Below are 144,179 nucleotides of genomic sequence, written 5' to 3' on the forward strand. Positions count from 1 at the left end.
ATTTTTCCAATGAAACTGTGTTTCCTTTCTGTTAACGGCCTCTGGCGAACTTATTTTTTTACAGTCTTCGTAATTTCTGTCGAGTGGCCAAAATTTGTGTGAACACTTCTTTTGGCATTATCAACACGGTGAAAGAAAAGAAAAAATAACTTTTTTATCTGCCCCCCCCCCCCCCATCAGAATGTTTGCTGTCAGACCAAATGTATTATTTCGGTTGTGATGTCTAGTAGAATGCGTTTGAGTGTAGAGAAAGAAAAACGTTAAAACGTGGTATGAGAATCGAACATAGGTTAACATAAAACTTGTACACTGATCGGAAGATCTAAACTGAAATACACTCGTATTTAATGTAATTAATTTACAAATGATTAAATTTAAATTGTGACTATTAACAGCTGTATATGCAAAGCTCATTGAACCAAACCTTACATGGATTAGAATGGCATAATATTTAATTTCGTAATGAGTATTCACTTTAATGTTAGTCGATGTCTTCATCTTTACCATTTGAATGTACAATGAGGTATTTTTAAATGTGCCGAAAGTGAAATTTCTTCTCCTTTCAGCGAAATAATTTTTACATCGAGAAACATTTCTCACAATGCCGCATGAAGTAATTGGTGCGAATTTATATAAATCTAACTTCCGCGGCATGCACTTTTACCCAATTAACCAAATTATATTTTGATCAATACGAAGAATCGTATTTGGGGCTAAGAGGGATGAAGTTACAGGAGAATGGAGAAAGATGCATAACACAGAACTGCACGCATTGTATTCTTCACCTGAAATAATTAGGAACATTAAATCCAGACGTTTGAGATGGGCATGGCATGTAGCACGTATGGGCGAATCCAGAAATGCATATAGAGTGTTAGTTGGGAGGCCGGAGGGAAAAAGACCTTTGGGGAGGCCGAGACGTAGATGGGAGGATAATATTAAAATGGATTTGAGGGAGGTGGGATATGATGATAGAGTATGGATTGATCTATCTCAGGATAGGGACCGATGGCGGGCTTATGTGAGGGCGGCAATGAACCTCCGGGTTCCTTAAAAGCCAGTAAGTAAGTATGTAAGCTTACCTGACCCCTTAAATAACGCTAGGATGCCTTTCAGTTGTGTGGCATCGCACATAGGCAGATCTCCAGCAGTCAGCTGGTAACACCGTCCGTCTGTTTGGCGACGAAGTTGCGTCGCGACCAGCAAGGAGAAGGCGTGTGAAATCTAGACCGCGCTGTTTATTGTCTCGAAACCCTGGGGACCAATAAATCGACCCCAGGTCGTCGTACAGATTGATGTACCGTGCCCTGGCTGTGCCGGCAATATGCAGGCCAACACTGCTTTTAATTTGCTGCCTGAAGATAAACGACTCGCAGAACCAGACCTGAAAAAAAAAAGAAGGAAACTCTTCACTGGAAATTAAATGAAACGGACGGACACGGCGAAAAAGATGGAGAGCCTCCCCATTTAAATTTTGTTACGAGCCAAGTTACGGCGTGTTGGAAATCGTTACCCTCTCTGCTTGCGGTGTTACGTTTCCAGCTTCTAAAGGGGATGAGCGCACCTGAAGTCCTGGAGATCTCTTCCCACCTCGGTTCTTGTTTAGTACCTAACGTTAGAGAAACGCAGCTCCAGGCTTCGATTCCCTGGGTTAAATTATTTTCCAGTTCCTTCAAAACTGTTACCAGGAGGGGGTAATACTCGTATCTTACATAGATTGTTACGGCTTCTTCCTGAACCCTGCCGGCTCACCAATTATGATATTTTATCACCTCGTTGCAACATAACTTCTACACTTGAGAGCGCTTCTTCTTATTGGCTATAACTTCTCCTTTCCGCCCATCTTTCTTGTTATCTATTTTTCTTTTTATACTTCCACATTTTACTCCTTCTTTGTTCTTAATTTCTTACGCCTTTTTGTTTTCAATATTATTATTATTCTCCTCCTGTTAAGGGAGTGTGTGTGCACCTTTCGCTAGTATTAATTCAGTAAAATTCAAAATTTAATTTCTACATATCTCGAATTAATTTTGTTCTAGAATTTGACAGTACTTCTCTATTACTAAATCATTTTCTGGATTCAAAACCTTTTATGTTAAGGTTAATTATTAGACACCACACTTTGTCCCAGAATGCTACAAGATTGCAGAAGACACGATGAGCAAGAAACCTTAGCCCATGTACTGGGTTTTCGCGGGAAGGGAGAATTACTGAGAATTGACCGTCATAATAAAATTCGCTCCATGATTTCCAATGAACTTCGCCGGACTGGTAAGTGTGAGGTGTGCGTGGAAATTGGGTGCCTTTCCAACTCGAAGAATAAATATCATTGTTATAGACAGAAAAAAAAATGTGGACACATTCTCGATCCCACAGTCCGTTTTGAGAACAGCGAGGAACAACCTAGAGAAGTCTGCAAAGAAAAACGGGAAATTTATCTGCCGTGCTGCAGCGATTTAGGGACCAAATATAACATCAAGACAAGGGACGTTATAGGAATTATGATTGGGGCTAGAGGCACAATCCCACGGGAGTCCTTAGAAGTCTTCCGAAAATTAAAAGTTCCTGACAGCATCCTGGACATGATATCCTCCACTGCACTGAAGTCATCGATTAACATAATTAATCATCACTTATATTCTTTATCAAATGTAATTTGTCTTGTAGCCTAAATCGTTTGTTACATTTCCAATAAATTTCTCAATGATAGCCTACCTAACTAGGGTTTCTATTAAAGAAAAAATTGAATTAAATATAAATATTCATTTAGAATTGATTATTAAATCATAGTTGGAACGGCTATCAACTACCGGTTACATGTAACTAAACACATCTACATTTTGCTCTTAATAATAATAATAATAATAATAATAATAATAATAATAATAATACTTACTTACTTACAAATGGCTTTTAAGGAACCCGAAGGTTCATTGCCGCCCTCACATAAGCCCGCCATCGGTCCCTATCCTGTGCAAGATTAATCCATTCTCTATCATCACACCCCACCTCCCTCAAATCCATTTTAATATTATCCTCCCATCTACGTCTCGGCCTCCCCAAAGGCCTTTTTCCCTCCGGTCTCCCAACTAACACACTATATGCATTTCTGGATTCGCCCATACGTGCTACATGCCCTGCCCATCTCAAACGTCTGGATTTTAAGTTCCTAATTATGTTAGGTGAAGAATACAATGCGTGCAGTTCTGTGTTGTGTAACTTTCTCCATTCTCCTGTAACTTCATCCCGCTTAGCCCCAAATATTTTCCTAAGAATCTTATTCTCAAACACCCTTAACCTATATTCCTCTCTCAGAGTGAGAGTCCAAGTTTCACAACCATACAGAAGAACCGGTAATATAACTGTTTTATAAATTCTAACTTTCAGATTTTTGGACAGCAGACTGGATGATGAGAGCTTCTCAACCGAATAATAACAGGCATTTCCCATATTTATTCTGCGTTTAATTTCCTCCCGAGTGTCATTTATATTTGTTACTGTTGCGCCAAGATATTTGAATTTTTCCACCTCTTCGAAGGATAAATCTCCAATTTTTATATTTCCATTTCGTACAATATTCTGGTCACGAGACATAATCATATACTTTGTCTTTTCGGGATTTACTTCCAAACCGATCGCTTTACTTGCTTCAAGTAAAATTATAATAATAATAATAATAATAATAATAATAATAATAATAATAATAATACCAGTCCGGACTCATTTCACCGGCATTATCACCTTCATATCATTCAGACGCTAAATAGCCTATATATTGATACGGCGTCGTAAAATAACCCAATAAAATAAAAATAAATAGGAAGAGTTTCGTAAGAGGATGGGCGAACTGGCCCGTTGAATCTCATTAAATTTCAGGAAAAACTATAATAATACTTCTTTCTGATTCAAATATTGTGTTTTCGAAGACACATCATAACTACAGCAATGATAGATGTGCGATATCAGGGCCCTCGGTATCACCTGTGTCTGGCATGGTGCTGTTTGTTTGTCACGCTGATAAAAACATGTTTGTGTGCTTGTAGATAAGGTGCACTTGTGATCTGTTTTTAATCTCATTGAAAATAACAAAACTTGTTTACCAATACTCCTATTCTATATACCTAACCACAGACGTTGTACCTTCAAGCAGGAGAATAAAATTGGTTGCCATGGCAAAAGCTAATTTCGATTGAAATTATATTTCCAATGTCTTTTGTGCGAGATCGTGCGTATTTGCTTGTTTTGCGCACAGAACCAATACACGGTAAGTGTGAAATACCACATTCAGTATTCCCAACGTAACACACATAACAATTTCCCTCTTCTTACCGCTTAAGCGCGACATTCATTTTACTGCGTTAGGCTTTTAACATTTTATTTTTAGAGACGTTTAACATAGTAATAATTATAAATTGGAAACTTACCACTGCAATTTTACCTAAATTGCAATGTTAATTATTGTTTTTAAATATTTGCAAAAATTAAGTAAAGTCTACTACTCCATGAAACTTACTGTATTCCTGATACAGGTAACATTAAGGAAGCCGTGAAAAAATCAACAATATTCCAGATGCGGATGTTATTACTGCAATATGTTATATAAATAATATTGTTAAAATATTAAAATGAAAAATAAATCATTACATAACCTTACCGTTTGTTTTAAGTTCGCATTTATAGACTGGGGGGGGGGGGGAAAGACAGACTTATATCACACAGAAAACATTTTATAGCAACAATGTTGAAGAAGGATATTTTGGTTTTCCGAAGTTACCGCCATTAAACAGAAATCAAAATGGAGATTTCATTGCAACTAATTAGAAATTCGTCTTTCAGGTATGTAATAAACGATCTTCGCACAAAATAATGTACTATACACGAGCGGTATGTTTGTTTTCATGTTCTCGGAAATTAAAAAAGCTCAACTACGTTTCGCTTTTTCAATCTTTTCCTCGACCATGAAAACGTCAACATACCGCTCTTGTAACGTATATTACTATGATCAATTGAATTAGCTATATAGTTTCGAACATAATTATATTAAGTGCTACAAGGATTAGTTTTAGCCTGAATTTTGTCCTCAATCTTGAACAACTTCAAGAATTGAGAATTTACTGCTATTATGAGAGCTAGTTTAATTCGAAAGTATGTTTACAATATCATTAATCATTAATCATCATCATTATCATGCACGAATTTGGACCTTGTTTCGATCTCCAGTTCAAAGTCGTCTGCAAATCTTTTAAGTGTCAGACTAATTTTATTTGTCTTTTATTCAGAATAGTACAGCGGCAATAATTTTCGTGTATTTACTTTTTTATGTAGATAAACACCATGTTTCCAATTATTTTTGTAATTTTGAGTCTTTTCTAATTTATTTATATATTCTTATATATCTTAGAATATCTTCATTCCACTTGTCATTCGGGTATATCCCCAGTTCCCTTGAACATATCTGCTACAACTCAGCCTTTTCAATATTGTTTCCTAACTATCCAAATTTCGTTGGCATTTGTTATGCAATTGCAAGTGTACTATATACTTTTAGTCTGGTCGTTTTTTGACCTTGTTTTGGTTTCCCTAATATCTTAGAAAATTTTGTACGCTACTGTACTTTTATCTGTAATTTATTTCCCTTTCATATGATAATCGAGACTCGGGTATTTGAAAAAAAATATTTCTTCCAATATTTTTATCTTCAAATATAATCTTGCACGTTATTATCTCTTCACCTTGAAGTCCATAACCTCGTTGTTTTATTGTTTACAAGACATTTTCATTCCAAATCCTTTTACGATGTTATTTATTGTGAATATTCCTTTTTGTAAAACTTCATCTTTCTTTAACGCATATAAAATTTTATTTAATGCTGTGTCATTTTGAATTTTTATTTCTTTATAGAGTAATATACAGGTGAGCAGTAAGTAATGTCGTTAATTTCAGGAGGTTATTCTTTGAGATATTTCAAACAAAAAAGTTTAATATATTTTTCCTCGTGTTTGATTCTTTTTCGAGATAAAAATTGTTTTATATGAAACATTTCATATCGTGTTTTGGGAAAGCCATTGATTTAATTCTCAATATTCTTAGTTAGTTTAAGAGAACAGTGTATTGTGATAATATATGATTGAAAGAATTTTAGTTTTGTCCTTTAAATTTTTATTCGCTCGGTTGATATTCATTGAAAGTTCAAGTTCTATGTTTTATGCTAAGATGAGAATCAATCGAGTGAGTTGGCTCAGATGGTAGCGTTTGAGACTCATATTCAGGAGGTCCCGGGTTCAAACCCCGTGACCGACCAATCTGACTGGGGTATGTCATGGTTTCCTTCAGTCACAAAGGCAAATGTCGGATTGCCATGATTAATCACTGCCTCAATTACCAATACGATAAACATGAATCAAAATCTATAATCAGTTAGGTGAACACAAGCTATCTACAACACACAACAGAAACCCACATATCCTAACATGAGATATGACCACAAATATTAAAGCTTGTATTAAAAAAATTAATATCGTAACCAGAGCAAGAAAATAAATGCAGCATTTTCTGCTGAAGCCACTAGTAATATCAATGTAATACATATACGATGATATTCAAACTTCATTTGTTTTTACTATAATGATATGTTGTGGGTTGCTAAGCTGCAAGATGCATGTACGGTATTACAGAAATGGTAACGGATATTTAACCGGAATAGGTGCCTGTTTGAGGGAGAGAATGTTTTAATATGATGGAAGATCACTAAATAAAACAGAAATATTTCATTTATAGCCTTCTCTTCTGCTACGATACTATTTTTAAAGCTCTGGTACATAGGGTTTTTAAATTACTCTAAACTTCGATTGTAAAATTCCGTAATTTAATTTTGTTTTTTGTTTTTACACTTCAAAATACTCCTTGTTATGTGAAAAATATGTTACTATATCCAATTCGATATGCTTTCATTGCGTCGTCAGATGCTCTGGCGCCATTTTTGAAGCTCTGTTGCACAGGGTTCTTAAATTGCATTAAATTTAAATCAAAAATTTCCGTAACTTTAATTTTTTACTCCATTACCAGAAAGTTACATATCTTCAGAACTATTAATGCTACATGGTACATACGTTTTTTTAGGCTATTACGGAAATTTTAACTGCAAAAAAAATTGTTACTTTATTGCAATTTAAAAATATGCTTGCATATTTACATAACATTCCTTTAAAATTAATTATCAAAATTTAATTTTTTTTTTTTGTTACAACTCAATGTCAAAAAAGTGTTGCAGACATTTTATAGGACGCGCTTTTAGGAATAAAATGGCATATACTTACTTCTTTACAAATGGTTTTTAAGGAACCCGGTGGTCCATTGCCGCCCTCACATAAACACGCCATCGGTCCCTATCCTGAGCAAGATTAATCCACTCTCTACCATTATATCCCACCTCCCTCAAATCCATTTTAATATTATCCTCCCATCTACGTCTCGGCCTCCCCAAAGGTCTTTTTCCTCCAACCTCCCAACTAACACTCTATATGCATTTCTGGATTCGCCCATACGTGCTACATGCCCTGCCCATCTCAAACGTCTGGATTTAACGTTCCTAATTATGTCAGGTGAAGAATACAATGCGTGTAGTTCTGCGTTGTGTAACTTTCTCCATTCTCCTGTAACTTCATCCCTCTCAGCCACAAATATTTTCCTAAGCACCTTATTCTCAAACACCCTTAACCTACGTTCCTCTCTCAAAGTGAGAGTCCAAGTTTCACAACCATACAGAACAACCGGTAATATAACTGTTTTATAAATTCTAATTTTCAGATTTTTTGATAGCAGACTAGATGATAAAAGCTTTTCAACCGAATAATATCAGACATTTCCCATATTTATTGTGTTTAATTTTCTACCGAGTGTCATTTACATTTGTTACTGTTGCTCCAAGATATCTGAATTTCTCCACCTCTTCGAAGGATAAATCTCCAATTTTTATTCTTCGATTTCGTTTTAATGAATTACTGTATCCTGGACTTTGTTTTTTTTTTTAATTAGGGCCACATTTTTTTTTTCAAAAACTAATCTCGAATTTAATTTCTTGTAGCAATGATATATCTACGTACAAAACATGAAAATTGGGCACTAATTAGGGCATAAATAATCATTTAACCTTCCTCACACATTTAACTTTTCATGTTAAAATAATACGAAAGCAAGAATAATAAATTCCGTAATTGTTTTCAGCAGTGTATTTTACTACATAATACTTTTATTCCAATATGAAAAGTTTCTTTCGATATTAGAGTAAGATTATGTTCCCCCCTACTCTTCACATAGTTCACACTTTACGTGATTATTTTTTAGATATAGCAAACGCCATCTGAAATCGATGGAGTATAGACTACACGGAACGCAGAAAATGGTCTGGAATGTGCGATAGGAGGCAAAGAGCGTGGAGACAAACGGAACAACCCGAAGTGAACACAACAGCGCGGCTACACAGTCAACTGTCTTCAATTGAATGAGTGATGGTGGCATCAAGAGATGAACGTGACGTCTCTGGTTGACCCTTGCTACTAATTATCACTCGCGCTGCTGCAGTGGATCTTATTTTTAGTTCAGTTCACTGATTGGAGCAGCAGTGTTCGCCGCTCCAGTGCCGTGAGAAGTCCGCTGTTGCTCCAAACTGGGTATGTACAGCATATTATTCAGTGGGCCTTGACAGTGTTGGCTGCGTGCAGTCGAGCCGGCGGCCTTGGCAGAGTTTGTAGAGAACACACATTTAGAATCGTCTAAACAAGACGGTCTGGGAACGCCATCATTCCAGAAATGACGTGCTACAACACAAGGCGATTAAAACCGAGTTTTCGTAGTATGTGAACGCTGTGGTCATGGGTTCTAATCTGACAGAATATCAGACTATTGTCTCCGGTGGGGAGGAATTGAATACAGCCACAAAATAGTGTTTCGTATGGTGCCGGTAATGCTTTCTGCTTACATTTAAACACATTATTATTATTATTATTATTATTATTATTATTATTATTATTATTATTATTATTAGTGCTTTTACCTGGCGGAACGCGCCGGAACTTTTTTGTTCTGTTTTTCATCAGGAACTGAGAAATGTGTTTGTTAATAATTATGGGTGCTATGCATTGGCATTTCGCTAGCCCGTGCTACGAGCGTGCTAAACTAGCCCCGGCTATCGACTGATTACTTGTACAGGATTCATATCATATCATATCGCTAACACTGGTTTATGAATACGAAAAACGTTAGTTCGCTGATCATCCACCGGAAGCCCAAGCTAAGAATGTCTGTGAATATGCTAGTGTGTGTTCAATGACGGCAGATTTGCAAAACAAAAATATCTATCTTCAACATTGTTGCTTTAAAATGTTTTCTGTGTTTACTATACTCCAGCAGGCCGTGATATACGTCTGTCTTTTTTTCCCCACAGTCTATAAATGCGAACTTAAAACAAACGGTAAGGTTATGTAATGATTTATTTTTCATTTTAATATTTTAACAATATTATTTATATAACATATTGCAGTAATAACATCGGCATCTGGAATCTTTTTGATTTTTCCACGGCTTCCTTATTGTTACTTGCATCACGAATGCAGTAACTTTAGTGGAGTTGTAGAGTTTACTTAATTTTTGCAAATATTTAAAAACTATAATTAACAGTGCAATTTAGGTGAAATTGCAGTGGTAAGTTTCCAATTTATAATTATTACTATATTCAACGTCTCTAAAAATAATATGTTAGAAGCCTAAAGCAGTAAAATCAATATGTCACTTAAGCGGTAAGAAGAGAGAAATTGTTATGTGTGTTAGGTTGGGAATACTGAATGTGGAATTTTAGACTTACCGCGGATTGGTTTTGTGCGGAAACCAAGCAAATACGCACGATCTCGCACAAACCAATTTTCAACACATTTATCACAGCCACAACACATTTCAAAACTTATTGCACTATATACAGTATATGAAATTATCACTACATTAACACATTCAATATTTCACAAAACATACACTGAACGAACTAAATGTAATTATGAAAGTCGCCATATTTTCTTCCCGCCATCATGATCCACTTCCACTAGATGGCACCCGACACGAAGCTTAGCAGGGATGACAATACATGAAAGCGGAAAGATACTAAACATGAATGTTACTACAGGTGTGTGGTATTATGTGACAAGTTAGTTTAGATTTAGATTAGGTGTGTGTTCTGTGACAGGTTAAGTTACGTTAGATTAGGTGTGTATTATTGTTATATGTTGGCGACACTGAAACCCACTCCATTCTCTGCTTCAAATTATGTCACATTAACAAAATATGGCCGTATTCTTCATTCACGCATGTGGATTTTCGTATAAAAGTAAGATACGTATTTGGGGTGGGTTGGGTGGGTAGATAGCTCTCCCGATGATCACATCAATATTCTAAGTCCAAGGCATTTTCAAGGTATTTTAGCAATAGTGCTAGGGACATAAGTAACCTTCACATTATTATTATTATTATTATTATTATTATTATTATTATTATTATATTATATTATATTATATTATATTATATTATATTATATTACTGTATATTATATTATATTTCAGTGAACTTCATTCTAAGTAAGAAAATGTTTTAACATATATAATTTGTGAGCAAATCCTGGGTAACTTTCGGTGTTGGACCCCGGACTCATTTCACCGGCGTTATCACCTTCATCTCATTCAGACGCTAAATAATCTAAGCTGTTGATAAAGCGTCGTAAAATAACCTTACTTACTGGCTTTTAAGGAACCCGGAGGTTAATTGTCGCCCTCATATAAGCCCGCCAATGGTCCCTATCCTGAGCAAGATTAATCCATTCTCTATCGAGGAGACGGCCTCCAGATATGGAGGGTAGCTGTGAATATATTGAATAAGCAGTCGCGGACAGCCGATGAAGGGTGGTCCTCCAGCTTGTGGGTTGGGCGATGGGCTATCAACCCATCACCGTAAAACACAGCTTGTTACGAATCCTTCAAATAAGCCTCGGAATGGGACTGATTCTCTGGCACGTAAAATAAGCTGGTACAGACACTCATTCTACCTCACTTCGATTATTGCGACGTTTTGTTCAGTGATCTCAGGATTGATTCCGCCCAGAAACTACAGCGTGTTCATAACGCGTGCGTCCGCTTCATTTGTAATGTTCGATACTATGATCATATCTCACCTTCTTTCGAGAAGTTATCATGACTTAGGTTACATGAGAGGAGAAATCTGCACTCACTTTCTGTCCTATATCGAATTATGCACACTTCATCCCCCTATTATTTATTCGCTCGTTTTCATACTCTCTCTCGCTATCATAATATTAATACTCGATCACAACGCGATAACACGCTAGAAATTCCACTTCACACATCATCTCTGTATTCCTCATCTTTCACTGTTGCTACCTCTCGTCACTGGAACTCTCTGCCGCCTGAAGTCAAGGGCTGCCGAACATTGAAATCTTTCAAATCCAAGTTAGAAAATTATCTTATGACGAGTTGCCAAACTAACTTACTATTATGACAAGTGTTGTATTGCATGTTTCCACGTATTCACATTTTTTTTTATGTTCTAGTGATATTTAACTTATTTTATATTTTTGTTTTCATATTTTCCGATAATGGTATATCTCTAATGTGATAAGTTGAGCTACATATAAACATAATTTTCCTTACTGTGTATACTTAAAAATATTGTATTCATTGTATGCTTTGTACTGCACTATTGTATTACTACTATTAGTATTATTATTGCTATTAGGCCTGTTATTATTATTATTTTATTTATTATTATTATTAATATTATTATTATCATTACTATTCTTATTTATTATTATTACTATTATTATTATTATTATTATTATTATTATCAATAATTCTTATTTTTTAATACTTTGTAGGCCTCATTTATTTTTGACCTGCTGTTCACATTTTATTATGCTTTTTTCTTTCTTTCTGTATGTTATATATTATGTCTGATTTCTTCTTACTTGTTGTTTACATTTTATTATTATTATCTTATTCAGTTTTGTGTGTACTTTGTAAATTTGTAGTGTTTCTATAACGCAGTTTTTACTCCTGGTTGAGTGTTAGAGAAGGCCGTATGGCCTTAACTCTGCCAGGTTAAATAAATCATTATTATTATTATTATTATTATTATTACTAAAATAAATAAAAAATATATAATTTTTTCTTTAAAGTAAACAGAACCACCCCTTCTAAAATCTATATGCCGCTAATTACTATACATTGAGGGAAAACACTGCATCATTCTTTTGGTCCGTGTAAAATACTCAATTTCGTATTGTATTTTTGGCCCAGGGGAAATACTCGGCTTTTAGGAAAGTACTTTCCTTCAATTCACAGATTTATAGTATGGCAGGAAAAGTGATCTAAGGATCATCTCGGATTGAAAGCTATACGTTGAAGGTCGGACGGTGAAGGTAAACCAAGTTTTAGGATTTTAATATTCGCACAATAGCTGGAAAAATAACTGTAACCGAAAATAACAAGTCTGGAACTGGGACAAGTACAACAGCTACTCTCCGATGTACGAGCGTCCTTCGAATGATGTGGACAGTGACTAAAATTGTTTGTCTCTGTAATGTATTCACGTCTGCTGCTCCAGAAATGGTAGAAACATGTTGTTAAGTGAAAATTTGTATAACATTTCCTAGAGGAGCAATGATAAATTGGCGTACCTTCCAAATGAGGTTTATTTATATTTTGAGATCCATATATTCCAGCAGTTACTAAAATATTTCTACCAGCTGGGGTAGGTACAGCAAGTTTTGACGTTATTGTCACGTGTTAAGTGTCTAGTTCGTCTTCTATTTTCCTGTCAGTTTGTATTGAAATATCCCACAGTATAGAGATGTTATATTTTGTAACATCAGCTACTATTTTTCTCATTTATTTTCATATTTCAATATTTAATATTTTGCATATATTTTTATGCCTAGCGGAACAATCAAGAAAATTCTAATATGTGACGTCACATGACCTAGTCCTTTTGTCAAATTTGTAACAAGGTTTATATCAATTATATATAACTTATTGTAAATCTCTTGAGATTGTGTGACAAGCTCTCTTTATTCAGTTATATGCAGTACCTGGTCTTCAGATGTAATAATTATAATTCATTATATTATTAATAACATATTATTTATTATAAGGCCTTATAAGCTATGAAAGCTCTTAGCTTCTGAGTTTACAATATAATATCATTGCACCCTAATCCGACAAACAATGTTTCAATGAATTTCTAAAAATTTAGGTATTTTGTCACGTTGTCCAAATATTTCAGTCTAGGTCTTCCCAGTGTCCTTTTCTGTGAACACCCTTTTACTATTCTTTCTTCTGGAGCTCTTAGCACATGTCCAATCCATCGCAGACTTCTTGCTTTAATTCTGGCCACAATATCAGGGTAATTGATGTCATTATTATTATTATTATTATTATTATTATTATTATTATTATTATTATGGAAATGTAAAAATTGGAAATTTATCGTTTGGAAAGCTGCAAAAATTCAAATATCTCGGAGCAATAGTAACAAAATAGGCTATATATATGACACTCGGGAGAAAATTAAACGCAGAATAAATGTGGGAAATGCCTGTTATTATTCGGTTGAGAAGCTTTTGTCGTCCGATCTCCTCTCAAAAAAACTTGAAATTTGGAATTTATAAAACAATTATATTACCGGTTTTTCCGTATGGTTGTGAAACTTGGACTCTCACTTTGAGAGAGAACAGAGGTTAAGGGTGTTCGAGAATAAGGTGCTTAGGAAAATATTTGGGGCTAAGAGGGATGAAGTTACATGCGAATTGAAAAAGTTACACAACGCAGAACTGAAAGCATTGTATTCTTCACCTAACATGAATGAATGAATGAATGAATGCTAGCCATGATGTCCCATGTTGGGCACAGGCCTCCTGTGATGGGGTTAGAACCCCCTCGACAGGGATGGCTCAAGTGTACTCGCTTGGTGAGCCAATCCAGGCGAGCTTGTCGTGTATACTACTTTTGTGACATGGTTAATAACCCTGTTAGACTTTAACTAGTCTCAGCACTCTGTTCTTTGTTCATTTTTTTTGCACCACCCACATAATACTAACACCAGCACTTTGACAAACACTGATTGCTATTTACACTATTTAACTGACACTTTCTCAACACTGACTTTACTATTCACAAAATTTGTGTCACACTTTCACTAATACTGACTTTACTATTTACAATAACTTAACACTGATTACGTTATCTATTTACAATGACCTTCCCTTTCCCCGCCTCTTTGGTAAACATGTCAGACCATCTGAGACGTAGTCTTCCCTGTCCTCTCTTTCCGATGTAGGGGTCCCACATCGTGACTACATGGATCCATCTTGTCTGGTGTAGTCTCGCCATCCCCCCCACAAGGTCCACTTCGTAATTAGGAACATTAAATCCAGACATTTGAGATGGACAGGGCATGTAGCACGTACGAGTGAATGTAGAAATACATATAGAATGTTAGTTGGAAGACCTGAGGGAAAAAGACCTTTGGGGAAGCCGAGACGTAGACGGAAGGATGATATTAAAATGGATTTGAGGGAGGTGGGCTGTGATGGTAGGGACTGGATTAATCTTGCTCAGAATAGAGGACCGATGACGGGCTTATGTGAGGGCGGCAATTAACCTCTGGGTTCTCTAAAAACATTTCCAAGTATTATTATAGTGATAGACGTCTCATGTATACGCCATTCTTTTCTAAGGTTAAAACGTATTATTACTACTTCAAATCAGAAAAATGTAGATAAATAAAATGTTAGTTATCGTATACAGCAAGAGTTGAAGGGGGCAGGCCTGCTTTGAAGGCAATGTTACATGTGGTCAAGATCGAACTGTGTGTCACTAGCCTATACTCTGACTAGCATGGCTCCTCGAGTGATGATAAGGCTATCCACGATGTCATCGATCAATCCTGTTGTTTGCTTGTACTCAGTTTCAATTTTAATTACACGGTTACATAATTACTCCGCATAATCATAACAGCAGGTAACATTGCCTTTTAATAGGGACATGCCTCGCGATAAGATATCAGCCAATTAACTTCGATTCTGCGTCTCACACATTGCCACTCTCGCTCGCACTTGCATTCATATGACAGCTGATGTTATGAGTTGGTGCTGCCCGTATTTTTTAGTAAATGGTGAAACTTCAGCATGACAATGTTTTAAAACGTTTGACGTCTTAAGGAGGAATGGAAATGGATTTTTGGCTGGTGGAAAATTATGTATTTATTATTTTTACTATTTTATTATTTGGATTTTCCTCGTATGACTACATTAAAATTGCATTCATTTTAATTTTTAGATTTTCTGGGAAGGGATTATAAATTTACTGTAAATTTACCGATTTTAGGAGGAAAATAGTGTTTTTTTTTTTAATTTTCCAATTTATTTTTCTCCTTCTTTAAAACGGTTAATCATATATGATAATATTGAAATTATATCCGTTTTAATTCTTAGATTTTATGGCAAGGGTTATACAAAATTTTAATTACAACACTCATTTCCCATAATTTTACTGATTTTGGCGGAAAATTATGTAAAATATGTTTGAGTCTCTCCAATTTATTTTTTATTTCCCTCTCTAAAATGGTATATCACATATGACTACATTAAAATTGCACCCATTTTAAGTTTTCGATTTTCTGGAAAGGGTATTCATTCATTCATTCATTCATTCATTCATTCATTCATTCATTCATTCATTTATAGTTTTGCACAAGGTAAGGGCTTTCACTGCAAACCCAGCATTTTCCAATCTGTTCCATTTTCTCTCTTCCTCTTTGTCTCAGCATTTCATCCATATACATACTGTGACAGCGACGTGAGAATCGAACTCACGACCAGCGTCCCGCAAGAAAGCAGATCGCACAGGCTCCACGGAACATTGAATGACGTCGCGCGGTGGAGAGAAGAGAGAGGGTGTATTACGTCACGCGACGAGTCCGCGCGCGCAGCTGCGTACGGAGGGAAGGGGGAACGGACCTTCCCGGCCCTTCCAGAAATGTCGATGTAGAGATATTGAGATAATTCTCTACACACCTGTAGAAGGTTCTCGCAACTATGATTTTGCTATAAAAGAGCAGGCGCCAGCGAACTAGAGTTGTTGTTGTAGAGTTTTCAGTTATTCTGTCAGTGAGTAAGCCAGAGCGAGCAAGCCAGTCAAGCCAACCGGAGTTCGACTCGAGTGTGCGTCCGCATCTGCGTCAGCATCCGAAGGCCTGAGTTCGAGTGCAGTGGATCGCAGTTGGAGGGACCTGAGTTCGAGTGCAGTGGACCGCAGTTGGAGGGACCCGAGTTCGAGTACAGTGAACTGTCTCTGAAGGTCTGTGGTTCGAGATACCGTGAACTCGAGTGACTGAGATAGAAGAACTGTGAAATCAGAACTGGTAGTTCTGATTTGTAAATAGTGCTTTGTAAATATTAGTTAAGATTAACAGTTCATTGTTGTGCGTAATAATCCAAGTAAACTGTCATTGTCGTCGGTGGAGTGCTATAACGAATACTGTGTTGAGTGAAGATCCAATTGTTGCCGAGAGCGTTTAAGGCGAATTGTAGAAAGGCAGCGGAGTTCGAGACCCGGAAATAAAGCAACAGCTACTCCTGGCAGAGCATCGCACCATCAATGCAGCTCTGGCGGCGGCCCTCAGGATGGAGGCAGCCAAGTTGACGGCGAACGTCTCGGCATCGCACCGGATTAGGAGCGTCGCGGCGGCCGACGTCGAGGAACGTCAACCGAAATCACCCGAGCGACGAAGACGAGGAGTGCCCACCTGCTGGTCCTGCGGCGAGCCTGGACACCTGAGGAGGGACTGTGACCGATCTGGTCACAAACAGGAAAACTAAAAGGGGCCGATGCGACGAGGGGCACGTCGGCGCCGTCATCACCATCCCCTCGGCTGATCTTGAAGACGGTTAACAGAAGATGCGACGATGGGCTGATTGCTGACGGATGGATAAGAGGCCGCCCATGCAGAGTACTGGTAGACACCGGGGCGTCGCTCACTATCGCCAGACCGGAAGTCGTGCGTGGACTACCTGGGAGGACGCCGCTGCGCCGGTATGAGCTACGTACTGCCTCAGGCGAGAACCTGCCCATCCAAAAAGAGGTTTTCCTGGACTTGACCTTGGGAAAGAGGAGACTGGAGATGTGGGTGTTCGTCGCCAACATCACTGAAGACGTCATCCTGGGACTCGACGCCATGCGGATCTTCGATGCAACGGTGGACGTCCGGCGCCGTATCCTCCGTTTTGGTCAGGATGAAGTGTTCCTGAGGGACGTCGAAGACCAACCCATGGCCGGCAGACTCACCTTGGAGAATCAAGTGACAATCCCAGCAGGCTGCGAGATGGTGGTGACGGCAAGACTGGACGGACAACCTAAGAGAAACCTGCTCCTCGATTCGCAAACAACTCCGATAGATGGGGTTTATGTGGCCAGATCCTTACTCCCGAATCAGAAGGTGGTACCGGTGAGGGTCCTGAATGTCACCAATCGGGACAAGGAGGTGCCTAGTGGAACTGTACTAGGTAACGTCGAGCCGGTGGTGTCTGTGACGTCGCTGGCAGAAAACGAGGAGTGTCACCGACCACGTCCAGATTTAGACCCACCACTGAAAGAGCTGGCTCGAGAATTGCCGGCGAATTTAAGCAAAAGAGAAAGAAGACAAGTCCACGATCTACTGACAGAATTTCAGGACGTGTTCAGTCTGTCTGAAAATGACTACGGGAGAACGGAGAAAGTCCAGCACCGCATCGACACCGGAAATGCTCGCCCAATCAGACAACCTCCTCGACGCGTCCCTCTAGCTAAACAGAGGGAGATTGACAACCAACTGGAGGACATGAAAGCAAGAGGGGTCATCGAGGAATCCGACAGCCCTTGGTCATCACCTGTGGTGCTGGTGAAGAAGAAGAATGGGGACCTGCGCTTCTGCGTGGACTACAGAAGACTGAATGACGTCACCAAGAAGGACTGCTTTCCCCTTCCACGAATTGACGACACCTTGGACACCCTGGCCGGAGCAGAGTGGTTCTCGACGTTGGATCTCAAGTCAGGATACTGGCAGGTGGCGCTACATCCGGAGGATAAGGAGAAAACGGCATTCTCTACAGGCCAGGGACTATGGCAGTTCACCGTTATGCCGTTCGGCCTCTGCAACGCCCCGGCTACATTCCAGAGACTAATGGAGTCCGTAATGAGAGGCCTGACATACGACACCTGTTTGCTGTACCTTGATGACGTCATCGTGGTGGGCAAGACTTTCGGCGAACAGCTGATGAACCTGAGGAAAGTGTTCGAGAGACTGCGACAAGCCAGACTGAAGTTGAACCCGAAGAAATGTCATCTATTCCAGAAGAAGGTCAACTACTTGGGACACGTAGTAGGGACCAACGGAGTGGCCACGGACCCGGAGAAGCTACAAGCCGTCAGAGGATGGCCGAGACCGAGGGACAAGCAGGAGCTGCGCCGCTTTCTCGGCCTCTGCACTTATTACAGAAGGTTCGTAGCTGGGTACGCCAACATCGCTAAGCCTCTAACCCAGCTGACCGAGGAGAAACGACAATTCCAGTGGACAGACGAGGCGGAGTCATCCTTCCAGTCGCTGAAAGAGGCGCTCTGCACTGCTCCTGTACTGGGATATCCCATCCCTGGAAGGAAGTTCACGCTCGACACGGACGCTAGCAACGTAGGCATCGGCGGAGTACTCTCTCAGGAACAGGACGGGCAAGAGAGGGTGATTGCCTACTTCAGCCGAACACTATCCAAGGCTGAGAGAAACTACTGTGTGACGCGTAGAGAACTTCTTGCCATTGTGGAAGCCCTGAAGCACTTCCACAAATATTTGTATGGCCAGGAATTCCATCTGAGGACAGACCATTCTGCACTCACCTGGCTATTGGGCTTCAAGAATCTGGAGGGGCAGACCGCCCGTTGGGTTCAACGTCTGCAGGAGTACAACTTCACCTCTGAACACCGACAAGGGAAGAAACATTCCAACGCTGATGCCCTGTCACGACGTCCGTGCCCGGATGGCTGCAAACACTGCCTGAAAGTAGAAGAGCGGGATGGCGCCCACGCAGTAAGAGCAATTGCCGCCCAGCCGAGCCCAGGATGGGATAACGCCGCCATAAGGAGGGAGCAGCTGGAGGACCCAAACATTGGACAGCTACTACGTGATGTGGAGTCCGGCCAGAGACCAGTATGGGCCGATATCGCCAACCGTAGCACCACTTACAAGAGCTACTGGGCCCAGTGGGAATCCTTCACTGTCAAGGACGGTATCCTGAAGAGGATTTGGGAGTCGGCCGATGGAAGGACCCACATAGAACAACTTGTCCTGCCCAGGAGCAAGGTGAAGGAAGTGCTGGAGGAGACTCATGCTGGAGTGACTGGAGGCCACCTGGGAGCCAACAGGACGCTGGACAAGTTAAGGCAGAGGTTCTATTGGTTGCATCAGAGAACCGACACGGAACAATGGTGCCGAAGATGCGACACCTGTGCAGCCAGTCGCGGACCAAGGACCCGCAGCAGGGGAGCCATGCAGCAGTACAACGTGGGAGCTCCTTTTGAGAGGATCGCCATCGACGTTGCTGGACCGTTCCCGGTCACGGATCGCGGGAACCGCTACCTGCTAGTGGCCATGGATTACTTCACAAAATGGCAGAGGTGTACGCGATTCCCAACCAAGAGGCTTCGACGGTGGCCGACGCGCTGCTTGACAACTTCATCTGCCGATTCGGGGTGCCCCGGGAATTGCATAGCGATCAGGGGCGCAACTTCGAATCCAACCTGATGGGAGAATTGTTCGAGCGTCTGGGGGTGCATAAAACCAGGACCACTCCCCTCCATCCACAGTCCGATGGTATGGTGGAACGCTACATCAAAACCTTGGAAGAGCATCTGCGGAAGGTGGTGTCCAACCATCAACGAGACTGGGATGCCAGAGTCCCACTGTTCCTCTTGGCCTACAGAGCTTCGGTCCACGATACAACAGGGATGACACCGGCAAACATGGTCTTCGGGAGAGAGCTGCGCCTGCCCTGTGATCTGCTGTTTGGCACGCCACCCAGCGCCGACCAGCCAGCAACTGACTATGTGGCAGAACTCACCGAGAAGTTGAATGGAGTTCACCAACTGGCCAGAGAGCACCTCAAAATGGCCAGCGACAGGATGAAGGTGCGCTACGACAGATTGGCCAACTCTGCAGGATTCCAGGAGGGCGACCTGGTGTGGCTGTATCGACCTACCAGGACCAAAGGGAAATCACCAAAGCTGCAGCGTGCCTGGGATGGACCATACCGCGTGGTGACCCGGATCAACGACGTGGTGTACCGGATCCAGCGACAACCTCGAGGGAAGATGATGGTGGTGCATCTGGACCGATTAGCCGTCTACCAAGGGACTGCCCGGGACGAGCAGCCCTAAGGAGGGGGCAATGTGACAGCGACGTGAGAATCGAACTCACGACCAGCGTCCCGCAAGAAAGCAGATCGCACAGGCTCCACGGAACATTGAATGACGTCGCGCGGTGGAGAGAAGAGAGAGGGTGTATTACGTCACGCGACGAGTCCGCGCGCGCAGCTGCGTACGGAGGGAAGGGGGAACGGACCTTCCCGGCCCTTCCAGAAATGTCGATGTAGAGATATTGAGATAATTCTCTACACACCTGTAGAAGGTTCTCGCAACTATGATTTTGCTATAAAAGAGCAGGCGCCAGCGAACTAGAGTTGTTGTTGTAGAGTTTTCAGTTATTCTGTCAGTGAGTAAGCCAGAGCGAGCAAGCCAGTCAAGCCAACCGGAGTTCGACTCGAGTGTGCGTCCGCATCTGCGTCAGCATCCGAAGGCCTGAGTTCGAGTGCAGTGGATCGCAGTTGGAGGGACCTGAGTTCGAGTGCAGTGGACCGCAGTTGGAGGGACCCGAGTTCGAGTACAGTGAACTGTCTCTGAAGGTCTGTGGTTCGAGATACCGTGAACTCGAGTGACTGAGATAGAAGAACTGTGAAATCAGAACTGTTAGTTCTGATTTGTAAATAGTGCTTTGTAAATATTAGTTAAGATTAACAGTTCATTGTTGTGCGTAATAATCCAAGTAAACTGTCATTGTCGTCGGTGGAGTGCTATAACGAATACTGTGTTGAGTGAAGATCCAATTGTTGCCGAGAGCGTTTAAGGCGAATTGTAGAAAGGAATTATTGTTGTAACTAACAAATAAAATTCACATATACATACTGTATCTTCTTATCATCTGTCATCTGATATCTTCTTTTACCCCTAACTCTTCTTCCGTTTACCATTTCTTCCAGTGAATCCCTCAGAAGGCAGTTCCTTCTCAGCCAATGAACCAATGAATTCCTTTTTCTCTTCCTGATCACTTTCAGAATTATTCTTTCTTCACTCACTCTTTCCATTTCTTATTCTATCTGTCCATTTCATACGCTCCATTCTTCTTTATATCCATATTTCAAATATTTCTACTCACTTCTCTTCATTTCGCGTAATGTCCATGTTTTCCCCCCCATACAATGCTACACTCCACACATAGCACTTCAGTAGTCTTTTCCTTAGTTATTTTTCCAGAGGTCCGCAGAAGATGCTCATTTTCCATAAATTGACGGATTTTGGATGAAAAATATGTATTTCCCCCCCCAAATTGTTTTTCATTTCCCTCTTTAAAATGGTAGGCCTATATCACTTATTATTTAACTGTAATTCTACCCATGTTAATTTTTCTTTTTTTTTCTGGAGAAGGAACATGGTATATGCATGTTATCTTATTATAAGGCTCATTTTCCGCAAATTTGGTTTGTACTTATAAAAGAAACCTTTTCTTAGCTTTTATTTAATCTGCAAAGGTAAAAATGTTCATAAATTCTTTATTAGGATATTTTAAACATGCTGAAACAGTGTTTTTGAATTTTGTTAAATTTTGAATGCGTCATTCATTCATAGTGTTCTGTCAAGGCAGGTCTTTCACTGCAAAACTACCATTCTCCAGTCTTTCCTATTTTCTGCCTTCGTGTAAGGAACTGAAAATCGTTACTAAAGACATACGAATAGAGAAAAATATTTTTAGTAAGGAAATAAATGAAGGTACAAGTAATTTTTCTGCATAATGTGTACATGAGCTTTAAGAAACAGTAGTCTAACTTCAACAGTTGTCCAGAAAATGTTCCTCATAATACATAAGATACCAGTTAACAAACGCGCTATTTACCTTCCATGCTGTGATGATCACAGTCATAAAATAATAGTCAAGATTGGAATGTCATTAGACTGATGTTTAGTGCGCGAGGAACAATTCCCAAATTTACATTGGAGATCCTCAGAAAATTAAAGGTTCCTGATAAGACTCTTCAGACAATTGCATCAACCATTTTAAAATCTTCACTGAACATCATCAATCACCATCTCTATTCGTCTTTATAATATCCAATGTATATTATTTATTTTCAATAAATTTTTATCGTTTTGATAGCCACCACATCTTATCGCAGAATATTCTTTTTTAAAATTTCATTATGTATTTTTTAACATTAATTTACATTTTCTTTTTTGTTCATTTGAATTGATTAGGATGCCGATATTTTAAATCCAAGATTTGGATGGCTATCATTTCGATGATATTCTCTCTCTAGAGAAAAAAAAAACTTGTAATCGCTTTGACAGTGAGAGTAAATACACAGTTGGTAGCATAAATACATGACTAAAAGAAAATCAAATGGTGTTACCTATTGCAAATTGAAAAATGTTAAAAGAATAATATATGATTGAGCTATATCAAGTATACATAACTTTGATAATTCTTTGAGGTATTATGTTTCCGGACTTGTATCCTAGCAACTAAACAAATGCCAGTGCTCGAGGACAGGATGAAATCTTGTCTATTAAAGCAGACAACAGTCTTATCACTACAGGGCAGGACACATCGTAGCTTATAAGTTGTAACTGAAAGCTGTTGAAGTGTGCACTTCTATTGAAGATTACGTGTTCTATTCCGGCAAGAAAATATTTGCTGACAAAATGTCACGACTGCGCGCTCCGCCTACCCCTGCTGTGATTTCAACGGCTTCCTAAGTTCTCGTTTTCTACCATTATCTGTGGTATTGAGACAGGAACTGGAGCTGTTGCTGGGTGAAGTGGGCAGACCACAGATAAGAAGCATTACTCAAAGCTCAGAGAGATATTGGACGTGTCAGTCAGTGCACTTGTGACCTGACAGATTGACTTCTCACATCGCTGTAAATGTCTGGGGAACATGCATTTTCTAATATGAAAGAGTGATATTCCTCTTTGCCTTGTGATAAAAGTGATATTACGTATGTATATCTCTTACAACATGAACTCTCTTTCGAGTGAAAAATTAATATTGCTTCCTTCGTATTTGAATCTTAACTGTCCTTAGGCACCACACTTGCATATCAGAGACATAGAGTCGAGTACGTTGACTCTGAAGTGTGACGTACACCAGTTCTGTTTCATATTTTATTGTTGTAACATCACAGGCCTGCAAAATTAGGCTCATTGATAATTATTATATTAATATTTGAACGATTTTAGTGTGCTTATTTCAAACAGGACGACAAGTTTTCTCTTGCAGGTAAGAATTTTTCACAAAGTGAATCGTACTATTTTAGAAAATGAGTATTGAATACATAATTTTCTTTTAAAATAGAAAAAAAATATGGTTTTATAAAGATACTAAATTAACAGAATATCATTCTAAACATTTATTAATATTATTCCTAACATTTATCAAGATCATTCTCAACACTTATCAATATCATTCTCAACACTTGAAAATATCTTTCTCAATTATCAACATCATTCCTAACATTTATCAATATCATTCTCAACACTTGCAAATATCCTTCTCAACAATTATAATCGTTCCTAATATTTATCAACATCATTCCTAACACTTATAGTTACCATTCTCAACAATTATTAATATTATTCCCAACACTTATCGAGATAAATCTCACACTTGCAAATATCGTTCTCGACATTAATTATAATTCCTAACACTCATCATCATTCTCAAAATTTATCAATAGAATTCTCAACACTTATACCAATATCATTCTCAACATTTATTAATATCATTCTTAACATTTATCACTCTAAGATATCATTCTAAAAAAATTGTCAATGTCATTATCAACATTTATCAATATCGTTCTCAATGTTACCAATATATAATTCTAAACACTTATCACTGTGATTCTCGACACTTATCATTATCATTTTCAGCACTTATCAATATAATTCACCTTAGAAATATTCACAACAAATATCAGTATCATTGTCAATCTTACAAATATCATTCTCTATAAATATCAATATCATTCTCAACCTTGTAAACATCATTCTCAACACTTATCAACATCATTCTCAACACTTATCAACATCATTCTCAATCTTACAAATATCATTCTCTATAAATATCAATATCATTCTCAACCTTGTAAACATCATTCTCAACACTTATCAACATCATTCTCAACCTTGCAAACATCATTCTCAACACTTATCAGCATCATTCTCAACCTTACAAGTAACATTCTCAACACTTATCAATATCATTTTCAACCTTAAAAATGTCATTCTCAACAAAAAACAATGTCATTCTCAACAAATACATCATTCTCAACGTTACAAATATCATTCTCAACACTTATCAATACCATTCTCAATCTTACGAATATCATTCTCAACACTTATCAATATCATTCTCAACCTTAAAAATGTCATTCTCAGCAAATATCAATATCTTTCTGAACATTACAAATATCATTATCAACACTTATCAATATTCTCAACCTTAAAAATGCCATTCTCAAATATCAATATCATTCTCAACCTTAAAATGTCATTCTCAATAAATATCAATATCATTCTCAACTTTACAAATATCATACTAAACACTTATAAATATCCTTCTTAACCTTACAAATATCATTCTCAGCAATAACATATTCAACCTTACAAATATCATTCTCAACATTTATCAATATTCTCAAAACTTACCTCTATCATTTTCAACATTTATCAATACCAATCTGAACACTAAATTACCTTTACAATTCTGATAAATCTTTTTCGTTTATCTTCAAAGCCACTTTGTTTATATCTTTTAAGTTTTCATTTTCATTTAATGTATTCCATAGACCTTATATCAGCATTGAAGCTTTAAGATGTGGAACAAGTCAGGAGTTATGGCTACAACTTTTTGGCGAGATGAAGTGAATTAGCTGCGACTATTTTCTGTATAACATCTAACAATAATCATACAAAGTGTTGATTGTACAAAAAAATCGATTTCGCAATGTTCGCGGTAACAGACTACTCGACATTCTTGACACAGAAAAAATAACGTCCGGTAATAATAATTGTTACTGAGGAATTGGTAAGCGTTAGGTGTTTATTTGAAAGGACAGCAACGACACACTCTGATTCAAATCCTACGTATTACTTCGTGTTATTTCATTACTCTGAATGAAGCGACAAATGAATGTGTACAGTGTGTGACAGAGGGTACCGTTACATTCTCCCTGTAAGATCTAACAAGTTTTTCTAGAGTTTACTATAGATAAGACGTCACATAATCGCAGAAAGTTCTGCGAACAGTCAGCCTTCTGTCTCCACCAATCAGCTGCGTGGTTTTGAGAGCTGCTGACCTCAGATGTCAGTACAATTGACACAGCCTTGATCCCCCCCATGTGTGAGATATCCAGCATGGTGTTGCAGGATGTAAGAGTTTCAAAGAAATTACATATTTTTCATCTGTGAATCGCAGCAAGGATCCTCACGCACCGAAGTGTGATATTTGCTCATTGGCCTAGATATCGGGTTTATATGCAATACAAATAAAACATTTAATCTAGTATATTAAGTACATATAATGTTCCTTAAGAGGGTTTTTCAGTCTGGTTTATAAGACTCTGAGATCTATCAGTAGAAAACTAAGATATAAGGACTGGCGGATGCGTCGAATGAACCTTAGTCTTAAGATAAGAAGAAAGTGAGCACTGGCGTGTAAGTGACGGTTAAGATTAATTGTATGAAAGGAACATACTGCATAACGATGACATTTGAAAGTGGTTCACATAATTATACTACTACTGATAATATGACTATGTCTACTACAGTACTACCACCATTGGTACTACTACTGCTGCTACACTTACAGTACTATTACTAGGGCTAGGATTTTGTTGAAATTGCATCTTTTTTCTAGTAAGTCAGAAACATAGCTGCTTTAGTATTTATATGTTATGTGATAAACTGAGTCTTTAAGACATATTTGTTAGGACATTTCTTTGCATTTTTTACTTCTTACAACTCATAAGAGCATTTTTTGTTTTATTCGGTCATTTTTGGGGTATTTTCATTTAATTTTAGACATAAATCCCCATTATTAATGTAAAATATTATTTATTTCCTTTGATATTTTCTCTACATTTTTTTTCAATTAATACCCATTAATTTTTATATTATTTTGATAGTTTTTCTACACAAATATTGTCATTTTAACGTAGTACACCCCCACATAATGGATCAGTCCAACCACCACTTCAATATAGACTTCTTTATACCTGCCAGTTCCGGATAAGAGTGACTTTGTGGTGGACTACCTGGAACTACATCAGGTGAAATAATTAATTAAAGTGTACAACTTAGAAAAATTAAGTAAAATTAAATAAACTTGAATGTTGGTACTAGAATTTAATTTAATTACTAGTCTGAATATTAATATTCCTACTAAGCTAATTATGAAAGATCAATTTTTAGGGCATTTTTAAGGGCATTTTTGAAAGATTTTTAGTTCATAAATGCATTGTTTTTAGGACATTTTTTCATGATTTATATGTCATCAAAATCCTAACCCTAACTATTACAATTGTTAGTATCAGTATTACTGCGCCTATTACTACTGGTATCAAAGATATCCGACCTACGATTTTATGATCGTGTAAACGAAGTTTCCAACCACGGGATAAGTCAGAACCAAAGATATGAAAAACTGGCAAACTTTGAAAGAGTTCCACTAGTTCTGAATAGGTGGCACCATTATTATGAGCTGTTAGAAAGTATCAGGAAGCATTACCACTTAGATTAAACATAAATTATTCTTCTAATAGACAATATCAGAGGTTTGCTACCAAACTCATTGTTGTTTTACAATCAGTAGAGTTGAATGAAAAATTGAATTCTATAACATGGGTACATTTATCTACGATTGGCAGCAGTGACTATTATCTTCGGCATTCATAGAAGTAATAACTAAAGAATCCACACTTACACCAACAAATTCATCGATTACTATTGATTAGTAAGATCAGATATCTTGAATGTCAGTGTACTACTGTTAGTACTAATACTATTACTGATATTACTACGGCTACCACCACCACCACTGGTACTACTACTGCTACTACACCTACTATACTATTGCTGCTACTAATACTACTCCTATTGCTATTATTATTATTATTACTACAAGTACTACCGCTTCTGGTACTACTAATGTTACTACTACTTTTACTGCTAATACTACTCCTGTTACCATGATCATGAAAATAAATTAATTGTTCTATAATGGGTGATGCTCTGTCTTGTAAATTGCTACTACAACCACTGCTGCTACTACTACTATTTCTACTACTATTGCTGCTGTTATTACAACTACTGCTGTACTTCTAAGACTACTGCAACTACTGTTACTGCTGCTATTATTGCTACTAAACTGTTATTACTATTACTATTAATATTGTTGCTACTACTGCTACACTTCTATTCTACTGCAAATACTGTTACTAATGCTACTACTGAACTATTATTGCTACTGTTACGGCTACTATTGCTGCTACTATTTGTACCACTACTGCTACACTTATGTTACTATTATCAGCGCATTTCGAACTGGCAGATCAAGGTCAAGCAAGACATCGCATTTGCCACGTATGATTACTCCATTCCTTGACCATTCTCCTCAACTGAATTCAGCTGGGACAACCGGGATTACCAGTGCTTCTGTTCAGAGTTTTCAGTTCAGTGACTCGTGCGTGGTTTGTACGTTTATACATGACATTGATCCACCAGTTCGAAATGCGTTGAGTGTAATACTACTCATGTTATTGCTATTACTATTGCTGTTGCTACACTTCTACAGGAACATCATTTTATTTTTACTTCAATTTTTATTCTACCTGAGTTTTTGAATGTACTTCACCCTACCCCTTCTACTAGTAAACTTTCACACGTCCTCCACACAGATCCAAGACCGCATATGCAGTCAAAGTCGTCTTACGATCACAGTGTACAGTACTGAGTGACTGACTATAGTACGTTCCAGAAATATAGTCTATTTTTCAGTGAAGAAAGTGAATTCATTACTTAATCATATCTTCGCACAGATACTATGTCCGTTTCGTTACATCGCTTCCCAGTTTCCCCTGCCCGATTCTGCTGGCATCTGTGTAAAGGCTAATTAACGTCTGGGCTGTCTTAGCTCTTTTATGAAAACATTTGCATGCTAATGTGCTGTAGACAGTATAATATACACTGCACAATGAATACGTCCGAATGGATAGCTCAGTTCATGAGTAAAAACACTTATTGTTAATACTGTACTGTATTTTGATTAAACAAAAACCTAATGAAAATGATCAAACTCAAAATCGTAATAGTTTTCGGATTACGTAAATGGATACACTATTTTTCTTCTCTCCTATACCTAGTAAAGTGATTTGTTTGTATTTTACTCTAGTATCATCAAACTGCGGTCTTGGAAGGGGGTAACAAACAGTCTATCTGGTTCTCAAGTGTTAATCCAAAGGGATAGCCAGGTTAATATTATAAAATGTTATTAAAAACAAAATGATGTCCCGGTATTACTACTTTTACTATTTATTTCTACTGCTGTTACTACTACTTCTGCTACAATTTCATTAGTACTGTTACTACTACTGGTTTTGTAGAAAATTTAAGGAATATGAATTCGAGTGCTAAAACCTTGTGCAATGTTAAAACATGTTTTCATAACTTTTACAGTAGTGGTATGTTTAATTTCTATGTTATAGCATTCTTGGATTTATTTATTTTATTTATTTATTCTAGCTAGCAAGCAAAGTGAGTACAATTCAAAAGTATACAAGAAAAAATAAGCCACTAACTACCGTAGCAGCCAGGCTCGTGTACGGTTTGATCTTAGCCAATAATTCATTTGATTATGATCGGCGATTTCTGGGTTGAATTTCGAAAGCTGTTACTCAATAGCTAACAGTCGTTGGAGGTCGAGAATACGACGGCTGGCAGTCAGGGTATCAGCAGCCGGCCATGCCGTTATCAGCTGTTCGTGTCAGCCTTGGTCGTGTGGCAGATACGGACCCTGACCTTGAATCCCGTGATGGGCGGACACGCCTACCGTACGTTCTCTTTAATACAGAAAACGCACGCAGGGACATTGCATGTGACCTTCTCGTCTACAACGGATAGACTGATAGACCGTTAGTCATATGGTTTCAGATCTAAACATAATACCATATGCGCAGTTGTCTTGTAAAGCAAGCATTGGAGGATTTTGAAAATAATGTTTATTTTCATGCAAAATTTTGGTGACTATAGCAAGGCTTTTGATTGTGTTGATCATACAGGGACATCGTTTTATTTTTACCAACATTTCTAATATTAACCTGGCTATACCTTTGGATTAATGATTGAGACCCGGAAACACTGTTTGCTACCCCCTTCCACGACTGGAGTTCGACGATACTGGCGTGAAATACAAACAAATCACTTTACTAGGTATAGGAGGGAAGAAAAGTAGTTCATTCATTTACGTAAACTAGGAAATATCGCGATTTTGAGTTTGATCATTTTCATTAGGTTTTATTTACTCAAAATACAGTACAGTATTAACAATAAGTGTTTTTACTCACGAACTGAGTTATCCATACGAACGTATTCATTATGCAGCGTATATTATACTGTCTACAGCACATTAGCGTACACTATAGAGAATGAAGTTAAAATGAAAAATAATCATAATATGGATATTTAAACACATTTTTGAACATGGTGGCCGTTCATTTCGATACAGGCTTCATTTCTTTTGTGCCTATTATCGCAATATAGACTATTGCATCTAATTCCAATTACCAGTTTCGTCCTTCATACTTAGTACCTCATGTCGAAATAATTCTGTACCTACTCTATAAAAGAGTACCTTACGTACTGTAAATTCAATCTTCACTTCTGCCCGATCCGAAAAGATAAAATTACTCAGACATACTATCTACTGTCGGTCCAAGTGGTTATGTCGTACGGTCGTAGAAAGGGAGGAAATCACGTGACAGTTAATTACTTAACGATGCCCTTTTATTTGAGTTATTTTAAACAGTTGCATAATATTACGTAGAAGTCCAATTAATTCCTAACAGAAATTAATGTTTTCAGAAAAGAGCTAAGAAAGCCCAGCCACTAGTCTTTACAGTGGAGCGAGCAGAAGCAGGTGGGGGAAATCGGGATGCGACGTAGGCAAACGGACGACAGTACCTGTGCGAAAATATGATTCAATATTGGAAGTTTTCGTCACTGGAAAACGCGAACATATTTCTGAAACGTACTATAATCACTAACACAGTACTGCGGTCTCGGTTCTGTGTGGAGGACAGTTGGAACTTCGTTAGTAGAAGGGGTGGAAGTGAAGTACATTAAAAAACTCAGGTGCAATAAAAATTGAAGTAAAAATAAAATGATATTCCTGTAGTATTCTATTGACTAAATTAAGTTATTTGCGTATCACAGGAAGTGAGTTGATAATTTTTTAATCTTATCAGATCGCAAAGTATTTCATTTAATGACAAAAAATCTGATGTTATGAATTATTATTATTATGGAATTCCTCAAGGCTCCATATTGGATCCGATACTGTTTTTGCTAGCTACTAATGACCTAACTTATAATATAAATGCTGATGCACTACTGTATGCGGGTGATACTACTTTTTTTAATTAACCATAATGATATTAATTATTTGAAAAGCTTTTCTCAACATAATTTAAGAGATGCTGAAGTTTGGTTTAATGCAAATAGATTTTTGTTGAACTCAGCTAAAACTGAACGTGTGATTTTTACTTTAAAGAAGACCGATCATGAACAAAGTTAGTTTAATATCTTAGGATTCCAAGTTGACATGGAAAAATCGTATTGATCATATTTTTACTAAACTTTCAAGAAATTTGTTTCTCCTTAAGAGATTAAAAACTGTTGTAGGCCTACCTGAAAACTATATCTGTGATGCTTATTTTGCTTACTTTCAAAGTACTCTGATCTATGGAATATTGCTACTGGGCAACAGTGCTTTTATAAATAGGGTCCTATTGCTTCAAAAAAGGGCCATAAGAATTATATCAAATGCAACTTTTAATGAACATTATAAACCATTATTTGTGAAAAACAAAATCATGATTGTAATAAATTTATATATTCTAGAGTTAATTTTGTATGTTAAGGACAATATTCCAACTTTAACATTAAGAAATTATATTCATTCCTATGATACAAGACAAGGAAATGGTATTAATATCATAACTTGTAGACTTGCTAAATCGCAAAAAAGGTTTTGTCAAATGTCATTGAAAGTTGCAAATAAATTTCCTTCATACATTTTTAATTTAAGCAGAGCTGTTCTTAAATTTTACACCTCTAGTTGGTTAATTTTAAATTCTTTTTATGACCTTGATTGTACAAACTCTTTTTGTGACCTTGTCTATACATATTGTTTTTAGACATCCAATTTAAACTATTGAACGTGGACTTAGATGGTCTTGTTAACAGCGATTGAGCTTTACTCGCCCTCGGTGATCCAGTGGTCATCGTTTCTACTTCTGACCAAATAACTCGAGTTCTAATCTGACCAGTTACGACGGGAGGTGTATAGCCTTACTTTGCTGCATCTCTTTACGTAGAAGGGTTAACAAACAGCGGCCAGAACAAAGAGAATACGGGCAATACAGGAAGAAAAAGAGGTAAGTCAAGGACTACAATAGGAACAGTAATACAAGGAAAACAAGGGGGTATAAATAGTATCAGAAGTGGTAATAGTATCAGGAGTATAAGTAGAATCAGTAACAGTATCAATAATAGTAGTAATAGATCAGCAGTACCATATGTAGAAGTGGGTAATACAAGAAGTATCAGGAGTGTGAGAAGTAGTAACATTAATACTAACGGTAGTTTTAGTAGTATCAGAATCAGTAGTAATATAAGGAACATCAAAAATGTAGTCAGTGATAGTGATTGTTATTATGTAAATAATATAGATAAAGAAATATCAATACGTAGAGCAAGAATAGAAGTGCTAACATTTGAAAATAGATAAGAGACAAGATAAATCATTTTTATACATCTTTAAGAGGAAAACTAAGATTTCTTTATCTTTAGAAGAGTTTTTATCTTCGTAAGTTAACATTATTGATATAAACGAAACTTCTTGAAACCTGACACAAAGAATAAATGTAATAAATTTGTTCAAAATCCATCGCCGTCGTTATCATCATCATCATCATCATCATCATCATCATCATCATCATCATCATCTGTTTTTTGTAGACGGGTTGTAAAATTATTTACATATAATTTAACCTTGTAATTTGTCACTGAAATTAGAAGTCTTAAATTTTTCAGTTGAAATAAAATGTATTCTTTTTCTGTGATGTGAGAAAAAAATGCGTATTGTATGTCTTTCACGTGTTACATTTTATTACCTTGTTAATACATTTCGGCCTGCTATTGGCCATCTTCATAACTGGCTGTTGCTGGTCTTGGCGTCTTTTGTTTTGTTTCCTGTGGGGGTGTGTTTGTGTAGTGTAATGTGAAGTCAAAGAGTGTGTGTTCTGAAATTGAGTTGTGTGTCGAGAATTTCATTTGGATGTGTTTTTGTGTGTCTGTATATTTCGTATTGTTCTAGTCTGTTTAGTTTCTGGCTTTTTGGTTGGATGTGTAGAATTTCCATGTCTGTGTTGATGTCTCTGTAGGCGTGGTTAGCATTTGTGATGTTTTCTGCATATGTGGAAGTTTTTTGTAATTTTGTTATGGCTGTGATGTGTTCTTTGCAACGTGTTTGAAATGATCTGCCTGTCTGTCCTATGTAGAAGTTGTTGCAGGTGTTACATTTGAGTTTTTATATGCCTGTGTGGTTGTATTTGTTTGTTTGTGTTGTTTGTGTATTGAGAAAACGGATACAACCCCAACATAATAGACAAAATAATACGAAAGACAAAACATAATCACAAAAAAACATAAGAATATAACACAAACACAAGAACACAAAAAAAACATCACACTAACATACAAAAACAAAAACACATACAAGATTGCAACGTCATTCAAGAAATTAAATTACAACATTGAATACAGAACAAATAATAGTCTACAAACACATCTCAACATATAAACAACACAAACAAACAAATACAACCACACAGGCGTATACAAACTCAAATGTAACACCTGCAACAACTTCTACATAGGACAGGCAGGCAGATCATTTCAAACACGTTATAAAGAACACATCACAGCCATAACAAAATTACAAAACACTTCCACATATGCAGAAAACATCACAAATGCTAACCACGCCTACAGAGACATCAACACAGACATAGAAATTCTACACATCCAACCAAAAATCCAGAAACTAAACACACTAGAACATTACGAAATATACAGACACACAAAAACACATCCAAATGAAATTCTCAACGCACAACTCAATTTCAGAACACACATACGCTTTGATTCCACATTACACTACACAAACACACCCTCACAGGAAACAAAACAAAAGGCGCCAAGACCGGCAACAGCCAGTTCTGAAGATGGCCAATAGCAGGCCGAAACATGTTAACAAGGTAATAAAATTTAACACATGAAAGACACACAGTACGTTTTCCAAAGTGATATAATGTGTAATAAAGATGTATAATGTAGAAAAGAATGCCTGTCCTCTTATTTATGTGGCACCGGGTTTTTATTTCCGTTGGTGTGTATGTGAGATGTACTTGTTAATGCACACAAAGGGAAGGATCAGCCCTCTCTCTATTCTGTAGCAGCTTCGTGATAGCCAGGGGGTGGGGGTGAGGGAGAAACGAAATGTTTCGTACTGAACACTGAAATTCAATTAATTTTTATGGAATTTTTAAACAGGTGATAATTGTATTGGCAAATCGATTCTGATCAGTAGTAAAATTATAAAAATTTAATTTTTTGCCTCACGCTGTAAGGTAACAAAGAAGCTTGAAAATTAAGAGGCATTTCATTAAATTCAAATCGAAGTGGCAATCAGGACATTACAGGATCGTTAGGAAATACGCAACACGTTTAATTCCATTTGCGGACAGTACAGAACCTGTAGCAGATATAATCAGAAGTATTTTCGCATTTGCAGGAATAATGCTTATTTGCACTCTTGTGTTTACTGTGATTAAACATTGTGGCGAGGTAATTCTTTCTCTCAAAGGTTTTCGTACCCTCAATAAGTTTACAAAGTGGGCGAACAAACGCTCTTTTTCATGTAACTTAGCTATATTTTACACATACTGTACGCCCATTAAGGTTACGTACAACGCCCCACAAAGTAGATACGAGATGAATAAGTGACGCTACGGAGAGCTTTCCTTATCCGAGATACAGTAGAAACTATTCAGCCCATAACGGTCACCAGATACATAGACTATTCTACAGTGCAGACTTTTCCAACCTTTACCAACATGTGGCACACTAAATTTGTAATTTAAAATTCCATGGTACACTCTTATAATCTAAACCTGTCATTTTTAACTGGGGTGGGGGGGAGATGATTTTTTTCACAAAAAAAATTAAAAAACGATGTTTTTTAATATTGGTTCATAGAAACACTTGTGGCGGAAAAGGTCGCAGTTGGGGTTTTCCTCAGGGTCCCCCATTTCTCCTTAGGATCTACACTATTCCGTTAACATTTCTTCATTCCGTCATTCTATAGCATTCCCGTAACGCCGGCTAGAGACGCACGGAGGGTATTGGCCTAGACACGAGTGGGGTTGCCTGCTACGTTTCTTTTATTATATCTTTTCCGGTCAGTGACGGTAAATTTCAATTGGTGTACCTTGGTCGTGGGCGTCAGAGCATTAAAAAGTGTTGCACACTTCTGCTATCTCTCTTCCCCCTCACCGCAAACAGTGACGTTGCACAGAAGCAGAGATATAATAAAAGAATCGTAGCAAACCTTAGTTAGTTCTGTGGGTTTGGGAATTCGTCTTGTTTGAAGATTACCGCAATAGATCTCATAAGGTCGCATTGATGGACCCTAAATTAAAATTCAATTCAATTCAAGGTTGGTACGATATTCTAACTTTACTGACCTGGAAACCCTGATTGCGCATCAATTATTACTTTCTATACCAATTGCACACATACAGTGTGTTTACTGAATGTTGAGTTGTGCGTTGTTCGTTGACACACTTTAGTTTATTACCCTTTTCACTTTAATTTTTCCAGTTTTTGTTATGAAAACCTTTGTTATTTTCATTTTCTCGCGGCACACCGGTTGAAAATGGTTGTCAAAGTATAACACCACCTAGGCGCCACTCAACCGGTATTATCATTGTATAGATACAGGCGTTGTTCGTAATTGGGAATATACTTGATCTGCCATCGACAGACTTCGTCCAGCTAATGACGTTGCACAGAGAAGCAGTAACTGGCTGGCTGACCGTATGGAATTATTGAAGAGGTGGATTCCAAAATGTCCTAAGTAGTTTTTCCAACATTCTAACTTGCTTTATCGACGATTTAATTTATCCTGTGTAACTTATTTATCAGACTCTCGTAAGTTTTGACTTAGACCGTTTGGAAAAACGTCATTTTTGTCATAACTCGTTATTTTGACATAGGCCAGTTTGAAATCCACTTTTTCAATTAACATCGCCGAAGCTTGTGCACATTACCCTGAATGTACTTATGTTTTTTGTGATTGGTTGTTAACAGACGAGGACAAGTTTCTACTGCAGTAAAAATAGACCATTATTTATGTATGTATTTATTTACACTGCAAGTGGGCAAGCACCCGGTGGTAGTGGTATATACAATATTAACAATAGACAATAAAATGATAACCAATACACAATAAAATTTACAATACACAATACAATTTTACAACACATATACAATTTTACACACAATACAATAATAATACACAATACAATTTAACACAATAATAATAAAACATAAAATAAAATACCTAATTTTACAATACAACCTACATAATTATGTATAGGTCCTACATAAGTTTCAATAGTCTTCCACTTTACTCTCATCTCATTCCCTGTAGTGGCACTATGACGCATTTCACTGACACTTTAACACACATTTCACTGACACTCTGTAACAATTTCACTGACACTATAGAACACATTTCATTGACGCTATAAATTATCACTGATCGGAACTGTTCACTGCACTGTAAAACCATAACTTCACTGACTCACCTCGCTTCACTGATACAACAGTTCAAATAAGTCAAATAATTACATCCTTATGCATACTTATAAACAGAACTACATTTAAACTAAACATTTCTAGTCTAAGGCCCTCTTACACGCTAGTTTTAAATAATTTACAATTCAAACCAAGGAAGTAAATAGATAAATACATGTCACCTTAAAAAAAATTAAATGTTGAATGTCACCTTAATTTTAATTTTCACTTTATATACAACTTTTTAAATTATTCTTGAATCTCCTTAAGGAAGGACAGCCCTCAAAGACCGCAACAGCCCTCAAAGACCAATTAGTAGGGGGAGATAGAGGGTCAGTCGGAAAAGTATTTTCTATGAAATTGCACTTGAGAAATTTGAAGGAACTCTAATCTTTGGATGTTTATTAATTGATTTTACCGAGAATCAATATAGCACATAAATATACCCGTATTATAGGATTCCAAATTTCATCATCCTTTGATGATTGTAAAAAGCATTAGATTTAGCGGGAAATCGCTGATACTGAATACTGAATAATTTACACTTAATCTACAATTCTACAGGGACATCATTTTATTTTTACTTCAATTTTTATTGTACCTCAGTTTTTTATGTACTTCACTCCCACCCCTTCTACCAGTAAACTTTCAACCGTCCTCCACACAGAACCAAGGCCGCTTATGCAGTCAAAGTCGCCTTACGTTCATAGTAAATTGTTCTGAGTTAGTGAGTATAGTACGTCCCAGAAATATGTTCGCGTTTTCCAGTAACGAAAGAGCTTTTAATATTGAATCATATTTTAGCACAGGTACTGTCGTCCGTTTGCCTACGTCGCATTCCGGTTTCCCCCACCCGCTTCTGTTCGCCCCTCTGTAAAGACTAGTGGCTGGGGTGTCTTAGGTCTTTTCGGAAAACATTAATTTCTGTTAGGAATTGGACGTCTTCGTAATATTACACAACTGTTTAAAATAACTTAAATAAAAGGGCCTTAACTGTCACGTGATTTCCTTCCTTTCTACGACCCTACGACATAGCCACTTGGACGGACAGTAGATAGTATGTCCGAGAAATTTTATCTTTTCGGATCGGGCAGAAGTGAAGATTGAATTTACAGTACGTAAGGTACTCTTTTATAGAGTAGGTACAGAATTATTTCAACATGAGTTACTCGTACGAAGGACGAAACTGGTAATTGGAATTAGGTACAATAGTCTATAGTGCGAACTGAAGCCTGTATCGAAATCAACGGCCACCATTTTCAAAAATGTGTTTAAATATCCATATTATGATTACACCGTTCTGCATTTCAAAACTTATTTTCTGTTGTTTTCAATCTCATCGGCAATTCTAAACGGATTTTTTGTGCTGAATTCGAAAATAATCTCCATTTTCCCCCATCACGTCAGGTTTTCAGACAATTCATGAATAACTAGAAATGAAATTATTGCTTTGTGAAAGGTCATAAAAATTATTTTCAACAAGAATTTTGTGAGAAAAACTAGGCCACAATTTGCTATTTGCCACTAATTAATCATTAATTAATATTAATTAATAATTATAAGTACTTTCATAACTTCACCTCAATATTGCATTTCAAATTTTCTCCTCTTTGACCTCGCATATTGTGCAGAGCAGTCCCTTTTTAACATCCAGCAATAGTCCGCAATGTTTCCATTATGAAGCAAAACACCTTTTAGACTTTTCTGAGAAGAATCTATGGAGAACCTCCACTCTTTGGAATTATGGTTTATGTTATAAAATTTTAAGACGGCAATGATGTCTTGACAATACATTAAATTTTCTTCTTCAGGAAAAAAGGGACAAGTTCCTTCTCACGATGCCTGTACTATGAAAAATATGTACCTTGAGCCAATACTTTCTTTTCTTTTAACCTAGAACCCAATAGTTCTGCTGATTCTTTAGGCAAATTTAAATCCCTCGCTAAATCATTAAGCTCACTTTGATTAAAACATCTATCATCACCAGTATTATCTGGTTCATAAGTATGATCCACTGGAGATTCAGTTTCAGTGCTACTGGATGCAGATGGCAATGCATCTGATTCAGGGGGTAGCGGAACGGGAATATTAGGACCATGAGGTACGGCCCGAATGGCAGAGGGGATGTTAGGATTTAGAATCTCTTTCTTGTTTTTAGCAGTATATCCAGCTATGGTACCTTAACTGTACAAAAATAACAATCGACTTCATGATTTGTAGATTCCCTCCAAATCATAGGGATACCAAAGGGCAATGACTTCCTTTTTTCCATTCATTTTTCCAACTCCTCAACTCTTCAACATAACTACGACATACTTTGTGGGGGCACTAAGATTTGTCCTGGTCTCCTAACTTAATGCCAAAATATTGAAAGTAAGTATTCTTTACAAAAGCTGTTATATTCTGTCTCTGTTTTACTAACATATATGACCCACATATATAGCAAAACAAATTTTAATCATTTACACAACCACGTTTCGACATTTCTATGAAACAACACTATTATGTTATACTCTCGAGAAAAATGAGAACTTACACACTTCACTTTTACACGACAACCAACAACACAAAACTCAACCTCTAATTTTAAAACAACTTTTAGAAGGCGATAGATTTATTATCTCAGTAAGGAAATCTGTAGCCTCATAACCTCGATTGCACTTCCATAAATAAATATATATACAGGGACCTTATGTCATTTCTCTAATTCATTGTTTGTTTTAATAGCAATCTCTAAGAGTAAATATTTTCTTCATAATTTTTTATGACCTGAGACACTAAACATTTCAACTTCCTGTTTATAGATAACGGGTGCAGACAGATAAAAATCTCCAAGAATAAACAACGGATGTCTTAACCTCTGTTCATTTTAAAGGGGGGGATACAATTTTGTACATCCTCCAAGGGCAGATATAGTCAGTAGGTTTTAATAAATATAAAATACAAACATAATAAAATATATTATGTCACATTTTAAGTAATAAATTTTAAATTATAAGCTGTCTTGCCTTTTTAACAAACGACAAGCATATTATAATATTACTATATTACGAAAAATATTGAAAGCATAAAATTTTGAATTGTAAAAAATTCTGACGTGGTACGCGAAAACGCATTTCATTTTTGCAATCAGTGTGAAATTGTGATTCAGACACGCTCATTTATTTCAAAACAACAAAATCCATGCAGAACGGTGTTATTTTTCAATTTAACTTTATTCTCTATATTGTACGCTAATATGCTGTATACAGTATAATATACACTGCATAATGAATACGCCCACATGGACAGCTCAGTTCGTGAGTAAAAACACTCATTGTTAATACTATACTGTACTTTGATTAAACAAAAACCTAATGAAAATTATCAAACTCAAAAGCGCGATATTTTCTAGTTTACGTAAATGGATGAACTACTTTTCTTCCCTCCTATACCTAGTAAAGTGATTTATTTGTATATTACGTCAGTATCATCGAACTCCAGTCGTGGACGGAGGTAGCAAACGGCGTTGATACAGAGGTATAGCCAGGTTAATATTAAAAATGTTAGTAAAAATAAAATGATGTCCCTGTATATTACGCCAGTATCATCGAACTCCAGTCGTGGAAGGGGGTGACAAACGGTGTTTCCGGTTCTCAACCGTTAATCCAAAGGTATAGTCAGTTTAATATTAGAAATGTGAGTAAAAATAAAATCATGTCCTTGTACATTAACATTTTCCCCAACTGGCGAAAGTATTTCAAAGTTTTTGAATTTGTAATAGCTTTGGTTCTGACTTATTTTCGGTCAGAAAGTTTCTCTACGATCAGAAAAATGTAGATCAGATAACTTTGAACACCCCTGTACGTAGCGTGGCTGCCTTCAGAATGGAAGTAAAGATTCGGTGCGGCCCCTAACCTAACCCTGTCCCTGAATAGAGGGGACCTGCAAAATTAATCCACGTTGATATCTGGATTTGGCACAAATGCTAGACTGAAGTTCATGTTGGTTTCTTCGATCTTCTATCTGCAGTCAATAGACTACGTTTTCACAGAGTCTACCTGACAGCAAGCTTTATTTGTCCGAGTCTCGTCCGTCCCTGGGGACACTGCACACATTTATTTACAAGAACGAGTAGTCCTGCTTTCCGTGGCATTGAATGCAGTAAGTGGCCGTGTAAACATCTCTGTGTGCTGCAGAAAGGCCCCCTGAGACTTCCGTGCGGCCACTGCGGAAGAAAGAAGGCCTTGTACAAAATATATGAACAGCGCACTCCGCCTCCTTAATAACTAAACGAGCAAATACCTGCACAGTCGTGCCTGTACGTTCCTAGAAATTCCTCTTGCATAAGAACGAAATACTGATGTTGAATGCAGTAGACGAACTTGTTCTGTGAGTGCAGGTTTGAAGGGAGGAAAAGTAGTAGTTACTTTCAAGAGCAAACAGAAAATGGGCATAAAACTCTTTATAAAACAACGCGAAATAAAAGAAGGGAAAATTAAATTATGAAACACATAAGGGATGTCAGATGCGTTTCCAATTCACTGTGGGCTAAAGCAAGGAGATGCACGATCAACTTTACTTTTTAACTTTGCTCTAGAGTATGCCATTAGGAAAGTCCAGGATAACAGACAGGGTTTGGAATTGAACGGGTTACATCAGCTGCTTGTCTATGCGGATGATGGGAATATGTTAGGAGAAAATCCACAAACGATTAGGGAAAACACAGGAATTTTACTGGAAGCAAGTAAAGAGATAGGTTTGGAAGTAAATCCCGAAAAGACAAAGTATATGATTATATCCCGTGACGGGAATATTGTAAGAAATAGAAATATAAAAATTGGAAATTTATCTTTTGAAAAAGTGGAGAAGTTCAAATATCTTGGAGCAACAGTAACAAATATAAATGACACTCGGGAGGAAATTAAACACAGAATATATATGGGAAATGCCTGTTATTATTCGGTTGAGAAGCTTTTATCATCCAGTCTGCTATCAAAAAATCTGGAAGTTAGTATTTATAAAACAGTTATATTACCGGTTGTTCTGTATGGTTGTGAAACTTGGACTCTCACTTTGAGAGAGGAACGTAGGTTAAGGGTGTTTGAGAATAAGGTGCTTAGGAAAATATTTGGGGCTAAGAGGGATGAAGTTACAGGAGAATGAAGAAAGTTACACAACGCAGATCTGCACGCATTGTGTTCTTCACCTGACATAATTAGAAACATTAAATCCAGACGTTTGAGATGAGCAGGGCATGTAGCACGTATGGGCGAATCCAGAAATGCATATAGGGTGTTAGTTGGAAGGCCGGAGGGAAAAAGACCTTCAGGGAGGCCGAAACGTAGATGGGAAGATAATATTAAAATGGATTTGAGAGAGGTGAGATATGATGATAGAGAATGGATTAATCTTGCTCAGGATAGGGACCAATGGCGGGTTTATGTGAGGGCGGCAATGAACCTCCGGGTTCCTTAAAAGCAGCAAGTAAGTAAGTAAATAAGTATAAGGTATCATTCATAGATTCATAAGGTTGCAGCAGCACTTAGGATATTTATAAATGAATATGAAATAGAACGCTCGTCTGTTCAAATTTCCCAATCTAGGTGACAAAAATCAAATTTCGACTGATTTAGTTAGGCATAGATGAATATGAATTCATATTCTTTAACTTTGAAAAATGTTGTGAGGGATAGCTTTTACTGTTTTATCAGCAGCAAGCTATATTCAAAAGGATATGAACAATAAGTTGTTTCTAATACTTCTCGCTCCGGTTCAGTTGTAGACAGAGAGGCTTACTATAATGTGAAAAAGTGAAAATTGTTAGTGGTTTATTATGTTGACAGACATGGAATTTATCAGATAGATACGTTCTTACTAATGTAACTTCAATTTCGAGTTTGTAAAGTATTTTTCTTCTTGCAGTATGGTTTAAATGTTACAATCGAAAAAAAAAATAATAATAATAAATCGAAATGAAACTCACGATGTAGTTCTTTCAAAGCGGATTGTAACTAATAAAAGAGAAGAGTTTGTGCTGCACAATGACAAGGATAGCGGTATTGTTATTTTTAGTTGTCATACAAATTTGATACTTTTACTAAACTGTTTTTCAGTGTATGTTGATGGACCTTTAAATTGTTGTGGTAAATTTTTCTGCTAACTGTTTACTATTCAGTATTAGTGTTGAATAAGTGTTTGATAATCGACACGCATAATAAACTGAAGTGGTACAGTACAGTATCACGGTCTTACTAATAAAAACTCTATATACAGACGTTTAACTGTCTTATACAATGAGTAGCTCGTTTAAAAGTCGTGTGTAAATTCTTTACTAATAATCACTACATACGTCGTGTACAACAGTACAACTGTTACACAGCTACGTCATAGTTTCGTCATTACTTCGTTACTAAAGGTAATAGAATATCTCTATTGCATCCGGTAGAGGACTCTAGTGTGGCGTGTTAAATATCGATAGTACAACTGGCTCTAATCGATTACCACACTATATTCTGGCCAAAGAGTACAAGCTACAACAATATTATTCCAATTATTCTGTGGTCTTTGGTTTCTTCTTCTGTGGTTACAAGGCAACCGTCATCATAAAATGACAGTCGATACGAACAGCTGTTAAAAGGCGACCATTTTTCTCTATATACAACACCTAAACAAGGGGTTTCGTGTATATAACTACTGCAAAGCAATTCCCATGTATAGTTACAGACTGTTTATACGTCCATCGCTTATGCATGGTTTATTAGTAATGTTTTCTGTCCCAACTCTGCTTAAGTCTCATAAAAAAACTATACACGGTTTATTAGTAAGACTGTTAGTGTTGAACATGTGTTTCATAATCGGCACGCATAATAAAGTGAAGTGTTAGTACAGTCTGTGCAGCAAATATAAGCTCATAGCTTCAGTGCAGTTTGAATTTTCTACTCCTCGGTCATCCAGTGCAGTTTACGTGGTAAATGATCAACCGTCCGGTTTCTTTGCAGTGCATTTTACTATTTTCCAGTGCAATTTACATTGAGTCTCTTTGTATATCTTTCGACATAAAATTGAACCCAGAATCTTCTTCGTTTGGGCTTGCGAACATAGTAGTAACACAGTCTACTATATACAGTCGCGAAGCTCAATATGTAGTAAAAATGCAAACATGGGTAGTTGCCCACCACTAGGATCGCTACTATCGCCTCATCATCGCAGATCTCTCTCCTAGTAGACGACAAAATATGTTACACTTTCGTTGTGTTCTTTTGGAAAAATTAACACCTTCCTTCCATTATTGAAATATTAAATGTATAAAGTTAATTTATTATTTTAATGAAGTATATTAAATTTCACCATAAAGTCGAAGATATCTGCAAGAAATAGGTTAACATTATTATTTTTTTTGTGCAAAACGAACTGAAATTTACTATAATCGCTTCACTCATTCAAGATTATAGCGATAATTAACTATGAAACCAATAAATATTAATTTTAATTTCCCTTTACATCAATAATAATGAAAATATGAATTAATGGAGTAACTTACGTGTACCAGTACTTGTAGTGTAGGCTTACGTAGTTAACAAAGTGGGATGAGGTTAAGCAATAATAATCACACCAGAATTTGAAATAAAACGTGATCAATAAATTTTATTGTAACAGACTTTTTCTACGTCTCTAATAAAGTAACAAATGAAAATAACAACAAAATTAACAGCTATAATTAAAAACATAACCCTTGAAAAAAAAAGTAGGCCTAAGCAATAATAATCCCACCAGAATTGAAAATAAAACGTGATCAATAAATTTCATTAAAACAAACTTAATTTTTCTACGTCTCTAGTAAAATATAATTATTCCAATTATTGTATTTTAGCCATTAACATTTTCATTACAACCAATAACGAATATTTCACAAGCATAAATGTGAAATACGCAACGAGCTAGCACTCGATGGAAATACGACACAGTCCAAAGTCGACCGTGGACAGCCTATTGTTTCTAGTTGCTAACCGCTTGGAGCGCTTTATCACGAGATTTGCAAAAAATCACCTCAAGCTTCGCGACTGTATATAGTAGACTGTGGTGGTAATAGTAAACAATAACCTACACATTCTTCAGAGCAGGATATCTTTACTACTAAACACAAAGTCTTTTCCTCCAGGCGTCGTCGAAAAGATACAAGCATAGACGTTTCGTCGCTGCAGAGCTGTACACGTCTGTATCTACGCCTCGTAGACAGAGGGTTTAATAGAGCCAGGAGTGTTGTTAGAAGAACTCTGCAACCGATTGAACACTCTGGGGGCAATATAACGACGGACATCAGTTGAGCTTGCTCGTGACAAAAATCTTGCTGTTTTTGCTGCCATAAAGGATGGCAATCACGAAATACGACCAGCAAGGCGTGGATTACAAGCCGACTTTGAGTGACACTTTGTCGTGGTGTGCAATGCTGCATGGGGGCTTTGAATAATCCCGCTGTTGAGGTACAATTTATTATTAAACATCGGATGTTAAAGTACTAAAAACAATTTATTTATTTATTTATTATTTTGCTAAGTATTACATAAAATATAATATATACAGAAAAAACTTTAGCTCGCCCCTGAAAGAGTAGAACTCGTGCTCAGGGGCGGATTCCTGAATTGAAATTAACAAGTATACAATACAATTTGTCTTATGTCTACTATGCAATTAGAATATATAAATTTAAATTTACAATTTTTCAATTTTTATAAAATTCATACATAACTTTTTAAATTTAATACTACAACTATTAGAATTGATAAGATTAGGATATTTAAATATAAATTTGTTACATATTCTAGGGCCTAAATTACTACTGTGATTAAATACTGTAACAGTGTTGCATTATGGTTCAAACAATCTTAAAGAATTCATACCTTTTGTTTCATAACTATGAGAATACAATTCAGAATTATTTCGATTTTTATGTATGAATTTTATTAATACAATATAATAAATTTGTCTTACGTTAAGTACATTAAAGTCTATAAACAAATTTTGAGATGGAAAATCAATAGGTTTATGAAGACATATTTTAATTATTTTCTTCTGTAATAAATAAGGTGGATTAAAATTGGATTTAAATGAGCTACCCCATCCTATAATTCCATACATAATTACCGATTGAAATAAAGTTAAATATATTGTGCGTAATAAACGTATTGACAAGTAATTCCACAATAAAACAAAATAATATACTATTTTACGTAATTTATTACAAAGGTAATTAATGTGTTGGTTCCATTTTAAATGATTATCGAAAATTATGCCTAAATACTTAACTTCAGAGGACTCTTTAATAATCGGACATTTACACTGTATAAGACAACAATCAGAATTATGTAATTTAATACTTAATACAGATGTAGGAAGTTTGTTACATTTTTCAGATAATGAGAATGGAATAATTATGGTTTTATTTTCGTTGATAGAAAGGTAATTTATGTCAAACCATTTTTTTTATTAATTTAAGTCCATTATTTGAAGTCTATTATTAAAGAATGAATTGAGAATGAGCGAATAAAGGCATTAAAATGGAAAAAATAGGGATCAAAAAGGCATTAAAATATGAGTTTATGTATGTAAAGAGTGTGTACGAGTGAGATAGAGAAAAAATAGTGAGGAGATAGGTGGAATTAGACTGTCTATAAAACAGACAAAGACAACGCAATATAAAACACGTTGGATGATATATTAATAAAACTCTCAGTGGATGTTACATGACTCTGTATCGACGTCACGGTCATCTAGCATTCATAGCAAGGCTATGTCTTGGTGAGGTTACTCTGAAGATCCGCTTTGGGATTACCTGAGAGACGCCATAGAGTTGGGGAAAATCTCGACAGAAACTACTTATCCAGAAGAATGCAGCTTCGATTCGAGGGCAGGTCTTTCACTGCAAACCCAGTCTTCTCCAATCTTCCCTATTTTCTGCCTTCCTCTTTGTCTCCTCTTATTTTCGTCTATCATCTGATATCTTCTTCTGTCACGAACTCTTCTCCCGTTCACCATTCCTTCCAATGGGCAGTTTTTTCTCAGCCAGTAACCCAACCAATTCCTTTTCCTCTTCCTCATCAGTTTCAGCATCATTCTTTCTTCACTCACTCTTTCCAACACAGCTTCATTTCTTATTCTGTCTGTCCACTTCACACGTTCCATTCTTCTCCATATCCACATTTCAAATGCTTCTATTCTCTTCTCTTCACTTCGTCGTAATGTCCATGTTTCTGCCACATACAACGCTACATTCCATACAAAGCATTTCACTAGTCTCTTCCTTAGTTCATTCTCCAGAGCCCCGCAGAAGATGCTCCTTTTTCTATTGAAAGCTTCCTTTGCCATTGCTATCCTCCTTTTGACTTCCTGGCAGCAGCTCATGTTACTGCTTATAGTGCACCCCAAGTATTTGAAGCTGTCCACTTGCTCTACTGCTTTATTTAGAATTCGCAAGTTTATCTTCTTTATTTTTCTTCCGATAGCCATGGTCTTCGTCTTATTTGCATTTATCTTCATCCCATACTGCTCACAAGTGTCATTTAGCTCCAGTAGCATATCCTTAGTATCGTCTCCTCTTCTGCTAACAACGCCATATCATCAGCAAATCTTATGCACTTTATTCTTCTTCCTCCTATTATCACCGCTCTTATTGTAACATATTCTTCTTTTTACATTATAACGTCATAAGTAAATAGAATTTTATAATCAAATTCAGGCTAGCTTATATTCACGAGATCTTGAGAATACTTGGAGCTGAAATTAACTCTATTATTTTGGTTTTAGTTACAGAAAGAGGCAGTACGTACTGAAACAAAAACTGAGATTGAGAAGGGGTAAAGTTTGTACTTTTCCATTGCTTGTAATGTACAGGGACATCATTTTATTTTTACTTCAATTTTTATTGTACCTGAGTTTTTGAATGTACTTCACTCCCACCCCTTCTACTAATGAAGTTCCAACTGTCCTCCAGACAGAATCAAGGCCGCATATAGTAAACAGCACTGAGTTAGTGACTATAGTACGTTTCAGAAATATGTTCGCGTTTTCCAGTGACGAAAGAGCTTTCAATATTGACTCATATTTTCGCACAGGTCCTGTCCGTTTGTCTACATCGCATCCCGATTTCCCCCACCTACTTCTGTACACCCCTCTGGGCTGTCTTAGCTCTTTTCTGAAAACATTAATTTCTGTTAGGAATTGGACGTCTACGTAATGTTATACAACTGTTTAAAATAACTTAAATAAAAGGGCCTCGTTAAGTAATTAACTGTCACGTGATTTCCCACCTTTCTACGATCCTGCGGCATAACCACTTGGACGGACAGTAGATAGCATGTCTGAGTAATTTTGTCTTTTCGGATCGGGCAGAACTGAAGATTGAATTTACAGTACGTAAGGTACTCTTTTATAGAGTAGGTACAGAATTATTTCAACATGAGTTACTGATACGAAGTACGAACCTGGTAATTGGAATTAGGTACAATTGTCTATAGTGCGATAATATGGACATTAGAACTGAAGCCTGTATCGAAATGAACGGCCACCATTTTCAAGAATGTGTTTAAATATCCATATTATGATTATTTTTCAATTTAACTTCATTCTCTATAGTGTACGCTAATGTGCTGTAGACAGTATAATATACACTGCATAATGAATACGTCCGCATGGACAGCTCAGTTCGTGAGTAAAAACACTTATTGTTAATACAGTACTGCTTTTTGATTAAACAAAAACCTAATGAAAATTATCGAACTCAAAATCGCGATATTTCCTAGTTTACGTAAATTGATGAACTACTTTTCTTCCCTCCTATACCTAGTAAAGTGATTTGTTTGTATTTTACGCCAGTATCATCGAACTCCAGCTGTGGAAGGGGGTAGCGAACGGTGTTTCCGGTTCTCTAAAGATATAACCAGGTTAATATTAAAAATGTTAGTAAAAATAAAATGATGTCTCTGTATATCAGAATGTGACTACGTTTTTGGGGGGTTGAATCTCTCTTCATATTCATGTGAACAAAGAAGAATGCAGTCAGGAGGGTCAACTAAATCCATTCGACTCAAACCTATCATTTTGACCATTTGTTTTCCGTATTACTTTGCATTCTGCTGGAATTCGTTGACAAGTCAAGTGGAATTATCCATTTGTAAGCACCCCAACGAACTCCAGTGTGGACTATTCTTCTTATCTCCTCCTCCTTTGTTTACTTGAAGTTCGAAAGTAAATCGTAACTTCGAAGCGTTGTAAAATTCTGGTATTCATTACCTGCAATACAAAAAGTCAAAGCTTCTTCCCTTCTGGGCATTCCGCTATTGCTTTCTCTCACATTAAAAATAAAAGAGTGAAAATCTTTTACTGTCAATGACGAAGGAAAAGCTATTAACATGAAACAATAAAGCGATATAACCAGATTAAAGTATAGTGATCTAAAATCAGTTCGCACAGAAGCCGCTGCTATCTACGTAACTATGTATTGGTTCTGTAGTCAAATAACTGCAGAAAAATTTTAGGAATTCAAATTTGGAGGGGGCAGAATAGACGATAATTGCACATTTCATTAGTTTATTGAAAATATTTCTGAAATATTTATCGGTGCCTCTCCTAAGAATTAGAAAAATGCAATGTTGGAGACGTAGAAAGATTTGGAAAATTCACTGATGTAAAATTGAGAGATTGATTATGTAACTGTTGAAGTGACTAACTACAAGATAACAGAGAAATTAACAAACCAGCTTAATGGCTGATTAAATAGCTTACATACCAAACAACTAAATAGACATCTATATTTATTAATTGATTTCTTTGTTCGTTTAATTTTATTTATTATTTATATATGTATTTATTTATTTATTTACATATTTAATTATATATTTATTTGCAGTTGTACATTGTATTTAGTATAAATTATATTTAATATACTATTTTGCACTACTTATTTGCGTCAACGTTTAAATATTGCAATTCAACGCGGAAATGCAATGAGCGTTTTGGGTACTCTTCCAGAGTCCAGCTCTTTGGACGAACTCTTTCTCCTGTAAAATTTATTAAGTATTCCGTATGTAAATTCTACTACAACAAAATACCGATTTCTGTTTCCTTATCTATACTAATAATAAATCTGTAGCCGAAATTTTTCTGGTAATTTTCGATTTTGCAAAAATAATTGGTCCTAACATATATAATTAACCACCCTGAAACCGAAAATCGCTTTTTTGAAATTTTTGTTTGTATGTCTGTCTGTCTGTCTGCGTGTCTGTATGTATGTTTGTTTGTTACCTTTTCACTCGATAATGGCTGAACCCATTTCGACGAAAATTGGAATATAAATTTAGTTCGTAGTAACTTAGATTTTAGGCTATATGGAATTCAAAATACATTATTTAAAAAGGGGGTTATAAGGGGGCCTGAATGAAATAAATCGAAATATCTCGCTTATTATTGATTTTTGTGAAAAATGTTACATAACAAAAGTTTCTTTAAAAATAATTTGCGATAAGTTTTATTCCTTGAAAAATGTTGATAGGAATGATATTTAATGAGATAAATGAGTTTTAAAATTAAAATAACTGCCATCTAAGGCCGTGTAATGAATTAAAAAACAAATGACTTCTTCTATAAGGGGCCTTGGACAGCAACAATCGAAAGCTATGAAAGATAGCCTACAGAGAATGTTTCTGTGTTTGTATGAAGTAATATCGGAAGCTAAATTAACCGATTTGTATAATTAATTATTATTTCACCATTGGAAAGTGTAGTTTCTCTAGATGGACATAATGCTATACTGTTATTACAGTAACTTCTGATGTAATATAATATATTATAATATAATATAATATAATATAATATAATATAATATAATATAATATAATATAATATAATATAATATAATATAATATAATATAATATAATATAATAATATGTAATGTAATATTATATAATATAATTTAAGTTATTTGAAGGGTTCAGAACCATAGTGGGCCAAGCGCCATTTACTGAATACGTAGAAAACAAGGGTTAAAATTAAGTTATTACCATAATTCAATGGAAACCTATAACAAGTAAAATAAAATATACACATTAAATCTAAATGATGTCAATCTTCATTAAGCTATGGTTGCATGTAATAAAAATTTAGAAACATGTTAGAGGAATTGTCATTGCACCAAATGAGTGTCTCTGGACTAAAATGATCGCATTTTTTTTTTTTTGGATGCAATTTAAATTAAGTAACATATTAAACGATTTATCCTTCTATCAAACACGAATGTTCCCTGGATCAAATGTCTTATTTTAATTATGTAATTACTTTATATTTATTTCTAACTTATTTATTTATTTATTAAAGGAAACTGATATTACATTCTTTTTTTTTTAAATAATAAACACTACAAATTTACAAAGTACACTGAAGTCTGCAGCCAGGTAGTGCCACTCGAAACTTCTGTCCAGCAGCCAGATCTTGGGGTCCTCTCGTTTTAGATCGGATTCGCACTCGCTCTTGTCCATGTACACCAGACACACCTTTCCGATGCCTTGGCAAGCGTCCAGTTCGAAGATCTTGCACTTGACGCCGAAGTTGGGGTCGTCCTGCTCGCTGCAGATCTCGATGTCCAGCAGCGTGGGGCATTCCGCATCGCCCATGCTCTTGACGCCGGCCAGCCGTCGTAACTCAGACATAGAGTTAATCTTCATGTTGCCGATGGGGAGCACCTCGCCTTGTGGATATTCTCGACCATGGCTTCATTAAAGATCGGTCATGCTCTCTCCTTTCTTCGTGGAACTTTTGTTCTTGTGAACTTTCTACCCGTGCTCAAGCAGGTACGCTACACATTAAATGAGAAAGATCTCTTCTAACGAAACAGCGTTAGGAAATGATCCCAGGATGGAGGCAGCATTCCCTCGCTGAACCGCTATTCCAATGCGTTGACGAAGGAAATTGATACATCTAGGATCGCCGGTACGGGACAGTAGGCGTGTACCAATTTGGGTGAGTAGATCTTTAGCGTCTCTACACCACGGACCAAAGGTCTCAACTGCAAAAGCGACGAAGATGTAATTTGATGTTAAATGTTCATATTTGCGTCGTTTAGCATGATAAGCGGATTCAGCAGCAGATCCGGCATAATTGACAGAAGATTTTAAATGGGAAAGGGCTAATGTATCCACACATGTAAAATCCCAGATGAGTGATTTACCTTTGGACCAAGGAATTAATGTCAAGCCGTCAGGTCGTTTACCATCCGACCGGCTAATACCAGATGGTTCAAGAAGAGTTGGAATGTCACAGGAGGTTAAAGATCTACTAATGATGTTATTAATAGCAGAATGTCTAGGAATGCGACCTTTACTTCTGGCACAGCTTAAGGCATGATGTCCAAAGGAATCCACAGTCTCTCCGCATATACATTGGTGTACATGGCAAATTTTGCAGCCCAGACGCAATGCAGTAGCGATTTGGAAAGATTTACCGTCCATCAAGGTACCAACATAGGAGGAAGGCAGAGCATGGAGCCAAGATCCAGATTCCTTCTCTTGGAGAGCTTTAAGACGAGCGATGTCCTTGTCAGATGTGAAAGAGGATATAAGAGAATCAAGTATTTGACCTGCAATAATCTCATCCCAGGCTTTTTGAATGGCTGGATTCTGGGGAGGAGCAAAGTTATTCGTTTTTTCGTACCACTTATTTAAAGCTTCAGGAACATAGCAAATGTCGACAGCATCACTGTAAATAGGGAAAATAAATTTGATGAAGTCAATAACGCCAAAGACTGAAGATAAGAAAGCTGGTATACAAATATCAGTAAGTGTACGAATACCGAGGCCTCCTAATTTAATTGGGAGAGAAGCCTGTACCCAACTGTCGTTGTCAAAAGAAGTATTTAAAATAGATTGTAAAGACTGCTTTAATAAATCATCTGCCTGCTGGAGAAAAGCAGGAAAAAGAAATAAGGGCGTAGTTCTTAAAAAAATAAGTGAATTTAGGGATTAATAGGCAATTTTTGATAATGAAATAAGAGACTTGGGGGTGAAAATGTTCAAGACGACCAAACAGATTTTTCAGGAGCTCCAATTTTTGAGTAGCTATTTCATCAACAGAATCTAAAAAGATGGGAGAACCCAGGACGGACAGATTTGACTTTGTGACAGTTTTAATGCCAGGAGCAATATTCTGGAAAGAAGATAAAATATTTGGGTTAATAGCAGAACAAAAATAAATTTCACATTTATTAGGATTAATCTCAAGACCAAGTTCGGACCCAAGATGAATGATTTTCTGTAGATCACAAAGAACATCATGGGAATCTCCAGCTAAAGTCCCATCATCCAAATAAAAGAGATTTAAGTCACTAGTCAATTTTTGGATGAGGGAGTGGACTGTAAGACTGAAGAGTAAAGGCCCTAAAGGGTCTCCCTGCTGACAGCCTGTTTGTGATAACATAATTTTGGAATTAAAAAATAGATTGGACGAATATCTATAAGACTGCCAAACAAAAGGGTAAAAGCTGGGGAATTTTTCTAAAAAAGAGTTTAACATGATATCACGTTCAATGCTGTTAAATGCGTTCTTAAAATCTATCTTCAATAGAATTTTATCTGAGTTATCATAAGTATGTAAGAAGGATCGTACAGAGTGTATAACAGATTCACAACCTTTAGGAGAACCAAATCCTAGTTGATGAGGTCGAAAAATATGACCACTTTCAATCTTAATAGCGTGACAAATAATTTTAGAAACAAGGCGCCTGAAAGTATTACCTATTGCGATTGGGCGTATGCCACCGCCAGGTTTATTAACTGCAAGCAAAGAGGCACCAAAGAAATTTGTACGTACATTGTCATTTAATTTACCTTGAGACAAAAAATTGCAGAGATTAGTTATGGATGAAAGGAGCTTTTTACCAGAGTCACCAGCTGAAATGGACACTAAATCAACTAGATGCTGAGGTCGCAGACCATCAATACCAGAAGCAGATCCTTGAGGGAAACTTGTAATGGCGTGTAGGACATCAGATTCAGAAAAAGATGGGTGATTAGCAGTAATAACAGGAGCATCAGGAAAAGTAGATGGTCGAGAAGGAGGCGGGTGTTTTGATAATAATTCTTCGTAAGTAAGTTGATTGTATTCAGCTATCCCCATATCGGATGATAATATACGAACAGCGTTGCGAATGTCTCCTTCAGCAATTTTCCTCTCTATGCGTAACGATATTAAATTTACAGCGTGATCATTTTATCTTTTTGGTATAGTTAACCCTTAAATTGGCAAAGCTTCATTTCTCACACTAGTTTATTAAACCGTGTCGGACCGTAACGAAAACAACTATCGCAATGTCCATATTTTATGTCGTACAGTATTTAGTATTGTGAAATTTTAATTTTCCTACCAATTTTTTTCTATTGTACTATTAAAATTATAGCATATAACCTATTAACCTGTTGTATCCTATAGGATACTTTGCGAATTTAAGGCCTTCTCTTCCACTTAATTAAAACTAAGTAACTACAAACATTATAAAATTAAACCTAGTAATTACACTAGTAATGAGAGAAAGGAGATAAAAGATAAATATTTTGCATTTAATGATAATGAGGTATTTGCTTGTTTAACAGATGATTTTTCCGTTTCTTTTTGACAGCTCCCGGCAATCTCTGATACGGAGGGGGGTGGGGAATTCCAAGCTTTCGCAATTCCAAGTGACACTGTGAAAGATAAAGTGTACAGTGTAGTGCACACAAATTCTGTGCTGGGTTCCTGGCGCCTTAGCTCACTTGAATTGTGTGGATATAAAGGAAAAAATTGAGACGGTGTCGGGTGTAGTTCCTGGGTAGCTCAGTCGGTAGAGCATTCGTGCGCTAAGCGAAGGGTCCCGGGATCGATACACGGCCCCGGAACAATTTTACCCTTGAAATTGTTCTAATTCAGGCAGTTTCCTTGTGAATTATTGAAGTTATCTCGTCAAATACCATCTCGTAATCATCAGTTCACCGGCTCTAGACAACCGCAATTAATATAGCGTCTTAAAAATAAGGAATTACAAAGTAAATGGATTTCTCTTGTTATGCAAACAATAAATTGAATTGTAATGTTCGACAACTGGGCTGAGACGTTCTACGGAAGCCACCATATTTGTAGTTACATTTATACCTCTATTTTGTCATTATTCACCAGATGATTACAAGAATGCTTACAGTTCTTAATTTCACACATTTTCCTCTGGATAGCAGGGTGTCTTAACACTAAAGAGCGGATTTTTATGTGCTAAAATTTAAATATATTTATTTTTATGTGCTAAAAAGTACGAAAATATTTGCTAAAAATAAAAAATATATTTTTTAAATATGACAAAAATACTTAGCTTGAAAAAAAAAATGTTACTCGATACACATCAACCACACTTGAGTGCTAGTAGTTGGCCGAGAATTGCAGTGAACAACAAAGGTCATCTCCAAATTCTCCATCACAAATGCATGCCGACTATCTCTGAACAACGACTTATACTGTGAAAACGATCTTTCCACATCACAGGACGTCAGACGTGCATATTTAAAGTGAGGAATGTCAAAAACACATACACCGTCAATTTCACCTACACGCACACCTTCCAATACTTGAGAGACTTTACACATTTTTTTATATCCACTGTTTTTCCCAAACGCATTCTGGAATTTGTCCCTTAGTACTTGTACTTCTGAACCTGGCAGCGAGTCTAGTTTAATTTCCACGGCACGCACCTCCCTATTTCAGACAACAGGTTTTTGGATGTTTCAAGTTTTTTTTATGGTGTCACACAAAAAGCTTAAACTTCCTAATAGGAAAGCCAAATCGTTTTTTAAATAACCATCCTTCAGTACATCTTGAAGGATATCGATTGACGAAGCCCGATAACAGGGAATCACAACAAGATATATTGCCTTACTTGATAGACATGAGCAAGAGGCGAGAGATTTGTTTAAATTAAATAATGTTCATACCCAGCTCTTATCCTTTGTGTTTCACAAAAAAAGCGTGGAATGAAATAATCTTCAGCAACAATAAACATTCCTAATTATGTGTTGCAAGATCTCTCCTCCTTGTCCATGTTAATTTATTCTCTAATAATAACACTGATATGCTGCCTAGCAGTTCTCAGAACTTGAGGCGATACTATTACGAAAATGGATCACGGATACACCACACAGCGCTTAGAAACACGAAGAGCCACCGGCGTAGCTCAGTCGGTTAAGGTACTTGCCTGCCGGTCTGAAGTTGCGTTCGGGCGCGGGTTCGATCCCCGCTTGGGCTGATTACCTGGTTGGGTTTTTCCGAGGTTTTCCCCAACCGTAATGTGAATGCCAGGTAATCTATGGCGAATCCTCGGCCTCATCTCGCCAAATATCATGTCGCTATCACCAATCTCATCGACTCTAAATAACCTAGTAGTTGATATAGCGTCGTTAAATAACAAAAAAAAAAGAAAAAAAAAAAAGAAACACGAAGCAGCCAAGACTTCTTAAAAAAAAAAAAAAAGATAACGTACTGTACTTCTGAGTGATATAATTGATTTACTTTTAAAATATTTAGAAGTTCTCGTAAAAAATTATTTAAGTAAAAAAAACTCAAGATTTATTTGATTATAATAGATTTCCTGAAAATATGTATTAACATAATTTTTTTGTGAAAATATGTGTTTTTATGTGAAATAAAATTCGGGTTTTAAACTTGAAACTTCATGTTCGGAATTCTTAACTTTGTTAATTGTGTTTTATCACACGCAAAAATAATATTTGATTACACAGGAATCCGCTCCCTACTTATCACATGCATATTTCCAACCCGGCATCTCTGAGTTGAAAGAGAGTAATGTTGGACAGTGCTACCAACTTTATGGAACAGAGATAAGTCACACAAGTGTCTGCCTACGACTGGACATTTGGATTTAGATTCTTGGCTGCGATTTTTCACTCCACGGACCAATTCCAGGAACCACCCCTGCCCCACTTCGGGGGGGGGGGTGAAGGCAGCTGATCACTCACCCTCAATAACACAGGGGTTGTGAAGGCTTTATCTGCACACGACCCACAGGGGAAGGACGGATGCATTCCCCATTATGTCAGTTCGGCTGATATATTGTTTTCTCTTACGCGGAAGGGATAAAGAATGGAAAAGAACTAACGTCTGGCTATTGGACTGTGTAGAGTTTACAAAGAGTGGAATTCTTTTGGATCGGTCATTTAGATCGGCATCCTCGGTGGTACAGTGGTTACCGTGCTGGATGTAGGGTCCGTAGTTCAAACTCGGCTGAAAAGATGGATTGAAGAGAATGTACAGCAGAGTGCTGCAGTGGAGTTAAATCGCTCGCTTGAACTCGGTCGAGTGTCGCACCCTCGAGTGAGATACGATCGGTCGTGATACGCTCGTAATAAATAGAAGCACAGTACAAGGTCATCTCACCGACATGTTTTATCTTGTATGGAAGGCGACAGATAAGATACACATATGTTTTGCTCACACGGTAAAAATAAGGCTTTATTTTCTGCGTTTATGACAAACTTTTAATGGAATGGAACATACCAAAACAGGAACATGAAGTTATAAATAAAATAGTGTGAAAAGCTTCGATATACTGTTATTATTGCTAATTAATAATTACTCAATATTTGATTTACCACATATATAATATGATAGGTCCATACATAGTGTTCCGCCTATATACTGCGACAATGTAGAAACGTTTTACAAAATATTATTGATATAGCAGTAGATTAATAACAATATTAGTACAGAGCTAACGTCACAGAAAATATAATAAAAGGAATAATCATGCTGCACAACTGTTCGAGACGTAAAGATTGATACACTAATTATTAGAGATTATTATTATTATTATTATTATTATTATTATTATTATTATTATTATTACTAGAAAACTTCATACGGTTCTTGCATTATCGTGATTGTGTTCTCCGTTTATAAAAATTACATTTACATCCAATAACATCTATCAGATGTGGCAAAAACAAAATCACTCCTGTCTTACTTACTTACTTACTTACTTACTGACTTACTGGCTTTTAAGGAACCCGCAGGTTCATTGCCGCCCTCACATAAGCCCGCCATTGGTCCCTATCCTGAGCAAGATTAATCCATTCTCTATCATCATATCCCACCTCCCTCAAATCCATTTTTATATTATCCTCCCACCTATGTCTCGGTCTCCCTAAAGGTCTTTTTCCCTCCGGCCTCCCAACTAACACTCTATATGCATTTCTGGATTCGCCCATACGTGCTACATGCCCTGCCCATCTCAAACGTCTGGATTTAATGTTCCTAATTATGTCAGGTGAAGAATACAATGCGTGCAGTTCTGTGTTGTGTAACTTTCTCCATTCTCCTGGACAAAAAAAAAAAAAAAAAAAAAAAAAAAAAAAAAAAAACATTTACCTACAACATTTATATTACATTTTAAAGCAAGTGTTGTAGTTGTACTATGGAGAGGTTAGTTAAACACTGCAAAGTTTTGAAATGATAAACATCTATGATGTTACTACACAGTTCATCACTGTAACAAAAACGAATGTCTAACGCTCGGCTTATACCGTTCGAGGATTTATCACTGGCGACAATTTTACGCATCATGCTTGTGCGCTACCTATCGGATTATGCTATGAACTACTTGGCGCTCGAGCGAAAATGTCCGATGCAGATCTCTGATATACAGGATGTAACAAAACGGTACGGTCTGGCGAAAGTTTAGGGAAGCAATCCTATTATGCGGGCCTAGAGGATGAAAATATGTCATGTGAACATGGGTTCGAAAACGCTTTATTTTCCTTGTTAGAGCTCTTTTTCTGAACTCTGCTTACATTGTATGCAAAACAAGATATAGTATTTTGTTTTTGTGTGGAATGCCAAGCAGTGAAGGCAGTCACATGGCAAGACGACTACGTAATACAGTTGGGACAAAACAGCACTGGCGGTGAACCCAGGAACCACGAGTTGTTACATCACCCCCACTCCCATTTGTAATTACATCTCACCAGAGGTAAACAAGAGCGTCTACATGTAATCAGACTATTATGTTGTGGTGTGGGGTTGTTGTCACACAATAGCTATGCTGACATTTCACACTAACTAGCTTATAAAAACCTTTTGTGCGAGATCGTGCGTATTTGCTTGGTTTCCGCACAAAACCAATCCGCGGAAAGTCTAAAATTCCACATTCAGTATTCCCAACCTAACACACATAACAATTTCCCTCTTCTTACCGCTTAAGTGACATATTGATTTTACTGCTTTAGGCTTTTAACATATTATTTTTAGAGACGTTCAACATAGTAATAAGTATAAATTGGAAACTTACCACTGCAATTTCACCTAAATTGCAATGTTAATTATTGTTTTTAAATATTTGCAAAAATTAAGTAAACTCTAAATCATTACATAACCTTATCGTTTGTTTTAAGTTAGCATTTATAGACTGGGGGGGGGGGGGGGAAGACAGACGTATATCACGGCCTGCTGAAGTATAGTAAACACAGAAAACATTTTAAAGCAACAATGTTGAAGATAGATATTTTTGTTTTGCAAATTTGCCGTCATTGAACAGAAACCAAGATGGAGATTTCATTGCAACTAATTAGAAATTCCTCTTTCAGGCATGTAATAAACGATCTTCGCACAAAATAATGTACGATACACGGGCGGTATGTTTTCTTTCAATTCTCGGAAATTAAAAAAGCTCAACAACGTTTCGCTTTTTCAAACTTTTCCTCGAACATGAAAACTTCAACATACCGCTCTTGTAACGCATGTTACTATTCTCTTTTAGGCCAATTCTAATGAAATTTTTAGGGAATGTTTAGAGTATATGGTGAAGTGAGAATACCAAGTTTCGAATTTGTATGAAAAGTTTACAAAAATCTGTTTCTTCTTCTTCTTCTTCTTCAAAATTTTGGAGTTAAGACTAACTTCCAATTTTTTAAGAAAATATTAACTGAAATATATTATATGCTATCGATATGTTGTAAAACAAAGTAATATGGATAATTAGGTACCTATTAACATGTTTCATACACAGTACCAGCTTACATTATGCTATAGATATATAATTTAGTATGAATTTCTGAAGTCTTAGGTGGGAACTGAACCGTTATCAGTAGAGCCCGGATGTTTGGCAAAATGCCTTTTTTACTGGGTGGAAGTAAATCATTATTAGCAAAGATATAAATGTGATTTGGAGTAAATCAAAGTGATAGGGACAATTTTTATCTTGCCTGTTTTGCTTTCTAAGGTGTTTCTTACTAATAAATGCCTTTTTTTGTCATTTTAAAGCAATATTTCTTGTTTATTTGCAATTTTCTAATTAATTGTAATATTGTGTATGAAATTTCTGTAAACGTTGGAGATTTATCCTTCGAAGAAGTGGAAAATTTCAAATATCTTGGAGCAACAGTAACAAATATAAATGACACTCGGGAGGAAATTAAACACAGAATAAATACGGGAAATGCCTGTTATTATTCGGTTGAGAAGCTTTTATCATCCAGTCTGCTGTCAAAAAATCTGAAAGTTAGAATTTATAAAACAGTTATATTACCGGTTGTTCTGTATGGGTGTGAAACTTGGACTCTCACTTTGAGAGAGGAACTGAGATTGAGGGTGTTTGAGAATAAGGTTCTTAGGAAAATATTTGGGGCTAAGAGGGATGAAGTTACAGGAGAATGGAGAAAGTTACACAACACAGAACTGCACGCATTGTATTCTTCACCTGACATAATTAGGAACATTAAATCCAGACGCTTGAGATGGACAGGGCATGTAGCACGTATGGGCGAATCCAGAAATGCATATAAAGTGTTAGTTGGGAGGCCGGAGGGAAAAAGACCTTTGGTGAGGCCGAGACGTAGATGGCAAGATAATATTAAAATGGATTTGAGGGAGGTGGGATATGATGGTAGAGACTGGATTAATCTTGGTCAGGATAGGTACCAATGGCGAGCTTATGTGAGAGCGGCAATGAACCTCCGGGTTCCTTAAAAGCCAGTAAGTAAGTAAGTTGTATATGAAATTTAAATATTTGATACAATGACTAACTTTACTAAAAATAGGAAATAAAAATGATTTATTTCGCTGCTTAATCTGCTAATAACCGTGCTTTAATACTATTGGTGTAATATGAATAATGATCGACAATCCACAGTTACAAATATAATATTGTCATGTCTTCACGATATCAACAATCAGCTTTATAATTTTAAATATTAAGCTCGTTCTCATAGAAGTTGTCACGTAGCATTTCCAATTGTTTGCTTTCATATTTTCAAATTTTACCGTTACAATTTTGTGCTACACGTGTTTATTATTGTAGGAGAAATAGAGTTGAGCTTAAACGATATTTTCAACTATCTGTGACAACTGTGACTGTGACAATTAAATATCTGTGACTTTTATCTGAGATTTTGTCACACCGATATTTTATATCGCTAAGTAAGCACAATATGCATGAATTATACCGATATTTTGTCACACCGATAAAAATTAACAGGAAATATTGAAGAGCAGTGCAATGTGAATATGATTTCTCTATACACGCCACATTTTAGTGGTTTATATGGGAAAATCCAACAAATAAATTATGTACATGTACCATTAACAAATAAATACTAATCTAACTGAACAGTAACATGCAAAAAGTTAACCTCATATACCAAGAGGTTATATCGTTGTTGATTGTAGATACGAAATCAGTTGATAATTTTTAATGTAGTTGGGTACGGAGAAATTGAGGTTATGTGATTATCCTAATCGTTTTAAAAATTGATCCTTTTTATTGTATATAATATAATCGATAAATTATTTTAAGTCGTGCATTAACATTATAATATTGAGTCAGAATAAAAATTAACGAAACATAAGTATTCGGAAGAAGAATAGAAAATAATTACAGAACAAGACAGTTGTTCAGACAGGATTTTACACAAGATAAAGTATTGGTAACCAATGGTATTATTATTATTATTATTATTATTATTATTATTATTATTATTATTATTATTTAAATCGTGTAATCACTACATCATTTATAATAAGATGGTGAAACTAGCGCTGAAGTAGTTTCGGCAATTTCGGATGTGAAAATCATTGCATTTATAAGGAATTTTTTTGTGGAGAGACAGTTGCTCAGGTTAAACTAGCGCTGAAGTAGTTTCGGCAATTTCGGATGTGAAAATCATTGCATTTATAAGGAATTTTTTTGTGGAGAGACAGTTGCTCAGGTTAAACTAGCGCTGAGGTAGTTTCGGTGATTTCGGATGTGAAAATCGTCGAATTTGATTGTTTGTGGAGATGCAGTTGATCGTATATCTAACGCATAACAAAGCCTAAACTAACCAAACCTAACCTGTCACAGATTCGTATATGCAAGGTGTATAAGGGTAATACGAAGGAAACTACCTCAAGGTTAGTTTAGCCAAATAAGTTTTATCTCGTTCGGTTTTAATTCTATAGGTGCTGTTGTCGGCTTGTGAGAAATGCTTCGAAAGTTCGGAAGAGCATAACGTTCAGTGATACGGAATGAACTAACATGATTTACGTTTGATACCCCTTATTTTCAAATGTAATTAGTTATCCCATTTATGTGTAAGTGTAGGTCTATTTTAAAAGTGTGCAAGGGCAATGAGAACGATTTGTTGGAGCAGTGTCTGCTAGATGTCAGATCTTTTTGGAATTTATAAAATCGACAATTTTTGCTAATACCCCATATTATTATATTTAAAAGTTGAAAATTACTTGCAAGTTGATGATTTTAACAATATCTAGATAAATATCACTAAATGTCAAGTTTAGAACATTGATTAGGCCTATTAATTGGGTAAAATAACACCCCACACGAGTACCAATGTTAGAAAGCACTGTGCGATTTCCTAAGAGTTAATAACCATAAACAACATACCGGTAATGAACTTATTACAAATAATTTTATTTTAAGTTTAATTATTTTAATTAATACTACCCTGCACTGTTCGTGTTTGAGCTATACATTAAAACTGGATCATACATAAATGAGAGAAGTACATGTAAAGTTATTAAAATAATGTAGGCTCCTGTAACTATTCTGTTTGTAATTAATAGTATAACTAAAAAAAAAATATTGTTACTGCGTAAAAATTGAGTGGAAAATACTTATACATTAATATATATTCACAGTAATATGAAAATGTGAAGATCTCGGGGAATATATAAAATATTTATAAAACATATAGACTTAATATGAAAACAAAATGTTAGATTCATGATTGTATTATTATAATGCCGCTAATAACTTTGCAACACATCATCACTTTGAAAAAAATAATATTGAATAAAATATCACGAAAAAATAATCAAATACCACCGCCCGATTGCTATTATTGTATCATGCGCATGCGCAAACCCACGACGTAGAGGAGAAAATATCAGTCGCAGACGTTGCAACAGTCACAGAGTACTGAATACGGAGCAGATTTCGATAGCGATATTTTGTCACAGATATTTCGCATCATCAGTCACAGGTTTATCTGTGACAAAAAAATACCTGTGACAAAATATCGGTTTGTGAAATATCGGCCATCTCTAAGGAGAAAGAAATTTGAGTGAGGAACAGTCTGTTATTGTCGGATGACAGAAGGTATAAGATCGGTTAGCTAGAATGCCTAAATTCAGTAAACCATTGAAAAGTAAACTTCATGCTTACGTTAGTGAATTTGGTGCCCATGTGTTTTCAACCGATGGAACAGTTTTGTTATGTAAGGTTGTGATAAGACAATTAATCACGGAAAAAAAAAAAGTATTTTATAAGTCAACATGTGTCACCTACGAAGTAAATATGTGAGTTATGTTGATATAATTTAAATGTATTGCTAAAATATATTATGCCCTATTAAAATTTATAATGTCTTTTGCAAAGATTTTTGTGGCTTTTTTTTTTTACGTTTTTATAGCCTTTTTTGCCTGCCTATTTTTTTACTGTTATAAATACCTAAACATCCGGGCTCTAGTTATGAGGGTAAATAATTTGGATGGCTTGTATTCAGTTGACTGAAATATTACTGTTGTTTAGTACTATAATTTTTAATGTATTCTGTGGTTAAAATTTGATGAAGAAATATATTTGTTGCTGAATAGTCTGCTTCTGTAATTGTGTGAAAAAAAGCTCTTTGAATAACTTTTATTTCGCTCATTAAATTTTTCTTGACAGATACCGGTGTTGTAAATGCATAGAGGATACTTGATATTATTGTCATACAGGGTGTTTCAAAATTACAGGTACAAACTGCAGGGGCGACTAAAGGACTGTGAAAAAAGGCAAAAAGTTTTTATAAACAAAGGTCCGGAAACAAACCGTTTCCTAGATGTCATCAGTGCGGTCACTAACTAAACACACCTCGTTATTTTTTACCTGGTAGATTTAAACGTGCGTGCTTACATTTTTTTCAATATGAGCTACGCGACATTTTGCATGATGTGCCTTCTCGAGAAAGTCAGCTGCTGGTGTGATGGATGTAAGACAAGTACAAACTCACTTTCATTTGCACGTTGGAGGGTTATTACGCTAATGGTATGCCTTAATTTTCTGGGGAAATAGTAGCAAAATTGGGAGTGTCTTGATTTTGCAAAAGAAAGCCATTAGAATTCTATGTCAATCAAACTATCTTGAACATTGTCGACCTCTTTTCAAACAATCACAGATATTAACTGTCATATATATACGACCTAGTCCTTTACACTCGACAAAATATAGACAATTACTCATTAATACCCAATATACATGATCATGAAATTAGAAATAGTGAACAAATTAATATTCCATACTGTAGATTACATAAAACTAGTACAAATTTTATTTGTCATGGGGATGAAATTATATAATAAGCTTCCCAGTCAATATTATAAGTTACCAGCCAATGGTTTCAAAGCTAGGTTTTATAATTGGCTTTTAATTAATCCTTTCTACTCTGTCGATGAGTTTCTTAACATAAATTCATACGAAATTGTTTTTTAATGAATAAAGTTAATTACATTTAGTTACAATTATTACATTAAGAGTGAAGTGTTTTCATTAATTTTAGAGTTTCAAAATGTTTCGTGTTTTCATTCTAATTAAACTGTTTTCAATTATATGTGTATTTTCAAATGTATGGTCTTTTTTCCTCCCTTCTGTATTGAGACGAAGCCTATCACTGTATGTTTAATGGCTTAATAAATTGAATTGAATGTTTCGAAAGGAGGTGTGTCGGTCATGGCTTACCAACACCATGGCCTTCCAGGTCCCCAGACTTGAATTTTTGAATTTTTTTTATTTGAATTTCTTTTTGTATTCCACCTTTGATTACAATGTTAAGGTACTCCGCAAAAGCATTGCCAGTGATTTTGAACGCATATAGACATTCGAAGGATATTCAAACGTGTGCAATTATCGATGAGGAAGTGTGCTGAAGCCTGTCTTATCATAAACGGTGGTCATCTTTGTAAAATAGTATACTTCTTAGGTGCTATTTTGAGAAAATGGGGTTCGAAAATGAGGCTTTGATCTAGTTAAATTCCTAGGCATTTTGTTTAATTTCCTTCTTTGATGGAGATTATGAAGATGGTGCCATCTATGTTCAGGCTGACTATAGTTCCCAAATCATAACTCTACCTTATAGTCTACTGTATTTTGGTGTCAAAAATGTACCAAAATTAGTTTTTAATTTTACAGCTATAGTCCCGTCGCTCTAATTTCCGGCAGCCAATCGCGTTGCAGGTCGACTACATTTAAACGTGTGCGTCTTGTGATTCACTGATGAAGACGTCATTCATTTCTTAAGCCTTCATAAATACTTACGGTCTTACTAATAAAAACTCTATATACAGACGTTTAACTGTCTTATACAATGAGTAGCTCGTTTATAAGTCGTGTGTGAATTCCTTACTAATAATCACTACATTCGTCGTGTATAACAGTATAACCATTACACAGCTACGTCATAGTTTCGTCATTACTTCGTTACGAAAGGTAATAGAATATCTGAGGTTCTCTATTGCATCCGGTAGAGCGCTCTAGTGTGGCGTGTTAAATATCGATTTTAAAACTGGCTCTAATCGATTACCACACTACATTTTGGTCAAAGAGTACAAGCTACAGCAATATTATTCTAACAATTCTATGATCTTTGGTTTGTTCTTCTGTTGTTACAAAGTAACCATCATCATAAAATGACAGTCGATACGAACAGCTGTTAGAGGGGCGGCCATTTTTTCACTAAATACAACTCTTAAACAAGGGGTTTCGTGTATATAACTACTGCAAAGCAATTCCCATTGTATAGTTACAGCCTGTTTATACGTCCATCGCTTATTCACGGTTTATTAGTAACGTTTTCTGTCTCAACTCTGCATAAGTCTCGTATAAAAACTATATACGGTTTATTAGTAAGACTGTTAATATAATCGCCCGCCATTTTGGCTCTTTCGTTGGCGTTCGCAGAAAGCACACGAAGACGTTATTTGCCGCTCAATTATTTGCTGAATTACAGTGCGTTTGATTTATTATCATAGGAGCTACGACATGATAATGTTTAACGGTGTGGCAAATAGATTCCTCGTCTGGTAGCTCGGCAACGAAAGAACAAAAATGGCGAACGATACTACCTACCTAGAATTTACAGAACCTTCAATTCCTAAGACGTAAGCAAAGAGGAGGAGTCACGCCGGGAATAACAGCGTCGCGACTATACTAATGTTTTTTTGCATAGGTGTTGGAGATGGTTCGATTCCTGCGCGTGGCGGGCACCTGTCTGCAGGGTCTCGCGGAGTCTAGAAGCTTCTGCGTCGCCTCTGTCTGCCAGAGCGACAGACTGCCTATCCAACCTCAGCACAGTCAGCCAGGTGAGCGATTCATTGCTTCAGATATCTAAACTGAAGGAAATCTTTGTTCAAGGGCCATCATCATCATCATCATCATCATCATCATCGTCCACACCTGTGGAGTAACGTCAGCGCGTCTGGCCGCGAAACCAGGTGGCCCGGGTTCGAATCCCGGTCGGGGCAAGTTACCTGGTTGAGGTTTTTTCCGGGGTTTTCCCTCAACCCAACACGAGCAAATGCTGGGTAACTTTCGGTGCTGGACCCCGGACTCATTTCACCGGCATTATCACCTTCATTTCATTCAGACGCTAAATAACCTAGACGTTGATACAGCGTCGTAAAATAACCCAATAAAATAAAAAATAAATCATCATCATCATGTCTCAGGGGTCTCTCAGTTACAATGCTGACAATTGGGTCCGAGATTACCCGCTACTAACCCCGCCAGGTCGATAAAATTTAAAGGTCGAAACAATTATCACGGCCTGCTCCGGGAGAAAAGAAAATCTGTGTGTGCTATATCATAGGTTTACAGGAAAGAAAAGAACCTTTTTTCGCAACATAGAGGTGTGTGTACAAAATTTATTGGCTATTTCCAGGCCACGATGAATTTCGTCGCTGTTAAAAATAGCTGAGTTACCAGGGAAACTCTGCATCCCTGCATGATGAACAGCCTCCATCCTGAATTTAAAAAAGGAATAATTTTATATGATAACAGTATTTGTGCGAGATCGTGCGTATTTGCTTGTTTTCCGCACAGAACCAATACGCGGTAAGTGTGAAATACCACATTCAGTATTCCCAACGTAACACACATAACAATTTCCCTCTTCTTACCGCTTAAGCGCGACATTCATTTTACTGCTTTAGGCTTCTAACATATTATTTTTAGAGACGTTTAACGTAGTAATAATTATAAATTGGAAACTTACCACTGCAATTTCACCTAAATTGCAATGTTAATTATTGTTTTTAAATATTTGCAAAAATTAAGTAAACTCTACTACTCCACGAAAATTACTGCATTCCTGATACAAGTAACATTAAGGAAGCCGTGAAAAAATCAACAAGATTCCAGATGCCGATGTTATTACTGCAATATGTTATATAAATAATATTGTTAAAATATTAAAATGAAAAATAAATCATTACATAACCTTACCGTTTGTTTGAAGTTCGCATTTATAGACTGGGGGGAAAAAAAGACAGACGTATATCACGGCCTGCTGGAGTATAGTAAACACAGAAAACATTTTATAGCAACAATGTTGAAGAAAGATATTAGGTTTTCCGAAGTTGCCGTCATTAAACAGAAACCAACATGGAGATTTCATTGCAACTAATTAGAAATTCGTCTTTCAGGTATGTAATAAACGATCTTCGCACAAAATAATGTACGATACGTTTCGCTTTTTCAATCTTTTCCTCGACCATGAAAACGTCACATACTGCTCTTGTAACGTATATTACTATTTCCTTAAGTAAGAAAAATATCATGTTTTATACCTACAAATTTCAATTTTTCGAAACATTATAATATATCGTAAATAATTCGTGGCGTTACAGCCCTTTAAGGGCCCAGACCGATCAGCCGGCTGATGGCCTCACGCCTGCATACCGAAGCAGAGGTGAACGATCATCCAACTAGAATGGAAGTAATATAATCTAATAATATTTTATTTAGAGTTTAGTCTAATTGACATATCTCAGTTTAAAATCAATAACACAAATGTAAATGATCATTGCATACTATAAAATTGAAATGCAAACGTTTTCGCCCTTGGGCATCATCAGGAATTTAACTCACAATATCTTATACAATTTTTCATATCTTTGCTGTGAAATGCGTACCAGATAATTAATATTTACAATCTTAAATATATTAAAAAACAACTATTTACATGATTGACACTATGATAAATAGCAATCTGAAATTTAAATGAGTACAGGTATTAAAATTATATATGATAAAATTATGAATAAAATGTATTGATCTTATATTTCAAATTATAAGATTGTGATCATTAAAACAACATGATGAAAAACCATATTATTCCTCTTAAACTTCATAATAGGCCAAATACAATTCCATGGGCGAAAACGTTTGCATTTCAATTTTATAATATGCAATGATCATTTACATTTGTAAGTGTTATTGATTTTAAACTGTGATGTGTCAATTAGACTGAACTCTAAATAAAATATTGTTAGATTATATTACATTGTATTGACTATCGGAATGTCTCTATCATCGTGCTTTCTAAGATAATAGAATGGAAGTATTGTGTAGTTAGTACGATGATCCCTCCAGCCGTTATAAGCTGGCTTTCATAACCGGATTTCGATACCTGTCGTAGCTGTCCAATTGCATTACAATGCTGGGTGGGCACCGGTCCCATACACTGGCAGAAATTTCATATAAATTTCTTCCCTCTGAGGACTCGAACCAGCGCGCATTCTGTAAAGCGAGTCTTTTTTCAATAACAGTTTATCCGGAGTTGTGCTCGAGCGTGGGTTCGATTCCCGCTTGGCTGATTACCTGGTTAGGTTTTTTCCCGAGATTTTCTCCAACCGTAAGGCAAATGTCAGGTAATCTATGGCGAATCCTCGGCCTCATCTCGCCAAATATCATCTCCCTATCACCAATTCCATCGACGCTAAATAACCTCGTAGTTGATACAGCGTCGTTAAATAACCAAAGTAAAAAAACGAAATGCATATAGTGTGTTAGGTGGGAGACCGGAGGGAAAAAGACCTTTGGGGAGGCCGAGACGTAGATGGGAGGTTCATATTAAAATGGATTTGAGGGAGGTGGGATATGATGATAGAGATTGGATTAATCGTGCACAGGATTGCCCACACCTAACACCTTTCTACACAAGTTAAATATTTAGGAATTATTATAGATCATTTGATTTCATGTGTACAAGTATAAGAAAGACAATTTATAAATTCGTAATACTTCGAAATTTTATCACTAAGGAGGCATTGAGAATAATATTTTTAGCTTTAGTACAATCATTAATACAATATGGTATAATAAATTGGGGTGGAGTAGCATCATCTGTACTTAATCCATTAATTTTATTACAAAGAAGTTTAATAAACATTTGTCTGACCAAAAATATGAAATATCCAACAAATTTAATTTATACAGATTTTAATGTATTGCCTATTGAAGGAATTTATAAATATAGTTTACTAACTTACTACCACAGATATCAAATAAAACATAAATCTAATCGACATGAATATCGTACTCGAAGACAAAAGTCTGCTTTCCCATTAATTGAGCCTAAATGTCATACAATTGCAGCTCTTAAACATGGTGCTAGTTTCGGCCCAAGACTTCATAATAAAATTACAAACCATTTTCCAAATTTGAAATATTTTAAAATTGAAGCTTTTAAAAAAAGAAATTTGTATTTCATGAAATATATAATATTAACAAATGTAATTTTTTACCTTTTATTTCTGCCGACTATATTCATGTTTTTATTGAATATCACTGGCTTCTGTCTGATTGTCAATTTATATTAAATGTGTATTTCTCTGTTTTTCTCTTTCTTCTTTATTCTTGCTCTTGTGTGTTATTTATTGGTTTGAATTAAGTCACTTACTGTATTTAGTAAACTGTCCTTGTAAATTTTTTGTTATACTAGCCGTACCCGTGCGCTCCGCTACACCCGTTAGAAATAAATATAAAGTAGTTACATAATTAAAATAGGATGTTTGATCCAGGGTACATTCGTGTTTGATAGAAGGATCAATCGTTTAATATGTTACTTAATTTAAATTGTATTTAAATAATTAAAATGCGGTCATTTTGGTCCAGAGAGCAATCATTTGGTACAATGACAATTCCTTTAACATGTTTCTTAATTGTTATTAATGCAACCATAGTTTAATGAAGATTGAAATATGATTTAGTTTTAATGTGTATACTTTATATTACCGGTACTTGCTATATGTTTCAGAAGTTACTGTAATAACATTGTAGAATTATGTCCATCTAGAGAAACTACACTTTCCAATAGTGAAATAATAATTAAACAATTAATTAGCTTCCGATATTACTTCATACAAACACAGAAACATTCTCTTAGCCTATGTTCAATAGCTTTCGATTGTTGTTGTCCAAGGCCCCTTATAGACGAAGTCATTTTTTTTTATTTCATTACACCGCCTTAGATGGCGTTGTTATTGTAATTTTAAAACTCATTTATCTCATTAAATATCAGTCCTATCAAAATTTTGTATAGAATAAAACTTATCGGAAATTACTTTTAAAGAAACTTTTGTTATGTAATATTGCGAGATATTTCGATTTATTTAATTCAGGCCGCCTTATAACCCCCCCCCTTTTAAATAAAGTATTTGAATGGCATATAGCCTAAAATCTAAGTTACAACGAACTTAATTTATATTCCAATTTTCATATAAATCTGTTCAGCCATAATCGCGTGAAAAGGTAACAAACATCGAAACAGACAGACAGACATACAAACAAAAATTTCAAAAAAGTGATTTTCGGTTTCAGGATGGTTAATTATACATGTTGACACCAATTATTTTTGGAAAATCGAAAATTACCAGAAAAATTTTGGCTACAGATTTATTATTAGTATAGATTATTGACTAAGACCACACCGTACACGAGCCTGGCTCTTACAGTAGTGGCTAGAAATATTTTTGTTTTATAATTTTAATTTGTACTCACTAGCTAGCTAGCTAAGTAAATAAATAAATAAATAAATAAATAAATAAATAAATAAATAAATAAATAAATAGATAAATAAAATAGGGACCGATGGCGGGCTTATGTGAGGGCGGCAATGAACCTGCGGGTTCCTTAAAAGCCATTTGTAAATAAGTAAGTAAATTTAGTGGAACACCACAAACATGAACAACTTCATTTACACGATAACATAACAACGTAAACAACCCCGTATGAACAACACTGAAAGTCCTTTTGAATCGTCTGTCACAGAATTTTGTTTCACAGACTCGTAACCTGCCTAAAGGTTTTACTTCATTGAACTGTGAACACATATCCTTCGAAACATGGTAAAGTAATTGAACTGTTACGAAACTCGTAAAACATGTGATGGAAAAGCACGCGCCATCTTTGCGAGGCGTTAGGACCTCGCATGTTGTAATATACACCTCAGTTCCTGCAGTTTGCCTCGGGGCACATCAGCACATCGCGCTTGGAGTTCGCACTTCCCCCCTCGCGAAGCTTCCCACATCGCTCTCGAAATTGTGGAGACGGTCAAGATATTCAGGGCCGCTGGAGGCCGTGTTTGCCCGCCTTGTTTGCTTGTAAACAAGAAGCTTGATATATCCCCGCGGGTGGGGCGCCCAATCTGTCATGATATTAGATACCACCCACCAAATATTCAGCACAGGAACAACATATTTGCCGGCTGCTATACATAACTAGTGTGGAACTGAATGCAGGACAGGGTAGTGGGTTTGAATCCATCTCATGAAGGACGTTTCTTCATTGTAATTTGCAAATATGAGACTTATACAGGGTGATCCACGAGAATTTACCGCTACTTACGGAGCTTATTTTCGAAGACATTCTGAGCAAAAAATATCATTTAAAAATTTATCCTAATCTCAATATTTCCAGAGTTACACTAATTTTAAGTTATTTATAAAATACCACTATCCTTTATACAGGGTGATCCACGAGTATTTACCGCTACTTACTGAGGTTATTTTCGAAGACATTCTGAGCAAGAAAATCATATAAAAATTTATACTAATCTCAATATTTCCAGAGTTACACTAATTTTAAGTTATTTATAAAATACCACTATCCTTTATACAGGGTGATCCACGAGTATTTACCGCTACTTACTGAGGTTATTTTCGAAGACATTCTGAGCAACAAAATCATATAAAAATTTATCCTAATCTCAATATTTTCAGAGTTACACTAATTTTAAGTTGCTTATGAAATACCATTATTCTTTGTACAGGGTGATCCATGAGTATTTACCGCTACTTACCGAGCTTATTTTCGAAGACATTCTGAGCAAAAAAAAAAAAAAAAAAAAAAACAAACAAAAATTTATCCTAATCTCAATATTTTCAGAGTTACACTAATTTTAATTTTTATAAAATACCACTATTCTTATATACAGGGTGATCCACGAGAATATACCGCCACTTATTTTCGAAGAAATTCTGAGCAAAAAAAATCATATAAAAATTTATCCTAATCTCAATATTTTCAGAGTTACACTAATTTTAAGTTGTTTATAAAATACTATTATTCTTCATACAGGGTGATCCACGAGAATTTACCGCTACTTACTGAGCTTATTTTCGAAGACATTCTGAGCAAAAAAATCATATAAAAATTCATCCTAATCTCAATATTTTCAGAGTTACACTAATTTTAAGTTGTTTATAAAATACCATTATTCTCGAGTTTTAAGGGTAAAAGAATATTACAGATAAAGAATGAACTATTCAGGAGTATCATTTTTTTAATTAGCTAGTATTCTGAAGCTAAAATTGTATGTGAATTCCATAGTTTCTTCGTAAAGAATTTTTTTTTTTTCGATTTTTAACTACAAAATTACATTTTTATTACGCATTTATCACAACAATTGTTACAAATCACGCCACTCTTGTAAACTCTTCAAGACTGTACATTAGGATGCATAATTAAACTGTAAAAAATCAAGTTCCTAAAGTCGTAAGATTTGTAACAATTTTTGTGATAAGTACGTAAGAATAATGTAATTTTTATACATCTTGATTACGCAACTTTTAACACTGTATCACTTCGGAATATGTATGATAAGAACTTTCTTATGTTAAATATTAACGTACCTTGTTAACATGTTTCGACCTATTTTCGGTCATCTTCGGAACTGGTAGTTGTTGGTCTTGGCGACTCTTGTTTCCTGTGTGGGTGCGTAGAGACATCAACACAGACATGGAAGTACTACACATCCAACCAAAAAGCCAGAAACTCAATACAATAGAACAATATGAAATATACAGACACACCCCAACGATATTCTCAACACTCAAATCAATTTCAAAACACATACACTCTTTGACTCTACGCACCCACGCAGGACCAGTTCCGAAGATTACCAAAAATAGGTCGAAACATGTTAACAAGGTACGTTAATACAGGGACATCACTTTATTTTTACCAACATTTTTAACATTAACCTGGCTATACTCGGAAACACTGTTGCCCCCTTCCATTACAGGAGTTTGATGTTACTAGTGCAATATGTAAACAAATCATTTTACTAGGTATAGGAGGAGAGAAAAGTAGTGTATCCATTTATGTTGCAGGGAAATACGATATTACGATTTACAGTTTGATCATCACTTTTACGGAATTTATCAAAATACAGTAGAGTAGTAACATTTCTTTTTTCAAAAACTCAACTTTTCAGGCGGCTATGTTCGTTATGTAATGTCTGCTTTATTTAGCATATTAATTATTGATGTTATCATACAATATAGAGAGTGCATTTAAATTGAGGGGGTCATAAGTAAAGGGCTGTAAGTGCACTTAAGTTACTTTTGAGAAAATGGGGATTAAATATTTAAGCTTTCGTAAAATCAGTGAAATTTTTTATTTAAATTTTAATGTGTGATGCGATTAAAATATCCCTTTGCCACTAAAATTTTAGATACTTTAGCTTACACTGGATGCACTTAACTCATGTTATTACAAATGTCACTAGCATTCCTTTGCTTCTAGCCACCTCAATTCAAAAAAAGCTAATCTGAATTTTTAAACAAGTTGCTGAAAATGGTTGCCGTTCATTACAATGCAGGCTTCAATTCAGTACGCATATTATTAAAAACATTTTGAAGCATATTCTCTGAAATTGAATTTATCGTTTCTGGAATATAATTTTTTAGTACGATATTATTAATATAGGTTCTTTCTTCTATAGAAAACGCAATCATATTTATGAAACACACTATACACTGCAGTGTTTACTTCAGTGCTTGAAGACTTCGAATGCAACAGCGGCCGTAAGTTTGTGTGTCTGACGGGAGCAAGGACATTAGTGAAGGGGTGAGAGTGAAGCACATTCAGAAATGCAGGTACAATAAAAATGCAAGTAAAAATAAAATGATGTCCCTGTATTTAACACAAGAAAGTTCTTATCATACATATTGCGAATGTAATTTTTAGTTAAAAAGTGAAAAACAAGATCTGTAAAAAAGTAATTAACAACACTTGTTTAGCTTCAGAACACTAGCCAATTAAAGAAATGACACTTCTGAATAGTTCATTCTCTATTAACTAGACGGAAACTCTTGGTCATGTGTTGGGGTTCTGTCGAAAAACGGAGCTGCTGCGCAACAATGGACACCATAAGGCCAGGACCGGTATTGCTGATGTCCTCAAGCGTCGTGGATGGGGGGTATACGAGGAGATCCACTGCGTTTCGTCCTTAGATTCGAACAGAAGAGCAGATATTGTAGCCATCCACAGGACTCAATCTAAGGGAATAGTTCTTGATCCTACAATCCGGTTTGAGAGGGATGCCCTGCAGGCACACCACGTTGATGAGGAGAAGAAATCCATTTATGAGTCCTGCAGCCCGTACCTAAGTGAGAAATATAACCTTCCCACTAGTCAGTGGAGTGTTTCTGGTCTTTTGTTTGGTGCACGTGGCACACTCCCTAAATTCACATGTGATATTTTAAAAGCACTCGGTCTCCGATTTTTTTAAATTCAAAAAATTTTATTCGATTTAATCCAAATATAACATTACCATTTATATTTTGGCCATTGATAATTCTATTGAGTTTGCATTTGTCTGGATTTTTTACTAAACAATTCCTGTATTTAATCTTTTTGTCTTTCTAAATTATTCTGTAGTGCTTTTATTCTGGATCTTTATGGTAACCCTCATTGAGGGAACCAGATTATTTTGTTAAAAATATAATATGTAATATTCTTTTACCATTAAAACTAAAGAAAATAGTAATATGCGTTACAAGAGCGGTATGTTGAAGTTTTCATGTTCGAGGAAAAGTTTGAAAAAGCGAAACGTAGTTGAGCTTTTTTAATTTCTGAGAATTGAAAGAAAAGATACCGCTCGTGTATCGTACATTATTTTGTGCGAAGATCGTTTATTACATTCCTGAAAGAGGAATTTCTAATTAGTTGCAATGAAATCTCCATCTTGGTTTCTGTTTAATGACGACAAATTTGCAAAACAAAAATATCTATCTTCAACATTGTTGCTTTGAAATGTTTTCTGTGTTTACTATACTCCAGCAGGCCGTGATATACGTCTTTTTTTCCCCCAGTCTATGATGAGTCTGGAATCTTGTGATTTTTTCACGGCTTCCTTAATATTACTTGCATCACGAATGCAGTAACTGTAGTGGAGTTGTAGAGTTTACTTAATTTTTGCAAATATTTAAAAACAATAATTAACAGTGCAATTTAGGTGAAATTGCAGTGGTAAGTCTGCAATTTATAATTATTACTATATTGAGCGTCTCTAAAAATAATATGTTAAAAGCCTAAAGCAGTAAAATGAATATGTCACTTAAGCGGTAAGAAGAGGGAAATTGTTGTGTGTTCGGTTGAGAATACTGAATGTGGAATTTTAGACTTTCCGCGGATTGGTTTTGTGCGGAAACCAAGCAAATACGCACGATCACGCACAAAAGTATTTTACAAACAATTTCAAATTAGTGCAACTCTGAAAATATTGAGATTAGGACAAATGTTTATATGACTTTTTTGTTCAGATGGTCTTCGGAAATAAGCTCCGTAAGTGACGGTAAATCCTCGTGAATCACTCTGTATAGTGTTCTGCATCGGGGTAATAACTCTTATGATGCAAGGTGTATTATTATTGAAGTTCGTCTGTTTGCCGCAATGGACCGGTGTGTTGCTAGCTGTGTTGCGATGGGACTGGTGGGAAAAAGAAACTGGTTATAAGTTTCATTTTAATTTATTTAAATTTTTAATTTAATTTATTTAAATTTAAATATATACAGAATAAAGAATATAATTACAAACAAACAAGAGAAATACAAATAAAATAATACAAACAATATAAAACAGAAGATACAGTAGTATTAACAAAATTTGAGACCGAATGAGCAGCGCTCGTGTTCGGTCGCAGTTCAGATATAGGCCTAATATTAATAGGCCTATAAGAGAATATCTATACTAATAATAAATCTGTAGCCGAAATTTTTCTGGTAATTTTCGATTTTCCAAAAATAATTGGTCCTAACATATATAATTAACCACCCTGAAACCGAAAATCGCTTTTTTGAAATTTTTGTTTGTATGTATGTCTGTCTGTCTGTCTGTGTGTCTGTCTGTCTGTCTGTCTGTATGTTTGTTACCTTTTCACGCGATAATGGCTGAACCGATTTCGATGAAAATTGGAATATAAATTAAGTTCGTTGTAACTTAGATTATAGGCTATATAGCATTCAAAATACGTTATTTAAAAGGGGGGTTATAAGAGGGCCTGAATTAAATAAATCGAAATATCTCGCTTATTATTGATTTTTGTGAAATATGTTACATAACAAAAGGTTCTTTAAACATGATTTCTGATAAATTTCATTCTTTGAAAAATTTTGATAGGACTGATATTTAATGAGATAAATGAGTTTTAAAATTAAAATAACTGCCATCTAAGGCGGTGTATTGAAATAAAAAAACAAATGACTTCGTCTATAAGGGGCCTTGGACACAATAATCGAAAGCTATGAAACATAGCCTACAGACAATGTTTCTGTGCTTGTATGAAGTAATATCGGAAGCTAAATTAACCGATTTGTATAATTAATTATTATTTCATCATTGGAAAGTGTAGTTTCTCTGGATGGACATAATGCTATAATGTTATTACAGTAACTTGTGAGTGAATTGAGGACAGGTAAGATTAAAATAGCTTCTTATGCAGAGAAAATTTGATGGGTTATTCTGTGTATTCATTTCCTGTATTTCTTATAATAATGTTTATGAACATATTCATTTTTATCTCAGAGAATTAACGAACAACGAGAGTGTATTGATTTAGTATGCAGTAATAGTACCTTAGCTTAGCAATCCATTATTTTATAATTCAAATTTTAACTATGCTCAATTGAATCGTGTTAAAATACATAAAATACATATGCAATAAATGCAATGCAAAAAAATTGGGTAATGAGCCAAGCAGAGTATGTTGCGCTGTTGTAAAAGCTGTTCCTCCTGAGATTCAAGAGCTCCCACAACAAATTAAAAATTTTCTAATTCGAGTACATCCGTTATCAACACACTTTTTCATAATATAATATAATATAATATAATATAATATAATATAATATAATATAATATAATATAATATAATATAATATAATATAATATAATATAATATAATATAATATAATATATATAATATAATATAAACATAATAATAAATCTGTAGCCAAAATTTTTCTGTTAATTTTCGCTTTTCCAAAAATAATTGGTAATAACAATTAAGAAACATGTTAAAGGAATTGTCATTGCGCCAAATGAGTGGTCTCTGGACCAAAATGATAGCATTTTAATATTTAAAATACAATTTAAATTAAGTAACATATTAAACGATTTATCCTTCTATCAAACACGAATGTTCCCTGGATCAAATGTCCTATTTTAATTATGTAATTACTTTAATTATATTTATTTCTAACGGGTGCAGCGGAGCGCACGGGTACGGCTAGTAATAAAATAAAATAGGAAATAGAATTAAAAATAGGAAATAGAATTAAGTGTTGCCAATCTGACAGTTTTAAACAGATATTATGAATATCCAATATTTACAGAATTTGATGTTATTGGAGTATAAAATCGTCTCCTTTTCTAATTTCAGTCGGAGACGAAGCAGCCATATTAACCACATTTGTCCAGTCAGCGATTAGATGTTGGCAATCCTGTTATGTTTGAATATTAAATACACAGTCCGTTGATGTGAACAGGTCGGGTAGCAGAGGGGATGTGTTGTCAATGGTTTTTCAGTTTAATGTTAAACGATTACAATTTGCACATTTTAACTCGCATGACGAGAGCACCAAATGTCATTAAAAGAGCACCAGGTTGAGAACGCCTGTTTTATAGTGTAAATTGTTTAATTGGATCGTGTTTTGTAATTTCCAGGGGTTAGACAACTCAGCACACTGACTGGCGCTGTCTTCTCCGGGAGGGATGCGTGTGTACTCGACCGCCATGACGTGGCCACCACAAAGAAGGCGAGGTCCGTCTCGGCAGGGTTCGTCAGGCGGTACGGAGTCGAACCCGCGGAACACCGCAAGACGAGCCTTTATGACTTCCACGTGGGACTGAACGGCAAGATGGTGCCCTTCGGAGGATTTTTGTTGCCGGTAAGAGCCTGGTCGTCTTGACTTGAGCTAGAGTAGGGCCGGTCAGAGCTGGTCTACGAAGCAAACACTTAAAGCATTGCATTGTGAACCACCACAAGCCGCCACTGAAATAACAGCCCACTAGTTATAATTAATTATAATCATTGCATTTTAACGAGCTTATGCTCGATTGTCAAATGTTACGAAAATTTCAATATCTGACTTTAGTTGCTTAGCAACGGCAGTGACTTACGAAATACTCTTCTGTTGTTACTCGCCTAGCAACATACCAGAATTTTACATTGTTACGGCGTATTTCATATTTTTCTTAACATTATACCCACACTAATTGCTCTCCAACGAACCAATTCAGATGAAAAACAGCAATTGAAATGTAAATACTATTACAGACACATAGCATAATATATTCAGTAAAGACATTAAGGAAAAATAAGCAATAATAATACAACACATAAATTAATCAGATTTATTACTCTCACTATATTCACGATCCTTATAAAGAAAAATAATTTTGTTGGCAGTTATTTATGCTACAAGTTCATAAAGATTCTCTTTTTGGCACGAGTGTAAAGTTTGTGAAACGTGGCAAAAAGGTAACTTTACGAATGCATAGCATACAATGTTTTTTCTACGGTATCGTAGCACAGATTTATATTGAATAAATATTTTAAGTTGGAGAAGTTAAAAGATCACGATTTCATGGCCGTCTAAACTCTCACCTATTAAGAAATAAGTATCCTCGGAAGATCCTTTTTTTTTATTCATGATCACGATTTCATGGCCGTCTAAACTCTCACCTATTAAGAAATAAGTATCCTCGGAAGATCTTTTTTTTTATTCATGATCACGATTTCATGGCCGTCTAAACTCTCACCTATTAAAAAATAAGTATCCTCGGAAGATCTTTCTTTATTCATGATCACGATTTCATGGCCGTCTAAACTCTCGTCTATTAAGAAATAAGTATCCTCGGAAGATCCTTTTTTTTTATTCATGATAACGAATTCATCGCTGTCGAAATGACTATAATCAAAAAACCTGTTAGAAAAGGTTGAAATGAGTAGCCATGAAATCATAACCTGTTTATTAATTCGTAGTGTTCTGCCCAACGGCAGGTCTTTCACTGCAAACCCATCATTCTCCAGTCTTTCCTATTTTCTTCCTTCCTATTACTCTTCTCATATTATCCATATATCTTAATGTCGTCTATCATCTGATATCTTCTTCTGCCCCGAACTCTTCTCCCGTTCACCATTCCTTCCAGTGCATCCTTCAGTAGGCAGTTTCTTCTCAACCAGCGACCCAGCCGATTCCTTTTTCCCTTCCTGATCAGTTTCAGCATCATTCTTTCTTCACCCACTCTTTCCAACACAGCTTCGTTTCTTATTCTGTCCATTTCACACACTCCATTCTTCTCCATAGGCTATCCACATTTCAAATGTTTCTAGTCATTTCTTTTCACTTCGTCGTAATGCACATGTTTCTGCCCCATAAAATTCCACACTGCACACAAAGCACTTCACTAGTCTCTTCCTTAGTTCTTTTCTCCAGAGGTCCGCAGAAGATACTCCTATTAGCTTCCTTTGCCGTTTCTATCCTCCTTTTGACTTCCTGGCAGCAGCTCATGTTACTGCTTATAGTACACCCCAAGTATTTGAAGCTGTCCACTTGCTCTACTACCTCATTTCGGATTCGCACGTTTACAGTTTACACTTTCTTCCGATAACCATGGTATTCATCTTGTTTGCATTTATCTTCATCCTATACTGCTTACAACTGTTATTTAGCTCCAGTAACATATCTCTCGAAATTAGGAATGTGGCTTCATACGAAGATAAAATGTATTGCACGGCCTTCATTAATAACTTGTCTTGTCATAGAACCATGTTCTCTATTTGTAATCCGTAACAAAAAGAGAAACATCGAAACCAAAACAATTTCATCCAGAAAACTGGGTGATGTATTCTACATGTCGATGTTGTATTCTTCACCTGCGTAATTAGGAACATTAAATCCAGACGTTTGAGATGGGCAGGGCATGTAGCACGTATGGGCGAATCCAGAAATGCATATAGAGTGTTAGTTGGGAGGCCGGAGGGAAAAAGGCCTTTAGGGAGGCCGAGACGTAGGTGGGAAGATAATATTAAAATGGATTTGAGGGAGGTGGGATATGATGATAGAGACTGGATTAATCTTGCTCAGGATAGGGAACAATGGCGGGCTTATGTGAGGGCGGCAATGAACCTCTGGGTTCCTTAAAAGCCAGTAAGTAAGTAAGTAAGTAAGTAAGTAAGTAAGTAAGTAAGTATTTATAGCACAGGAAGCTCGTACGATGTGATTACGAGAAACTAGCTCACATTGAAAAGAAAATACGTGCAAGACACAGTTGCTATGGAAACGCAAACAAAAGCGGCACTGAAGTTTGGTTGTTTGTGACCTATACATCTTTTACAAACATGTGGTAAGCAGAGATCAAATATTAACACTATCTCGCCCCACTTCAGGTGTTTGGTATTTTTCGGTGTTTGTCCTAAGACACTAAGATAGATTCTGGGAACAACCTTGAAAGAAATGAACCACGAACTTATTTGCTCTTCGAGTTAACTTAGATTTCTGTCGCAGCCTTGAGCGGCAAGAACTGTGGTTTAGAAAACTTAAGAATTGAAATTTCTACTCACATAGGACAGAAATCACTAAGTCTCGGATTCGAGTCTCGATGACACACATGGCCCTACCAACCTAGGTTCTATGGACGAGCTGTCATACTCGATCGGTGAAAGATTCTGTCTCCCTCTATGTTCTGATGGATTACTTACTTACTTACTTATGGCTTTTAGAGAACCCGGAGGTTCATTGCCGTCCTCACATAAGCTCGCCATCGGTCCCTATCCTGAGCAAGAGTAATCCCGTCCCTACAATCATATCCCACCTCCCTCAAATCCAGTTTAATATTATCTTCCCATCTACGTCTCGGCTTCCCCAAAAATATTTTTCCCTCCGGCCTCCCAACTAACACTCTATATGCATTTCTGGATTCGACCATACGTGCTACATGTCCTGTCCACCTCAAACGACTGGATTTAATGTTCCTAATTATGTCAGGTGAAGAATACAATGCGTGCAGTTCTGCGTTGTGTAACTTTCTCCATTCTCCTGTAACTTCATCCCTCTTTGCCCCAAATATTTTCCTAAGGATCTTATTCTCAGACACTCTTAACCTCTGTTCCTCTCTCAAAGTGAGAGTCCAAGTTTGACAACCATACAGAACAAGCGGTAATATAATTATTTTATAAATTCTAATTTTCAGTTTTTTGAGAGCACATTGGATGACAAAAGCTTCTCAACCGAATAATAACACGCATTTCCCATATTTATTCTACGTTTAATTTCCTCCCGAGTGTCATTTATATTTGTTGCTGTTGCTCCAAGGTATTTGACTTTTTCCACCTCTTCAAAGGATAAATTTCCAATTTTTATATTCCATTTTGTACTATGTTCTGGTCACGAGACGTAATCATATTCTTTGTCTTTTCGGGACTTACTTCTGTTGGATTACGTTTGTATATTAGTGTTTGTATTTTAGAATTTGTTAACTGTAATTGTGTTTTCAGAGAAATAGCTTCCGTCCTTGGAAATTATTATTATTATTATTATTATTATTATTATTATTATTATTATTATTATTATAATTATTATAATTATTATTATCATTATCATTATTATGACTATTATTATTATTATTATTATTACTACTACTTACTTACTTACTTACTTACTTACTTACTTACTTACTTACTTACTTACTTACTTACTTACTTACTTACTTACTTACTTACTTACTGGCTTTTAAGGAACCCGGAGGTTCATTGCCGCCCTCACATAAGCCCGCCATTGGTCCCTATCCTGAGCAAGATTAATCCAATTATTATTATTATTATTATTATTATTATTATTATTATTATTATTGTTATTATTATTATTATTATTATTATTATTATTATTATTATTATTATTATTATTATTATAGGACCATTTAAACCTCATTCTGTTCTCACTCACTCACTCACTCACTCACTCGTTCTACAGAAATTTCAAATTTTTTTAGATAAGTTAAAGCATATGGAACAGCTGGAAAACTCCATCAAGTGTCCTTCCTCAATGCATGCGTTGACAAATAAAAAATAAATAATAATCCGTGGCGCCACAGCCCTTGAAGGGCCCAGACCGACCAGCCGGCTACTGCCCTCACGCCCACATGCCGAAGCAGAGGTGGACGATCATCCAACCAGAATGGAGGTATCGCGTGGTTAGCACGATGATCCCCCCAGCCGTTATAGCTGGCTTTCATAACTGGCTTTCGTTACCTATCGCAGCTCCCCAAAGTACATCACGTTGCTGGGTGTACATCAGTCCCTTACACTGACCGAAATTTCGTGAGAAAATTTCTTCCCCCATGAGGACTCGAACCAGCGCGCATTTCGTAACGCGAGTCCTAGGCAGGATGCCTTAGACCACGACGCCACGGCGCGGGACAGTAAAGAAATGAACGTAGAAGAAATTGAATTAACAATACGTTTCGGGTGCTATTCATAGACATTCCGCAGCACGTGCTACGAGCGTACTAAGCTAGCCCCGGCTATCCACTGGTTACTAGTACAGAATTCAAATCATATCCTATCGCTAACACTGGTTTATGAATACGAAAAACGCTGATCATCCACCGGAAACCCGCGCTAAAAATGTCTATGAATACGGCCCTTTATCTTCTAACTAAAAAAATCGTATTTACAAATTAAAAACGCTGCATATAAATTTATATGTACGTCTCGTCCCGAATTATTCTGAGGTTAAAATATTTGCTATCACATGTTTTTGCATCTTCTTCTTCTTCTGCCTGACAAATGTTAGGCCACAAGGCCTGTTTACGATCTCACATAAAATTTTCACGCCATCTCTTAGCAGGGCGACCACAGATCTTGGCCATAAATTGCCTTTGGGAGTCTACTATTACTCATTCTTTGTAAATGATGTTTCCAATGAGACTGATATTGAACAATATAATCTAAACCTGGTTGAGTTTTTAGTTCCTTTAAAATTTCACAATTTCTTTTCAGATCCCATTTAGTACAGCCCGCTGTTCTTCGCATGAATCGCATTTCACAAGCCGTTATTCTGCTTTTATCTGCTTTCCTCAGTGTCCATGCTTCGCTGCCATAGCTGAGCATCGGTCGTGCCAATGTGTTGTAGAGACGTATGCAGGTGTGTTTCTGAACCAAGGATGCTTTCATCACACTATTTATAATGCCCATAGCTCTTGTGTATTTATTAATGTTCTGTGATATATTCAATTCTTCAAAAATTGAAAGATTGTAACCTAAATATGGGACACACTCACGGACAGGAGAACGCGAATTCGATTATGCGCAATGTTCAAAACATACAGAGGTGAGCCTGCCTGGAGAGAAATAAAAAATAGGTTGCAGCCGCCAAATTACTCTTCAAGGAACGACCACTCATATAAATTGAGGGAAAGAAGACAGAGGACGGACACTGGAAAGTTTTATTTTCTCAATCGTACTATCAGGGACTGGAATGCTTTACCTGCAGACTTACTAAAGGCTTTACCAACAACCAAGAATGTATTTAAAAATAGGCTTAAGGACCTTACTAATAGACGGTAATTATACACAGTATTTAAAGGGTGTAAATGATATGTTGTTATTGAAGTGTTGTATCAGTGAAGAATTATGTTGTGTCAGTGAAGTGTGTTGTATCAGTGAAGAAGTATGTCGTGTCAGTGAAGTGTGTTGTGTAAGTGAAACGTGTTCCTGTCAGTGAAGCTTTATAGTTTATAGTGGCAGTGCAAAGTATTTGAACAGTGAAATGTTTTTGAAGTGTTAGTGAAATCAGGATAGAGTCAGTGAAATGTGTCGTAGTTCCAGTGCAGTGAGTGAGTTGACAGTGAAATGAGTGTAATATTGAAAGGTACTTGTGCAGATATGAACATATCATACTCGTGGGTTTTAGTTCGAACTTAGGATTAAGATACAAATTAGATTTGCTTTAAATGTTATTTTAAGTGATCGTGCTTCATTTAATTTAGGATATTCCCTGTTATTATTATTATTATTATTATTATTATTATTATTATTATTATTATTATTATTATTATTATTATTAGTATTAATTATTAGTATTATTATTAATTGTATTTTTAATTAATAAGTTTATTATTGTCATTATTGAGTGTAATTAGTTATCACTGCCACCGGGTATATACCCATTGGAATGTGAATAAATACATACATAAATCTTTCTAATACTTTATTATCGAGACAAATTTTTCTTTCTATTGGGTATTTCCCACAGAATGCCATAATTTTTGTTTTATCTGTTGACATTTCCATATTGTATGTGGCTGCTACTTGCTGCAAATTATATATTGACCGTTAGAGGTCGTCTTCTGAAAGTGCTAATAATACCAGATCATCTCCAAAGAGAATTGAATCCAATTTAAGGTGTCTGTTAATTTATTTATGCACTAGCCGTACCCGTGCGCTCCGCTGCACCCGTTAGAAATAAATGTAAAGTAATTACATAATTAAAATAGGACGTTTGATCCAGGGAACATTCGTGTTTGATACAAGGATAAATCGTTTAATATGTTACTTAATTTAAATTGTATTAAAAAAATTAAAATGCAATCATTTTGATCCAGAGACCACTCATTTGGTCATAAAAATTAGTTTATGAAATCCAGGAAACGAATGCTATCACGTTTTCTGTGCATAAGAAGCTATTTTCATCTCACCTGTCCTCGATTCACTCAGAAGTTACTGTAATAACATTATAGCATTATGTCCATCTAGAGAAACTACACTTTCCAATGGTGAATTAATTATACAAATCGGTTAATTTAGCTTCCGATATTACTTCATACAAACACAGAAACATTATCTGTAGGGTATGTTTCATAGCTTTCGATTGTTGTTGTCCAAGGCCCCTTATAGACGAAGTAATTTGTTTTTTTATTTCATTACACCGCCTTAGATGGCGTTGTTATTGTAATTTTGAAACTCATTTATCTCATTTAATATCAGTCCTATCAACATTTTGCATGGAATAAAACTTACCGGAAATTATTAAAAAAAAAACTTTTGTTATGTAATATTTTTAATGAAAATTAATAATAAGGGAGATATTTCGATTTATTTAATTCAAGCCCCCTTATAACCCCCCTTTTAAATAAAATATTTTGAATGCCAACTAGCCTAAATTCTAAGTTACAACGAACGTAATTTATATTCCAATTTTCATACAAATCGGTTCAGCCATTATCACGTGGAAAGGTAACAAACATCCAGACAGACAGATAGACAGACAGATGACAGACAGACATAGAAACAAAAATTTCAAAAAAGCGATTTTCGGTTTCAGGGCGGTTAATTATATATGTTAGGACCAATTATTTTTGGAAAATCGAAAATTACCAGAAAAATTTCGGCTACACATTTATTATTAGTGTCCACACCTGTGGAGTAACTGTCAGCGCGTCTGGCCGCGAAATCAGGTGGCCCGGGTTCGAATCCCGGTCGGGGCAAGTTACCTGGTTGAGGTTTTTTCCGGTGTTTTCCCTCAACCCAATACGAGCAAATGCTGGGTAACTTTCGGTGTTGGACCCCGGACTCATTTCACCGGCATTATCACCTTCATATCATTGAGACGCTAAATAACCTAGATGTTGATACAGCGTCGTAAAATAACCCAATAAAAAAATTATTATTAGTATAGATAACACTCAGTAATGCCCAAGAGGCTGCTAAAACAGAAAAGTCTTAAGATTATTTATCATTATTTTAATCATTCTGTATACGTAAAAAATAATACGATGAAAGTAAAAGAGACAATAATGAACTTCACTGCTATCCTCGGACGGAACATTCAACGTTAGTCGCTGATGCCTCAGTAATATCCCGCTGTTTCAGGTGAGCTATGGAGCCGAGGGCATCGCTGCGTCTCACCTACACACCAGGCAGCACTGCTCGCTGTTCGACGTGTCGCATATGATGCAGACCGAGGTTCGAGGCCGGGACCGGCTGTCCTTCCTGGAGAGTATCACTACGGCCGACCTGATCAACATGGCCGACAACACGGCCGTGCTAACCGTGTTCACGGATCCCATCACTGGAGGTATCCTGGACGACCTGATCGTGACAAAGACCACGCTGGGGTACTACCACCTGGTGTCGAACGCGTCCAGGAGGAATCACGACCAGAAGCTCATGAAGGAGGCACAGGTACGTGATGTGGGCTCAGAGTACTTAATAATAATAATAATAATAATAATAATAATAATAATAGTGGCTTTATTTAACCTGGCAGAGTTAAGGCCGTAAGGCCTTCTCTTACACTCAAACAGGATTAAAACTTGCTTACATAGTTGAACATAAAACTGGATCAGAATTAAGTAATTACATACTGATACAATTTAGGTACACAATGAGATCAAAAGAGGTAGTTACATAAAATTTACCTCATAAAATAAAAATAAACATAGTGGAATACATATTAATGTTGTTGGAATCAAATACGAATCACACAAAAACAGAAGCCGATAATTCAATAAAAAAATGTGCACAGTAAAAATAAAAATAAACACATTAGTATACATATTAGTATCAGATTACAATTAAATAGGATTTACATAATTAAACCAGAAACCGACAATTGAATAAAATGTACACAAAAAATAGATTGATAATAAAAAACAACACAGTGGGATACATATTGGCGTTAAGTGATAAATAAACACGATTTAGATAATAAAAATAAGAAAAAAAATAAATACAGTGGAACACATTCCATTAAATATTTGCAACGCGTTAGGACTGGCAACTCATCATAAGATATTTTTCTAATTTACATTTAAAGGAAATTAAAGTTCGGCGGCCCTTGACTTCAGGCGGCAGAGAATTCCAGTGATGAGAAGTAGCAACAGTGAAAGATGAAGAATAAAGAGATGATGTGTGGAGTGGTATTTCTAGCGTGTTATCATATTGTGACCGAGTATTTAAGTTATGATACCGAGAAAGACTGTGGAATCGGACAGATAAGTAAGAGGGAGTAGATGTGTGCAAAATTCGGTATAAGAGAGAAAGGGAATGTAACTTTCTCCTCTCATTTAACCTGAGCCACAATAATTTATCGAAAGAAGGTGAAATGTGGTCGTAGTAGCGGACATTACAAATGAAACGAACACACGCATTATGAACACGTAGTTTTGACAGAGTTGCCGAAGATGTTAGAGGATTAGGCAGAGCGAGTGGTGAGAGGAGGGCGTCTGTATCCTCGCTAGACAAGGCATCCGAACCCTTGGACTAGGCGACAGACGATTGAGTAAGCTCGTCTAGAAGTAGCCATGGACACTCGCGAAAACCAAGGCACCGATTTGTGAAGGTATCAATTTGGAAAATTCAGATATTAATTACGTGGGTTTGTAGGTCTGTGACGCCCTTTTTTAAGGGTTCAACGCGTCACTTGTCATAGCGCCTAGGAACCACGGAAACTCGTAGATTGGATGAATATCTCGGCTTTGAGACGAGTCTAATAAAATATTGCCCGAACAACTCCTAGGCCAGTGATGTCAAAGCAAGCGCTTTTTTCTGACCTTGACGTCGTGCGCGGGCATTAAGCGCTAAGTATACTAGGAGGAATAAGCAGCCTGTTGGATTAAGAAAACAGTGGTCCACAAACTTCAAACGGAACGTGAAATTTTATGTCCTTATTTTTATATGGCTTCTTTCTGTTTGATATTATCTATATTGTTTTTAAAACAAAAGTATTTACACCAGTTTCTTAATATTGCAGTTGTGTTTTAAACGTTAATAACATAATAAAGAGTTAAGAAGGAATATTCACATAAATTCCATAATAACTACAACTATACTGTGCTAAGTGGATGAAACACATCATTCATAAAGAAAGTGATATCCCCCCCCCCCAAAAAAAAAGAGACTGAGAATGATATGATAAGTTGGAATTGATATTGATGGTACCTTTAGCCTTATAAAAGTAATCAATAAACTAATCAAAACAATATTACGGTACAAAGCAAAGTTACCTAGGTACTGTATCTGTTTTAAGTGTAACTAATATTACATAACAAAACTCTTATCGCATTATGCTTTTAAAGTGATATTTGTGAGCAACTTCCTATCATCAGAATATTAAATTATTTTCTCGAAACCTGCTGAAGCTATAGAGCTGACATTTTTACAACACGTGGGCACGTATCTTTTGCTTATGATGTAACAGTAGTTGCTTTGTTAATTCATTTCCTTACAAACATTTGCGATGCGAATATTTTCAAAATTTGTAATACACTATCTTCAGTAAGTTAATGCATATTTACGGTATATTAGATTTATGAAAACATTGTTTCAATACCTGGAAGGCTACTAAGTACATAGGTCTATATTTGAAAATTTCACTTTTCTATTAAAAAAAAAGTTGAGAAAATATTCCTTTTGAATAAAAAAATCAAACTTGTGAAAAATGAGCATTAAAATTAAAACTTACATTCTTATAATGCACTTGTACTTCTCAGGCAAATCTAAAAATTAACATGGATACAGTTTTAATAAGTTCTCTTCCCTTTATCTATTGAATCAGTGCTGGCCATCCCTGTATATAGCTCGACCAAGCGGCATATACCATCTCTTTCGTCTTTTTTTTTCCTTTCCCTGTAAAGCGCTCAGGCTCTCCTGAGCTCTAAAGCGTGCGCTTGCGCCTGTGTTCATTAGTTGACATGACTGTCTTAGGGTATAATGTTGGAAAAGGTAGATATCCTAACTAGAGATGAACAAGAATCGAGAAAACGAGACTCACAGCGCCCGCAAGGCCGAAAACCCGCACGACAATGTTGCATTACGTCGTGTCCTTGACGTAAACACTGGTTGTGAGTCTTACGAGACTCGATATTGATCATCTCTTGAAGTCCCGAAGTCAGCAATTGTTTATACCTGACTGTACTTTTATCTACTTTGGCAACTGTTATACACGACACCATCACAATTTTTTTGTGGATATGAAGGAAAAATTGTGACAATGTCGTGTATAGTTCCTGGAGTAGCTGAGTCGGTAGAGCATTCGTGCGCTAAGCGAAGGGTCCGGGGATCGATACCCGCCGGCCCCGGAACAATTTTTCCTTGAAATTTTTCAGAGAATTTGTTCCAGTTATATGTCTAGATGTGACCAAGTAAACTGAAGATTGTCTCACAGAAGGAATTAGATACTGAAATTGGCGTTAAAAATGTTACAGATTTCAGTAATTCACAGCATATCCACAGACTGTTTATCAGAAGCATTATATTCATACACACTTCGTAATATACAGAGGACATCCCTCCAGTTACTTTCATGGGTGCGTCTGAAGGAAGGAAAAACAATACATTCACTGTCTCTTCTATTTAGAATCATGCATACTTCTATTCCGAATTATCTGTTACCGCTCTTTCAATTTCTTACAACTCTTCGAAACCGACATCAAGCACTTCTTTCTATTCCTCATCATAGAACGTCTTTATACTCATCTTCCTATACTGTAGAAATACCTCGCCTCTGGAATTCGTTACCTAATGACGTCAGGGACTGCCGGACTGTATCACAATTCAAAATTAAATTGGAAAATTTTGTCTTAGTTAATGTTTTTTATGAAGTATAATAAGTTTTTTTAGGAATTGCTAGAAGTATTGATTTGTGTTTTTTTTTCTTCTTTTTCTTTTTTAATCTAGTTTAAAATTGCAAGCTTCCTGTTTATGTTAGTTAATTAGTTAGGATACAATTAATTATGATACTTAATCACTCATTTAAAGTTTGTGTGACTGCAACCTGTGTATATTTTTGTGTGGCTTTACTCTGTTCATAGTGTTTTTTTCTCTTTGTATTTCTTGAGTAGCTTTACTTTGTATATAGTGTATTTTTTCTGTTTATTTCTATTATTGTATTTGTATTCCTGGTGTTGTGGAAGAGAAGGCCTGATGGCCTTAACTACACCAGAATAAATAAATAAATAAATAAATAAATAAATAAATAAATAAATAAATAAATAAATAAATAAATAAATAAATAAATAAATAAATAAATAAATAAATAAATAAATAAATAAATAAATAAATAAATAAATCATATCATCCAACTGAATATGCAGCTAATCCAGGCAACACGAACGCTCAATTCCTGGACATTTCGACTTCCAGGGCAGGATCAAAATGTTGCCTGGATAAAAAGTCCATTTTTTGGACTGGACGGTTGGCAACCTTAAAGATGATAGATACGAAAGGATGCAGAATGCTAGGTTTGCAGTGAAATACCCGTTCTTGGGCAGAAAACCATGAATGAATGCTTCGTACAACAACAAAAAAGAAAAAAAGGAAAAAATGTATTCCAGTAAAATTTGTCAAAGTGATACATATGCCATTTCTTCCTATTCGTCCAAAACGGCAAGGAGTGCGTCAAATTTGAGAACTAGTGTGTGTAGATCTCTTGAAGCTGTACATTTTTTGTTTAAAGAAGTTCTTCATAGGGGCTGTAGTTCTGGAGATAGACATGGGTTTCTGTAGCACGAGCATTGCTGGTTGCAGGCTGCCTGGCGCTCGCGAGGCAAGGACGTGGAGCTGCGCTTCGTGGACCCCGACGAGCAGGCGCTGCTGGCGCTGCAGGGCCCGGCGTTCCAGCGCGTACTGCAGCCGCTCACGGACGTGGACCTGGCGCACCTCTACTTCATGGAGAGCACGCTGGCCACCGTGGCGGGTGTGCCCCGCTGCCGGGTGACGCGCTGCGGCTACACGGGCGAGGACGGCGTGGAGATCTCGCTGCCCGCGGACCAGGCCGTGCACGTGGCCGAGGCGCTGCTCGCCTCCGACGCAGCGCCCGTCAAGACGGCGGGGCTGGGCGCCAGGGACTCGCTCAGGTAGCTGCCGCTTTCGTGTGCCAGAAAATGCAGTCTAGTTACTTGGAAATACCTGGTGCTGTTCTTTTGACGTAGAACTATGTCCTTGTCCTTACCAGACATTAGGATGATGAAACTTGAGAATTGACCTTGTTCTCCTTGTTTTTCTTTCTTCTCCTTCACCTTGTCCTCCCTTCCTTCTCCTTGTCTTTCCCTTCGACGCCTTGTCTTGCCCTCTTCTCCATCCCTTTCCTTTCTTCTCCTTGTGTCACCTCTTTCTCCTTGTATTCTCCACATCTCCCTTGTCTCTCCCTCTTTCTTCTCGTATTCCCCTTGTTCTCATTGTCTTTCCCTTCTTCTCCCTATCTTTCACTTCATCTCTAGTATTTTCATTGTTCTTCTTGTACTCCCACTATTCTCATTGTCTTTCCATTCTTCTCTCTGCCTTCCATTTCTTCTCCTTGTATTACCCTTGTTCTCCTTGTATTCCCCTTGTTCTCTTTCCCTGATATTCCCCTTTACTCTCCTTGCCTTCCTCTTGCTTTACTTGTATTCCCCTTGTTCTCCTTCTATTTCCCTTGTTCCCCTTGTATTCCCCTTGTTCTCATTGTCTTTCCCTTCTTCTCCCTATCTTCCACTTCTTCTCCTTGTATTCCCCTTGTTCTCCTTGTATTCCCCTTGCTCTCTTTCCCTAATATTCCCCTTTACTCTCCTTGCCTTCCCCTTGTTATCCTTGTATTCCCCTTGTTCTCCTTGTATTCCCCTTGTTCTCTTTCCCTAATATTCCCCTTTACTCTCCTTCCTTCCTCTTGCTATGCTTGTATCCCCTTGTTCTCCTTGTATTCCCCTTGTTCTCCTTGTATTCCCCTTGTTCTCTTTCCCTAATATTCCCCTTCACTCTCCTTCCTTCCTCTTGCTATACTTGTATTCCCCTTGTTCTCCTTGTATTCGCCTTGTTCTCCTTGTATTCCCCTTGTTCTCTTTCCCTAATATTCCCCTTTACTCTCCTTCCTTCCTCTTGCTATGCTTGTATCCCCTTGTTCTCCTTGTATTCCCCTTGTTCTCCTTGTATTCCCCTTGTTCTCCTTGTATTTCCATTGTTCTCCTTCCCTAATAGTCCCGTTTACTCTCCTTGCCTTCTTCTTCTACGTCTGTTTCCCTTCTTTTCGTTGTCTTCTTCTTATCTCCTCGTATATTACTTATCGTCCCCTAGTTCTCTTTGTCTTCCTCTTCTCCTTCCTTCCTCTTATTATCTTTGTTCCCTTTGGTCTCCTTTTGTTCCACTTGTATCCGATGTATTTTTCTCCTTTCTTCTCAGCGTGTTTCCCTTGTTTCCATTGTCTTTCCCTTATTCGCGTTATCTTCCCTTGGTTCATATACTCCCCGTGTTTTCTTTCTCTTCCCTTAGCTGCACTTGTATTACTCTTGTTTTCGTATTATTCTTTTCCTTTGTTCTCCTTCTATTCCCCTTGATGCTCTTGTATCTCTCTTCTTCTCATTTTTTCCCTTGTCCTCCTTTTCTTTCTCTCATTTCCCTTATATTTTTCTTGTTCTCCTTATATTCTCCTTGTTCTGCATATGTTTTCTTTGTTCTCCTTTCCCATTTGTTGTCCTTGTAATCACTTTGTTCTCCTTGTATTCCCCTTGTTCTCCTTGTCTTCCACTTGTTCTCCTTATCTTTCCCTTGCTCTCCTTGTAAGACTGTTTCCCTTGTTCCTATTGTATTACCCTTCACCTCCTTATGTTCTTCTTGGCCTTCTTTTTTCCTCTTATTTTCCTAGTCTTCCCCTTATTTTCGTAGTCTTCCCCTTGTTCTCCTTGTATTCTCTTGTGCTTCCTGTATTCTCCTTGTATACATAAAAATACGCAGTATAGTAAAGCAATGGAGGTGTCAAATTTTTTTCTTACAATATGTATCAAAAGGTATAGTGTTATGTGTTTGTCTTCATTTGTCTTAGTAATAAATGAATTAGTTGTCTGATGCATGCATGGATGGATGGATGGATGGATGGATGGATGGATGGATGGATGGATGGATGTAGAAAAGTATGGTATGTGATAAGTACTTTTTAAAGACAATGTAAGTGGGATGAACTCCATTATTCTGCAAACAATCTCTCCACGTCGCCTGAGAGAACACATTGTCTTTCTCAGCATTAGCACTGGACTTTGTAGGATAGTAGTCCTGAACTCTTTAGTGGTGTGAGGACAAGTCACACGGACATCATGTTTGAAATATTCCCATAAGAAGTAGTGACATGGCGATAAATCTGGCGAGTATGGAGAGCAGTCCGTATCAACATTTATCGAGATGACACGTCCTGGACCAATTACTCCAACTTTTTACGCTGAGATTTGTCTTGTGTGAGATGTATTACTATTAGTATTTATTTATTTAACCTGGTAGAGATAAGGCCATTACGCCTTCTCTGCCCCTCTACCAGGGGATTACAACTACAATATGAACAATAAAATTACAATTAACATTAAATTTACAATTACAATTACAATAAAAATTAAAGTACGACAAGATGTCGCGTCATTTTGTTGAAACCATACATACAGTCTTACTAATAAACCATGTATAGTTTTTATACGAGACTTATGTAGATTTGAGACAGAAAACTTTACTAATAAACAATGCATAAGGAATGGATGTCTAAACAGGCTGTAACTATAGTAGTAGTAGTTATATACATGAAACCCCTTGTTTAAGCGTTGTATATAGAGAAAAAAATGGCCGCCCCTCTAACAGCTGTTCGTATCGACTGTCATTTTATGATGATGGTGATGATGATTTTATGATGATGGTTGCCTTGTAACCACAGAAGAACAAACCAAAGAGCACAGAATAATTAGAATTATACTGCTGTAGCTTGTACTCTTTGACCATAATATAGTGTGGTAATCGATTAGAGCCAGTTGTACTATCGATACTTAACACGCCACACTAGAGCGCTCTACCGGATACAATAGAGAACCTCAGTTATTCTATTACCTTTCGTAACGAAGTAATGACGAAACTATGACGTAGCTGTGTAACAGTTATACTTTTATACACGACGTATGTAGTGATTATTAGTAAGGAATTTACACACGACGTATAAACGAGCTACTTATTGTATAAGACAGTTAAACGTCTGTATATACTGTAGAGTTTTTATTAGTAAGACCGTAAGTGTATAACGTTGTGGGGTCGGAGAAGTTCTGGCAAAAGAATTCGTTGAGCAAGGCCACATAACGCTCGACAGTTCCGTAAATGGATGTCCGTTGTTGCCTTGAAAATGGTGTGGTCCAAAAGTGCCAAATGAACTGACGTTACACCATACTCTGACCTTCTGGTTATTCAAAGATAACTGGAATTACATTTCCTGTTATTGTGATAACAGTTTTCAATTTTATTCTAAGCTACAATATCCTCTTTCTCTACTAACGTACTATGTATCTGATCACAGGTTAGAGGCTGGAATGTGTTTATACGGCAACGACATCGACCACACTACGACTCCCGTGGAAGCGGGACTCTCCTGGGTGGTTGCTAAGCGACGAAGAACAACTGCCGACTTTCCAGGCGCGTCTGTGATAATAGATCAGCTGAGAAACGGACCTGGTCGAAAACGAGTAGGACTGCGGTCCAAGGGACCTTCGGCCAGGTCCGGTGCCGCGGTACACGCCATGACTGACACCACCGACGAAGACATCGTCGGGTACGTGACCAGCGGCTGTCCGTCGCCGTCCCTAGGAGGCAACATCGCCATGGGTTACGTGAGAAGTGAGCTGGCCAAGGTCGGCACCAAAGTGTTGCTCAAAGTGCGGGACAAGAGAGTGGAGGCCACGGTTTGCAAACTACCTTTCGTTCCGTCCAAGTATTACGTGAGAGAAAACAAATGAGTGCAGTAGTTTGTGGTACTGTAGATTCATTTCTTATACTCGTCACTTTACGTCGTTGAAATTTTCCACCACCATCATTTTGTAAAATTCTAGCCTAGTGGCTTCAAAGGATTTTGAAAGAATATATTTTTAAAATTTTTATCTAAATCTCTTCCCCCAAAATCTTTTATTTTTGGGAGTGATAGAGACTTAACAGTTCATTCACTCTTTATGCCCATCAAATTTTAATGTTAGTCATGTTCCATTATACGTTGCAAGATGTACACAGGTACAGAATTCTTATCAATAAAATTCCCTTCATCATAAATTAGGATTTAGGTCCGAAAACTATATTAGTACTTTTCTTCCATCATAATTTACAGGATTGACGTCCAAAATCTTATTAATAATAGAATTTCTTTTCCATAATAACTTATAAAATTTAGGTTCAAATCCTTATGTCCTACTCATAAAATTCCCTTCCATCATATCTTATAGAATTGAGATCCAAATTCTTATTAATAAAATTCCTTACATCATATTTTACAACATTTAGATCATGAAAACCTTATTAACAAAGTTATCTTCCATCAAAACTTTATTAGTAATACAATTTCCTTTCCATTATAACTTATAACATTTCGGTTCAAATCCTTAGGTCCTACTCATAAAATTCCCTTCCATAATATCTTATAGAACTGAGATCCAAATTCTTATTAATAAAATTCCTTACATCATATTTTACAACATTTAGGTCATGAAAACCTTATTACAAAGTTGTCTTCCATCAGACCTTACAGGATTGAGGCCCAAAACCTTATTAATAATACAATTTTCTATCCATTATAACTTATAACATTTAGGTTCAAATCCTTAGGTCCTACTCATAAAATTCCCTTTCGTCATATCTTATAGAACTGAGATCCAAATTCTTATCAATAAAATTCCCTTCCATCATAAATTAAGATTCAGGTCCGAAAATCATATTAATAATTTTCTTCCATCATAATTCTCAGGATTGATGTTCAAAATAATACAATTCAGGTTCAAGTCCTTAGGGCGTACTCATAAAATTCCCTTCCATTATACCTTATAGAACTGAGATCCAAATTCTTATCAATAAAATTCCCTTCCATCATAAATTAAGATTTAGATTCGAAAACCATATTAATAGTTTTCTTTCATCATAATTTACAGGATTGACGTCCAAAACCTTATTAATAATACAATTTTGGTTCAAATCCTAAGGCCGTACTCATAAAATTACCTTCCATCATATCTTATAGAATTGAGATCCAAATTCTTATTAATGAAATTCCTTACATCATATATTACAATATTTACGTCATGAAAACCTTATTAACAAAGTTCTCTTCCATCAAAACTTAAAGGACTGAGGCCCAAAATCTTATTAATAATAAAATTTCCTTTCCATTATACTTTATAACATTTAGGTTCAAATTCTTATCAATAAAATTCCGTTCCATCGTAAATTAAGATTTAGGTCCGAAAACCATATTAATAGTTTTCTTTCATCATAATTTACAGGATTGACGTCCAAAACCTTATTAATAATACAATTTAGGTCAAATCCTTAGGGTGTACTCATAAAATTACCTTCCATCATATCTTATAGAAATGAGATCCAAATTCTTATTAATAAAATTCCTTACATCATATTTTACAATATTTAGGTCATGAAAACCTTATTAACAAAGTTCTCTTCTATCAAAACTTACAGGACTGAGGCCCAAAACCTTATTAATAATAAAATTTCCTTTCCATTATACTTTATAACATTTAGGTTCAAATTCTTATCAATAAAATTCCCTTCCATCATAAATTAAGATTTATGTCCGAAAACCATATTAATAGTTTTCTTTCATCATAATTTACAGGATTGACGTCCAAAACCTTATTAATAATACAATTTAGGTACAAATCCTTAGGGCATACTCATAAACTTACCTTCCATCATATCTTATAGAATCGAGATCCAAATTCTTATTAATAAAATTCCTTACATCATATTTTACAATATTTAGGTCATGAAAACCTTATTAACAAAACTTACAGGACTGAGACCCAAAACCTTATTAATAATATTTCCTTTCCATTATAACATTTAGGTTCAAATTCTTATCAATAAAATTCCCTTACATCATAAATTAAGATTTATGTCCGAAAACCATATTAATAGTTTTCTTCCATCATAATTTACAGGATTGACGTCCAAAACCTTATTAATAATACAATTTAGGTTCAAATCCTTAGGGCGTACTCATAAAATTACCTTCCATCATATCTTATAGAATTGACATCCAAATTCTTACTAATAAAATTCCTTACATCATATTGTACAATATTTAGGTCATGAAAACCTTATTAACAAAACTTACAGGACTGAGGCCCAAAACCTTATTAATAATACAATTTCCTTTCCATTATAATTTATAACATTTAGGTTCAAATTCTTATCAATAAAATTCCCTTCCATCATAAATTAATATTTAGGTCCGAAAACCATATTAATAGTTCTCTTCCATCATAATTTGCAGGATTGACGTCCAAAACATTATTAATAATACAATTTAGGCTCAAATCCTTAGGGCGTTCTCATAAAATTACCTTCCATTATATCTTATGGAATTGAGATACAAATTCTTATTAATAAAATTCCTTACAACATATTTTACAATATTTAGGTAATGAAAACCTTATTAACAAAGTTCTTTTCCATCAAAACTTACAGGACTGAGGTCCAAAACCTTTTAATAATACAATTTCCTTTCCATTATACTTTATAACATTTAGGTTCAAATTCTTATCAATAAAATTTCCTTGCATCATAAATTAAGATTTATGTCCGAAAACCATATTAATAGTTTTCTTCCATCATAATTTACAGAATTCACGTCCAAAACCTTATTAATAATACAATTTAGGCTCAAATCCTTAGGGCGTACTGATAAAATTACTTTCCATCATATCTCATAGAATTGAGATCCAAATTCTTATAAATAAAATTCCTTACATCATATTTTACAATATTTAGGTCATGAAAACCTTATTAATAAAGTTCTCTTCCATCAAAACTTACAGGACTGAGGCCCAAAACCTTATTAATAATATTTCCTTTCCATTATAATTTGTAACATTTAGGTTCAAATCCTTATTAATAACATTCCCTTATATCATAACTTACAAGATTTAGGTCAGAAAACCTTACTAACAAAATTCTCTTCCACCATAACTTACAGGATTGAGGTCCAAAACCTTGTTAATAAAAGATCCTCGCATTATACATTTTTAAAGATATAATCCAAACCTCTTTTCAATAAAATTTACTTTCATCGTATCTTATAAGATTTAAATCCAAAATCCTTACCATTAAGATTGCTTTCCATCACAAATAATTTCAGGATGTAAGTGTAAAACGCATCAATAAAATACACTTTCATTATATGTTACAAGATTTAGGTCCAAAAGCATTACTAATAAAATGTTTTTCCGTTACAACTTACAAGATTTATGGTGAAGAATGGATAGAACGGAGAAAAATTCTCTTCGGAACCGGGACTCGAACCCTGGTTTTCAGCTCTACATACTGACGCTTTGTCCACTAAGCCACACCGGATTCCAGTTCCGATACCGGATTGAATCCTTCTCATTTTAACTTCTACCTTCTCCGTTTCCCTTACGTAGCTTACCCTCATGTATTGTGCCACAGAATATGCATCTCTGTACATAGTGTGTTGGACATTGTGCCACTGTTACATATTCTTATTCCTTATTGTTAGCAGCTGTTTTCGACATTTTGTTTTAGTCACTGAAAATGCAGTACACATTAAATCAACGGCTCTTCCTTGTGAAGCAATACTGGATTACGAATTCAACTACAGCTACTCAAAGGGCATACCAGAGAGAATTTGGTGTTCGTAATCCATGCAAAGAAACACAATACTGGGACTGGTAAATAAAATTGGAAACAACTGGATCTCTAAAAGAATAACAATTTTGATGACAATAAATATTGTAACTTTTTATTCTACTTTTAACAACAATGTGACTTTTATTCTTAATAATTCACCCTACAACAATACTCAACACAGCAATACAATAGTCGTTATTGCACTCCACACGACAATGACAATACACGCGTTTTGTTGAGAGGAACAACAATGTACTCCTAATTTCAATTAATGTTCACAAAGCACTATGTGCAGAACAAAATTTCCAGTTCTTAGTTCACTGTTCGCTTGCCTTGGCTAGTTATTCTAGCTCACTGTTCAAGTTCACTGCACATCGAACTCAGGTCTTCCGGACGCGCCGCACTCGCCTGGATGCTGCCTTAGTTACGGATTCACACAAGTTCACTGCACGTCGAACCCGAGTCCTCCGGATACGTCGCACGCGCCTGGATACTGCCACAGCCACAGACTCACCCAAGTTCACTGCACGTCGAACTCAGATCCTCTGGACACGTCACGCTCGCCTGACAACTGCCACAGTTACGGACTCACCCAAGTTCACTGCACGTCGAACTCAGGTCCTCTGGACACGTCGCGCTCGCCTGAGACAAGACTTGAAGGCTGACTGAAGACTAACCTCCTCCTCCGAAGACTGCTCGCGATTTTATTACTAAACCGTAACATCTGGAATCTTCGATTCGCGTGGCTTTCCGAACCTTCGAGAGGGATACGCTTCTAGATGTTCCCCCTGCTCTCTCTGCTCCACACCATCACCATAATCTTCTTTCCCCTCGTTCCGTGCCGCGCTACAGTGCCTACCGAAGCTCGAGTTTCCGTTTCCCCCGCGCCTTCCCTCTCGCTAGATGCGTGCGCAACTCCCAGACGCTACCAGAATCTTCTAACATGGCGCCACAATATACAGAATAAAGAATAAACATCTGCGCATCTCGTGACAGGGAATCAAAACTCCTGCTTAATTTGACGTTAAGAACTGGTCATTAAGTGAATTTCCAGCCGAATAAATAAAGAATTTTCAACATTGGCTATAGAGGTTAGTAATCTCCCGGAGATACTCTATAAAGGGTCGTTCAAAAAGCGCGCCGGTTTTCAATCGCTTGGTATTTTTTTTGGTTGTCGGTTATCGACATTGTTTTATTTCACTTGAGGGAGTCCGGTGCTTCAGACCTAAACAAGTGAGCTTGTCTCGCAGTGGCGCGCACATGCGTGTATATGACTTGGGAGATTAAACTTCCAGTTGCCAGTTGAGAACTCGTTCTCACGAAATAAAATAGCACTTGAGTGGAACTCTTCTGGGTCGAGGCCGAACCGGTTAAGAGTTCTGACTTCAAAGGAGTGAGCTACGTCTCCTTTACCCCCCCCCCAAAATGGGGCGGCCGGGTAGCTCAGTTGGTAATTGAGTTGACATAATTAATTAAGTTGATATGTAATTAATTAAGATGATATGTAATTTAGTTGATATGTAAATAAATTAAGGTGATATGTAATTAATTAAGATGATATGTAATTAAGTTGGTATGTAATTAATTAAGGTGATATGTAATTATTTAAATTGGTAATATTGGGTGAAATAGAAGTACTTATAAGTTAGATTTACTTTTGCTTATCGTAGGCGTTATTATAGAATAGTTTTTATTTATAGTCCTAGGTTTATTGCATCTACTATTTATAGATTTACGTTTATTTTATTATATTTCATGTAATTGTAATTATTGTATATTATATATCACTGCCACTGAGTGTATATTCAATTGTAGTGTTAATACATACATACATACATACATACATACATACATACATACATACATACATACATACATACATACATAATACATACATACATACATACATACATACATACATACATACATACATACATACATACATACATACATACATACATACATATCCATAAACATTCCGATTGTTGCTTCAATCTGAATTTCTCGCATTTCGTCATTGTGTGTCTAGCCATGGAGCAGTTTACTATCGCGCAACGTGTGGTTCGTGACAGTGTGACTGTTAGTCCAATGAAATCTGTTCTTCTCCGTTCCCAAGAATTAGGCATAGGATGTTCTTCAGTACGACGAATTCCCCGATATGATATCCATTACCACCAGTCGCTCTGCCCGCGAAACAATTGAGTTGCTGCATGAGCGATTCCCGGATCACCTATCTCGCGTAATGGTGATCACTAGACGGCGGGCTTAGGATACCTTCACGGCGGCAATAGGTCGATGCACAACGGAGCTTAGACATGTGACGTTACTCTCGTAGATATTGTCGGACCATCGGATCTGTGCTCTTGTAAGACATGCGAACTGAACCCTAATTCCTTCTCAGCCTCGGTAATTCATTTGTCTCCCTGCATTCCTATCTCTCTCTCCTTTTCTCTCCCCCACTACTCACAATTTTGAGCCTTCTTGCGGGACAGTTTATTTGCACTTGCAGTCCAGTGTTGTCAACTCAACATGAATACTGTAGCACGGAGTGGCGAAAGAAATATTTTTAAGCAAGTACGTAATAGCATTTTGCGATGAAGAGAAACGAACAGGTCATTATCTGTTTCCTATAAATCAGGCAACGAAAAGAGCAACTGATATCACAGATTAGGCTTATTTTATTTCAATTGATTACGTATTAAAATTACGTACTTAACTAATACTAATAATACAACTTTTTTATGTAATTTATATAGGCAGGTCAGAGCGCTTAATATAGAAAATCAGGAGAGAGGGAGTCTGTGCAGGAGATGAAAAGCTAGAGTCACCAGGGAAGAACAGACCAAGGGAACCTTTAATTCTTGTAGGTGATATGAACCTATGTATTTTAAGAAGAAAGATACAAGAATTTTATACCGTGCAGAAAGAAGTTCCGACATTGAAGAAATTATTGAAGGTTGTGAGAGAAGCAATAATTTCCAAGGTTGGAGAGAAACATTACGGAAAGTGATTCGAGACATGGGGTTTAGATTTAAAAATGTAAAAATACCAGATGTATTTTGATTGGAAGAAATGATAAGGTATGTATTCATGTACTTTATTTTCAATCATAACCAGACTGTACTACCTTTGTTTATGTCCGCAGTGTGTGCCCAGTACCGAGTGTGTAAAAGCTATAGTCAATGCTTGCGTACATTGATTGCTGAAGTATCCCGGTTCTAGCCTCTAATGATCACCAGTGGCCACTAAGGTCATGTGAATCCTCTAGATTCAAAGCCCTCTAAAGACCATTTTGTTCAGAACTGAGTTAAGCTCACAAACTGCTTGCTAAGAATGAATACTAATTTACATAGCACTCAATTTAAAGCAGAAGGTTCATTAAAAGTCACTGTTAGGTTAAAAATTCTCTGTATTTGCCACTAGTTATTATCGAAATCTCTTAATTTGTGAAAGTGAATATAGGGGATTTTGAACCTTTAGGATTCATGTGATTTAATATCATGCGATTTTTTTTTTGTATGGGATAATCTCAAATCATTGGTGTATGTCAATAAACCCCGAGACATCGGCGAGTTAAAAGAGGAAATTCGACGAGTTGTCGGCGAAATCCAAGTGAAAATTTGTCAGGCAGTCTTCGCGAATTTCACGGACGGAATCCTTGCATGCCAGCGGAGTAAAGGAGGTAATATGCCCGACATCATTTTCCACACATGAAATGGAAAGGTGAGGTGAACATGTTTATGTCCTAGTTTAAAGTAGTTTAAAAAAATTAAGTTCATAATTTGATATATCAAAACCGGCGCACTTTTTGAACGACCCTTTATTTGAGGTATAACAAATTGTGGCCAGCATCATTCGTTTTGAAATAAATAAATAGATAGATAGATAGACAGACAGACAAATAAATAAAATGCATGAGTAAATGAGTAAAACAAATAAATAAATAAATTGAATAAAAGAACGAGTGAATGAGTAAATGAATAGATAGATAAATAAATAAATAAATTGAATAAAAGAATGAGTAAATGACTAGATGGATAAATAAATAAATAAATTGAATAAAAGAATGAGTAAATGAATAGGTAGATAAATAAATAAATAAATTGAATAAAAGGATGAGTAAATGAGTAAATGGATAGATAGATAAATAAATAAATAAATTGAATAAAAGAATGAGTAAATGAATAGATAAATAAATAAATAAATTGAATAAAAGAATGAGTAAATGAGTAAATGAATAGATAGATAAATAAATAAATAAATTGAATAAAAGAATGAGTAAATGAGTAAATGGATAGATAGATAGATAGATAGATAGATAGATAGATAGATAGATAGATAGATAGATAGATAGATAGATAGATAGATAGATAGATAGATAGATAGATAGATAGATAGATAGATAGATAGATAGATAGATAGATAGATAGATAGATAGATAGATAGATAGATAGATAGATAGATAGATAGATAGATAGATAGATAGATAGATAGATAGATAGATAGATAGATAGATAGATAGATAGATAGATAGATAGATAGATAGATAGATAGATAGATAGATAGATAGATAGATAGATAGATAGATAGATAGATAGATAGATAGATAGATAGATAGATAGATAGATAGATAGATAGATAGATAGATAGATAGATAGATAGATAGATAGATAGATAGATAGATAGATAGATAGATAGATAGATAGATAGATAGATAGATAGATAGATAGATAGATAGATAGATAGATAGATAGATAGATAGATAGATAGATAGATAGATAGATAGATAGATAGATAGATAGATAGATAGATAGATAGATAGATAGATAGATAGATAGATAGATAGATAGATAGATAGATAGATAGATAGATAGATAGATAGATAGATAGATAGATAGATAGATAGATAGATAGATAGATAGATAGATAGATAGATAGATAGATAGATAGATAGATAGATAGATAGATAGATAGATAGATAGATAGATAGATAGATAGATAGATAGATAGATAGATAGATAGATAGATAGATAGATAGATAGATAGATAGATAGATAGATAGATAGATAGATAGATAGATAGATAGATAGATAGATAGATAGATAGATAGATAGATAGATAGATAGATAGATAGATAGATAGATAGATAGATAGATAGATAGATAGATAGATAGATAGATAGATAGATAGATAGATAGATAGATAGATAGATAGATAGATAGATAGATAGATAGATAGATAGATAGATAGATAGATAGATAGATAGATAGATAGATAGATAGATAGATAGATAGATAGATAGATAGATAGATAGATAGATAGATAGATAGATAGATAGATAGATAGATAGATAGATAGATAGATAGATAGATAGATAGATAGATAGATAGATAGATAGATAGATAGATAGATAGATAGATAGATAGATAGATAGATAGATAGATAGATAGATAGATAGATAGATAGATAGATAGATAGATAGATAGATAGATAGATAGATAGATAGATAGATAGATAGATAGATAGATAGATAGATAGATAGATAGATAGATAGATAGATAGATAGATAGATAGATAGATAGATAGATAGATAGATAGATAGATAGATAGATAGATAGATAGATAGATAGATAGATAGATAGATAGATAGATAGATAGATAGATAGATAGATAGATAGATAGATAGATAGATAGATAGATAGATAGATAGATAGATAGATAGATAGATAGATAGATAGATAGATAGATAGATAGATAGATAGATAGATAGATAGATAGATAGATAGATAGATAGATAGATAGATAGATAGATAGATAGATAGATAGATAGATAGATAGATAGATAGATAGATAGATAGATAGATAGATAGATAGATAGATAGATAGATAGATAGATAGATAGATAGATAGATAGATAGATAGATAGATAGATAGATAGATAGATAGATAGATAGATAGATAGATAGATAGATAGATAGATAGATAGATAGATAGATAGATAGATAGATAGATAGATAGATAGATAGATAGATAGATAGATAGATAGATAGATAGATAGATAGATAGATAGATAGATAGATAGATAGATAGATAGATAGATAGATAGATAGATAGATAGATAGATAGATAGATAGATAGATAGATAGATAGATAGATAGATAGATAGATAGATAGATAGATAGATAGATAGATAGATAGATAGATAGATAGATAGATAGATAGATAGATAGATAGATAGATAGATAGATAGATAGATAGATAGATAGATAGATAGATAGATAGATAGATAGATAGATAGATAGATAGATAGATAGATAGATAGATAGATAGATAGATAGATAGATAGATAGATAGATAGATAGATAGATAGATAGATAGATAGATAGATAGATAGATAGATAGATAGATAGATAGATAGATAGATAGATAGATAGATAGATAGATAGATAGATAGATAGATAGATAGATAGATAGATAGATAGATAGATAGATAGATAGATAGATAGATAGATAGATAGATAGATAGATAGATAGATAGATAGATAGATAGATAGATAGATAGATAGATAGATAGATAGATAGATAGATAGATAGATAGATAGATAGATAGATAGATAGATAGATAGATAGATAGATAGATAGATAGATAGATAGATAGATAGATAGATAGATAGATAGATAGATAGATAGATAGATAGATAGATAGATAGATAGATAGATAGATAGATAGATAGATAGATAGATAGATAGATAGATAGATAGATAGATAGATAGATAGATAGATAGATAGATAGATAGATAGATAGATAGATAGATAGATAGATAGATAGATAGATAGATAGATAGATAGATAGATAGATAGATAGATAGATAGATAGATAGATAGATAGATAGATAGATAGATAGATAGATAGATAGATAGATAGATAGATAGATAGATAGATAGATAGATAGATAGATAGATAGATAGATAGATAGATAGATAGATAGATAGATAGATAGATAGATAGATAGATAGATAGATAGATAGATAGATAGATAGATAGATAGATAGATAGATAGATAGATAGATAGATAGATAGATAGATAGATAGATAGATAGATAGATAGATAGATAGATAGATAGATAGATAGATAGATAGATAGATAGATAGATAGATAGATAGATAGATAGATAGATAGATAGATAGATAGATAGATAGATAGATAGATAGATAGATAGATAGATAGATAGATAGATAGATAGATAGATAGATAGATAGATAGATAGATAGATAGATAGATAGATAGATAGATAGATAGATAGATAGATAGATAGATAGATAGATAGATAGATAGATAGATAGATAGATAGATAGATAGATAGATAGATAGATAGATAGATAGATAGATAGATAGATAGATAGATAGATAGATAGATAGATAGATAGATAGATAGATAGATAGATAGATAGATAGATAGATAGATAGATAGATAGATAGATAGATAGATAGATAGATAGATAGATAGATAGATAGATAGATAGATAGATAGATAGATAGATAGATAGATAGATAGATAGATAGATAGATAAATAAATTGAATAAAAGAATGAGTAAATGAATAGATAAATAAATAAATAAATAAATTGAATAAAAGAATGAGTAAATGAATAGATAGATAAATAAATAAATAAATTGAATAAAAGAATGAGTAAATGAATAGATAGATAAATAAATAAATAAATTGAATAAAAGAATGAGTGAATGAGTAAATGAATAGATAGATAAATAAATAAATAAATTGAATAAAAGAATGAGTAAATGACTAGATAGATAAATAAATAAATAAATTGAATAAAAGAATGAGTAAATGAGTAAATGAATAGATAGATAAATAAATAAATAAATTGAATAAAAGAATGAGTAAATGAATAGATAGATAAATAAATAAATAAACTGAATAAAAGAATGAGTAAATGACTAGATAGATAAATAAATAAATAAATTGAATAAAAGAATGAGTAAATGAATAGATAGATAAATAAATAAATAAATTGAATAAAAGAATGAGTAAATGACTAGATAGATAAATAAATAAATAAATTGAATAAAAGAATGATTAAATAAATGAGTAAATAAATAAATAAATTTAAATAAATAATTTTAAATAAATTTTAATTTAATTAATTAATACATAAATAAATAAATAAATAAATAAAATGAATGAATGAGTGAATGACTAAATAAATGAATGAGTAAATAAATAAATAAATAGAATAAAATGAATGAGTAAATAAATAAATTCAATAAAAGAATGGGTAAATGAGTAAATAAATGAATAAATAAGTAAATAAGTTGAATAAAAGAATGAGGGAATGAGTAAATAAATAAATTGAATAAAATGAATGAGTAAATGAGTAAATAAATAAATAGATTGGATAAAAGAATGAGTGAATAGTAAATGAATAAATGAATGAATGAATAAATAAATAGAATAAAATAATGAGTGAATGAGTAAATAAATAAATAGAATAAAATAATGAGTGAATGAGTAAATAAATAAATGAATAAATGAGTAAATAAATAAATTGAATAAAATGAATGAGTAAATGAGTAAATAAATAAATAATAGAATAAAATAATGAGTAAATAAATAAATGAATTGAATCAAAGAATGAATGAATGAGTAAATGAATAAATAAATAAATATATAAATAAATTGAATAAAAGAATGAGTGAATGAGTAAATGAGTAATTAAATAAATTGAATAAAATGAATGAGTGAATGAGTAAATAAATAAATAAATAAATTGAATAAAAGAATGAGTGAATGAGTAAAGAAATAAATAAATTTAATTGAATAAAAAATGAGTGAATGAGTAAATAAATAAATTGAATAAAACGAATAAGTAAATGGGTAAATAAATAAATAAATTGAATAAAATAATGAGTAAATAAATAAATTGAGTAAAAGAATGTTTGAATGAGTAAATGAATAAATAAATAAATAAGTAAGTAAATAAATAAATGTGTTAGTTCTATATAAATCAGTCTGTATAACAGCATGTTTTTAGGAATAGGGTCCTAGTTTCAGGCAGTTCTGCTGTGCCTGAAAGAATCATCTACTCCACGGCTGCCTAAGAATTGAGTGGGTCTGCATGAAGGGAATGAATTAAACCGAAACGCGTCCGGTCGAGCGCCCCTCTCCATCTCTGCGGATTATTTACCTTCCCCGGCACATGGGTGAGTGGAAACACTGCGGGTCTATTCACTCGATTTCGAACTCCTTTCCCTCAGAAGTATGTGCATCTTCTCCCCCTCAATGGTTGAAATCATCTTAAATGCAAACACGTCTGGAATGATATTTGTATGCAAATTGAATGTCGGGTCCACATCAGCATGATTTCGATTCCATCCTGCCCACATTGCGTGAAATTAAAATTCTTCTCGTGAGAACCTGGAACCGAATTACGTCGCTTCTTCCAACAAAGTGACTTATAACGGCATTATGAATACCGAAACAGATCCACAATGAAACCAAATCTCTGCAATCGGGTTCTCCTCAAGATTCTCTGAGTACTCTTTGCAGTCTGTCAGTCTATCAGGATATCCCAGTTGCAACTAATCAATAATATAATTCATATTAATTGAATTAGTTTCCTTTCTCTCTTTTCCTTTTTTTCTTTCTTTCGTCAGTTCTTTCATTCTTTCCTTCTTTTCTTTCTTTCTTTCTTTAGTTCTTTCATTCTTTACTTCATTCCTTCTTTCTTTCTTTTTCTTTCCTTCTTTAGTTCTTTCATTCTTTCCTTCTTTCTTTCTTTCTTTCTTTCTTTCTTTCTTTCTTTCTTTCTTTCCTTCTTTAGTTCTTTCATTCTTTCCTTCATTCCTTCTTTCTTTCTTTCTTTCCTTCTTTAGTTCTTTCTTTTCTTCTTTAGTTCTTTCATTATTTCCTTCATTCCTTCTTTCTTTCTTTCTTTCTTTCCTACTTTAGTTCTTTCTTTCTTCTTTAGTTCTTTCATTCTTTCCTTCATTCCTTCTTTCTTTCTTTCTTTCTTTCCTTCTTTAGTTCTTTCATTCTTTCCTTCATTCCTTCTTTCTTTCTTTCTTTCTTTCCTTCTTTAGTTCTTTCTTTTCTTCTCTAGTTCTTTCATTCTTTCCTTCATTCCTTCTTTCTTTCTTTCTTTCTTTCTTTCTTTCTTTCCTACTTTAGTTCTTTCTTTTCTTCTTTAGTTCTTTCATTCTTTCCTTCATTCCTTCTTTCTTTCTTTCCTTCTTTAGTTCTTTCTTTTCTTCTCTAGTTCTTTCATTCTTTCCTTCATTCCTTCTTTCTTTCTTTCCTTCTTTAGTTCTTTCTTTTCTTCTCTAGTTCTTTCATTCTTTCCTTCATTCCTTCTTTCTTTCTTTCTTTCCTTCTTTAGTTCTTTCATTCTTTCCTTCATTCCTTCTTTCTTTCTTTCTTTCTTTCTTCCTTTCGTTCCTTCTTTAGTTCTTTCCTTTCTTCTTTAGTTCTTTCATTCTTTCCTTCATTCATTCTTTCTTTCTTTCTATCTTCCTTCTTTCTTGCCTTCTTTCTTTCCTTCTTCCCTTCCTTCTTTCTTTCCTTCTTTCTTTCTTTCCTTCTTTACTTCTTTTCTTTTATTCTTTCCTCATTTTCTTCCTTCTTTCTTTCCATTTTTCTTCTTTCTTTCCTTCTTTCATTCTTTACTCATTTTCTTCTTTCTTTCTTTCTTTTCTTCTCTCTTTCCTTCTTTACTTCATTCCTTCTTTCATTCTTTCCTTATTTCCTTCTTTCTTGCTCTCTTTCTTTCTTTCTTTCTTTTCTTATTTCATTCTTTCCTTCTTTCTTTCTTTCTCTCTCTTTCTTTTTTCCCTTCTTTCCTGCTTTCTTTCTTTCTTTCTTTCTTTCCTTCTTTCTTTCTTTCCTTCTTTCTTTCATTATTTCCTTCTTTCTTTCTTTCCTTCTTTCTTTCTTTCCTTCTTTCTTTCATTATTTCCTTCTTTCTTTCTTTCTTTCTTTCCTTCTTTCTTTCTTTTTTTCTTCTTTCTTTCTTTCTTTCTTTCTTTCCTTCTTTCTTTTATTCTTTCTTTCTTTCCTCCTTTCTTTCCTCCTTCCTTATTTCCTTCTTTCTTCCTTTCTTTTCCTTCTTTTCTTCTTTACTTCTTTCCTTCTTTCACTCTTTCCTTGTTTTCTTCTCTCTTTCTTTCTTTTCTTCTGTCCTTTCCTTCTTTCTTTCTTTCTTTCCTTCTTCTTTCATTTCTTCTTTCTTTCTTTCTTTCCTTCTTTCCTTTCTTTCTCTCTTTCTTTTTTTCTTCCTTTCTTCCTCTCTTTCTTTCTTTTTTCCTTTCTTTCTTTCTTTCTTTCTTTCTTTCTTTCTTTCTTTCTTTCTTTCTTTCTTTCACTTCTCACTGCATTAAAAATTTATTTCCTTTTTAATCTTCCCCTCTTTATATACTTTTTTCCTGTTTCTTATCATTTCTGTTCTTCTTGCATTATTCTATTTTCCTTTCTCCCCCACCCTCTCTCGTTTGTTACCATGTTTGGGCAGAGTTATACAATAAGAGACAAACTAAGAAAATCTATCTTATAGATATTGATCGCTAAACTAAATCTGGTTATTTACTAAACTTTTTATGTGTCAAGTATCGTAACATTCATACTATTAAAAATATCACATAATATTAATGATTTCAGGATAACAGAGGGGGGTTTGAAATTGAACGGGTTACATCAACTTCTTGTCTATGCGGATGACGTGAATATGTTAGAAACGATTAGGGAAAACACGGAAATGTCACTCTTCTGTCATTTCGCATATTCTTACATGATTTAAGAGTTACTGTAATATAATAGTTATCAAGAAATGGATAAACAGCTTGAATATGGGAATACAAGCGACCGCACTCAACTGTTCCGTGAGTTGCCCAGCGACGGGATAAGTAAACAGCAGAGGCAGTCAATTGTTCCAAGTCTGAACCCAGCTTACAGGTGGGGCCAGCAGCCTTCATTAGCAGCGACCACATTGTGTGCGCGGTACATGTATCCGCCCGTTTCGTAACGGAACCAGATTAACTTGGTTGTAGCATTTTAATACTGGCCTCCTCTTCCGCTGCACTTTTAAACGAGTAACCTACAAACAAATGAATATAATTAGCTTCAAACACTGATCCTATTTGAAAACTCATTACATTCTGCCGTCATGGAAAAGTGCAAGAGTGAACAACGAGCGAGTTGAAATCTCATTTGATGAACTTTATGACTACAGACCAGCACAGTATGAAGGAAAATTTTGTTTTAAGTTTATTTTGGAAAAATACGAAAAATACGAAAATATGAAATAAATATTTCAATGCTAAAATATCGAAGGGCCTGACTTCAAATCCTGGTTGACAAAATCTACCTGGTTGAAGCAGAATTGCTCGGCGTTGGATCTCGGACTCATTTCGCCATCATTTACATTTCCCCTATTTCATCATCTCCATCCCCCCCTCGCTTGCTCCGATGTTATTATTATTTCTGTTTTTCTTGCATTATTCTATATTCCTTCCTCCTCCCCCTCTCGTTTGTTACCATATTTGGGTACAGTTATACAATAAGAGACAAACTAACAAAATCTGTATTATAGATACTTACTTACTTACTGGCTTTTAAGGAACCCGTAGGTTCATTGCCGCCCTCACATAAGCCCGCCATTGGCCCTATCCTGAGCAAGATTAATCCATTCTCTATCATCATATCCCACCTCCCTCAAATCCATTTTACTATTATCTTTCCATCTACGTCTCGGTCTCCCCAAAAGTCTTTTTCCCTCTGGCCTCACAACTAACACTCTATATGCATTTCTGGATTCGCCCATACGTGCTACATGCCCTGCCCATCTCAAACGTCTGGATTTAATGTTCCTAATTACGTCAGGTGAAGGATACAATGCGTGCAGCTCTGCATTGTGTAACTTTCTCCATTCTCCTGTAAATTCATCCCTCTTAGCCCCAAATATTTTCCTAAGAACCTTATTCTCAAAAACCCTCAATCTTTGTTCCTCTCTCAAAGTGAGAGTCCAAGTTTCACAACCATACAGAAAAACCGGTAATATAACTGTTTTATAAATTCTAACTGGCTTATAGATATTGATCGCTAAACTAAATCTGGTTATTTACTAAAGTTTTTATGCGTCAAATATTAACATTCATACTATTAAAATATCACATAATATTAATGATTTCAGGATAACAGATGGGGTTTGGAATTGAACGGGTTACATCAGCTTCTTGTCTATGTGGATGACGTGAATATGTTAGGAGAAAATCCACAAACGATTAGGGAAAACAATGGAATTTTACTTGAAGCAAGTAAAGCGATATGTTTGAAAGTAAACCCCGAAAAGACAAAGTATATGATTATGTCTCGTGATCAGAATATTGTACGAAATGGAAATATAAAAACTGAAAATTTATTCTTTGAAGAGATAGAATAATTCAAATATCTTGGAGCAACAATAAAAAAAAATATAAATGTCTCTCAGGAGGAAATTAAATGCAGAATAAATATGAGAAATGCCTGTTATGAATATAATTAGCTTCAAACACTGAACCTATTTGAAAACTCATTACATTCTGCCGTCATGGAAAAGTGCAAGAGTGAACAACGAGCGAGATGAAATCTCGTTTGATGAACTTTATGACTACAGACCAGCACAACATGAAGGAAAGTTTTAAGTTTATTTTGGAAAAACACGAAAATATGAAATTAATATTTCAATGCTAAAATATCGAAGGACCTGATTTCAAATCCTGGTTGACACAATTTACCTGGTTGCAGCAGAATTACTCGGCGTTGGATCTCGGACTCATTTAGCCATCATTTACACTTCCCCTATTTCATCATCTCCATCCTCCCCCTCGTATGTGGGGCTTGCTCCGATGTATAGTGAGGGTCACATAAAAACAGTTCCTAAACAGCAAATATCGCCGTATTGTCAGTGTTGCCAACTGTTATCAGATATCACACGATCCTTCGTACTAAATGACTTATTTATTTACCGTACTTTATGTTGGAAGGTTATTCTAAATCTATACTAATAATAAATCTGTAGCCGAAATTTTTCTGGTAATTTTCGATTTTCCAAAAATAATTGGTCCTAACATATATAATTAATAACCCTGAAACCGAAAATCGCTTTTTTGAAATTTTTGTTTGTATCTCTGTCTGTCTGTATGTTTGTTACCTTTTCACGCGATAATGGCTGAACGGATTTCGATGAAAATTGGAATATAAATTAAGTTCGTTGTAACTTAGATTTTAGGCTATATGGCATTCAAAATACTTTATTAGAAAGGGGGGTTATAAGGGGGCCTGAATTAAAAAAAATCGAAATATCTCGCTTATTATTGATTTTTGTAAAAAAAAATGTTACATAACAAAGGTTTCCTTAAAAATTATTTCCGATAAGTTTTATTCTCTGCAAAATTTTGATAGGACTGATATTTAATGACATAAATGAGTTTTAAAATTAAAATAACGCCATCTAAGGTGGTGCAATGAAATAAGAACAATGACTTCCTCTATAAGGGGCCTTGGACAACAACAATCGAAAGATATTAAACGTAGCCTAAAGAGAATGTTTCTGTGTTTGTATGAAGTAATATCGGAAGCTAAATTAACCGATTTGTATAATTAATTATTATTTCACCATTGGAAAGTGTAGTTTCTCTGGATGGACATAATGCTTTAATGTTATTATAGTAACGTCTGAGTGAATTGGGGACAGGTAAGATTAAAATAGCTTCTTATGCACAGAAAACTTAATAGGCTATGTTCTACATTCATTAAACTATGATTGCATGTAATAACAAATAAGAAACATGTTGAAGGAATTGTCATTGCACCAAATGAGTGCCCTCTGGACCAAAATGACCGCATTTTAATTATTTAAATACAATTTAAATTAAGTAACATATTAAACGAATTATCCTTTTATCAAACACGGATGTTTCCTGGATCAAACGTCCTATTTTAATTATGTAATTACTTTATATTTATTTCTAACAGGTGCAGCGGAGCGCAAGGTACGGCTAGTTCTAAATAATTCAATAATTTATAACATATTTTCGTAGGCAACTGTAAGAGAAAGGGATCAACATGTCTGGCAATACGAAATTCATTGGTTTGACTGAACAATTGACTCACGAGACCTAACCTAAAAATGTATTTTGTTTGATCACATGAAATTATTAGTACTAACTCCGAAAACTTAACTGACTATAGTCTTGAATTATAACCACAACGCAACACATAAAATAACTATTATGTATTAATATTAATACTGTTATTAATTAATTATTAGTATGTTTAAATTTAACTAGTTTCCAGTAACAGGCTCAGAAATCCAGTATAATTTCAATTTCATGGAACTCCAGTACCGACAAATATTGTCGATATTGTCTCAGCTGCCAACATACTAGTTATAAAATTACTACCATTTGTAGCATTTGTCAGTATTGAAATTCGAAACGAAGTTGGCAAAAGAAAATTCAACCTGCAAACTAGAAAATCACCACAATCCAGTAGCATATGTAGTAATGGGGAAAAAATGGTTAGGTTTCACCCTTAGGGTATGAAGCAAGCTGACCCAGACTCTACAGTCGGCTGCCGGAAAACTTGGACTCCTTGGCATGTGGTCATTAGTTGTCGGTGGTAGTGCTATGTACCGTGGGCTCTCCCCTAGGGCTCATAATGCTCTGGGACCTGGAGTTGAGCTACCGGAAAGATAAAGAATTCTCTAGAGTCTAGGGGAGTTCGGAGGCGGCCCGGAGGGTAATCTGTAGAGCGGGGATCTTGGGACATGCGCACCATTCCATTCCGAGTAATACACTGACGTTCAAAGATATCTGACCTAGAATGTTTTGATCGTGTAAGCAAACTTCCTAACCACGGGATAGATCAAAACCAAACATATAAAAAATGGACAAACTTTGAAATAGTTGCGCTAGTTCTCAATAGGTGATGAATAGGGAGCGGATTTTTATGTAATTACATATTATATTCCTTTCAACCTAACCGTATATAAATAAAAAATCTTTGCGAATCTTATAATTACCATTAATATATTAAAATTTAATACTACGGTACATATTTTTACATATTCACCCCACATTACATATTATGGCTTGGTATTACATAAATCTACATATTTAGGGGTTTTATTCATTTCTACTTCACTAAAAGAAAAAAAAAAAAAAACTTCTGCTGGGAGAGTTTACAATTTGAAATACACAGATTAAAAAAAAAAAGAAGCTTTTTACTTACCCAAGAAATAATTAATTGTTCTGCACACGTCTTAACAAGCCGTTCCCATGCAATTTGCAACCTTACCCACCCTCTTCCTAATCCTTCCAGGGAAAACCGGTGTCAAGTCTGACATGAGCCGCAGAAAGTAGCCGAATTTTGAAAAGAAGCTAGAGTAAAGGAACAAACTGGAAAGATGTTGAAAGAATAAAATAAATAGCTTTTCAGGTTATTGCTTGACCTCTTTACTTTAAATTTAGTAGACCTATACGGAAATAGGATTTTCTGAGGAATTAAAAAGTATAGTTCTCGGCTGGAATAATCCTACCCTTCTGAATGAGACAGGAATGTCACTTTTCAAACAACACTTTGTAAATGCCTATAGTTTGAGGTTTTAGTTGGTACTTTGTTTCTTACAGGGAGCAGCTAAAATGCATGTGTCCCACATCTCTTATTTTCTCCTAATCCAGTAAAGCGAAACAGTGCTTGCAGCACTGTTGTGTCATTCATTTCACTCAGTTCTCTAGTTTTAGTACTTACAGTATAAGTGCAAGTGAGTTTATCTACTGCTTTTAACCAACTAAAATGGCCCCTGTATCTTCAACCCTAACGACAAAAATAAAATCATGGATTGCAATGGACGAAGCTTTCACTACAGATGGAAGAACAGTAATGTTTCAAGTGTGCGGTAAAAAAAAAAGTCGGGTGCTCTATGAAATCACAACTGGAGAATCTTGCCTATTCTATACCTGCCAGATATTGATATTAAATATTTTTATGATTTTACATATTTTGGTACATATTCAGCTTATTTTTCTTACATAAATATGTACATATTTCACACCTTGATATTATATAAAAATCCGGTCCCTAGTAATGTATTATTGGGATCGGTAAAAATGTGTAGGGAAAATGATAATATTGAGTAAGTATAAATGTATTATTCTCATAATTAACAATATGAACGGTTTCCCACAAAATTTAGTGCTTTTTATAATCAGCAGAGCGGGATCATATTTTATTTCGAAATGCGGGCCTATTTATGTACACTGACGTTCAAAGATACCTGACTTAAGATTTTCTGATCGTGTAAGCGAATTTTCCAGACACGGGATAAAGGTACGTACACGTTGGAGCGACGATAACGATAAAAGAAGCAGCAATGCTATATCAGAGAGAATTGAAGCATGCATTGTTATTGAGGTGTGCACATTGGAGTAACGATAAAAGCGAAGATACACGATAAAAGCGAAGGAAAAGAAAAAATCATTTTCGTCGCTCTTGTCGTTCAAAAATAACCGTGGTTATCAATATATCCGAATATTAATCTATTTATTATTATTTCGGCATATTACATTAATTATAACATTGGCAAATTGATCAGTTACGTATTTATTCGTGATACGTTATGTTATCACTAGGGCTAGGATTTTGATGAAATTGCATCTTTTTTCTATTAAGCCAGAAACATAGCTGCTTTAGTATTTATATGTTGTGTGATAAACTGAGTGTTTTAAGACATATTTGTTAGGGCATTTTTTTCCTGTTTCAACGTATAAGAGCATCTTTTGTTTTATTCGGTCATTTTTTAGGCATCTTCATTTAATTTTGGCCATAAATCCCCATTATTAATGTAAAATAATGGTTATTTCCTTTAATATTCTCTTTACATATTTTGTCCAGTAATACCTATTATTCTGTATAATATTTTAATCGTTTTTCTACACAAATATTGCCATTTTAACGTAGTACACCCCATGTAATGGATCAATCCAATCACCCCTTCAATATACTCTCCTCTTTACCTGCTAATTCCAGATAAGAGTGGCCTTGTGATAGACTACATGGAAACTAAAAGTAAAGTAAATCTATGGCGCTACAGCCCATGAAGGGCCAAGACCGACCAGCTGACTGCTGACCTCACGTCCACATGCCGACGCAGAGGTGAACGATCATACATGGAAACTACATCAGGTAAAATAATCAATTAAAGTGTACTACTTAGAAAAAAATTATGTAAAATTTAATTTAATTACTAGTCTAAATATTAAGTAGTACAAAACCTCTTTTCCTACTGAGCCAATTATGTACGATCAATTTTAGGGCATTTTTGAAAGATTTTTAGGTCATAAATGCATAGTTTTAGGACATTTTTTCATGATTTTATAGGTCATCAAAATCCTAGCCCTAGTTATCACAAGAACCAATCACAATACAATGAATTTATACTAGCTTTGGGATGAGAAACGGGTTAAGTTTTGTACGTATTCAAGTTATATTAACCTTGAACCTAGCAGCTCATATTTCCTATATATCTTCTTTCATTAAGGGAACTGGGCAGTGATGCCTGTGCGATTAAAAATTTCAGTACAAAAGTTTAGTGCAATATTTCTAGGCTTTTAGTACTCAGATTAAAATAACAATTTTCATGCTTATATAATCAATCATTCTGAATTCAGTGATATAAAAGACAACTAATTTGTTTCTTATCCAAGTGCAAAAGAAAGGCTCTAACTGATAACCTGTTTTCCCACTTTGCTAAGTGTACCTCATTCTTCAGGTGCACATTACTTGCTACAATTTTCACTTATATAACTTGTATTTTTTTTTAATTATCTAGTAATGTATATTTGTAAATTCTAAAGCAAAATTTTATTCAATATTTCACCCCTAGTGAAATAGAAAAATATTGAACTTTGCTTAACATTTCTTTGCAATTTTTTTCGTGTTATGTGTGTGATATTCTTAAACTCGTAGGTCTACTAAGTAGAACACAGGCTGCAAAAAAACACTATAAAATTTTATGTAAACTGATTAAGTAGTTTAAGAGAAAAATGCACTTAAGTTTGAAAAATGTCAACTTATGGAAAACTGCAATTTAAAAAAAAAAGGATGTATAAATTACATGCACCGTCAAATTTCAAGAGGCTATTTAAAGGGCGTATCTGCAGAACTACCCCCACAATATTTATATTGTTTTAAAGAGCAAGTTTTGTACTTTTTTTAAAAAACAAAATAAAAAATCGGATTTTTGAACCCTAATCACTACCTGGTTCCCTTAAGTGGATGCATAGAATATCTTCTACTGATAAATCAAAATGTTCGCTTCCCGCGTTCTCGTTGCTCCGATATGAACACTTGATTCTTTGATAATACGACAGCGTCGCTAGATCGTTTCTCTTATCGTTCATCGTTGCTCCAACGTGTACGAACTCTAAGTCAGAACCAAAGATATAACAAATTGACAAACTTTGAAATAGTTCCGCTGGTTCTCAATAGATGGCACCATTATTGAGCGGTTGAAAAGCGTCGGGGAAAATGATGATGTAGGTTAGCATAAATTATTCTCATAATTGGCAATATCAGCGGTTTCCAGCTAAACCCAATGTTGTTTTACAATAATTAGTGGAGTGGGATGAAAAATTCATTTCTATAATGCGGATATATATTGATGTACAATTGACGACACCAACTATTATATCATTGCCATTTTTTCAGTGAAGTAATAACTGAAGAAGCCACACTTATATCATGGACGAATATATAATAGGATGCGAAATTTACTGAGTTTCCCGTAACACATACTAGAGGCGCTGTTGTAGAAATTGATCTTGCTGCCACCTGTTGGGCGGAGGGGCGTTATTACATCTAGCAGCGCACCAAGTAGCGAAAAGAACTAATTACTCCATGCATTTAGCAGCGCACCTGGTGACGAAAATCTTAAACTATGCAGAAAATATTCCCTCCCACTCTCATCGATATTCAAAACTAACCCAATTTAAAATAAAACATTTACCTTTTTATTCCTCACAGCATCTTCTACTGAAAATTCTTACCGGAGTCAACAAGAAGATAAAAGAGACGATCTATTTTACACTACCCAATTAAAATATAACCAGACAGAGACAAAAAATAAAGCAAAAGGTTAGATAATTGGGATTGTATTCTTTGGGTATTTATTGTACAACGCAATGGAAGAGTCTGCAAAGAACTACTTAGATAGTTCAATTTATTATATTACTATTACTTTACAATACATTCAACAACACTATTTTTACAACGTCCATAAACATCACTGTTTAACATACACTGCTTATACACACGTAGTATCACTTTATGTTCATTTATTAGCAAGTTTCTGTCTGCCATCTCGATTCCTCGAGCAATGTCTCGAACGGATAAATAGAGAACTCTGGATAATGTGCCCAACACGTAGTTCTAATGTTCACCACCTACGACGTTGGGCGCTGACCATCTTATTTGAGCCCCCCGCCGCCAGATGGTGCTGACCGCAGCTTCGCATCCGATTATATATTTATCCATGCTTACATCAACAAATTATTGAGCACTATCGATTAGTAGGCCTATAGTCAGATATCTTTGTACATCGGCGTTCAAATATATCTGACCTAGATTGTTCTGATCGTGTAGCCTATCTTTTAGTGCGAGAGCAGTTCGAGCATTTGGTAGTAAGTTACAATGGAATTGGAGCTGGGCTCCCAGTCGTTCTGTCGCAAAAAGGAGACAGCTCCTGCAGCTATACACAGAGTGTCGTTAATTATTTCTGGGGGTTATTCTGTGAGATATTTCAATCAAAAAAGTTAATTAAAAGTTTTCTAGTTTTTATTTCCTCTTCGAGGTAGGCTAAAAGAAGAAATAAATTGATAAACTTTGAAGTAGTTACGCTAGTTCTCAATAGGTGACACTATAATTGGGGCGGGCAAAAATCTGTTGAGGAAAATTAGGATGTGGATTAGGCATATATTATTTTCATAATTCACAGTATCTGGTGTTTCCCGCCAAACCTAGTGAGCTTTACAGTCATCAGAGGGGAATGAAATTTTGAATTGTATAATGCGGGTATATTTATAGATAGGCCTACTATTGGCGACACTGACTGTCATCTTCGCCATCTATTCATAGAAGTAATAACTAAGAAAGCCACATTTACACGAACAAATTATTGATCACTATCGATTAGTAGGTATCAGGTATCCGAGCGCCAGTGAATAATACATAACAAGTAGTTTATTTCAATTTACGATCATAAAAAAATTCCTCATTTGTGTAGAAGGTATGAGTATGTAGAAATTTGGTTAATTATGTTCTGAAACTTTTCTCATGAACCTTCAAAGCTTTAAGATGATAAACGGTGCATTGAAAACCGTAAAACATTATGAGTAGTGAACTCTTTTTTTTTTTTTTTTTTTTTTTTTAAGACTGACATAGGGTAGATGGAGATCTGATTTATGTCTTGTATTAAAATTATGAATGTTTTGATTAGTACTAATATGATACAACACCAGGGGAAGAATATATTCACAAGTAAGGTTCTTTTCAGATGGTGTCCTTTTATGCACACCTATCATTAGCGTTATAGTTTTCTTTTGTAAAAGAAATTTATGTTTAACTTCTGATGAGTTGTCCCGGAATATTAATTCATATTTAATTATAGAAATAAAGTATGCGAAATATGATATTTTAAGGGGGTTTTTATCGTCGATGCATAAGAAGAAGAGAGACTGGAAATTCTTAAAGTCGGTTTCCATTACATTTTGTTTAAATTTAATTGCAACTTTTTACAATTAGTGTATAAACATATTTAATTCTTTTCGTGTATGATGTTTTTACAGATAGTTGTGTTTGTATGTGTTTTCACAGTAGAAGTTTCTCGTTGAATATATTGTTAGGAGATCTGTAAATTTATGTTAGACGTGATAATTATTTTGTACTCTATTTTTATAGTGTATATAGTTTCATTAATTACATTACATATTATATTTCGCTACCTTATAGTACGTATATTGCTTATGGCTTCAAAGTAAAGAAATGATTACGAATCATAGAGGGCTTTGCTCGGTCAATCCATATGTCCCAACTCATATGGAATCCATGCGACTGCCGCGCCAATGCGGCGTGTTGAGATACCTCCTAGAGCTCCATGCTATCCTGGTAAGCAAGGAAGTATGGAGACGATATTCTGAATGAAGGACATACGATTTGATTGATGGCTACAGTAAAATCAATTGCAATTAAGCAAGGTCAGTGCTATGCATAATCAATACAATACAGTAATTACTGATGAATGCCCAAGAATAAATGACAATCGATGCCCTGTATTTACTTTATGTGTCACAACTGAAACTTTGTTAAGAAACCAACGGAATTTAAGTCCACTGATCAATTTTATATTGCAATTTCAATTGCACTGGGGATGTATACCTGAATGCAGTATAACACAACTTAGCTTGGCGAAATAATATAATGTAAATAGGTACCAATTCATAGATTAATCTACACAAAATTTGTTTTCTTGTTATTAATACGAAGTAAATGTTTCTGATCTGCCGTAACACAGATTTTATAAACTGCTTTATTCTAAAATGGACACAATGTTAAAGATCAAATTAAGTGTATGTCTGAAGTTTTGTGCAAAAAGGGTCAATAGGGAATTGCAGCCTAGTTAAAGCAAGGAGCATCTGTTAATGTACCGTATAAAATAAAGTGATTAATATATCACGACAAGATTACATAGGTTATATTATGTTTACATTAACATTATTATGGTTATATTAGGTTGTATTTTGTTATCTTACGTTATGATTTTTTTTTTATCTTGGACGTCTTCTTCCTATCATATTTCGCATATTATTTTAAATTTTTAATCCCTTTTTTCCCCATTCATGTTACTTTTATATTAGTTTAATTGCGTAGCTCAATTTGGTCTATCTCCTTAAAGAACAAACCTAAAACCTTCGTCACTCCTTAGCTACAGACCTACGTGAAATTAACCTAACCTAGATACAGTCCCATAACTGAAGGGCTCCCTCAAAGAAGGAGGTGGCTACACTTTTTTTTCATTTCATTTCATTTATTATATTCCATAGATCTTACATTAGAAATGAAGGTTTAAGATGTGGAACAAGTCAAAATTTTACAATATTACAATTAACATTTTTACAATATTTTATTTTTTATAATAACTGCCTCCCATTGGAGGTAGCCCAGAAGGACTCAGTATACTCTCCTACATGAATTTTACAATATTAAATGTTTACATAAATTTTGTAGAAATAAAATTAAAATAAACATACATGAGAAAATCTACAGACGATTAGGGAAAACACGGGAATTTTACTGGAAGTAAGTAAAGAGATAGGTTTGGAAGTAAATCCCGAAAAGACAAAGTATATGATTATGCCTCGTGGCGAGAATATTGTACGAAATGGAAATATAAAAATTCGAGATTTATCTTTTGAAGAGGTGGAAAAGATGAAATATCTGTGAGCAACAGTAACAAATATAAATGATACTCGGGAGGAAATTAAACACAGAATAAATATGGGAAATGTCTGTTATTATTCGGTTGAGAAGCTTTTATCATCCAGTCTGCTGTTGAAAAATCTGAAAGTTAGAATTTATAAAACAGTTATATTACCGGTTGTTCTTTATGGTTGTGAAACTTGGACTCTCATTTTGAGAGAGGAACAGAGATTAAGGGTGTTTGAGAATAAGGTGCTTAGGAAAATATATGGGGCTAAGAGGGATGAAGTTACAGGAGAATGGAGAAAGTTACACAACACAGAACTGCACGCATTGTATTCTTCACCTGACATAATTAGGAACATTAAATCCAGACGTTTGAGATGGACAGGGCATGTAGCACGTATGGGCGAATCCAGAAATGCATATAGAGTGTTAGTTGGGTGGCCGGAGGGGAAAAAGACCTTTGGGGAGGCCGAGACGTAGATGGGAATATAATATTAAAATGGATTTGAGGGAGGTTGGATATGATGATAGAGAATGGATTAATTTTGCTCAGGATAGGGACCAAGGGCGGGCTTATGTGAGGGCGGCAATGAACCTCCGGGTTCCTTAAAAGCCAGTAAGTAAGTAAGTAAGTAAGTAAGTAAGTAAGTAAGTAAGTAAGTAAGTAAGTAAGTAAGTAAGTAAGTGAGTAAGTATATGAATTATAATGTGAAGAAAAGAAAAAAAATTAAACAGAGTGAATATGATGGCTCAGAATTTGGCAAGAGCGTTTCAAAACTGAAGTTATGATGTCAGCAGCAAGTGTCTGTGGTAGTTCAAAAGTCTTCCTGAAGCTTTGAAAGAACTTGGGAATCACACCACGAGCTCCAATAAGAAGACCAATCACCTCAATATCTTCAAGCTGGTATTTTGCTTTGAAGTAATCAACTGTTGGCAGATAAATGTTGATCTTTTCTTGATTGACATCCTCCGGCTTATTACTCCCCGTTTCAATCCTTATGGTAGGATCAATTATATATCCTTTCTTGGTAGTCTGGGAATACGCTATGATGTCAATACGTCTAGAGGAGCCATTAGTAGCAAGGCAAAAAACTTCCTCTTCTACTATCCAAGACTTTTTTCTTAAAGCAGTTGCAATTAAGGATCGAACATGATGGTGTCTGGCATTTCGGAGGAGTAAAATTTACAATTTTACAATTTGGAATTTTCCGCAATTTTTACAATATTTTGGCGAGATGTAGTGAGATGAGGTGAGGCCCGAGGATTCGCCAAAAGATTACCTGGCATTTGACTTACGGTTGCCTTGGTAAAATTAATGTTTTGCTTGTTTCATATGTTAAAAAGTATGCCCTATCTTTTAGTGCGAGAGCAGTTCGAGCATTTGGTAGTAAGTTACAATGGAATTGGAGCTGGGCTCCCAGTCGTTCTGTCGCAAAAAGGAGACAGCTCCTGCAGCTATACACAGAGTGTCGTTAATTATTTCTGGGGGTTATTCTGTGAGATATTTCAATCAAAAAAGTTAATTAAAAGTTTTCTAGTTTTTATTTCCTCTTCGAGGTAGGCTAAAAGTTGTTTCATGTGAAATATTTCATAGCGTGTTTTGGGAAAGTCGTTGATTTAATTCCCAAACTGTCCAGCTAGTTTAAGAGAGCAGTGTATTATGATGCTAAGTGATTGAAGGAATTTTTGTTTTGTATTTCAATGTGCAGAAATGTGACCCGAACAAATGTAACTTTAAGTTCTGCAGAGAAAATTTACAATGTTCCATATTGTTCGGATCAAAATTCTTCACATTTAAAGAACAATTCTTTCAATCATTTATTTTCATAATTGACTACTCTCTCTTAAATTGACTGAGCACATGGCGAATTAAATCAGTGACATTCCCCAAACATGATGTATAATGTTTCAAATAATTTTTTTTCTTCGAAAAGACAGGAAAAACGAGCAAAATTGTAATAAACTTTTTTGCTTGAAATATCTCAAAGAGTAACCCCATGGAATTAATGAAATTACTTACATACACACATACATACATACATACATACATACATACATACATACATACCTCCTCCCACCACACACACACTCACACATATACACTCACTCACAAACATTCTCACTCACTCACTCACTCACTCACTCACTCACTCACTCACTCACTCACTCACTCACTCACTCACTCACTCACACACACCCACTCACACACATACACTCACTCAGACACACTCTCTCACACACAATCACACACTCACTCACTCTCACACACACACTCACACACATACACTCACTCAGACACACTCTCTCACACACACACTCACACACTCACTCTCACACACACTCACACACATCCACTCGCACACATACACTCACTCAGACACACTCTCACGCACACACTCACACACTCACTCACTCTCACACACACTCACTCACACACACCCACTCACACACATACACTCACTCAGACACACTCTCACGCACACACTCACACACTCACTCACTCACTCTCACACACACTCACTCACTCACACCCACTCACACACATACACTCACTCAGACACACTCACACACACACTCACTCTCACACACACTCACACACACACTCACACACATACACTCACTCAGACACACTCTCTCACACACACACACTCACACAAACTCTCACATACACTCACACACCCACTCACACTCATACACTCACACATACACTCACTCACACTCACTCACTCACTCACTCACTCACACTCACTCACACACACTCTCTCACACACACACACCCACTCACACACATACACTTACACACATACACACACTCAGTCACACACAACACACACAAAACACACACACACACACTTAATATTGTGTTGTAGTTTGTGATATTCACACAGTATATGCGTGTTGAAACATAGATAAAGGATGTTTGAGAATAAGGTGCTTAGGAAAATATTTGGGGCTAAGAGGGATGAAGTTACAGGAGAATGGAGAAAGTTACACAACACAGACCTGCACGCATTGTATTATTCACCTGACATAATTAGGAACATTAAATCCAGACGTTTCAGATGGGCAGGGCATGTAGCACGTATGGGCGATCCAGAAATGCATATAGAGTGTTAGTTGGAAGGCCGGAGGGAATAAGACCTTTGGGGAGGCCGAGACGTAGATGGGAGGATAATATTAAAATGGATTTGAGGGAGGTGGGATATGATGATAGAGACTGGATTAATCTTGCACAGGATAGGGACCGATGGCGGGCTTATGTGAGGGCGGCAATGAACCTCCGGGTTCCTTAAAAGCCATTTGTAAGTGAGTAAGTAATAAAATTCTAGTTAGGATATTTGACGTAATCATTGTGATTTCCTTGAATCTCCTATCATTTTTGTTCCTCTTTCTTTACTTCTTTCTGTTATGGTTCTGTTCTCCCATTTTCCTTCTTTTTTTCTTTTTTTCTGATAAGATTTGTGCTTACGTATGAAAGGTTATAAATATTCAATCTTTAATAACGAACTCTCTTAAAGTTCATCGCAACAGTAATTCTTTTCGTATACATAAATAATGGTCTGCTATGTCTGATATGTTGTACGTCCATATAGACAGGAATACGCTTTGCATTGCTAGGACCTGAATGTTTGCGCTAGGTAAACAATCTCAAATCTCCAAGATTCGTCTTGCTATCGTGACATGTGTTCCACACTCCGAATCGTATCCAGCAACTCAAACATTAAACATGCATTTCACTAATTACGTCAAATTTATAATCGATTTGCAGCTTCTATAGAAGCACTTCCGTAGTTCACTGTTTACGTTGTACAAAGATGAGTTCGTGATTGAATAAAGCTCAATGCAATTGAAATTACATGTAGGTTGCTATCAACTATAAGTCATGTTACTGACTACAAATCAAGCGCATCTGATTTCCATTCTCTCACCACAAAAGATCGGAAATTTGTTTATCTTTCTTTAAGGGGAGAGGATGGTATTTTTTGATGAAAAATGAGTAAATTAAAAAAAATAAAATTCTTTAAAATTCTCTATGATATGTGTGGAATGCATTGCATAACATTCTGTGGGTATTTGTGCCCTTATCGGATGTTGAGTCGCCATTTTTAAACTCCCTGCGTTATGGATTTTTAAATCACTCGCCCATTTTTATTGTTGTTTCCAGTAAATTAAATTTTCAAAAAAAAAAATTGTTTTTCTTAAAATACCCTTTGATATGTGTGGAATGCATTGCATAACATTTTGTGGGTATTTGTGCCCTTATCGGATGTTGAGTCGCCATTTTTAAACTCCCTGCGTTATGGATTTTTAAATCACTCGCCCATTTTTATTGTTGTTTCCAGTAAATTAAATAAAAAAAAAAGTTTTTTCTTTAAAATACCCTTTGATATGTGTGGAATGCATTGCATAACATTTTGTGGGTATTTGTGCCCTTATCGGATGTTGAGTCGCCATTTTTAAACTCCCTGCGTTATGGATTTTTAAATCACTCGCCCATTTTTATTGTTGTTTCCAGTAAATTAAATTAAAAAAAAATGTTTTTTCTTTAAAATACCCTTTGATATGTGTGGAATGCATTGCATAACATTTTGTGGGTATTTGTGCCCTTATCGGATGTTGAGACGTCATTTTTAAACTTCCTGCGCTATGGATCTTTAAATCACACGCCCGCTTTTTGCCCGGTATCCAGTAACTTCATTTTTTTTGCTACATTGCCAGACAAAAATGGATATAATGTCTGAACTATTAAAGATACATCCATGAAATTTAGAACACACATTCTTTAGACTATTAGGAAACTTTTCTCTGTAGCAGAATTTTGTTAACTGGTTTAATTTAAAAAATACGTCCATTTGTTTGGAAGAAAGGAAATCAGAAAATTGTTATTAAATTTTAATTGTTTATTTTACAAACGTAGGGACTAATATCCAATTTCTGTTACAGACAGTTTATAGAACATACTTTTGCAAATACATTGCAAAAACTGTTTGAATCTATCTTTAAAAACGGTTTAGATATATCGGTTTTAGTACAATCCTGCATTGGGTATAATTTTTTTTCAAATTTGGACCACCAAATAATTTTTTTTTTTCAAAATATCTTTATTTGGTTGAGTTCCCACAGCTATGAGCTAACTAGATACAAAAAATTAATATTTTACACCAAATATGAAAACATTAAAAAAAAAATATCATCCTCTCCCCTTAAGAATTGTGTTCCTCGCCCTACGTAGTTCTGTGTTCTCTTAGAAGTGACCTCATGTCATTCTAAGATTCTTCGCAACATACTAAAGTGTCTCATTTAATTTAATTTATTATATTCGATAGATCTTGCATTATCAATGAAGCTTTAAGATGTGGAACAAGTCAAAATTTTACAAGATTACAATTACAATTTTATTAATTTTCCTTACAATTTTTATATTTTTTTTTCCAATTTTTACAATTTTGCAGTTTTGCAATTTTCTACAATTATTTTTTTATTTCCAGTGTCGGTTCACAATCCTCGAAATTGAGGACAGAGGTACCAAAATACTCAGCCACTCAAGTAGCTTATCACGATTTAATCATTTCACTGGTGTAGCTATTTCGTGTCGAATATAAATTATAGTAGTAAAATGGTTTGGTAATTATTTTTCCACCGCTTGCAAGTGAAAGCAGTATTATGTTTAGAAAAAACATTAATTGAAGAATTTCTTGTTCAGAATTTTCTTTTCTCCTGCTTTTAACGACACTGTAACAATTTAGACATACACTATAATACGGAAAGACCTCCAACTCAATCTATGCGTTCGAGAAATTTTTGAAATTAATAAGTGAATTTCAGAATCAATAGTGGCAAAGACCGGAACTACATCTCGTATTACACAGACCGATTGGTATTACAGGTACCTACTATATAGACATTATTACTATTACTTACTTACTGGCTTTTAATGAACCCGGAGGTTCATTGCCGCCCTCACATAAGCCCGCCATTGGTCCCTATGCTGAGCAAGATTAATCCAGTCTCTATCATCACATCCCACCTCCCTTAAATCCATTTTAATATTATCTTCCCATCTACGTCTCGGCCTCCCCAAAGGTCTTTTTCCCTCCAGCCTCCCAACTAACACTCTATATGTATTTCTGGATTCGCCCATATGTGCTACATGCCCTGCCCATCTCAAACGTCTGGATTTAATGTTCCTAATTATGTCAGATACAATGCGTGCAGTTTTGTGTTGTGTAACTTTTTCCATTTCTCCTGTAACTTCATCCCTTTTAGCCCCAAATACTTTCCTAGGCACCTTATTCTCAAAGACCCTTAACCTCTGTTCCTCTCTGAAAGAGAGAGTCCAAGTTTTACAGCCATAAAGAACAACCGGTAATATAACTGTTTTATAAATTCTAACTTTCAGATTTTTTGACAGCAGACTGGATGATAAAAGCTTCTCAACTGAATAATAACAGGCATTTCCCATATTTATTCGGTGTTTAATTTCCTCCTGAGTATCATTTATATTTGTTACTGTTGCTCCCAGATATTTGAATTTTTCCACCTCTTCAAAAGATAAATTTCCAATTTTTATATTTCCATTTCGTACAATATTCTGGTCACGAGACATAATCATATACTTTGTCTTTTCGGGATTTACTTCGAAACCTATCTCTTTACTTGCTTCAAGTAAAATTCCCGTGTTTTGCCTAATCATTTGTGGATTTTCTCCTAAGATATTCACGTCATCCGTATAGACAAGCAGCTGATGTAACCCGTTCAATTCCAAACCCTCTCTGTTATCCTGGACTTTCCTAATGGCATACTCTAAAGCAAAGTTAAAAAGTAAAGGTTATAGTGCATCTCCTTGCTTTAGCCCACAGTGAATTGGAAACACATCTGACAGAAACTGATCTATAAGGACTCTGCTGTACGTTTCACTGAGACACATTTTAATTAATCGAACTAGTGTCTTAGGAATACCAAATTCAATAAGAATATCATATAAAACTTCTCTCTCAACCGAGTCATATGCCTTTTTGAAATCTATGAATAAATGATACACTCTACCCTTATACTCCTTTTTCTTTCCATTATCTGTGGAATACAAAATATCTTATCAATAGTTGATCTATTACGCCTTTAACCACACCATTATTATTATTATTATTATTATTATTATTATTATTATTATTTATTTGTGATTTATTTTTATATTACGCTGTACATCTTATTATTGTAATATTATGATTTATAATGCCTTTAAAATAGTTTTAATGCACCCTTAGACAACCACAAATACATGGCTATTCAAAAAGAAGGAGCAGATTTCAAACATTTATTTCTTCCAAACTACAAAAGACAGAAACACAATATTACATCGTTCCAACGTTCCTGACGGAGAAAGATTCAATGTTGTATGCATTTAATATGAGCACTATGTGTTACACGACAAATATCAAAACGGTGGCTCATTTCTTGCCACACACGAATCAGCTGGTCTCTAGTTATCGAATTCACAGCTTCAACAATTCGATGTCGCAGACTTTCAAGAGTGTCAGGCATAGGGGAGATAAAAACACGGTCTTTTACGTAACCCCACAGATAAAAATCACAAGGAGTGAGGTATGGAGACCTGGGAGGCCACCGGCGATGAAGTTGATCTTCTCCTCCTCTTCCAATCCAACGTACTGGAATGGTGTCATTCAGGTAACGTCGGACGTGGTTAGGGGAATGAGCCGGGGCACCATCTTGCATGAAGATGAAGTTGTTTATTAAACTGACGGCGAAAAGCACGTTGAACTTCAATAATGGACTCTACTTTTTCTAATTGCAGCACACAAAATGCTTTTTCTTGTTGTGTCGCAATTTTACTAAAGACAATCAAAAGCGCCAATGCAACTGTGATTGGAACTCCTACCCGTTCAAAATTTAAACTTTCGTCTGTCCAGGAACGTTGGAATTGTGTTTCTATCTTTTGTAGTTTGGAAGAAATAAATATTTGAAATCTGCTGCTTCTTTTTTGAATAGCCTTGTACATTCAAGACCCCTATTCACGTGTCTAAAGTGGCATTATGGTCTTTATGCTTCTAGGTTTCCCTGGTGACGACTCTAGGTCTCTTTGCTTCCCAGATGTAACACCATTTGCAGGAAAGTTTGAATGACAATCCACCCACGCTGGAAGATCTCAGAAGACAATGCCCAGCAGAACTCACGACAATGAATGCAGTTGTCTGCAGTGTTATGAACTTTGTGCAGTAGAACAAAACGGTCATCTCCAGGTGAGTTTCATGAAACACTTTTCAACAGCATCTGTACAGATTTCATCTTGACCGCTAATCTCGCTCATTGTATACTTGTTACTGATTATTTGTGGGCAATAAAACGATATTAACAGAGAATATTGTAAGGAAGATCAGCAATAGCGATGCTAAATCGTGTATTATGGGAGCAAAATATAACAAAGAACACCGAAATTGAGATTTATAAATCCATAGTTCGAGTAATGTAACATACGGATCTGAAACTAGCACCTGGATTTATTGCACTTCATACAATGTCTACTGTTTCGTGCATTAAAACATATAGGGTGGACCCTAAATAATGTCATTAATTTCAGGGGGTTATTTTTTTAGAGATTTGAAACCAAAAAGCTTAATACAATTTTGATCGTTTTTGCTTCCTTTTCGAGATAAAAATTGTTTTATATGAAACATTTCATAGCGTGTTTTAGGAAAGCCATTGATTTAATTCCCAATATACTCAGTCAATTTAACCCTTTGCAGCACCACATTTTAATTTTTTGTTTGTTTATTTTTCATTTCATGGATCATAACAAAGCTTCGATTAATTTTTTCCAACATTTTAACTCTGCACACAATTTCAAAACACATATGTCACCTCTATGTATACTCAAGAGGTGGTTCCATGATGGAATATCTGTGCCATAAAATTTAGAAAGAAAGAAAAACTCTTGTTCTTCTGAACAACAACTGTGCTGGAAAGGGTTAAGAGAACAGTGTATTGTGATAATAAATAATTGAAAGAATTTTAGTTTTGTCCTTTAAATGTGTAGAAATTTGATCTGAAGAAATGTAACTTTTCTTTCCGAAAAGGAATTTTAAAATGTTACAATTGTCACTTATTATCATAATGCACAGCTCTCTTAAATTGATTGGTCCACACTTTTAGCGCGTCTGGCCGCGAAACTATTTGGCCCGGGTTTGAATCCCCTCAACTCAATATGAAAAAATGCTGGGTAACTTTCGGTGCTGGACCCCAGACTCATTTCACCGGCATTATAGCCTTCATCTCATTCAGACGCTAAATAACGTAAGATGTTCATAGATCGTCGTAAAATAACCTACTAAAAAATAAACTGAGCATATTGGGAATTAAAACAATGGCTTCTGCAAAACATGTTATTAAATCTTTCATATAAAACAATTATCTCGGAAAGGAAACAAAAACGAGGAAAATTGTATTAAATTTTTTTGTTTGAAATATCATGAAGAATAAACCCAGAAATTAATCATATTACTTATGGTTCAACTTGTACACATTCAGATGAAACCAAGCCTCATTCGAAAACTAGTTCAGAAGCTTCATATAGGACCTATATTATAGGTTATTACTGCCCGTTTTATATAGGATAATTCACAACTAATGGCCCGCGCTTTAGAAATCTGTTGTATGGTCCATTTTCAGCATAAAATGTAGTGTGAAGATGGGTAAGATGATTGTTCGTTAAGGAGTTACGGGCTGATTTTATCCTTCGAAAGTAGCAGTGATGTTGGGCAGAACTAAGAGTTACTCACAATACACAGAAATATTCATTCAAAATACTGTATTAATCATAAAATAAACATACCTCAGGTTGGAAGCAGATTTTCAAATATCACTTCTTCCACTTCAATGCACTTGGCCGCGCGGATGTGAATGGCGCTTAGCGTTCCGTACCTCGGCACGGCTATACCTGAAAGCGCGACTGATAATACCAGACCTATCTTCCCCTTCACCACCGTACTTCACGTCACAGCGCAACACTCCGTTCAGTTTACGTTCCAATATTTGTATTACGATGCAAGCAGCTCCAAAGCCTGATTCACAGTATGACGTTTTTTATTTTTACGAGTAACTTTCAAAGGAATGATAATTGGACCCATGCTCATATGACATTTTATGCTCAAAATGGCCAGTAGAATCGATTCCTAATGCCCGGATTGTTAGTCGTGAATCACCCTGTATATCATCACTGAACGTTTGTATTGCATTTCTAATATATAATTTATTACTCTATTAGAACTTGTTAACCTACATACGTTACCGTCTAAAACAAATAAAACCCCAGTTGCGTTTCAATTATGTTTCATGCAGGCCATAATGATCATCTGTTGCTATAGCAGAGTAAACAAGAGGCACAAAATGATCTATTAGCTCTCGTATACATTAATAAATTACGCGTGTTACTTTATAGGGAGTGGCGAAATATTATACTATATCAGTCATCATTTAAGAAGGACCGATTGCATTCAAGCTGGCGGGAAGTGACTACTTATAAACACGAGAAATAAACATTTCATAAAGTCCACCTTTCATTTCATCGTGCCCGTCTAGGAAAAACTTTAAAACAACAAACAAACGCGCACAAATGCTGTTATATAGCCTACTTCTCACCAAGTTTAAAGCGTAGCTCCGTAGCTGTGTGGTATAAGGCAGCAGAGGCGCGTTAGGGGTAACAGGGATGACAAACTCGTAAAGCAGCGGTGGCGAAAATGTAATCGTGCGCCGAGTCACTGTGTAACCTGCAACGTGCATAGCACCTATGGAGGGAGGCGGACACCCGAAGGGAAAGTGAAGCAACTGTCTGATTTATTAACGGATTTTCATTTTCCTTACGTCAAGCACTTAAATATAATTTTATACAATACAAGGCTACAAACTAATGTTTAATATGTGTAACGAAGAAATGAACAATAAATGAACAATATCACAACCTAAAATTAACTGTCTTCAGAATGTCTCTGCGGCAAAGTTTCAAAATCAGGAATTATATCACTTACTGCCAGTCGTAGTTGATCACGAAGGTCTGTCAGTCGTGATCTAAATTTGGTTTTTACTATTTTAATTGTTGAAAATAATTGTTCACAAACGTATGTTGTAGCGAACATGGCTTCAACAGAGCAAGCGAAAGAACGAAGCTTCGGATATTTATTTTTTGGCAAAGATTTGAAAGTTCAACATTTTGTCAAGCCCTTACATCTAGCTTTCATTTAACATTTAAGTGAGTTCAAATTGAAGAGCTAACCGCATTATTCGTACATCTGCTGAAAAATGGTTGACGTACAGAGATGATGATGATGATGATGATGATGATGATGATGATGATGATAACACAACCTTTTAATGTTTCATCAGTAACATGTAGTATAATGCCGTTTTATGTTATACAACCGTTTTCCTCGTAATACTTGTGAAGAAATCATACATTTAATATTCTCATCATATTGACAGCAAAAAAATGCGTCCTCCCATCCAACTTGGAACTTTCGTATAGAGGGATGAAGTTACAGGAGAATGGAGAAAGTTATACAACACAGAACTGCACGCATTGTATTCTTCACCTGACATAATTAGGAACGTTAAATCCAGACGTTGAGATGGGCAGGGCATGTAGCACGTATGTGCGACTCGAGAACTGCATATAGAGTGTTAGTTGGGAGGCCGGAGGGAAAAATACCCTTGGGGAGGCCGAGACGTAGATGGGAGGATAATATTAAAATGGATTTGAGGGAGGTGGGATATGATGATAGAGACTGGATTAATCTTGCACAGGATAGGGACCTATGGCGTGCTTATGTGAGGGCGGCAATGAACCTCCGGGTTCCTTAAAAGCCATAAGTAAGTAAGTAAGTAAGTAAGTAAGTAAGTAAGTAAGTAAGTAAGTAAGTAAGTAAGTAAGTAAGTAATAATAATAATAATAATAATAATAATGATAGTAATAATAATAATAATAATAATAATAATAGTAATAATGTATTTAAACTTAATGACCATTTTTATACATACAGGTATCTCTTCTTACCCATCGATATATGATTTTGACAGGTTGGTATTTTGATGTACGATACGCAAATAACCTCAAGATTTCTCTATATCAGTATGTGAGGTCTGCCTTGTGTCCACATCTCGATGTTTGTCGACATAACAATTGAAGGGCAGATAATTGTAGTGGGTGTTGTCAGGACAAACACCTGAACCGTGTCTGATGCCCAACTTGAGAACTCTCGGTGGGTGAGCCGTGATGGAAAGTCAGGTTCGCGCAGGTCATCCGAGTTCCGAGGGAATTTCCATATCACAATTAATGGAAGGGTGAGGCAGACGAGAGCTGAGCTAATACAGTGTGGGGCGTGCAAGAGCGGCGTAACAGACAGAGAGGAACTTGGAGTTGAAATCGAGAGTGCTTACAGGCACTTCCGTCAATGCGTTACATTCACCATCAGCAACAATATCATCGCACTGCCTCTTAATGACTGTAGTCATCACCACTGTTATCCATTTTACCATCAGTCCAACCATCACCACTACATGAGTATATTATAATTTCCACTCTCATTGTCATCGTCATTTTAAATATACATGTAAGAAGGCATTCTCTATTCTCCATTCACTAAAAAGATTGTATCATTATCCATCTAAATTAAAACAAACGCTGGTACAGACACTCATTCTATCTCACTTCGATTATTGTGACGTTTTGTTCAGTGATCTCAGGATTGATTCCGCTCAAAAACTACAGCGTGTTCATAACGCGTGCGTCCGCTTCATTTGTAATGTTCGATACTATGATCATATCTCACCTTCTTTCGAGAAGTTATCATGGCTTAGGTTACATGTGAGGAGAAATCTGCACTCACATTCTCTCTTATATCGAATTATGCACTCTTCATCCCCCTATTATTTATTCGCTCGTTTTCATACTCTCTCTCGCTATCATAATATTAATACTCGATCACAACGCGATAACACGCTAGAAATTCCACTTCACCCATCGTCTCTGTATTCCTCATCTTTCACTGTTGCTACCTCTCGTCACTGGAACTCTCTGCCGCCTGAAGTCAAGGGCTGCCGAACATTGAAATCTTTCAAATCCAAGTTAGAAAATTATCTTATGACGAGTTGCCAAACTAACTTACTATTATGACAAGTGTTGCATTGCAGGTTTCCACGTATTCATATTTTTTTTTATGTTCTAGTGATATTCAACTTATTTTATATTTTTGTTTTCATATTTTCCGATAATGTTATATCTGTAATGTGATAAGTTGAGCTATATATAATCCTAATTTTCCTTATTGTGTGTACTTAGAAATATTGTATTCACTGTATACTTTGTACAGCACTATTTTATTACTATTATTATTATTATTATTATTATTATTATTATTATTATTATTATTATTATTATTATTATTATTATGAATAATTGTCTTTTTTTGTACGCCTAATTTATTTTGACCTGCTGTTCACATATTATTATGCTTTTTTCTTTCTTTCTGTATGTTATATATTATGTCTGATTTCTTCTTATTTGTTGTTTACATTTTATTATTATTATCTTATTCAGTTTTGTGTGTAAAATTGTAGTGTACTTTGTAAATTTGTAGTGTTTTTGTAACGCAGTCTTTACTCCTGGTTGAGTGTTAGAGAAGGCCGTGTGGCCTTAACTCTGCCAGGTTAAATAAATCATTATTATTATTATTATTATTATTATTATTATTATTATTATTATTATTATTATTATTATTATTATTTCTGCCATCACTACAACAAGTAAAATAATAATAATAATAATAATAATAATAATAATAATAATAATAATAATAATAACAATAATAATAATAATCATCATCATCATCATCATCATCAGATATAGCCTAACTATGGAACGGGTCATACGGCCTACAACTTGCACAAAATTAAGAAGAATAAAATTTAATGATACGGCAATAAGACTAAATACTCAATCCTTCATGATGATGATATTAGCTTATGTCACCCGTTCAATTTAAAACCCTTTCTGTGTCTAACCTCCAACACGTCTTAAAAATCTCAACCTCATTGCTTCAGTTCTTCTTGTTCACTTTTGATCAGAATGCAGAATTCAGGGGCATATAACAATATAATAGTCATGGGAGTTAGCTTCTTTGCGCTCAGTCTAAATATTGTCTCATAATAAATTTTTAAGTTTCATTAATTTAACCTTACAGCATTTTGTAATCTAAGTGCAATATGAATATGCACCAAAGGAACTTAATATTAAGATTTCATACAAATACTAATACAATTTTATTTATCAACATTTAATTGACTTTTGTGAGAAGTTTCAGACCAATCTGACACCAACTGTTGTGTCAGGAGCTTTTTCATTCATTAAACAGTTTAAAATTTTAAAGTCGAGAAAACAGTGTTAATAAAACAAACACACATTTCTGTCTAGTCATTCACACACCGCATGTTTGGCCACAATTTATTATATGACTAGATAATTTAAAACAATCTCAAATAAGATGGTAGGTTGGAAGAAAAGGCCTTATGGCCTTAATCCTGTCAGATTAAATAAATAAATATATATATATAAATAAGTAATTAAGTAAATAAATAAATATACATATAAATAAGTAATTAAGTAATTAAATAAGTAAACAAATAAATAAAAACATAAATAAGTAAATAAGTAAGTAATTAAGTAAATAAATAAATAAATAAATAAATAAATAAATAAATAAATAAATAAATAAATAAATAAATAAATAAATAAATAAGTGAGTAAGTCAGTAATTGAGTAAATAAGTAACTAAATAAATACATAAATAAGTAAGTAAGTAATTAAGTAAATAAATAAATAAATAAAATAAAGAAAGAAATAAATAAATAAAATAAAGAAATAAATAAATAAGCAAATAAATAAATATATATAAATAAGTAAGTAATTACGTAAGTAAATAAATAAGTAAATACATAAATAAGTAAATAAGTAAGTAATTAAGTAAATAAATAAATAGATAAATATATATATATATATATATATATATAAATAAGTAAGTCAGTAATTAAGTAAATAAGTAACTAAATAAATAAATAAATAAAAAATAAATAAGTAACTAAATAAGTAAGTAAATAAATAAATAAAAAAAATAAATAAATAATTAAAGAAATAAGTAAATAAATTAATTAATCAAATAAATAAATAAATAAATAAATAAAACAAGTAAGTAATTAAGTAAGTGAGCAAGTGAGTAAGTAAGTAATTAAGTAAGTGAGTGAATAAGTGAGTAAGTAAGTGAGTAAGTAATTAAGTAAATAAATAAATAAAATAAATAAATAAATATGTAAATAAGTAATTACGATCATAAAAACAAAAAAGTGCGTTTTTTTAATTCTTCAACATTATTTCGCCATAGTGTCCTCTTAAGTAACCAATTGCTTAATTCAAAATTATCATATTATTTTTCTTCACGTTCTAGAAACAGATTTTTCCCTGGCTAAACTTTACGCAAATCAGGCTATTGAATTAAGACTGAGACGTATCGATTTCGTTCCCACTTGAAGTGACTTGTGTCGCTCTTGCTCGCAGCACATGTATTCGCACGCGTAAGCTGCAGCCCATTGGAATCCGCTGGGCAATGGATACACGCAGCCCCACCATTCTGTTTGAAACCAAATAATGAACTTGCTGGCTGATTTTTTTGTCCCTTGTAATGGGTGCAGTGAAATGACGTCCATCATCCAGTGATGTCGGGTCTCTGCCCGTCCAGAGGCAGTTCATTTCCTAAAGGGAATGGGTTCGAAACCTTTGGAGATATAATGGGACAGGTTTTCCAGGGATCATTCCCTAAGGTGTAATGAAGACATACCAGGAAAGCGAGTTAATCCACGCTGTTTTGAAACGGAGAAAGATAGAATTTTGTGAGTGAGGCTGAAAAAATATTACAAATAATCTTTATTGATTTTTGTGAACGTTAGTTACAATTATACTTACTTACTTACTTACGGCTTTTAAAGAACCCGGAGATTCATTGCCGCCCTCACATAAGCCCGCCATCGGTCCCTATCCTGAGCAAGATTAATCCAGTCTCTATCATCATATCCCATCTCCCTCAAATTAGTTACAATCATACAGTATAAATTTACTAATTTTGTCTAAGATTTTTTCTCTTTCATTTACAATAAAACAAATCTATACTAATAATAAAACTGTAGCCTAAATTATTCCGGTAATTTCCGTTTTTAGAAAAATAATTGGTGTTAATATATGCAATAGGCCTAATGAAATATCCTGAGACAGAAAATTTATTTTTTGAATTTATTGCTTTTATGTTAGTTACCTTTCTACTCGATAATGGCTAAACCGATTTCTCCTGCCTGATAATAGTTTTATTTTTTTTTATGCTCGACCATGCCGAAATGTAGTAATTATACACCTGGTAGCAGACTTTTAATGGACCTCATTAAAGTACACCTACTCATTAAAGGTCAGGTCTTTCAGCCAATGACGACTCAGGTTACAACTGTTCAGCCAATGACAGGTCAGCTTTGTACCGTTATAAAACCACAAGTATCGATTATTCTCGGATATGCAATCGAAAGAGAATTAGCGAAAAGTCACGGAGGCTGGAAATCCAACTGTCGCAGAAGGTTATGTTCTGTTACTATAATAATTAGCGTTAATTGTAAATAATATTCAAATAAATTCAATTTGTCATCTCGTTTTTCAATGTCGAATTCAATAATCAAGGTTATAAAATTATAATATTATCAAGTTTAACGGGACTATGTCAAGGTCAATGACATTATTGTTCCTCGGAAAAAATCAATACTTTCGCTTCTGCGCACATCTCACAATTCACGACCTAGAACAAGGTCATTTCCGATCTTGTCAGTTACAAATAAAATGTATACATCTGAATACCGGTAATTTCAAGTTAGAAATATGGTCGAGGATAAAAAGTCGTATGAAACTCGCCTATAATGGTAATTAAGAAGCTCGTATGAAAATTATGAAACTCGCTTGCGCTCGTTTCATAAATATCCATACTCGATTCTTAATTACTATCATTATAGGCTCGTTGCATAATGTACTATTAGTAGGTTAGTTTACGACGCTTTATCAACATCTGAGCTTATTTAGCGTCTGAATGAGATGAAGGCTATAATGCTGGTGAAATGAGTCCGGGGTCCAGCACCGAAAGTCACCCAGTATATACTCAAATTGGGTTGAGGGAAAGCCCCGGAAAAAACCTCAACCAGGTAACTTGCCTCGACCAGGATTCGAACCCGGGCCACCTGATTTCGCGGCCAGACGTGCTAAACGTTACTCCACTGGTGTGAACCTGATAATAGTTATTAGCTAGAACATCAGAGGTAACAAGCAAGGTATTGAAAGAAATTCTACAAAAATATACTCGTAGGTTCTCAAAAGAAGTTAGTGCATCATAAGATACAATATATCGCCACATTAAAACCTTTAGAAAATCACACAGAAGTTGCTGATCTTTACCTCATGAACTGACACCTGAACAGGTTCAACGCAGTGTCTGGTGGAATTTTGAAGGCGTGGTTCACTGGGAGTTTGTTTCAAATGGACGTGAAATCGAAGCAGATATTTATTCTCGACAGCTAGAATGAGTTCATGAAGCTTGAAGCAGTAATTAGGAGGCGGAGAGACAGATTTAATAGCGAGGTTGATATCTCCATATTTTTGTTACATGTATTCGCGGGGATGTTCTGGCGACTTTGTTAGAATTAGTTCCCACGCAGGTGTTTCGTCTCCGAGTCACTTAGCATCGGACAGATTTATGGCCACCTTGTGCGGAGTTTTGCATATAGACACTCATTCAAGCGTAAAATCCGAGAGTTGGACAAGACTCGTGGGAAAGCAATTGCAAAGCTCGGGGTTTTCCAAAAGAACGGGTATTCTCGAAAAATCTACTAGCTAATTTGATGTTGTGGGAAGTCCAAAGTCTAAATGTAGAGATGACGTACTTCGCGACCAATGAGAAGAGATCTTGGTTCAGCTTATGAGGTCACTTTGGACCAATAGAGAATAGATTTTAGGCTGGTTAAATGACGTAGTTGTTAGCCAATAGGATAGTTAGTTTTAGCGTAGGATAGGTTTTTATAAATAAGGGTGACAAGGCGCGGAGAGTAGCTTTTTTCGTGTCGACGGCCCTACATACGGAGCTGCTTTCTTCGTGTCGACGGCCCTACATACGTAGCTTTCTTCGTGTCGACGGCCCTACATACTGAGCTTTTTGGTGTCGACGGCCCTACTTACTAGTCTTTCTTCCGGCGAAGACTCGATAAACAGAACTTTTTCATCGACGAGGCTACTCGTCAACATTACCATCAGTAGCCGTCCGGATAGAGAGAAAGCGGAGTGACCGAATAGGAGCCTCGATTATAGAGTATCGAACCAAGGATCGCGTTTATAGTAGGGAATAGGGTATATTCAGCGCTGCCATAGAGTGGATACAGAAGTACGACCGACCATTAAATTATAAGTTCAGCCGGAAATACATACTCAAGGGTTTCCAATTGAATACGACAATAAACTTATAGTATCGAAATCAACACTACCTTTTATCTAAGTAGCCGGCTTGGTATTATTCCCGACATCATCCTACACCACAACTGTACCTCGGCTACCCTGAATGGCTCTCAGGCTACACCGAGCGTCGAAATAGGGTGGGCTGGCGCCCACTTCTTAAAACAATAATAAATTCGCCTACCCTATTCGCGCTTCCCGAAGGACGAGTGCTGACTGCCGTGGACCTGCCGGCTGGTGCAAGCGAGGGACATCAGCCGTACATCATCATCGATTGAGGACCACCATGACGACCCATTCCACCCTCAAATGGTCTTCTACGTGGGGCCTCAACCGAGACGCATCCGCCCACAAACGGCGCTTTCCAACGTGGGGCAATAACGACTCCACCCTCAAGCTTTGAGAGAGGTACTCGGCATTATTTAGTCGAAATAGAATTTTCTTGCAATAGAGTAATGCTATAACTCATACCGTTAGAAGAACCCTGGAAAAAACCAAGGAATTTGAAGGAATAGAACTGCTACCACACTCGGCATATAGTCCTGATCTTGGACATTCAGATAAACTTGTCATCTGTTTCGATTAGTGGAATACTTTCTGCGTGAAAGACGATTCTAAAACTTGGAAGCCCTTGAAATGGGAATTACCGAATTCTTCGCATCAAAAACCAGAAACTGGTACCATACCATATATAGGCCACCACCACCACCACCACCACCTGTGGTGCTACGGCCTATTCAGCTTAGCCTTAACCTCCTTAATAACAGTTGACCAATTCTCTCTGTCTGCATTTCTTTATCCCTGCCCTTGCAAGATCATTCTGGACATCTCCCAACTATCATAATTTTGGTCTTCCGACTCTTCTTTTACCACCTGGATTAGCAGCTAATAGGCCTAATACTTTATGGGTTCGGTTGTTCATGCTAATTAAGTGGATCAGCTACTCCAATTGTCTAATTTTATGTCAATGACAATATTAGGATCCTTCTATAAAGTTTGTAATTTTGATTTTTTTCTAATTCTTCAAGCCCCTTAGTTTAAGACGATTCCAAAAATTGTCTGTTATATTTTCTTTTCCCAGATACTTTACTTGTAAATGTAGGTTCAGGTAAAGCACAGGATTTACTTTCAAAAATAACAATTAGTTCGATAATAAGTCTTATAAATACTCACTTTAACTTTACCCATACATACTTACATACAAATCGCTTTTAAGGAACCCGGAGATTCATTGCCACCCTCACATAAACACGCCATTGGTCCCTATCCTGAGTAAGATTAATCCAGTCCCTACCATCATATCCCACCTCCCTCAAATCCATTTTAATATTATCCTTCCATCTACGTCTCGGCCTCCCCAAAGGTCTTTTTCCCCTCTGGCCTCCCAACTAACACTCTATATGCATTTCTGGATTCGCCCATTGGTGCTACATGCCCTGCCCATCTCAAACGTCTGGATTTAATGTTCCTAATTATGTCAGGTGAAGAATACAATGCGCGCAGTTCTGTGTTGTGTAATTTTCTGCATTCTCCTGTAACTTCATCCCTCTTAGACCCAAATATTTTCCTAAGCACCTTATTCTCAAACACCCGTAGTCTCTGTTCCTCTCTCAAAGTGAGAGTCCAAGTTTCACAACCATAAAGAACAACCGGTAATATACCCATACAGCTAAAATAATTGATAATATGTGAGAGTTATAAATATTTTAAGGATGGAGGAGGACAATTATGACCCACTTACAAAAGCCATAGTTTCGTTATAGTGAGTGTTTGCAATTTTTCATGGTACAAAGAACTCCTTAATTTAAATGATTGTCACTTTTTTATTGTGTTTATGCACCATACTTCAAGAGGGAAAATTTAGAGCCCTAATACACAAAAAGTATGATGTAATACTCTAATACATTATTAATTATTAGTAAAAGTTCTTGTATACTATGGAGCTGTAACTTTCTGTTCCACAAAATACAGTAATATACAACGGTTTTATAGTAGTAGTAAAAAGTTATTAGTGACGTCACAAAAGTGTATAGTGGAGGAAAGGCTGTTTTCCACACGTCATACTTTGAATCAGATTATGTTCACCTCTTTGATAATAAATTAGTATTTCAGGATTCCAAGAACGGTTTATCATCAATTCTATAGGCGTAATATTTATCAGAATTATTTTATCAGAAATAATGATAAAATATTTTATCATGTATTTGTCAATATTTAAACGTAATATTCTACTTTCAGATAACAATGGTAATTTTACGTGCGTAACAGTACTAATTTCGGTCGAGAGATGGTGCAAGTAGCGAACTTTCCATATGCGCGCGTTAATTTATTATTGTTTCACAAACAAGGAAAATACTTGAACATTGTGTTAGAGATGAAATTATTTATTTTAAAAGAGCTAGAGGCAAGGAAATATATTCTCTTCGATACATTTAGCGAAAGTCTATAAAAA

At 35.3% G+C, this 144,179-nt stretch overlaps 1 protein-coding gene across 3 annotated transcripts; it reads left to right on the plus strand.

Annotated features, from left to right (window-relative positions):
- Window positions 1-8,435: 8,435 nt before the first annotated feature.
- On the plus strand, window positions 8,436-99,744 carry LOC138695089 (aminomethyltransferase, mitochondrial). 3 transcript variants are annotated; one of them, XM_069819478.1, is made up of 6 exons: window positions 8,436-8,669; window positions 66,360-66,492; window positions 78,638-78,861; window positions 86,847-87,158; window positions 91,503-91,831; window positions 95,266-99,744. In XM_069819478.1, exons 2-6 carry the CDS (start codon window positions 66,369-66,371, stop codon window positions 95,699-95,701), a joined length of 1,425 nt encoding a protein of 474 aa, XP_069675579.1. In that variant the 5' UTR covers window positions 8,436-8,669; window positions 66,360-66,368; the 3' UTR covers window positions 95,702-99,744. The 3 variants fall into 3 exon arrangements, with proteins under 3 accessions (XP_069675579.1, XP_069675578.1, XP_069675580.1); XM_069819477.1 differs by lacking the exon at window positions 8,436-8,669 and adding an exon at window positions 8,719-8,959; XM_069819479.1 differs by lacking the exon at window positions 8,436-8,669 and adding an exon at window positions 31,968-32,119.
- Window positions 99,745-144,179: the final 44,435 nt, after the last annotated feature.

The sequence above is a fragment of the Periplaneta americana genome, chromosome 2 (assembly GCF_040183065.1).
Source record: "Periplaneta americana isolate PAMFEO1 chromosome 2, P.americana_PAMFEO1_priV1, whole genome shotgun sequence".
Lineage (NCBI taxonomy): Eukaryota > Metazoa > Arthropoda > Insecta > Blattodea > Blattidae > Periplaneta > Periplaneta americana.

Excerpts from the sequence above, each read along its gene's own strand:
- LOC138695089 (XM_069819477.1), top strand. Across the intron at positions 66,493-78,637 it reads ACCTCAGCACAGTCAGCCAG|GGGTTAGACAACTCAGCACA; the intron begins GTGAGCGATTCA and ends TGTAATTTCCAG. Across the intron at positions 91,832-95,265 it reads GGCGCCAGGGACTCGCTCAG|GTTAGAGGCTGGAATGTGTT; the intron begins GTAGCTGCCGCT and ends ATCTGATCACAG.